Source organism: Sturnira hondurensis, unplaced genomic scaffold (assembly GCF_014824575.4).
Source record: "Sturnira hondurensis isolate 20B ecotype Veracruz unplaced genomic scaffold, ASM1482457v3 Scaffold0013994, whole genome shotgun sequence".
In the NCBI taxonomy this organism is placed as follows: domain Eukaryota; kingdom Metazoa; phylum Chordata; class Mammalia; order Chiroptera; family Phyllostomidae; genus Sturnira; species Sturnira hondurensis.
This window is the reverse complement of record NW_028086625.1, coordinates 397,698-529,869: the sequence shown is the minus strand read 5'-3', so window position 1 is coordinate 529,869 and position 132,172 is coordinate 397,698. Positions and strand designations below refer to the sequence as shown.

The following is a 132,172-nucleotide window of genomic DNA, read 5'->3' as shown; positions in this document are numbered from 1 at the left end:
ACATCAATGTGAGAGAGAAACCAATCTATTACTTCATTTATGTGCCCTAACCAGGGAACCAAACAAACCCACAACCCAGGCATGTACCCTGATGGGGAATCAAATCCATCTCATTTCGATTCCTGGGATGGTGCCCAACCAACTAGCCACAATGGCCAAGGCAGTATTCCTTATAGTTTTATACATCAAGTTTAAGCTTACTGGGTTAAAAAAATGTTATTACTGTTTCTTTATATAATTCTTATAACTCCACTGCATGTGCAAAGATTTATTTTTAAAATGTTTTGGAAGAATATATTAATAGCCTCTTATAGCCATAAGAAAAATGTCTATAATGAATGCACACCAAACATGATATCTCTCTAGTAAGGTCTCTGCCATTTGACAAGAATTTTTACAGGAAACTTTATTAGCTGGGAATGAAAAGTTCAATAAGAAATATAATTTTTCCTTCTTGAATCTTGTAATCATTTTCAATGGTGAGTTCAGTGATCAGAAATTACAAAGGTTTAGATTCTTAGAGATTAGTTCTCCTGACATTTTTTAGAAATAGTACAGTCTAAGTCCTGGCTGGTGTAGCTCAGTGGATTGAGTGCAGGCCTGCGAACCAAAGGATCAGGGTTAGATTCCCAGTCAGGGCACATGCCTGGGTTGCAGGCCAGTTCCCAGCAGGGGATACACAAGAGGCAACCATACACTGATATTTCTCTTCCTCTCTCCTTCCCCTCTAAAGATAAAAAAAAAAAGAAATACTAAAGTGTAAACAAATGATATATTACTCCTCGAAGTACAAGGAAAGGAAACTTCTTTCTTCCTTTTTCCTCTCTTCCTCTCTTTCTCTCATTCTTCCCGTTTACTACCATACCTTATACCTTCCCTCTGTTTTCTAGTGTGCTTTTGTAAGAAAATTTCACTTCATGAAAATATTACCAATAATATCATTTTTAATAAAATATTTTATTTATTTCTTTTTAGAGAGAGGGGAAGGGAAGGAGAAAGAGAAGGAGAGAAACATCGATGTGAGAGAGAAACAGTGATTGGGTGCCTCTCTTATGTCCCTGACCAGGACTGAACCCTCAACCCAGGCATGTGCCCTGACCACAAATTGAACCAGTGACATTTTGGTTTGCAGGACAATGCCCAGCCTACTGAACCACACTAATTGTGGCAATAATACAGTTTTTTTAATCCAGTTTAATTTAAAACCTGAGAAGAGTGGGGATGTACCCTGTGTAGAAGAATATAGAAGAAATAAACAGAAAACCATGTGTTAAAAGAAATGCAGATGCTTGGAGAGTAATATTAATTTAAATATAAGTATCTGGCAACAGAAAGCTGTTTTACTTATGCCACTTGAGGTGTCACAAAAAGTGACTATGAATATGCAGCAACCATATAAAAGATAAATGTAATAATGCAAAAGACCTTTACATTTAAGTGTATATAATTATTCTATCAAAAAGCATAAAAAATTTATATTACACTTGTCCATTTATTGTAATACTGGAGCTAAATTTGAAGCCTTTATTTAGCTTTCATTCCAATTTTACCTATTTGCCTGTACATTTTTATTAGGAGAATTCCACATGAATAAGAAATTATTTATTTTCATGTTCTAATACTTTAAACAAAACGTTTTCTATTTGAACTATATTAACCAAGATTTAATAACACAGACTTATAGCTAATGATACCACTTAGAGTTCTGTATTCACCAGTCATTGATGACTGGATTATCATTTTTCTATAAAATGCTAGTAAGTATCTAAACTCTAAAGCCTGCATGTTTATGTATAAATTGTAAACAAATGACTTGGACGTGGAGCCCTGGTCACACTGCTTTTCTCCACAGAGGTCATGTAGTCAAGGCTTGACCACAGTCATCCAAGTGCTGGCAGAGTCCCTATGGAATACAGCAGCCTCGTGAGAAGTTGTCACAAGGTCATTTCTCATCTGCCTCCCTATCTTGTTGGAGACTGCCACAAAGCTGTTTGTCATCTGTCCCCACTGGTTCAAGTGAGGCATGTAACTTTCTGCATTAACGCCTCCCACCAGGGTCCAGTTGCAGGCTTCTGTGTAAGTCCATAAAACTGCTTGACTGTAGTTTAGAGGCAGGTGCTCAAAGACAGAGTGGCACCACACTTACTTTCTGTTGTCTGGCCACTCTGATTTAGTGTCATCCTCTGGAACTAGGCATATGGGGAGTGACACAATACTGATCTTGCTTTTACTGTCTGTGTAAATAATAAATCCTTATGAGTCACTTTCTTCTTACCAGCCGAATCTACAGAAATATGATAAAATAACTTAACTACATCACTACTTAGAGACTATTTGACCACTGACAAACTGGCACCCAGTGTGGACCCAGTAAAGTCACAATGCCTTCTGGGGGAAAAGACGTAGGAGTCATACAGGCCAGGTTAGGGGATGCACTATGACTGCAATGCATGCTTTTTTTCTTTTATTTTTAAAGATTTTCTTTCTGTTTACAGAATGGGGAAGGGAAGGAGAAAGACAGGGAGAGACACATCAATGTGAGGGAGAAACTGGATTCAAACCAGCTAGTGACCTTTCACTTTGCAGAAAGATGCCCAACCAACTGAGCCGCACCAGCCAGAGCACATGCTCTTTTTCTTCTGAGGGCACTGCCACCCGCAAAAAATAGTCATAGGGAAAACTTACCCCTTCCACACACACACACAATTTGTCACCAGTGGGTGAGTCAAGGTTTAATGCAAGTACTTCTCTGATGTCCAAAGCTTTCACTATATAGATGATGTCCTGTTGGTTGACAAGTTAAAAGCCTCAGTCTCAGAAGCCCTGACTATGGTGTGGTTGGGGAGGAAAATAATTTTTCATCCTAGCTTTTTAAAGTTCTTCTGCCTGGGCTAATAATCAAATTAACACAAGACAGGAGAAAATCATCAAATTTAATATGTATGTACCTATAGCAGTGTCAGAAGAATATGGGATCCTGGGACAGATCATGCAATTAAGGTTTGTATACCACCTTGAACTAAGGAGAAAGGGGGGTTGTGGTTTGGGACTTCAAAGGGCAGGAAGGCAATTCACATGGACATGGAAAAGCAAATGTTTGATAAATAAATGTTTGCCTGGCCATCTTTAACAATGGGGCACAGAGAGGACTTTGATCAAAGGGGCCTTGCTAGGTTCTCCCTCTCCGTTAATCTTAGTTCATATTAAACTATGTTATCTATGATGTTATCTCCCTTCCTGGAGCAGGTCCTCTATCTAAATTCCATTTAGGCAGCTAGGGAAAAGGGGAAAGTCTTTTTTTTCTGTGTCTTTCCTTTCTTAAATATAACCAGAGTCAATAACCCAAAAACATATTTTGGAGTTGCAAACTGGTATCCTCAGTGTCATCTCACTTTCACCAGCAGGAATAGCTGATCAACCCCCCAAACTAAGACATGATTGCAGATAGTTTCTTGGATCCACGTGGGTGAAATTACCTCACTTAGTCTGTCTGGAAGTCAAGGAACAAAACCTACTGTCTCTTACAAAGTACAGGACTCTATGTTTACCATACAAAACCCACAACTGCTGCCAGACTGTAACTTCTGGAAAAGTCTTCTCATTGAAGAGTCTTCATTAGTAAAAAAAGGTGAAGGGATTGAGAAGTACAGATTGGCAGTTACAAACTAGTCATTGGGATGTAAAATACAACATAGGCCATATAGTGAATAGCATTGTAATAACTATATATGGTGCCAAGTGTGTACTGGAAATATTGGTGGGGGGACTGCTTTGTAAAGTATATGACTGTCTAACCACTCTACTGTACACCCGAAACTAATACAAAAATAATATTAAATATAAACTGTAATTGAAAAATAAAAATTTAAAAAGTATAGGACATCCAGTGCAATTTGAATGTCAGATAAATAGTAAATAATTTTCTTGGTATAAGTATCTCCCAAATACTGCATGGACCATATGACTAAAATTGTTTGTTATATATCATAAATTGAAATTTGGTTGATCATCTCATATTTTTTCTGACAATGCTAAATGTAGTCCATCTGCATCTCAGTGCCTTGAGCCCCAGTGTCATTTTGCTGTGACAAACTAAAAATGCTATCAAGGAAAACTTAACTCTTCTCTCCCATTCATCATTGCTAGTCTTCACTTCCTGGGGTAACTGGGATTCCAACTAGGTCAAGAGTGAATCCTCTGTAACAATCATTTAAATGTGATGTTACCTCATGTGCCCAACTGAACTTTTAAAACCAACTTTATAAACCAACTTTATCAAGGTAACATATATATGTGGGGAGGGTGCAGGGGTGTTTATGTATACATACATGCAATAAAAATATCCACTTAAAATAAAATAAAGAGTCCCCATTACAATGGGCATTGGCCCCTTCTGCTCCTAAAAGATTGACATCTCACCTGTGACACTCTTGCACATTATCAATGGTGCCTCACCACACTTGATATTTGTTCAGACTCTCTCATGTTTTACTTGATGGATATACGCCCAAATTTTTGTAAGGGATGTTGCTAAAAGTACTGGAATAATGGATGTTTTAACTATGTGTAATACCTCCTCTGATTGTCCGGAATGTTTCCAGTGGAGAAATCCTACAACCAAAACAGTACCAGTGGGATAAAACACAACTAGGAACCCTCATGGCTCTCCCAGCTCAGCTATATGATGTCACTAAAATAACACAAGATGAAAGAGGGTGGCTGATTGTATTAAACAAACACCTAATAGAGATGCAAGAACTTTTTTAAAAAAAAATCCAACAGTTTTCCCTCCCACTCAGGCCTAACGAACCTTTTGACTGATAATTATGTGGACTGAAGCCTTTGGCAAAAAGAAGTTGCCACTAGGCCACAGCCCCCCTGTGGTTTTGTACATGGCATTTGTCTTGATATATTAAGATTCTTGAGGATAACTGGACCTAAGTCAGGGACAGCTCAGCTAAGTTAAAATCTGACAGGCACCCTGGGCCACTTAAAGCAGTAAAACCACCCCAAAAAACTGTTTACAATTTTTCATGAAGCTGCAAACCTGGGGAAGGGCACTGCACACCTGAGGGCAATGTCAGTACAGATGGAAACCAAAAAAACACTCCCACTTCCCAATCCACATCTTTCATCCCACAACCACAGATGCCAGACAGGATCAGGGAAGAAGTGCGCACCTCTTACAACAGTGAAGACTGAGATGGTACTCCAGGGGCATCAAGCAAACAAAGAAGACCAGAATGACATTGCAGGTTCTCTGAAAACTGAATTGACACTGGAGCCACAGTCCCCCAAAATCAGGGCCTCCATGCTAGACCTCAATAGAATGACTGACTGCTAAAACAGAAGACTTAAATAGGATCCTGAGTCTCCTAGCATAATACAAAAGATGTCCAGAATACAGCAAAAATCAGGTGTGATACCACTACCCCTCCGTAATCACAGTGTGAATGAAAACACAATCAAAAGAAGCCAATACAAAGATTAATCAGATTTTGGAATTATCTGACAAGGATTTTAAAATAGGTGTTATAAAAATGACTCAGGCCCTGGCTGGTGTAGCTCAGTGGATTGAGTGCGGGCCTACAAACCAAACAACCATGGTTCCATTCCCAGTCAGGGCACATGCCTAGGTTGTGGGCCAGTTCCCAGGAGGGGACGCATGAGAGGCAACCATACATTTATATTCTCTCCCTCTCTCCTTTCCTTCCCCTCTAAAGATAAATAAATAAAATCTTTAAAAAAAATACAAATCAACTTGAAACAAATGGAGAAATAGAAATTGTCACTAAATATAAGATATATAAAAAAGAATCAAATGGAAATGATAGAACTGAAAAATACAAGTGAAATGTAAAACTCATTCAAAATGATCAATGGCAGAATGAATTTGACAAAGAAGAAGTGATCTTTGTTTTCTTTGTTCTTCTCATTTTTAAATAAATGGAAAACTATATCATGTTATGAATTGGAAGAGTCAATATGGTAAAAAATTTTTACCAATTCTCCCCAAGTGATCAATAGGGCTAATGTAATTACTATGAAAATACCAACAAAATTTTTTCATAGAGCTCTGGCTGGTGTAGCTGAGTAGAATGAGCATGGGCTATGAACTGAAGTGTTGCTAGTTCAATTCCCAGTCAGGGCACATGCCTGGGTTTCTGGGCAGGTCCCCAGTGGAGGCCATGTGAGAGGTAACTACACATTGATGTTTCTCTCCCTCTCTTTCTCCACCCCTTCTCCTCTCTCTAAAAATATATATGAATAAAATATTTTTTAAATGTTTTCATATATATAAACAATCTTTTTTCTAAAAGTTACATGGGGGACTTCCAGCCAAGATGGAGGCATAGGTGGAAACACTGTACCTCCTTGCCCAACCAAGTTTATGAACAACAAAGATTTAGAAACCAGAACATAACCAAAACAGAGAGAAAATTGAACTGTACCGAAGTCCGACAACAATGAATCATTCATCCAGACCGGTAAGAGAGGCAGAGTAAGTGGCTGGCAGAGAGGGGTTGCAGCAGGAAAAAGCAGCTGGACCAACCCAGGTGCGCAGGCAGTGGTTTGCAGATCCCAGGCATGGGGTGGCAACAGGCAGACACAGTGAGGGCGCAAGGTGGCTGGTTGACCATGGTCACACATTCATGCACAGATAAACCAGGCAAAGGAGCGAGCGGTGAGCGGATTGCAGACCACGCAATCCAGGGCCCCAGCGTGGGGAAATAAAGCCTAAAAGCACCAATTGGAAAAACTTTTGGGGGTTGGGGTGCTGAGAGAGGCTTCCAGTCTCTCAGGAGAGTTCGTTGGAGAGACCCACAGGGTCCAGGAGGGTGCACAAGCCTACACATCCGGAAACCAGCACCAGAAGGGCCCAATTTGCTTGCAGAAAGTGGCACAGGGGACCAAAATCTGAGAGAGAGCAGAAAAAATGCCATTGCCCCTCTCTGACCCCGCCCCTACATACAGCATCACAACCCAGCAACCTGGGTTGCCTTGCCCTAGTGAACACCTAAGGCTCCTCACCTTATACATAACAGGCGCAAACAGACCAAAATATTATAGACCAAGAAGAAGTATCGGTCAAAGAACCAGAGCTAATACTTCTAAGTGACCAAGAGATAGCCAACCTACCAGATGCACAGTTCAAAATACTGATGATCAGGATGCTCACAGAACTGGTTAATTTTGGTCGCACATTACATGAAAAAATGAAGGCTACACTAAGTGAAATGAAGCAAAATGCACAGGGAACCAACAGTGATGGAAACAAAACTGAGACTCAAATCAATGGAGTGGACCAGAAGGAAGAAACAAAAAGCCAAACAGAAAAGAATGAAGAAACAAGAATTCAAAAAAAATGAGGAGAGGCTTAGGAACATCCAGGACATCCAATATTCGAATTATAGGGGTACCAGAAGGGGAAGCGAAAGAGCAAGTGGAACACTTATTTGAACAAATAATAAAGGAGAACTTTCCCAATCTGGCAAAGGAAATAGACTTCCAGGAAATCCAGGAAGCTCAGAGTCCCAAAGAAGGTGGACCCAGGGAGGAACACACCAAGGCACATCATAATTACATTAGCCAAGATTAAAATGAAGGAGAGAATTCTAGAAGCAGCAAGAGATAAGGGGACGGTCCCCTACAAAGGGCTTCCCATCAGATTATCAGCTGATTTCTCAAAAGAGACCTTCCAGGCAAGAAAGGGCTGGAAAGAAGTATTCCAAGTCATGAAATGCAAGGACCTACATCCAAGATTGCTCTATCCATCAAAGCTTTCATTTAGAATGGAAGGGCAGATAAAGTGCTTCTCAGATAAGGTAAAGTTCAAGGAGTTCATCATCACCAAGCCTTTATTATATGAAATGTTAAAGGGACTTGTCTAAGAAAAAGAAGATAAAAAATATGAACAGGGAAAGGACAGCAAACTCAGTTATTAACAACCACACCTAAAACAAAAAAAAACTAAGAGGACAGCTAGATCAGGAGCAGAACCATAGAAATGGAGATCACATGGAGGGTTAGCAACAGGGGAGTGGGAAGAGGAGAAGGTACAGAGAATAAGTAGCATAGATGGTAGGTAGAAAATAGACAGGGGGAGGGCAAGAATAGTATGGGAAATGTAGAAGCTAAAGAACTTGTGACACATGAACATGAATTAAAGGTGGGGAATGGGTGGGAAGGGGTGTGCATGGTAGAGGAGAATGAAGGGGGGGGAATGGGACAACTTTAATGGCATAATCAATAAAACATTTTTAAAAAACAAAATAAAATAAAAGTTATGTGGAAAAGCAAAGACTATAATAACTAAAACCATTTTGAAAAAAGAAGAAATAAGCAGGAATAACCACTCTACCTGACATAAAATCTTATTATATAACTTCAAGAATCAAGAGAGTGTAGTATTGGGCCCTGGAGTGTGTAGCTTAGTGGATTGAGCGCGGGCCTGCGAACCACACGATCATGGTTCGACTCCCAGTCAGGGCACATGTCTGGGTTGCAGGCCAGTTCCCAAGCAGGGGACACATGAGAGGCAACCATACATTGATATTTCTCTCCATCTCTCCTTCCCTTGCCCGCTAAAGATAAATAAATTTAAAAATTAAAAAAAAGAGTGTGGTATTGGTAGAAGGATGGACACATAGATCAATGGAACAGAATAGAGAACCCAGACACATACCCACACAAATATGCCCAACTGAATTTTGTCAAGAGAGAAGAAGTAATTCAACAGAAGGTCAGCCTGCCCAACAAATGGTACCAGAGCAAGAGGACATCAGTGGGGGGGGAAATGTGAACCTGGACCAAACTGTACACCTTTTACAAAATTAACTCAAAATGGATAACAGACTTAAATGTAAAATGTACAAGTTTTTTAAAAAGATTTTATTTATTTATTTTTAGACAGAGAGGAAGGGAGAGAGAAAGAGAGGGAGAATCCTTCTATGAATGCATAACTAAGTGCAAAAGACATACTGGGAATCAAACCAGCAACCCTTTGGTTTGCACGCCAGCACTCAATCCAGTGACCCACACCAGCTAGGGCACAACTTTTAAAATTTTAAAAGACAACCAAAAGAAAATCTTGAGGACATTAGGCTAGACATCATTACACCAAAAGTACAGTCTGTAAAAGGGAAATGTAACCAATCAGGTTTCATCAAAACTAAAAATGTTTGCTCTGGGAGAGAGAGACTCTTTTAAGAGAATGAAAAAACAAGCTACAGACTGGTGGAAAATATTTGCAAACCATGTATCCAACCAAGGACTTATTTGTATATTTAAAATATATAAAGAACTCTCAAAATTCAACAGTGAAAACCAAGCAACCCAGTTAGAAAATGGGGAAAAGACATGAAGAGACATGTCACCAAAGAGGATGCATATTTATTAAATAGTTATTTCAACATCATTGGCCAGTAGGGAAGTGCAAATGAAAACCACAATGAGCTATCTCTACACACCTATCAAAATGGCTGAAACAATAATGACAACACAAAATGCTGGAAAGGATGCAGAGAAATTGGATGACCTATACTATATACATTTTGTGTGAGAATGTAAAATGGTGCACTTACTCTGGAAAACAATTTGGCAGTTTCTTTTAAAACTAAACATGTAGCTACTGTATGACCCAGCATTGCATTCCTGGGCATTTATCTCAGAAAAATAAAAAATTATATTCACATAAAAACATGTATGTGAATAGTCCTAGCAGCTTTGTTCATAATAATCCAAAACTGAAAATAGCCCAGATATCTCTCAGTGAGTGAATGGTTAAACAAGTGGTGGTATACCCATATGATGAAATATACTTAGTGATAAAAAGGAACAAACTGTTGATAAATACAACTTAGCTGGATCTCAAAGAAATCAAGCTGTGTGAAAAAAGCCAGTCTCCAAAGGTTTCAGATTGTACAATTCCTTTTATGTAACATTCTTGAAATAGCAAATTACAGAGATGGAAAACGGATTAGTGGTTGCCAAGGGGACAGGGATGGGGGAAGGGGACTTTAAAGGCATAAAGGCACAGCACAGGGCCCTTTGTATTCACTGAACAGTTCTGTGTCTTGACTGCAGTAGTTGTTACATGAATCTACATATGTGATAGAACTGCATGGCACTACATACACAAGTGCATGTAAAATGATGAAATCTGAATAGAGTAGATTATACCAATGTCCATTTACTCGTTTTAATTTTGTACTATAGTTATGCCATAACTGTGTAAAGGATACATGGAATCTCTTTGTATTGTCTTTTAGCAACTTTATGTGAATTTATTATTATATCAAAATTAGAAGTTAAAAAAAACTGCATGGCCCTGGCCAGGTAGCTCAGTTCTAAGTTGGTTAAAGAATTGTTCCAATACATCAAGATTGTGGGTTTGACCCCTGGTCAGGGCACAGACAAGAGGCAACCAATGAATGCCTAAGCAAGTGGAACAATAAATTCTCTCTCTCTCTCTCTCTCTCTCTCAAATCAATGAATTTGAAGAACTGCATGAAGAGGGGAACTATGCTCAATGGGCAGAGTTGCCAGCTGTGGACTTTGCCCTAAACTCATGAACAGTATAGCCTGGCAGTGAGGCTGATCAAGTGTTAGCCTCCATGAGGACAAGCATGATGGCAGCAGGATGCACAAGCTGCACACCACTGTTTGCCATCCATAAGGATATATGCCTATGGAACAGGGTCCTTTTACTATGTGCATTAAGGATCAACAAGCTAGTTAACCCCACACTGCCCAGAGAAAGACCATAAATGCCTGGACACAGTGCTGCACAGAATGCAGTAACACAGGTATGATTCAGGACTGGGCCCCAGAACAAGACCTAGTAATTCCAGCCCACAAGCCCAACAAACCTGGCCAATGTGCTGAGATTGCCAGTTACACAGTTGGGTGATGGAGAGCTTCAGAGTATATACTGGACCTGACCAGTCCTGACAGTAGACCCTCTAGGCCTGTTCCCTCCTCTGTGGGCACTCACTTTAGTAGGTGTCTTTTCAGGGCATGGCACTATCCCATCTGCAGAAAAGGTGGGAACATGCTGTGCAAGTACTCATAGATGAACTGGGTTTCATTTTAGATCCCCCAAGGACATTCAATCATCACCAAATGGTGCCAACTTTTAACAAAAATTACCAGGCAAGAGGCCAATCACTGGACATTTCATGCCTGTATCAACTCCAGGTGTGAATGGCATTAAAAAATAAAATGGAGACTTTTGGCCAAGATGGATGCATAGGTGGAAACACTGTACCCCCTTGCACAACAAAATTTAAGGACAACAAAGATTTAGAAGCAAAAACACGACCAGAACAGACAGGAAGTTGAAGTGTACCAAGGTCCGACAACAACGAACCATTGACCCAAACCAGTAAGAAGGGTGGAGTCGGTGGCCAGTGGAGAGGGGTCCCAGAAGGAAAAGGTGGTAGTTGGCAGACACTGGCGGGGGGAGGAAACCAGCAAACCAGTAAGGTGTGCAAGGCAGTTAGCTGACCGTGCTTACACATTCGCGTGCAGATAAACCAGCCAAAAAATGGGCAGTGGAACAGACCTCACAATGTAGGGCCCCAGTGACGGGAATTAAAGCCTAAAAGCACTGATTGAAAAAACTTTCGAGGATTGAGGTGCTGGGACAGGCTCTCAGCTTCACAGGAGAGCTCGTTGGAGAGAGCCACAGGATCCTAGAACATACACAAGTGCACCCACCTGGGAACCAGCACTAGAAGGGCCCAATTTGCTTGTGGGAAGTGGTAGAGGGGACCGAAATCTGAGAGAGAGCAGAAGAAACGCCATTTCCCCCTTTCTGACCCCACCCCCACATACAGCATCACAACCCAGCCACTAGGTTGACCCGCTCTGGTGAACCCCTAAGGCTCTGCCCCTCATACATAACAGGCATGACCTGAACAAAAATGGTTCAATCAGAACAAATGAAAGTCCCAGAGCCAATACTTTTAAGCGACCAAGAGATAGCCAACCTACCAGATGCACAGTCCAAAACACTGGTGATCAGGATGCTCACAGAACTGGTTAATTTTGGTCGCACATTACATGAAAAAATGAAGGCTACACTAAGTGAAATGAAGCAAAATGCACAGGGAACCAACAGTGATGGAAACAAAACTGAGACTCAAATCAATGGAGTGGACCAGAAGGAAGAAACAAAAAGCCAAACAGAAAAGAATGAAGAAACAAGAATTCAAAAAAAATGAGGAGAGGCTTAGGAACATCCAGGACATCCAATATTCGAATTATAGGGGTACCAGAAGGGGAAGCGAAAGAGCAAGTGGAACACTTATTTGAACAAATAATAAAGGAGAACTTTCCCAATCTGGCAAAGGAAATAGACTTCCAGGAAATCCAGGAAGCTCAGAGTCCCAAAGAAGGTGGACCCAGGGAGGAACACACCAAGGCACATCATAATTACATTAGCCAAGATTAAAATGAAGGAGAGAATTCTAGAAGCAGCAAGAGATAAGGGGACGGTCCCCTACAAAGGGCTTCCCATCAGATTATCAGCTGATTTCTCAAAAGAGACCTTCCAGGCAAGAAAGGGCTGGAAAGAAGTATTCCAAGTCATGAAATGCAAGGACCTACATCCAAGATTGCTCTATCCATCAAAGCTTTCATTTAGAATGGAAGGGCAGATAAAGTGCTTCTCAGATAAGGTCAAGTTCCAGGAGTTCATCATCACCAAGCCTTTATTATATGAAGTGTTAAAGGAACTTATCTAAGAAAAGGAAGATAAAAAATGTGAACAATAAAAGGACAACAAACTCACAGTTATTAACAACCACACCTAAAACAAAAAAAACCTAAGAGGACAGCTAGATCAGGAGCGGAACCATAGAAATGAAGATCACATGGAGGGTTAGCAACAGGGGAGTGGGAGGAGGAGAAGGGGGGAGAAGGTACAGAGACTAAGTACCATAGACAATAGGTAGAAAATAGACAGTGGGGAGGGCAAGAATAGTATGGGAAATATAGAATCTAAAGAACTTGTGACACGTGGACATGAACTAAAGATGGGGAATGGGTAGGAGGGGGTGTGCAGGGTGGAGGGGAATGAAGGGGCAGAAATGGGACAACTGTAATTACATAATCAATAAAGCATATTAAAAATAAAAGTAAAAATAAATATGAAATAAAATGGACTCTTAAAAGAAAATATTGAGAAAAAGATAAGTCGGCCATCAGGGCTCACTCAGCTTCTAATGGGGCACACATTTAAAACAGGCAGTAGGGCCTCTAGATGTGGTAATTCTCCACATCTACAGACAATGTTTAATTATGAAGTTGGGGGGAAGAAGAAGAAACCCAGACTGGCCACAAGAGCCACCTCTCATGCCCACTTGTAGGAAGTCCAGTGACTCGACTTCGCAAGTGGCTGAAAAGAGGTGGGAGGTAGGAGATGCTAATCTGTTGGTCCTTTTCCCACCAGGTTAGGCAGCTGGCCAGGGCAGTTATTGAGACTGATGATAATGATTACAGGTAGGAGGTGACAATTTCTAAATTGGTCATGGAGTAGTGGTGCACACCTCCAGTCTGGAAGGGCACAAGGTATTAGGAAGAAACTACTGGACAACCTCAGGATTAGTATAGACATACAATGTGGGGCAGATTTGGGGGAGATTTGAAGACATGGTTCCTCAGAAACTGTAAATACCATCACATGGTCGCAAATGGAGAGTGACAACATGGGTTGGTAGGGAAAGAACACAGACCTGAGGGCTTGGCATAGTGGGGTAGGTGGGGGATCTTTAGGCTCTCTTCCCTCTTGCCTGCAGGACACCAAAATTGTCCTGTCATCTCAGAATGCTGTGGTAAACTTGTCCTGGACCCCAAGTCAGCAAAATGGTGCTGCTGAAGTTGCCACAAACCTATAAGCATAATCCAGTTTCCCCTGAACATCAGTGGCAAAAGCCTGTGTTAGATAGGGTAGCCTGATCATTCCATTCAAAAACACTTCAGCTTGCCTTGCAGGAAATGCTAAACTTTGCTCAAAGACTTTGTCTACTACAAGGGATGCAAAATTGATTTATTCATATTGTAATAAATGTAATAAATGATCCCACTCCTGCTGCAGTTTATGCCCTAAGGAGAACCACTTCTTACACGGACAACACACCTGTACTTACCTGTAATGCATAAACTAGTCTAAACTCTCTAGCATGACTGGTGATGGACGGTCCTATACCCTGGTCTGTTTGCTAGGGACCCAAAAGCAGAGTGTGTGCAAATGCCAACATCTCTTGCTGCATCTAGATTAATGACATATTTAGCTGGCTTGTCTCCAAATCAGAAGCCCAGCTGTACTCTGTTCTCCAGGTGGGTCTGATCATTCTCCTGGGGATCATAGCTAGTCATTCCCATATAATGTCAAGACAAAAACAGTTTAAGGCACTTCACTTTATTGTACTTTACAGATGCTGTGTGTGTGTGCTTTACAAATTGAAAGCTAGACCCTTCACCAGCAAAAAGATTATAACTCACTTTATTATGATACTCACTGTATTATAGTGATCTGGAGCCAAACTCACAATATCTTCAAGGTATGACTATAGCAAGAACTACATCCAAGCCCCTATCAATACAACTACTTGAGGCATCTGAGGAGGTGGCCATGCTTCTAAAAAGAATTCTTAGCTAGATACATAAAAGGTCAGTCAGAGAAGTGTTAGGGGAACAGCTCTGCCATGGCACAGTAGTAACCTTGGTACATCTGTACATAGGCCACACACAAAAAGACTTAACCAAAATCTGACATGAGTCTTGGCTAAAGGTCTTGTGATTTTTCCTAAGACAGGGCAAGATAAACAGCATGATGAGGATCCACCATGAGGCAGTTTCCCACCTGCCTCCCTGGCTCTGGTGTGGCTGGGACTAACCACCTCGACCACACTTAGAGTACAGCTGCAGGCTCCTGTGTAAGTACAGAACTGCTTGGCTGTGGTCGAGAGCTCTTCAATGACAGAGTGACTTATCACCTGTGCTATCTGTCTCTGGCCCCTCTGGTTGGGTGTCATCCTGTGGGACTAGGGATATAAGATCTGACACCATGCTGACACAATCAATTACTTTTGCTGTTTCTGTAAGTAATATGCTGTTTGAATGCTTTTGGGCTCAATGTCTCTTTTCTAACTAAATCCATGGGTATGTGATAAGCTAGCCTAGCAGCTGCCACCACAGTGCTGCTTAGAAACTGCTTGCCTTGAGTGATATATATGTGCAGAAATGTGAGGGAGGATATGCTTCTTGCACTTTAGGCATTTTGATGAAACAACTCCCCGGTGTCACCTCATCTTACAGTTACCCATATCAGCTCACAGGAGGAGTGTGGAACCCTGCAGCACATTAGCCACTGTGCACCTGTGGGAGCTTGGGTGTGGAGTGTTATTTAAAAGATTCTAAAAGGGAAGACAGGAAACCATAACTGTAATTTTCCCAGAAAAATATCCAAATAAAAAGAAATTAGCTCATCTGTGCAATCTATTTTTAAATGTATCTTTTAAGTTTGTATTTACTGATTTTTTATTTTTTTAAGATTTTTTAATTTACCTTTAGAGGGGAAGGGAAGGAGAGAAATATCAATGTATGGTTGCCTTTCATGCGTCCTCTGCTGGGAACTGGCCTGCAACCCAGGCATGTGCCCTGATTGGGAATCGAACCACATTTGTGTGGTTCGCAGGCCCGTGCTCAATCCACTGAGCTACACCAGCCAGGGCTGTACTTACTGATTTTTTTAGAGAGAGAGGAAAGGTGAGAGAGAGAGAAAGATCTATTTGTTCTTCCATTTATTTATGCATTCATTGGCTGCTTCTTGCATGTGCCCTGACCAAGATCAAATCCGCAACCTTGGTGTATCGGGATGATGTTCTAACCAACTGAGGTATCTGGCCAGGGCACCTGTGTAATTTTAAAATACAGATCACAGCGGATTGAGCACAGGCCTGTGAACCAGAGGATCGCGGTTCGATTCCCAGGCAGGGCACATGCCTGGGTTGCAGGCCGGTTCCCTGCAGGCCAACTCCCAGCAGGGGACGCACGAAAGGCAACCATACATTGATGTTTCTCTTCCTCTCTCCTTCCCCTCTAAAGATAAATAAATAAAATCTTAAAAAAAATAAAACACAGATCACAGACCTTTTACAGTGAAATGGGTACTTGGAAATTAGTTAGGTCAACAACAGCCTAAGTCAAAAGGGTGCATATTATTGTACCTGTATTACAAATCAAGAAGTGGAGACACTGAACTGGAACGTAGCTTGTCCAAAATTTCAGGTGTGGAGGCAGAACTGACAATGTCCCTTTCTTCTACCTAAAGTTGGGCTCCTAACACAAACTGTAGAAGCTGGAGCAAACACTGGACAACTGCAACACAGAACATGTTGTCCCTCTTTAGTTTGCAATTCCTTTCCCCTTCCAAAATTGAAGCACAATGTTACATTAAACAAAACCTTAAAGCAGGAAAACAGATGAAAAAGTTCACACTTACAGAAAATGCATGACCTACATATGAAACCAGATGAAGTTCTCTGGTCACCTCACTGACACTAATCCATAGCAGTGGTAGTTGTAGTGCAAGAAGTGGTGTGTAAGACACAGTCTTCTCACAATGTGCATGTATGAAGGGCACATTTTGCCTGCATGCTGGTGGTCCCAACTTTGTAATGACTTCTCCTTTGTGCCTGGTTGCCCTCTCCCTCCCAATGTTTGTGCTGAGGCTGTCACCCCACCCTCACTTGTTGCATATGCAGATGCATATTTGGGATTAGAAAAAGAACTAAAAACATATTTTATGCCCTGGCTGGTGTAGCTCACTGGATTGAGCATGGGCCTGCAAACCACACGATCACAGTTCGATTCCCAGTAAGGGCACACGTCTGGGTTGCAGGCCAGTTCCCAGCAGGGGACTCACGAGAGGCAACCACACATTGATATTTCTCTCTTTCTCTCCTTCCCTTCCCCTCTAAAGTTAAATAAATAAAATCTTAAAAAAACATATTTTATTTGCAGTTTTTGATCATACACATTAATTAAACTTTTAGTTGTACCATAGTTACGTAGCAACTCATAGTGATGTAACAGTCTCAATATTCCAGTAAGAAGCAAATTATTAGAAAGATCTGGCTTCTTTATCTGGCATTCTTTTTTTATTCTTTTTTATTGAGTTTATTGTGGTGACATTGGTTAATAAAATTATACAGGTTTCAGATGTACTATTCTATAGTGGAGAACCCTTGTATTGTATCGTATGTTCACCACCCCAAATCATGTCCCCTTCCATCACTATTTATCCTCCCTATACCCTCTTCTACCTCCCCTCACTCCTGTTCCCTCCTATTTCTGCTCTGAGTTTCAGGTGTGACTCTTTGAATAATCCCTACAATCACTGTGAATTAGTTTTTATGTGTATGTTATTGATTATGTAATTACAGTTGTCCCAGTATTTCCCGATTTGCTCCCCTGCACTCAGTATCCCTCTTCCTTCCAGCAATCCCTCCCTTAGTTCATGTCCATGGGTCGTGCATATAAGTTCGTTGGCTTCTTCATTTCCTACACTATTCTTAACCCCTGTCTATTTTGTGCCTAACAATTATGCTTCTTATTCCCTGTACCTTTTCCCCCATTCTCCCCCTCCCCACTGACAACCCTCCATGTGATCTCCATTTCTGTGATTCTGTTCCTGTTCTAGTTGTTTGCTTAGTTCTTGTTCTCATTTTTTTAGGTTCAGTTGTTGATAGTTGTGAATTTGTTGTCATTTTAATGTTCATAGTTTTTATATTCTTAAATTTTTCTCAGTTAAGTCTCTTTAACACTTCATATAATAAGGACTTGGCATTAATGAACTCCTTTTTACCCTGTCTGGGGAGCACTTTATATACTCTTCCATTCTAAATGATAGCTTTGGAGACATCTGTTCAAGATGGAGGTTCAGGCAGACATGGCTTGCCCCTTCAAACAATCACATCAAAATCACAACTAAAATGTAGAACAACCACCACTCAGAACCATCAGAAATCAAGTTAAATGGAGGGTTACCAGTGCAATTCCCAATCAGGGCACATGCCAGGGCTGCTGGCCAGGCCCCCAGTAAGGGGTGTGCAAGAGGCAACCACACATTGATGTTTCTCTCCCTCTCATTCTCCCTCCTTTCCCTACCCTAGAAATAAATAAATGAAATATTTAAAAAAGAAATTGAGTTGAATGGAAGTCTGGCGACTACAGAATTAGAGAAACCAGACTGGTAGGAGGGGTACACATGAGACGGGCTGGTCCCACACCCACATGTGGTGGACAAAAATTTGACAGGGATATGTCTGGAGTGAGGAGTCCAAGCCCCACACCAGGCTCCCCAGCCCAGGGCTCCAGTACCAGGAAGAAGTCCCCCACAACCTCTAGCTGCAAAAACCAGCAGGGATTGAGTCAGTGGAAGAAACTGCTGGAGCCAAAAGCAGTTCCTCTTAAACAACCCACACACAGACTCACCTACTCAAACTCACTCCCTCTGGGCCCTGGCACCACGGTAGCAGCTTAAGAGGCACCAGTGGCACACAGGGAAAAACTGAAGTGTCTGGCATCAAGGCGAGGAAAGGCCATTGTCCCTTTTCTAAACCCACTCCCCACAGAGCCAGAAAGCTGATATCATATCTGAGAATTCATCAACCTGGCTAACACTGTTTAACCCACCTTAGAGATTCCCAGAGACTGTGCCTCACCCAACTTACGGGCTACCCCAAGCTGCTTTTCCCTATGAATGGCTGGCCTTGGCTCATACTTCACAACTTCCTAAATCCTCTCAAACAAGCAACAGCTGGCATCAGTGAGCCCCAGGCCTGGCATTAGCAGCAGCCATCTTAGATTCACAACTTGACTTTGCCTGGAATCTCCAAGCCCAGCACAAGTAGCAGCCATCTCAACTTGCTTTATAGCTCAGGCAGAATGATCCTCGGCAAGACACAGGTGAGGGCTGACCTTGACCTCTTCAAATACTTCATTAATAAGACTGTCAAAACCATCTTCAGTTTTAAATGTTTCTGTTGATGTTAGCAGTTGTGCCTGGTATCTAGATGTAATGTGGTCATTTATTTTATTATTATTATTATTTTTTAAATATTTTATTTATTTATCTTTAGAGGGGAAGGGAAGGAGAGAGGAAGAGAAACATCAATGTATGGTTGCCTCTTGTGCATCCCCTGCTGGGAACTGGCCCCTGCCAGGAACTGGCCTGCAACCCAGGCATGTGCCCTGACTGGGAATCGAACTGCGATCGTCTGGTTCGCAGGCCCGCGCTCAATCCACTGAGCTACACCAGCCAGGGCCATTTATTTTATTATTTACAGAGCTGAGATTCCCTTTCGCCTCTACTTGGCTCCAGTTGTTGCTGAGAATGCCACCAATGAAGCCTTTGGGCCACTCAGCTGGGCCTAGTCTCAGTGGCTCTGGTCTGCAAAACATGGACTCAGCCTCATCCAAGAGCTTTTCCAAGTCCTTCACCATCTTGAATCTGGATCCTTTTTTTTAAAAAAAAAAATGCATTTTCACCTGGCTGATGTAGCTCAGTGCATTGAGTGTGGGCTGTGAACCAGGCATGTACCCTGACTGGGAATCGAACTGGTGACACACATGCCTGGGTTGTTGGCTAGGTGTCCAGTGGGGGGCTGAGAGGCAACCACACATTGATGTTTCTCTCCCTCTCATTCTCCCTCCTTTCCCCTCTCTAAAAATAAAATTTTAAAAATAAAATCTTTAAAAAATGCATTTTCACAGTTCATGGAGGTGACAGTGAAGCTGGTAAGTTCATCAGGAAATATTGTTACACTTTAATACCACTATAATAAATGTAATAAAGCCAGGAAGAGAAGTGATTTATCAACCTTGAAAATGTCATGACCTGAATATATGACTGTCTATCTTAGTAACGACTCTGAGAAGCCTTAGGTTCTCCATGTTACAATTTGTTCATCCATCTGGTTTAATAAAGCTATTGAAGATGGTCTGTAATAGTTCTTAAATTCTCCTGATGAGACTTTAGCAATTGAGGACTTCAAAGAGTTGTTCTCAACATGTATAAGACAACTGAGCATCTCTGCCAACAAGATCCCCCGAGACTGACTTAAATGTAAAATTCTCTCATCTACACAGCACTTGAAAAGAAACCTCAGCCTGAAGACAATGGTTGGAAGGACAAAGTCAATGCAGGAAGTCATTTTATATATCACTGGGAAAGGTGTTTGGGTGTGAGAGGGAGGGAGTAGATATTAGCATGATTTTTATTTTTATTTTAAAATATTTTACTTATTTACTTTTACAGAGAGGGGAAGGGAGGGCGAAAGAGGGTGAGAAGCATCAATGTGTGAGAAATACATCAATCAGTTACCTCTTGCATGTGCCCAACTGGGGAGGTGTTCTGCAACCCAGCCATGTACACTGACTGGGAATTGAACCAGCAACTTTTTGGTTCTCAGGCCAGCGCTCATCCACTGAGCCATGCTAGCCAGGGCAGCATGATCTTTTTCTGAAGAAATCACCTATTTGTTCCAGAAAAGGTTAAAATGAGTCATCTCTCTCCTCCACCCACCTCCTTTATGTACCTCCTCTGCAGTTCTTACGATTCTGGAGCAGAAACAATAGCCAATAATTATTGCTGTCACAGTAACTGATGGTCACAAATGCATGATCATGAATATAAAACCATTTATTTTTTACTTTATTTATTTATTTTTATCTTTACTTTACCCATTACCATTTATTCTCCCTATGTCCTCTTCCACCTCTGCAGCCTCCCCTCTCCCCATATTACCACCCTGTTACCTGTGTTCATGAGTTCTTCCTCTTTTTTTCCTCCTTTTGTTCATTCTCTCCACCCCCTACCCTCTCTAGACCTGTCAGCCTGCTTCCTATCTATGACTGTCAAAATAATTTATATTTTAAAATATGATTCTGCTATAGGAAAAAAATATGATTTACCAAAATGAGTAAAATGTGCATACACATAGTTAATGGAGGTTACCATAGAGACAGTCAGCCATATTGTTCACAGTCCTATTGTTTTTCATTATTCAGGAATTCATCCACCATAATTATATTCTTCCTAGAATACTAACGCACACACATACACACACATGCTAAACACAGCCAAGTAACACATTCCTACAAAATTTAGGCTATGCTGTTATTTCATCTGCATTGGAATCATGGAAACTAAGAGCAGCAAGAGCTCTGTGCTTAAAGCATCATCCAATAGACTACATTTGCAAATGCAAAGAACGAGGTCAATGCCTGAGATAGGAGTTAGGATCAGGCTTCTGAATAGAACCTACATGTGCTCATTTTCCCTAGAGTAAGATGACATGGCAGAGTTCCCTGGAAAATGCTAACTTCTGGCAATGGAGGCACCCCTTGACATTGGAGAATGATATCTACCACATGCAAAGCACTATTCTGAGGATGTTACCAAATTCTGGAATGTGAACTCCTTTATCTCAAATTTTATCATCTAATTACACTTTAAAAGTGCAAATCTCATTTTTGGATGCTATGTTTTCAGAGAAATTAATAAAGTGAATGCTGCCGTTTTTAAAATTGTACTTCCAAAATAGACACATAATTCCTGATTTCTCGAGAGTACTATTACACAAAGGAGTTGGCTCATAAAATCCCAACTTAAAAATTAAAAAAGCAGGTTTTCTGCAAATTCTATTTTAGGAAAGTGTCAGAGGAAACATGCAGGAGGGGTTATGGAAGGGGGTTAGTAGGATACCATGAGAAAAATAAGAAACATCCAAGCATTCCAATAAGAAATTAAAGCTGTTGTTTATTCTTCCTCCAAAAGATCTGGGTATGTAAGGTGATAGATGTTAACTAAACTTAACATGCTAATCATTTTGCAATATATAAATAAACCATCATGTGGTACACCTAAAACCAATATAATTTCAATTATATCATAACAAAACTGGAAAACATAAATAAAAATAATTTAAAAATCTAGATCTCAGAAGAACACAAACCAGCTGTGGGTTCAGTACTCACTTTCTCTGTGTGCTCAGACCTCTTCACTAAGAGATTTAGGGCTTCGGATGTAGTCAACAACAAGTATATACATGCACTTAATACATTTCCTTGCTCTCTATTCAATTCTCAAAATCCAACAAAAGTAGCCTACTTGATGTGTCTAACTGCTGGGCAGTTCCCTGGCCTATCTCTAATAAAAGAATTTCTGTTGGAGTTTTTTGCTGAGTTTTTTTTTTAAGGAATCACATTCTTTTTAAGAAAATATTTATTTTTAGAGAGAAGGGAAGGGAGGAAGAATAAAAGGGAGAGAATCACTGATGTGTGAGAGAAACATCGATTGGTTGCCTCTCCTATACGCCCTAACTAAGGACCTAATCCTCAACCCAGGCATGTGCCCTGACAGAGAATTGAATCAGTGACGGTGACTTTTTCCTTTGCAGGGTGATGCCCAGCCAACTGAGTCACACCGGTCAGGACTCTGCCGAGTTTCAACATCAGAAAATGTGTAAGCTTTGAACTGTTACAATTATGAATTATTCTCATTCTCAAAAACACACCAAAAAGCTTCTTTAATTTGTTTTCTTGTAAATAAAACTTTGCCTTCATTTTAAAATTACACAACAGCACAATTTGAAGTTTCCAGTATTTCTGTGTCTTGTGAAAATGAACAGTCAACACTGTGCCATTCCATTATGGGAATGCTCAGAACATGACAAAGATTGGGATAGAGAAATGAAACTACTTCGTAGCAGTCAAAGCATGTGATGTTCAGTCTCTGCTTGGGCAACAAAATAACCTTTTTTTGATCAAAAATAACCGTTTTTTTGATTCTGCATTAAAACAAAGACTTACCACAAATAGCTGAAATTGTGAGGGGGTGGTTCCTAGAGAAAAGCAGCTTTGTAAACTGCTTTCTTTCTTTCTTTTTTTCAACCACTTACTTTGCAGCGTCATGCCAGAAGGACTAAGAAAGTAGCAATCCCGATGAACCTGACATTCCTTCTGTGACCATCCTATGATGGAGAGCCCTTCACAAACCAGGACAGCAGCATTAATCCCAATGCAAAGAGGTAAGGCTAAGGAATGAGATGATCTAAAATAATTAACTCAGCCCTGACTGGTGTGGCTCAGTGAGTTGGGTGTTGTCCCACAAAGTGGAAGGTCTCAGGTTGATTCCCAGTCAGGGTGCGTTCCTGGGTTGTGGGCCAGGTCCCTGGTTGGGGCATGTGAGAAGCAGCCAATCAATGTTTCTCTCCCTCTATTCTTCTCTCTCTAAAAATAAATAAATAAAATATTCTATTTTTATTTTTTATTATTATATTATAGTTGTCCTATTTTTCCACTTTGCCCTCCTCTGCCCCCAACTCCCACAGTCAATCCCCACACCATTGTCCATGTCCGTGGGTCATTCATTCATGTTCTTTGACTAGTCCCTTCCCCTTTTTTCCACCATTATCCCTCTCTTTCTTCTCCTCCGGTCTCTGTCAGTCTGTTCTATGTTTCCATGCCTGTGGTTCTATTTTGCTCATTACAGTATTTTTTTTCATTACAGTATTTTGATCATTATATTTCTCTTACAGATGAGATCATATGGTTAAATAAAATCTTTTAAAAATAATAAAAGATTATTTTATTTTCTAAAGTTGGTCCTAACACACTCACTTCTTCAAATTATAGGAACACATTTCCAAGCTTACAGATGATCAAATTCATTAAGAAGACTGAAAAGTACTTTTTATTTTACAAATAAACTTGATTTTTGGCACATGTTAGAAGAAATAGAGTAGTAGAAAGAGTGGGGCTTTAGAGAGAAGACTTGGCTATAAAATACCACTTATTTGCTACATGACCTTGGGCAAGGGCAAAATGCCTAACCTCATGAGCAGCAGTTCCATCCTCTGTGACATGGCAATGATAACACCACAGTCCACGGTGTTATCACAGAGGGCAAATTAGAATGCATCTGGAAGCCTTTTGTGATTTCTGAAGTCCCATACATATTATTGTTTCTTATGACATTAGAGCACTACACTCTTTTTAATAATTATTGTTCCACTTCTCCATGCATCCATTGATTAACTCTTGTATGTGCCCTGACCAGAGATCAAACCTGTAACCTTAGTGTATCAGGATGATGCTCCAACCAGCTAAGCTACCTGGCCAGGGCACACTTTTTAGTAATTATTAAAGTATTTTTGTTTCCAGGGTAAATTTAAAAACACATTTTATGATTTTTTTCAATTTTTTAAATATTTTAATTTATCTTTAGAGGGGAAGGGAAGGAGAAAGGGAGAGAAATATCAATGTATGGTTGCTTCTGCCGAGGACACACAATGTATCGTGTGTCCCCTGCCGGGAACTGGCCCGCAATCCAGGCATGTGCCCTGACTGGGAATTGAACCTCGATCCTCTGGTTCGCAGGCCCGTGCTCAATCCACTGAGCTACACCAGCCAGGGCCACAAATTTTATTTTAAAACACATGTTTCACCTTCACCAAAACTCATAGGCCTATTAATACATCACAAAAAGGATGGGTTGGCAGAAACCTGGAGACAGACAACAGGAGCTTGGGAAAAAGCAGTAGTGTTACCAAATGGACAAAATCTGCTGCTTTTAGCATTGTCTCCTTTTGAATAGAGGAAATGTCCTCTCTACCCTGCCCTATTTTCAACTGGTCACAAAAAAACCTACTGAGGAAGGGAGGGAGAAAAGGAGAAAGGGAAGGAGATAGAGAGAGAGGAGCCCCTTATCAAGTTTAACTGCTAGAGCAAACCCAAACCAAGATTTTGTTAGTTTCTAGAATAGAAAGAAGCCAGACCCTAGGGTTGCTCAGAGATTAGGACGTGGATCTTCCCTGGTAATGTGAAAAAAAAAAAGAGGATGGTCCCCTAGAACTCGGGTTTCAAACACTGTTCATTTTTTTTTTGAGGGGGAGGGACTTAAAGAAAAGAAATTTATTTTCTCACATTTCTGGAGGTTGGAATTCCAAGGTCAAGGTGTGGGCAGGTTGTTTCTTCTAAGGTTCTCTCCTTGGTTTGCAGATAGCCGACTCCTTTGTGTCCTCACATAGTCCTTCATCTTTGAATGCATGCCTTTTGTGCCTCTTACTCTTTCTACAATAACCCATTCATATTGAATTCATGCCTAATGACCTAATTTTAACCTAGTAACTTCTTTAAAGATCAAAATACAGTTGTTCTGAGGTACTTGGAGTTAGGACTTCAACTTATGAATTTTGAGGGGGATGCAGTTCAGCCCATAAACAGTAGGCTAGGACCATGAGAGATTCAAAAAGATCACTTCCATTCATTCACTTTTGATGTAGCAGGTGAGCTAGACAATTAGGGTGAATGTGGAGAGAGGAAGCCAAGTTGTTGACTTTAAAAGTGTTCAGTTTAGCCCGGAACTGCCTAGGTTAAGGATAAGGGAAGGCAGAGAAGGTCAAAGAAGCATCCAAAGGCATGGTCTTAGTTTGTGCAAGCAAGTAGCTGCATTTTAGCTGATTCCCTGAAGGTTTTTTGCTCAATACATAATTCATAGGTAGTCACAGAAATTCCGCCAAGATAGTGCACATCCTTTGATAATTGCCATCTGCCACAGGCAGGTTACCACCTCTCTGAACTTGACTTCTAGCTCCATATCTACTTCACAGCTGTGCTCAGGGCTGCCTCTGCCTCACACAAAGCAATGAAAAATGTTTTCTTGGCTTCCCATTACCCTTTTTCCCCCTTTCCTATTGCCCGGGCTTGCTCACATTGTTCATTCTTAACACCAAAAAGTTATATTAGCAATTAAGTTTTTTCTATAGTGTTTTTACCATTTCATAGAGTAACACAGGCAGTGTTACTGGCCCATACGCTCAATGGGGTGGTGTGTGGCCCATAACCAGCCATGCATTGCATGTATGGAAACTATAACTGTAAACCTTGTACATGTACTACTCATTTTTTTCTGCTTTTCTGTTCTCCCTTCTCCTTATTTTATTCTAACTTCCATATTTCTTTTTAACTTTCAGATTATTCTCTCTCTCTCTCTCTTCCCCCCCTTCCTCCCTCCCTCCCATCTCCTCACTACACTGAAAGAATGTATAATTTTTAAAGGTACTATAACAACAAGTTTTAAAAATATATAGATACCCATGTTTATATCCATTTTTGTCCAGTTGTTTAGGAAACTTTTTCCAAGGACTATGATAGCACAAAAATTGTAAGTATATCACAAATAAAATACTGTTTTTGGAATAAAAGAATTTAAAGAATCCAACAGGGTTAAAAGTAATAACTCTGTATAACAGGTCTTTACAATCCACATATATCTCTTAGTGCCTAGGATTACAAACATATCAAGATAAAAATGTTGGAATAACTAATGACCTAAGCCTCCATCTCAAGAAGTGAGAAAAAGAACAGCTAAGTAAATTTTACAAAGGTGAGGGAAAGCACTTCTGAATCCAGACAAGATTGAGCAACAGGGCCAAGACTTATCTTCCTGCCTGAAATAATAAAACCAGACAAAATATATGAAACAACAGTTTTCCAAACAATAGACATGAGGAAATGAAGGACAGTGATCCCCAAGAGACAGGAAACAAATGAATTGAGTCCTATGAATCCCCCAGATTACTGCTTTGAAGGGATTATCCAGGTCAGGTTACAGTTCAGGCAGGGGAACCCAGGCTGAGTCTGTCAGACCCCTGGACTTGAGGACAGAGTTGAGAGTCCATGGAGACCAGGAAGGCTAGTGTCCTTAGAGCAGAGTACCAGAGAGCAGAGAGCTGCTGAGAGCCCTGCAGATCTACAGACAGTCCTCCTTGAACAGCCAGCAGAGTATCAGTCAGTGTATGTGTATGAGGAAACGTCCCAACAATGGGGAAAGAGCCATTCAAAAGGGTTATAGGGAACAATGCCTTGTGCCCACACAGTGTAGGCACAAATGGCTAATCCAACCAGCAAGATCCGAAACACTTATAATTCACAGGTCATTGGCTAGATAACTCAGTAGTGGAAATAATCAGCCTTAGAATGAATGCATCTTTGGAAATACCTAAAAAATCATAAAAGCAAGATCTGAAAGGCTCAAATTGTTTCTAAGAAAATTACACGCATTCGAAAACAAAGCTCAAGGAGACCTATAAGAATATAAAAACATTCAGCAACCAGTAAGGTAAAATTCACCGTGTCTGGGATCCAATGAAACATGGCCTTTGCAGGGAAATGCAACCTATAATAAGGACAATAATCAATCAACCAATCAATCAATCAAATGACTTAGAACTCACACTGATGTTAGAATCAGCAGGGAGGACATTAACACAGCATGACTGCATGTTGTATGTTCAAAAAGGTAAGTAGAGACATTGAGAATATTTGTAAAAGACCCAAACTGAACAGCTACAATGTCTTGCTTGTAAAATACTCTAGATGAGCCCTGGCTGGTGTGGCTCAGTGGATTGAGTACTGGCCTGCTGGATTGAGCACTGAGAGGTCACCATTTGGATTCCCAGTTAAAGAACATGCCTGGGTTTTGGACCAGGTCCCTAGTTGAGGGTATGGGAGAGGCAACTGATCTATGTTTCTCTTGCACATGTTATTCTCCCTCTTCTTCTCCTTCCTTTACTCTCTCTCTAAAACAAACAAACAAACAAGCAAATAAATAAAAATCTTTAAAAAATAAAATACACTAGACGGGATAAACAGCATGTTAGACATTGCCAAAGAAAATGCTAGTCAATTTTCCTGGCCAGGCAGCTCAGTTGGTTGGAGCATCATCCCATACACCAAAAGGTTATGAGTTTGATCCCTGGTCAAGGACACTTACCTATGTTGTGGGTTCAATCCCCGGTTGGGGCATGTATGGGAAGCAGTTGATTGATGTTTCTCTCTCACATCGATGCTTCCCTTTCTCTCTCTCTTCTCCCTCTCTTCCTCCTTCCCTTCCTCCCTTTCTCTCTCTCTCTCTCAAATCAGTAAAAATATCCTTGAGTGAGGATAAAAAAATCAGGTGACTTAAAGGCACATCAATAGAAACTACTGAAGATGAAGCAGAGTAAAAAGGATCAAAAAAGAAGGAGAAGAGAGTATCAGTGAGCTATGAGACAACTCCATGCAGCTTAATATATGAGAAGTTGGAGTCCATGAAGGAGAAGAGAGAGGGAAGCTTTAGAAAAGTTTAAAGAAATAATGACCAGATTTCTTCCAAATCTGATGAACACTAGAAATCCACAGACCATAGAAAGCTCAACGAAACCCAAGCACAAGAAACATGAAGAAAACTACACCAAGTTATGTCATAATTAAATTGCTCAAAATGGTACTAAAGAGAAAATCTTCAAAGCAGCCAAAGGAAAAAAGGCATTTTACACAGGCACAAAGATAACAATGACAGTAGATTTCTCACTGGAAACAATGCAAACAAGAAGATAATAGAGTAAGGTCTTCAAAGTATGTAAAGAAATAGAAACTGTCGACCTGGAATTCTATCCCCCTGAAAATATCTTTTTTTAAAAAATATGTTTTATTGATTATGCCATTACATTTATTCCATTTCCCCCCCTTCATTCCCCTCCACCCTGCACACCCCCTCCCACCCATTCCCCCCCTTTACTTCACGTCCATGTGTCACAAGTTCTTTAGCTTCTATATTTCCCATACTATTCTTGCCCTCTCCCTGTCTATTTTCTACCTACCATCTATGCTGCTTATTCTCTCTACCTTCTCCCCCTTCTCCTCCCACTCTTCTGTTGCTAACCCTCCATGTGATCTCCATTTCTGTGGCTCTGCTCCTGTTTTAGCTGTCCACTTAGTTTTTTTGTTTTAGGTGTGGTGTTAATAATTGAGTTTGCTGTCCTTTTATTGTTCACATTTTTAATCTTCCTTTTCTTAGATAAGTCCCTTTAACACTTCATATAATAAAGGCTTGGTGATGATGAACTCCTTGAACTTGACCTTATCTGAGAAGCACTTTATCTGCCCTTCCATTGTAAATGAGAGCTTTGCTAAATAGAGCAATCTTGGTTGTAGGTCCTTGGATTTCATGACTTGGAATACTTCTTTCCAGCCCATTCTTGCCTACAAGGTCTCTTTTGAGGAATCAGCTGATAGTCTGATGGGAACTCCTTTGTAGGGGACTTTCCCCTTACCTCTTGCTGCTTCTAGAATTCTCTTTCATTTTAATCTTGGCTAATGTAATTATGATGTGCCTTGGTGTGTTCCTCCCTGGGTCCACCTTCTTTGGGACTCTCTGAGCTTCCTGGACTTCCTGGAAATCTATTTCCTTTGCCAGATTGGGGTGGTTCTCCTTTATTATTTGTTCAAATAAGTTTTCCACTTGTTGCTCTTCTTCTTCCCCTTCTGGTACCTCTATATTTCAGATGTTGGAGTGTTTAAAGATGTCCTGGAGGTTCCTAAGCCTCTCCTCGTTTTTTTGAATTCTTCTTTATTCTTTTCTGTTTGGTTGTTTGTTTCTTCCTTCTGGTTCACTCCATTGATTTGAGTCCCAGTTTTGTTTCCATCACTATTGGTTCCCTTTGCATTTTGCTTCATTTCAATTAGGTAGCCTTCATTTTTTCATCTAATTTGTGACTCAGTTCTGTGAGCATCCTGATCACCAGTGTTTTGGACTGTGCATCTGATAGGTTGACTATCTCTTGGTCGCTTAGAAGTATTGGCTCTGGGGCTTTGAGGGGTTCTTCTGCTTGAGCCATAATGTTTTGGTCTTTTTGTGCCTGTTAGGTATGAGGGGCAGGTCAACCCAGTTGCTGGGTTGTGACTGGGGGTGGGGTCAGAGAGGGAGCAATGGTGTTTGTTCCACCCTCTCAGATTTTGGTCCCCTCTGCCGCTTCCCACAAGCAAATTGTGCCCTTCTGGTGCTGGTTCCCGGATGTGTGGGCTTGTGTATGTTCTCGGACCCTGTGGGCCTTTCCAACGAACTCTCCTGTGAAACTGAGAGCCTCTCCGGGTACCTCAGCCCCCAAAAGTTTTTCCAATTGGTGCTTTTAGCCTTTAAGTCCTGTCTCTGGGGCCCTGGGTTGCAAGGTCTGTCCCACTGCCCATTTTTTTTCCTGGTTTATCTGCATGCAAATGTGTGTCCACGGTCAGCCAGCCGCCTTGTGAACCTTATTGGGTTTGCTCGTTTCATCCTGTGTCCGCCCAGGTCTTCTAACCAGCACCTTTTCCTCCCGGGACCCCTCTCTGCCAGCCACTGTCTCCACCCCTTTTACCAGTATGGATGAATGGTTTGTTGTTGTGGGACTTCGGTACAGTTCAATTTTCTGTCTGTTTTGGTTGTGCTTTTGTTTCCAAATCTTTGTTGTCCTCAAATTTTGTTGTGCAAGGACGTATAGTATTTCCACCCACACCTCCATCTTGGCCAGAATTCCTCCCCGCTCTTGAAAATATCTTTAAAAAATATAAGGTGGCCCTGGATGATGTGGCTCAGTGGATTGAGCACCTGCCTATGAAACAGGGGGTCAGGGCACATGCCTGGGTGTCAGCTGAGGTCCCTGGGGGCGGGGGGTGGCATATGAGAGGCAACCACACATTGATGTTTCTTTTCCTCTCTTTCTTCCTCCCTTCCCTTTTCTCTAAAAATAAATAAATAAAATCTTTAAAAAATATATGAGGTGGCTCTGGCTGGTGTGGTTCAGTGGATTGAAGGGTGACTTGTGAACCAGGGGTTTGCTGGTTCAATAACTGGTCAGGGCACATGTCTCGGTTGTGGGCCTGGTCCTCATTTGGGGCCATGTGAGAGGCAACTGATCAATGTATCTCTTGCACATCAATATTTCTTTCCCTCTCTTTCTCCCTCCCTTCCCCTCTCTGTAAAAATAAAAATAAATAAAATCTTTTTTTTAAATAAGATGGAATAAAGACTTTTTCAGACACACAGAAGCTGAGAGAATTCATCACCAGCAGATCTAAGAAATGTTAAACAATGTCCTTCAGGCAGAAGGCAAATGATACCAGATGGAAATCAGAACCTACACAAAAGTATTAAGAGCACTGCACCAACTGGTATGGCTCAGTTAGTTAGGCCTTGTCCCACAAACTGAAAGGTCATGGGTTTGATTCTGGATCAGGGCACATACCCAGGCTGCAGGTTCAATCGCCAGCAGAGGTGCATAGAGAAGGCAGCCAATCAATGCTTCTCTCTCACATCGATGTATCTCTCCCTCTCCTTCTCCTTCCCTTTACGCATCTCTAAAATAAAAAATAAATTTAAAAGAAAACTGAAAAACACTAGAAATGGTAATTATATGGGTAAACACATGAGTCCTTTTCTTATTATTTAAATGTATTTAAAGTAATTCAGTGTGTAAAGAAAAATAACAACATATTGGGGGTTATACCATGTAAAAGTAAGTGCACAATTACAATAGCATAAAGGCTAAGCAGGGAGAAATTGAAGCACATTATAGCAAAGTTCTTGCATTATATGCAAAGTGGTATATATCACGTGAAGGTAGACTTTGATAAATTAAAGATGTATATTATAAACCCTAAAGCAATCAGAAAGAAAACTGATATATAGCTAATAATCCAATAAAAGAAATAAAGTGGAATCATTCATATAATAGTTAGTCCAAAGTACAGCAGGAAATAGGGCATAAAGACAAATAGAAAACAAAGAGATGAAATACTTGTGTTTAAATATATCAATAATCACACTAACTAAATGATCTAAACACCTCAATTAAAACACATATCATCAAATTAGATTATATAAAAAGACACAACTACATGCTACCTAAGTGTGTTAAGAAACAGACCAAAGCCCTGGCTGGTATGGCTCAGTTGGCTGAAGTGTCATTCTGTAGGCCAGAGGGTTGGCGGTTAATTTCCCATCAGGGCAAGTGCCTATGTTGCGAGTTTGATCCCCAGTTGGGCATGGATGGGAGGCAACCAATTGACGTTTCTATCCACATCAATGTTTCTCTCCCTCCTTCTCTCTCTAAAAATCAACAAACATATTTTTTAAAAAAGAAACATATATAAAACAATACTCAAGGGGAATAACGTCAGCAAAAATGTCAGACTGGGAAGCTCCAAGATCTCATTCTTCAACAGAGACTGAAAAATACTAGTGAAAGTTTTATAGCAACCAAGCAAGCATTCAATCAAGAAAAAGCCATGTTCAAAGTAATAGGAACATTTTGTGGCATTCTTACTTGCCCTCATCCCATCCTCTCCCTGGTGCCATGGTAGTTATTGTCTTGATGGCAGTCAAGATCTCAAAATCAGCAGCCAGATTTCCAGTTCCCTCCCTTTAGACCAGTGAGGCCAAAGCAGATCTTACTTGCAAATGATTGTGTATGTGTACCTTGTTCCATATTGCTTTCTTCTTTCCTTGTTCTGGATGTGTTATTCATTTATTTCCTTCCCTCTGTTTGTTAGAAATGTATACTTTTTCTAGTCTCTAGTTTGATAGCCTTAATTTATCAAACTATATAAGTCCAACTAAAAATCTTTTATTGATTGATTTTACAGAGAGGAGAAAGGGGAGGGGGGAGATAGAGAATATTTGTTGTTCCATTTATTTATGCATTCATTGCTTGATTCTTGTATGTACCTTGACTGGGGATCAAACCTACAACCTTGGTGCATTGGGACCACACTCTAACCAACTGAGCTACCCAGCCAGGTCTAACTGAAAATCTTTTAAAAGATGCATTGTATTCCTTAGTACACTTTTACCCAGAGCCAATTCATCAATTCCCTTTTCACCTATGTCTAACGTGTCCTTTAAACTCATCCATTGACTTCTTAGATTTTGTTATTATCTATCTCAGGTCTATCATTTCTACTTGGTTCTTTTTTAAATTCATTTTCATTTTTCAAATTTTTCAATTTCTTGCTTACTTGTAATTATCTGTATTTACATGGCCAGAGTAAACATAGCTCATTTACACTGATGTCTGAGAACTTTCTGTATTGATTTTTAGAGAGGAAGGGGCAGAGGAACATTGATTTGTTGTTCCACTTAGTTACACATTCATTGGTTGATTCTTTTTTTTAAGATTTTATTTCTTTTTAGAGAGAGGGGAAAGGAGGGAGAAAGAGAGGGAGAAAAACATCATTGTGTGAGAGATATATCAATTAATTGCCTCTTGCACACTCCCAACTGGGGGCCTGGCCTACAACCTAGGCATGTGCCCTGACGGGGAATTGAATGGGCGATGTTTTGGTTCCCAAGCCAGCACTCAAACCACTGAGCCACACCAGCCAGGGCCATTGGTTGATTCTTGTTATGTGCCCTAACCAGGGATCAAAATTGCAACCTTGGCGTGTTGGGATGACTCTTTAACCACTATCCAGCAGAAGCTGATGTCTGAGAAGTCTCATCTTAATCATCTTTATGTAATTGACTGTTGTCTTTTCAAGATGTCTTTGGTTAAATCAGGGAAGCAACTTTAAATACTTCATTTTAGGAGGGCTTTGTCCAGGACTAATTATCCATAGGCAATGTCTTTCTGTCCTTATAGCCCATTTTGAACCAGCTCTTTATTCCTGCTTCCTCATCTGTAAAATGGGTTAACAGTACTTAAATCATACACTCTACCTGAGGTTTATTTTTTAATATATTTTATTGATTATGCTATTACAGTTGTCCCATTTCCCCCTCTTCACTCCCCTCCACCCTGCACACCCCTTCCCACCCACATTTTCCCCCTTTTTAGTTCATGTCCATGGGTCATACTTATAAATTCTTTGGCTTCTACATTTCCCTTACTATTCTTACCCTCCCCTTCTCTATTTTCTACCTAACATCTATGCTACTTATTCTCTGTAACTTTTTCCCCTCTCTCCCCCTTCCACTCCCGTATTACTAACCCTCCATGTGATCTCCATTTCTGTGGTTCTGTCCCTGTTCTAGTTGTTTGCTTTTGTTTTAGTTTTAGGTGTTGTTGTTAATAATTGTGACTTTGCTGTCATTTTACTGTACATGTTTTTTTTTTGTCTTCTTTTTCTTAGGTAAGTCCCTTTAACATTTCATATAATAAGGGCTTGGTGATGATGAATTCCTTGAACTTGACCTTCTCTGAGAAGCACTTTATCTGCCTTTCCATTGTAAATGAGAGCTTTGCTGGATAGAGCAATCTTGGATGTAGGTCTTTGCATTTCATGACTTGGAATACTTCTTTCCAGCCCCTTCTTGCCTGTAAGGTCTCTTTTGAGGAATCAGCTGATAGTCTGATGGGAACTCCTTTGTAGGGGACTTTCCCCTTACCTCTTGCTGCTTCTAGAATTCTCTCTTTCATTTGAATCTTGGCTAATGTAATTATGATGTGCCTTGGTGTGTTCCTTCTTGGGTCTACCTTCTTTGGGACTCTCTGAGCTTCCTGGACTTCCTGGAAATCTATTTCCTTTGCCAGATTGAGGTGGTTCTCCTTTACTATTTGTTCAAATAAATTTTCCACTTGTTGCTCTTCCTCTTCCCCTTCTGGTACCCCTATAATTTGGATGTTGGAATGTTTAAAGATGTCCTGGAGGTTCCTAAGCCTCTCCTCATTTTTTTTTGAATTCTTATTTCTTTATTCTTTGCTGTTTGGTTGTTTGTTTCTTCCTTCTGGTTCACTCCATTGATTTGAGTCCCAGTTTTTTTCCATCACTATTGGTTCCCTGTACATTTTCTTTTATTTCACTTAGCATGGCCTTCATTTTTTCATCTAATTTGCAACCAAATTCAACTAGTTCTGTGAGCATCCTGATTACCAGTGTTTTGAACTGTGCATCTGATAGGTTGGCTATCTCTGTCACTTAGTTGTATTTTTTTCTGGAACTTTGATCTGTTCTTTCATTCGGGCCATTTTTTTTTTTGTCTTGACACACCTGTTATATAGTCAGGGGTGGAGCCTTAGGTGTTCACCAGGGCAGGGCAACCCACGTTGATGGGTTGTGATGCTGTATGTGGGGCAGGGGTCAGAGAAGGAACAATGGTGCTTGCTCTGCTCTCTGCTGGGTTTGTCACTTCCCCCACTTCTCACAAGCAAACTGGGCCCTTCTGGTGCTGATTCCCATGTGGGTGGATTTGTGTACGTTCTAGGACCTTGTGGGTCTCTCCAATAAACTCTCCTGTGAGGCTGGGAGTTTCTCCCAGCACCTCAACTCCCACAGGTGTTTTCAATCAGTGTTTTGAGGTTATGTTTCCCTGCGCTGGGACCCTGGGTTGTGAAGTCTGTCTTGCTCCCCAGTTTTGCCTGGTTTATCTGCACCAGGTGAATGTGGGATCAGCTGCTGCCTTGCACACTGCACCACGCTCCACAGTCCACTGTCTTGCGAGGTCTGCCAGCCACCACCCTGGATACATGGGGTCCACCAGCCACTGCTTTGCCATGAGTCCTCTCTGCCCTGGTTGCCTGACTCTGCTCCTCCTACCGGTCTGGATGAATGTGTCTACTTTAACTCCTTGGTTGTCAGACTTCCGTACAGTTTAATTTTTCATTGGTACTGTTCTGTTTTTAAATTGTTGTCCTTTTGGTTGTGCAAGGAGGCACAGTGTGTCTACCTACGCCTCCATCTTGGCCTGAAGTTCCACCTGAGGTTTAAATGACAGCTTCTAAAAAAAATAAATGACAGCTTTTTGAGTTCCTAGATCCAATCAGACCTGAAGCCAGTATCTTATTTTTCCTTAAGTCAGTTTGGGCTGGATCCCTCACATAACTAGCTTGATTTTTGCCTGTCAACTGCATGACTGGGAGGTTTGTGGGTGGTAATGCTGGGTCCAGTGACCCTCAGAGTAGTTCTTGTCAGGTCTGGTGCAAAGGCAGAAGGTTTGGGGGAACATTGAGGCTCCCAACTGTGGGAATGGTCCCTTAAGTACAGCTGAGCAGGATTCCCTTCCTCAGTGTTAAGGGTTAGGAGGGGCTTATGTCCAGATACCATGCATTTGCCCACTCCACTCCACAGCTGTACTCACAGAAGCTATTTTTGAGGCGATAGTTGGCACTTACAGGTGGGGTCAGATGAGAGATGTCCAGTGCTTAAATGGCATCTTACGCTCACACTAGGCTATAGCCATTCTGTGGTAGATGCTCCAGCGCACTCTTCTCTGGAATGAGGCTGGAGGGATCCTGCCTGGTGGGAGAACTGGGGTCATGGTGGGATAAGGCCTAAGTACAGGGGGAAGAGACACAGAACTTTTATCCTGTGAGTTTGGGCCAGGTGTTACCTTTTCTGCAGTTCTTAGAGGACACTGCTGGGGGCCCGTGGAAGTGATCTGTATAGTATCCTTGTGCCCAGAAACCACACATATGCCCACGTGAATGCCCATCTATTCCAGGTACATCTTTCCCCATCAGTTGTAGTGCAGATCATGCCCACAAAAAGATTTCCATCTTGGACCCAGAGGCCAAATGGACCCTCCAGAGACCAACACCAGTGTAACTGGTGAGGTGTGCTGACCTCCTGACAGAACTTCAGCAACTGCTTGACCTCTGTACCTCAATTTCCCCATCAGAAACTGAAGATGACAATTCTTGTGTGGGATTGTTATGAGGATTATGAGTCAGTATGCATGAAATGCCCTGGAAAACACTGGGCATGCACTTTGTGCTACATGTGTGGCATGCAGATGGTACTTCAAAAGCACTTAGAATAGCACCTGGCACACAGGTGGCACACAATAAGCACTCAAAGACAGCATCCATCACACATGCAGCATCCAATAAGCATAAGCACACATAACCACACAGGCATACAACTGGTGCTTAGTAGGTATGTGAACAAAAAACCTCCTCTCACTGCCAAGGAACACACTGGTACTTTATATATACACAGCGAAAGGTACAGGGTCTCAATAAGAAAATACACTCTGTTCAGGTGTACCCAACCACCACCCCCTCAGAACAACACAGGCTGAGGACAGAGGAAAGGGCACAACCATAAATAGAGGATAGAAGGGAAGGTTAATGTTCTACGGGGCAAACACAGGCAGGGACACACTGCCAAGAGGAGACACAACTTCTTCCCCAGGAAAGAGCAATATGGCAGCACAAGAGAACAGTAGCCACAACTAAGCCTGTGATACCTGGTGCGGGGGGAATCTAACACAGGTTAAAAGGACGGGAGTAGAGAACGGAAGGAAGAGAACAGAAATAGCTTCCTTTCTTGTGGCAGGGCCAGAGCTGTTCAGTTTACATCCATGGACTCAGATTTGGGCAGGGAATCACAGGTAGGAGGTGCTGGGGGATCAGGTGAGTCAGGCTGGGGCTTGGATTGCAGACGACGTGCCACATCCTGGCGTTGGTAAAAGAGGACATAGGCTGCCTTGGACTGCAAGGAGAGAATAGGAGTCAGTATGCATTGGGATGGGGGGTGGGGTTGGGAAGAGGGGAGAAGGGAGCTCAGAAGTCACACCTCAATCTGATTCTCAGACACAGGCGAGACACTGCTGTCATCAAAGTAGTGCCACTGTCCACTGTCCTTGTTGCAGGCAAATGTTGTGTCTGGAAGAGAAGGGGAGATGTCCTCACTTATCCTGAAGTCCTTAAGAGGCATCATGTTCACTCTTTCACTCCTCCCACTCTCATAACGCCACGACTGGCTCACACATCTAATCACTCACTGGGGATGTCCTGACCCTCCCCCTCCCCAGGGCATGCCCCTGCCACATACAGTGTCCATCACGCAGGCCCCCATAATGGTTGGACACCGCGATGAGATCATATTTGTACAGCTCCGGGGCTGACTCATTCTGTGGTTTGATTACAAACTCGGAGAAATCCAGGTCCCTGTGGGTGGAGGGAGGGTTAGTAAGAGCACAACCCCTCCCAACTCCCTGCCTTCCCCCCCAGCCAACCTTCCTGGACCCCAGACCGAATAGGAAACTCCACAAGGGTGTCCAGCTTCTCTCGGGAGAACTTGGTGTAGGAAAAGCGCTTCAGGTGGATGATCAGAGTCTCAGGCAGTGTCCACAGGTCCAGCTTCTTGGTGGCCAGCTGGTGCTGCTTGCAGGAGGGGCAGTACCTACAGACAGAGCCCAAATCAGAACCCAGACACTTTCTGGGCATGCTCTATACCAGAGGCCTTCATGGGCCCTGTCCAGTCCACAGACGCTGCTTATCTCCAGCCTGCTTGTTACTCTAGTTTACTCTTCACATGTCACTCATCAAGGGCTCACCAACTGCTTTCTCTTCATTCTCTTCATGTGTCTATTTTCGTTTGGTTTCTGGTCTGTGAGATGGCGTTAGTCTTATATCGGAGCCTGCCTCTAACCCTCTCGTTTTTCTCTTCCTATTTCACTCACTTACCAGGTAGTCACTGACTGTGCTGCTCAATCCTTTGGCACTACTTTGTATTTCTGTTCCCTTTCTGCCTGTAGAGATTCACTCTTACTGACTGGCTTGAGCTTTTTGGCTTTCTCTTTATGTTCTGGTTATTCTGCAAGTATCTACTGAGCACCTACTGCATACTCCACACTATTATAATCAGTAAAAAGAGACACACAGTAAGTATACTTAAAGCCTTCGCCCTCAAGGGATTTACTCTGACAGAGAAGACAAACAATGATGCAAAAAGGGATCTGGGATATGACATCGAGTGGTGTTACTGAACTAAAAAGAAAGTAATGCTCAGCTAGGAAGAGCACTGGGAGGTAATGGGGTCATGAGAGAACATCTCTCTGATAAGGTGACATTTGATTGGAAACCTCAACAAACTGAAGGAATCTTGTCCAGAACTGGAGTAAGAGCATTTCTGGGAGACAAAACCACCCAGGCCAAGGCTCTGAGGTGGGACTATGGTTGGGATGTTGGTGGCCAGAGTGACAGATGAGTTTGAGGGGAAGAGAGAGGTTGTATCTAGAGGTAACAGGGACTTGGGTAGATGGTCCCACCCAATGATAGCCCCAAAGGCCCTGGTCCCTCACCAGGGGTTTTCCTTCTCCAGGGTCTCCACAGTGGTGAAGAGCTCAATGCACTCCTGCAGCCTCACTGGAGCTTTCTTCAGCACGTACCCAACGCAGTCATGCTTGACATAGCCCTAGGGTGGGCAAGTGGCAGCCCACCAGGTGTGGGTGGATAAAAGGGAGTGGGGGGGGGTGGAAGACATAAGGCAGAGTGGTAAGAGCTTGGACTCTGAAGACAGGAATCTGAAGCCCTGGGAAATCTGTGTGAGGAGTTGAAGGGACGCAGCTGCAAGTATCCCCCCATCCCCGGGGCCTTGTTTACCTCAGCCTCTACCTCGTCATAGTAACGCTTCTTCATCTCTGGCTCCCAGTCGATGGCAATATATGGCTGGGCTGGGGGTAAGGGAAGTGGTCATGGGTCCTGTTGCCAAGGAAACCACCTCCCGCCTCCCCAACCCTGGCTCACAGCTGAAGGAAACACCATGAGTATCCTCGTTAAAGTTCGAGCGGTCACTGGTCCCGTTGGAGTTCACTGTCTGCAGGGTGAACAGGTGCTTGCGCCGTGCTCTCTGGGGCCAGTGAGATGGTCCAGGAGAGTTGTTCACAGGGGCTCGGCTCCCGCCAGCAACTCCAGAGCTTGGCCCAGCCTGCTCTGGCCCAGGGTTGTGGGAGCTGCCCCCAGCCATGTTTCCGGGCTTGGGGATGCTGTTCTTTCCCTCCATATCTGCTAGGATAGGGGAAGATGTCAGAGATGGGTCTGTGTGAGCCCCAGAGGGTGAAGGGCAATAATCATCCAGGTGGATCCTGTGGGGGTCAGACTTACCCTAGACTCCCCACCCCACAACCCCTCCCTCTAGTTGCAGACTGTTGTACAAACCCTCATCCTTCCTCATCCATTTTGCCTTCTTCTTCTTCCTCACCTTTCTCATCGCCATCATCCTCATCATCCGAGGTGGGCCTGGTCACATAGCGTCTACAAGAAGAACAGAGGAGACTCTCAAGGAGGGGCGCGGGGCAGGGAGGACAGAGGCCAAGATTCTACACTGTTTGCAATGGGAAGCCACTTGTAAGTGCCTACACAAACGGTTGTTCATGAGGAGCCTGGAAAGTCTCAGGAGGTGATATGGAAAATAGGGCCCAACAGTGGATGATCTGGTGTATGATAAGTGGGATAAGCCACTGGTACATAGACACACAATCTGATGTAAATTTTGGTCAGGGAAGACTTCTGAGAAGTGGATTTATAAGTGGGATATAAGACAGGGGTTAAACTAGGCAGCAAGCACAGTACTCTGCTGGACTCAGGAAGGAATCTGGATTTTAAACCCAATGAAAATCTACTGGTAAAAACACAAATGGGCAAGCCTCTCCAAGGAGACAAATTGTACAAGGTGAAGTTGTCTGTATTTTGTCCACTTCATTCATTTCTATATCTGTAGCACCTAGGAGACGTGGTGGCAAAGCCAGAAGTTTAGAGACAGAAAAAAACCTACGTGTTTCAACCTGGCCATATGAAGTTTGAACTGTCTAGTGGCCTTAGAAGGAGGTGAGGTGGTAGCCAGGCAGCTAGACACCCAAGTTTGAGTTCAGACCCCACCCGTCCCTTGAAGGGCAGACTCACGAGAGGCGGTACAGCAGGATGTGGTACAGGGCATCCCAGGAGAGCCGGTCCCGGGGCACTGACACCAGGAGTGGGTGTCCAAAGAGCATCAGGCCATAGTAGGAGTTGTTGTAGTCCCGGGCTGGGGTGCGTTCTCGCAGGTAGATAGGGAGCACCACATCCTCCCTGGTGTTCTCGCTGATAGAAGACCTGCCTGACACCTCATATCTGCAGGGGTGGACATCAGATCATGCCCAGTCAGGACACCTGAGAGGGACTTTCAGACTAACCCAAATGCCCTCACCCACTCACCCCTCACAGACTGAAAATATTTTTTAAAGGGTCTAAAGAGTCAGTCACCCAGTGTTTTGTGCTTTGCAAACTACTAGATGGCTTAGATGGCATGTTGTTTATGTGATTTTTACAAAGTACTTTGGTGCTACCAAAGTACTGAGGAGGGGAACAAGAACTTTTAGTAATGAAGGGATTTAAAATAATTTATTTTGGGGGAAACACTGCTTGGTTTACAAAGAACTTTTATACTCATGAAGCACTTTCTATTTTAGTTGCCCAAAGATTTTAACGTTTTGAATGCTCTCATGTTCAGAAAGCATCTTAGTGTCCCCTATTGCAAAAATTGTTTTGGTTTTTGAGGACTGCAATACAAGAAAGGAGCGCAGGGCAGCATCTGGTGCACAGGAGGTGTTCAGTAAGTGCTGAATAAAATAAAGAAGAAACAGGAGCCCCGCTCACATAATAAGGGAGAGGATGCCTTGTACTAGGATCTGTCACCCCCCCACCCACTAAGGCACATGGCTGAAGCCCTGTGAAGAGCAGGTGCCCTGTCAATCGGGTGAGAGGAGAGGGAAAGAGGTTAAGCGAAGGATGTTCCTGAGGAACCCCAATCTCCCTGGATCCTTCACTCACATGAAAATATCATCTCGGTCCAAGATGCTGCTCAGAGACTCTTCCAACTGATAGATCTTATAGAAGCGGTGACTGAAGACATCAGCCACCATCATCTGGAAACAGGATACCAAGATGGGGCTGGTCAGCCTGTAAGGCCTCCATAGGCCCTTCGGCCTCCGGGCCCTTGAATCCCACCCTCCCTCTATCCACAAAGACCTACCCTTTCTGGTGAGATACCAGTGTGTTTGGCCAGAGCCACACACAAATCTGAGATCTTGCCTTTCTTGGGGACCACGAGTCGGTGCTGAGCAAGTGCCCACAAAAGAGAAGGACATGCAATGAGTTAGTGCAGGAACCTTGAGGCATGGCACAGTAATCAAACCAGCTCTGGCTACATGTTGTCCCTCGTTGTGTTCCTATACCCACCTACCTGCTCTGGCTTGCGGCGAGGGTCCATAGAGACAAAGAAGACCTCCATGACCCTCTTGTGGCTAACAGGCAGTGGGACACTGAGGTAGCAGAAGGGGTCGAAGGTCACAGATACATTGCCACAATCAGGGCACACCAGTGTGGACTTGAAAAGGCCATGGAAAGTGTCCACGATCACAGAATCATTCCGCCGTTTGTGGTTCTGCCAGGCCTCCTGAGCAACCTCCTGTTGACAGAATCATAGGAGTAGCAGGTCTTGCCCAAGACAGGGGGAACCATGGTTTAGGGTAGATGAGCATGGGGTTAAAGCTAAGGTTAGGGCCACTGGTAAAGTTCAGAGGTAGATTTACAGCTAGGGCTGTCTGGAGACTTCACTGTCAGGATTGGGGTTTATTTTAGGCAGCAGACTGGGTGGGGGTTCTCTGGGTTGGGTGTGGGGGTACATGTGGTATTGGAGACAAGGTTGGGAGTGAGGTCGGGGGGTAGGGTGGGGTATGAGATACCCTAGGGAAGCCAGAGGATCCCCAAGGGAGAGGCCCCAGTGGCTTTAATGGGGCTCTCAGGATGGGAGTCTTTTAGGAGCACCTACATGATCAGGCCGCCCAGCAGCATCACACAGCTCCACATATTCCTTCTTCTTGACACGATTGAGGTCCTCATGCAGCCCATCCAGGAGGAATGACAGCAGCTCCTGCGAGTCATGCTGCTGGTAGCCCAGAAACTGGGATGCAAAGTGGCCAACCTTGGTCTGGGAAGATGGGAAGGGCCGACAGCATAACAGGGAGTTAGTTAAGAGAGTCAAGAGAAGTAGGGGTACAGTGGGGGATAAGGGGCAACTCAGGGATGAGTCGCACCTTGAACACATTAGGCACAATGGAGCGATGGTGGCCAGACCAAGCCTGCTTCACCAGGTCCGCATAGGCCTCTGCGATTTCACCCTTCATGCCCAAAGGGTTGCAGAAGTTGAGCTCCTCCAGGTAGCGGTTTTTGATGAAGTACTCAGTGAGCTGTGGCACATTGCTGAGGCACTGCAGGGGGCAAGGCCAGGGGAATGAGGTGGAGAAAAGAGACATGACCAAGGAAGTGAGGAGGAAGGGGGAAGAAAGAGAGAAGGGGCAGAAGGAGGGGGGAAAGGCTCAGGAGTAGGGGAGAGAAGACAGGCAGCATTTTAGGAGAAGAAAATAGTGACAAGAGGGAGAAGAAAAGGGAAAGCAGGGGGCCAGTGGACAAAAAGCTATTGATGTTTCAGGAAGGAACACGAACACGTGAAGTCAGACTTGCGACTCCTTGCCCTGAAGACCCTCTATCTCCATCCTTGATCCGCACTGCTTGAAGCCCACCCTGTGGCTATGGCAGACATAGCCCTAATGGCCCCACCTGCAGGGCCGAGTTCATGAAGCACGTGTTGCCCAGGTTGGTGAGACCACAGATGCCTGGCTGGCCCTGGAAGTTCTCATCCTCCTTCGATGTGCTGCTCCTGGGGTGGATGAGAAACTATCAGCTGAGGGCCTACTACATGCGGGTGAACTGTGCTCATGAGCTCCGTCTTCTGCCTACTATGGGACCCCACTCTGGACCAGACACCCCAAGGGCTTACACAGCACGTGGCTGTTTGCTGGGCCAAGTGCCATCCTTGCTTCGGGTTTCCATGACGACCAACTGGTAGGAGGAAGAGAAAGAAAAAATGGGAAAGGCATTTGTGGAGGTTCAGTGGGCACCTAGCTCTCACCTCTCCCAGTCTGAGCACTGCCGGGGAACAGAAAAGCACTCCCCACCCTTACCTGCCCAGAATTGAGAGCAGCGTCAAGCACTGTAACTCGTGTGTTGCACAATCTCTCAAAAGAACCCTCTGCGTTCTTGACCCAAAGCCGTGTCTCTTCCTGAGGGCTCACTAGAAACTGCTCTCGATCTGTGCGTGAAACTAGGTCTGTGGACAGTAAAGGAACACATTCAAGGTCCTCCTGGGACACTGAATAGACCCATCTTGGCGCCAGACCCCACCTGATCTCTACAGACCTTGCATACTTGTTCAGTACGTTGTGTCCTCAATGGTTGAAACACACTCAGGACTTGAGACCCCCAGCAAATATCCTCTGCCACACCAGCTAAGCTGCTAGCCCCTCAAGACCTCTCAGGGTCTCTGTCCAACTTGACCAAGGCCTTCTCAGTCCTTTACAGTCTGTCCAGTGCCTTCTCAGTCTGCCACAGCCGAACCCCGTGCATTAAGCTATTGAGCTATGACACGTGGCTGGGAACGCCAACTCATACGTGAGCCTTAGACTCACCAATAGAATCTGTGCGGCTGAATTGAGCAGTGTGAGGTGTGTCCATATCACTGTGCTGGACAAGCATCAGTTCTATTGGGTACACCTCGACCTTATAAATGCCACGCAGTTCCAAGACCTGGCAGGGTGGAAGAGCACACACACAAGTATACCCACAGCATGCATGCACGCGCACACACACACACACACACACACACACAAAGCACAACCACCTCTGAGATATGAAAAGTATAGGCACAAGCAAATACATATAGGGGATACACCAAGGTACCTGTATAATAATGACCTATGAGGGGAGAGGAGTGCAGGCACAGACATAGCTACACAGCACATGTGGAGACACATGTACACACATGAGTCTGGACCCATGCCGGGCCTATAAGGCCTTCCTCCTACCACATCCCCCACAGAATCTACCTCCCAGCACCCTCTCCACCCACTGTACCTTGCATTCAATGGCAGTTTGGCCATGCTCTAGGCCATACCAGCTGACCAGGTAATACCAAGCAGCCGCTGGGAGCAGCACAAAGTCCTCACATTCCACCAGTCCCTCTTTCAGGTGCCTGTTTACCTCATCTGTGAGGATCAGGGGGAGGAGGAAGAGGAAGAATCAGGGAAGTAAAGCGATGAGTCATCTGGCCATTTTACTAATGACCTAACACAGAGAAGGGTCATTTGTGGGGACAGAAGAAAAAAGAACTCCAGGGCTAGGCTGATGTGGGCAGGCAAAGGTCTGTACCTTCAAAGAGCTTAGCATTATTGATACATCCAGAGAAGGTGCTGGAGTCCTGGTCTCCTCCCTGCACGTGCACTACCCACAGTTTGTACCAGTGCCGCTCCACAAGGAACCTGGACCAGAGAGGTAACGGGGTTGTCACATGGTTATCCAGAGGTTAGTTTTGCCACTTCCCAAGGTTGTTACACTGAAACTATCAACATATTATAAGTCAAGATGACAAGTTTCAGGCATCCCTAAAACTGATAATGCTGTATGTCAATTACATCTCAATTTTCAAAAATTCCTCCCAGAATTCAAAACAAAAGTTTCAGCATCATAAGTTAGAAGAAAAACTTATTCAGCAAAACTTAGATTTGCACAGATTACCTAACTTCTTAGAATACTAGAAGAGATCTGATTAAGAGCAGAAAATGTGCTCATAAAGGGGAAAAACCCATACCTACAGCGCTGGGGAACATAAGGTTTTATTATAGAATAACCAATAATTCACTTGTATTCTTCTATGGTGTAACACAGTTAAATTAAGCTCAAAATCTGTAATCAGCCATTAAGGTTTCAGCCATTAAGTGTGCGGTATTTGTAACAAGACATAAATGGAAGCAAAAGTCTTCAGCTAAGAAATGGATTAGTAAATTCTGAAAATCAGAAACTGAAAAAAAAACCTTTAAATGCTAAAAGAATCATAAGGTTTTCCTTCAAAGACTGCATATCACCATTTTTCATCACTTTCGTATTCAGGTTTTATTTTGGCCTTATAATAAATTTCTGAGCTTATGATGACTAGCTCACTTTTTAAAAACTGTGGTAAAAACATACAATATAAAGTTTACCACGTGACCCATTTTTAAGTATACAGTTCCACCAGCTCTCTTTTAAAGGATAAATGTTTATACGCACTACAAGGGTAAACAGTTAAAACTGGTGTAACTTGCTTTTGTAAAATGTCCTGAGAAATTCTCACATCTGGAAAACACCTGACACGTATTTAGGGTGAAACAAATGCTAACTGTTACTGTTCAATCCCAGGGCTTCAACATAAAAGCTCATGTATGCACAGACATACAATCCCTGTCTCCCCAAACCTGCTCAGCTAATCTGACACATAAAAGCTATCCCAAATATTTAACAACCTCAAATAAGCTCTTTCAAAAATTATAAAACTGATGAAAAATATGTAATATTGTATTGATTAGTTTTCCAGCACTTTAACCCTATAAAAGGGATTCTTTAAAATGGCCACTTCTCTTTGTTTATAAAAGGATTAGAGAGGTAGGGGATGGAGGAATAGAAAAACCTTGGTATAGTCAAGGAGTCTTGCCTGAACAGGCAAACATTTCTGTGCCCCCCCCCCATTGATCCCTACAGACCTGCACTTTATTGGTGCCAAAGACACATGCCCTCTCCACACAAGTGGCTCCTGCCACAAACCTCCCATCATCTAGGTCTCATCACTGAACCATCATCCCTCCCCTTCATGCTTTTCATTGCCTCCACTGACAATGAGGTTAATTTATTTAGTAAAGTGAATTTATTATTAATGGGACTCTCAATGCAAAAGGAGACACTGCTCAACTTTTAAAAAGCATATTTTTAAGGAAAACTAACATTAAATACGCTTTATAGGGGTGTATTTATATTAGAAGAAAAACCACTAGACTTGGCTACAACCTGAATTTCTAAAGGCTTCATTAAAGACTGAAGTTTTACAAAACTTAGTACCATGTTTCTCTAATTCAAAGACACTTAAAATTTTTTTAACATCTCTGAAATTGGGATGTCTTATAATTTTCAGCCCAGGTGGCAGTCATAGAGTTGTCATTGTTTGGCTGAAAAGCACCCACATTATTTTATTTACTTCTAAGTATCAGATTTTTTTTAGATGCTATTGTAAATGGTATCTTTTAATTTCAATTTTTCTAATTTTTTATTGTTAGTATATAGAAATACAACTGATCTTGTTGAAGTCACCTATGTTTACTTGTGCTTCCTCAAATTTGTTAAATGCTATGAAATATATGCCTATGGAAATAAGTTACTAAACACTATTCTCTGTGCTACAGTTTTCTTTTGTGTCTGGAGAAAAGAAAATTGGTTATTTTGGTTAAGATAATTTACATAATTGATTAACTACTAAGTACAATTTCAGAGAAGTAGAAATATGGAGATAAATTAAGAGCTATGATTAACTTGTTCAGATGGCAAATGTAATATTACATAGTTATGAATTTATTATTTATATATCTGCATAAGCCTAAATACATGTATATAGGCATATAACTGCATCCTTTCCTGTAAACTGCTACATCAGTGCACCAAAAGAAGAAAATTAGAATTTAGGCCTTTGTCTATAAGATGACCACATTAATTTATGCCCAGATTAGAAGTTCCTTTTTTACCAAATTGTTAACTCTTGATGCTTTCTGACATCCTCTCAACTCATTTTTAAAGAGATTCCTTGCTTTAAGAATAAAAGTTAGGGGGGGAGGGGGATGGGATAAAAAAAAAAGAATAAAAGTTAAGCTCCTAATAATCTTTGCTGTTTATCACTGTTTTTAAGAATTTGACTATAATATTTTTGTCTTTACTTTAACTTATATCTTTTCTAACTATTCTTGATTTGTCCTCCCCAAAATCAGGCTCCAAATTCAGAATACTAACACTGTTAAAATGGTCTTTTATGCCGAACTATCTCTGGGAGATAACAAAGATTTGATCCTTCACTTTATAAAAGAAATGGCAATAAGCATAACTAGATTTATCTAAAATTCTCCATATTTTAATTAATTTAAATTTTTATAAAAGCTTATTTTTCAAACTTAGTATTTTTAAAAATGACAAAATGAAGTTTATCTTCCTAAGTTAATTATACTTAGACAATAATTAAATATGCTAATATAAATACCTTTCAGTAACTGCATACTTTTCAAGCTAAAAAGCATACTCACGCTCAATTTCAACAAAGACTGATACAGTGGACTGTCTAGCAAAAGATTTCTCCCTTCAGGATTTTAGATTCACAAACCCCTTTTTCCCTTTTGGTTCATGAAAATTCTGAACAAGCACAAGGGGGTACCAATTTAATTACAAAAGAATTAGATCCAGTAGCCAAGGCATATCCTACCTTGTGTAAGAGCTATAGCAGCAATCACCAAACAAATGTGAACATTTCAGTTGATTTAGTTTAGGATCTTCATTAAATTAATGGTCCCCCTATGCTGTGCAGCGTTCTCCATTGACAGAATAATAGCAACTTTTCTATGCTAGTCCTTAATCTTCAATGAATACCACGTTGTTGCTTTCCCTTCATACATCACTATCCATTCTGCAATACTGAATCCAACCACCCTCCTTCCTTTACCTGAACAAAGAACCCCAAGCTTGCTTACCTGTAAGGAAACTACCCACACCCTGCAGACCTTCTAGAGACTCCCTCTGATTTTCCTGATTTGATTATGTTTGCAGATGGTTCACCATCCTCAAAAAGAAAAACTAAAATTTGCCAAGGAGGCTATGCTATCATAGACTTAAATTTACTCTTAAAATATGAACTTCTCTTAGAAATTAAATCAGTTTAGATGGCCAAATTAATTAATTGATTGCCCTTGCCCAGATCTGCCAACTGACAAAAGATAGAAGGTGCAAATATTAATAGTAATATGAGGTTTATGATTTAGGGGTTAGCCCATCACTTCAAAATGCTTTATAAACACAAATTCCCTGACCACTGCAGCAAACCCCTAGAAAATGGATGCAAACTAAACAACCTTGAGATGCTTTGCTATTACCTAAAGAGGTAAGCATTTAAAAAATGGAGTTAAGGAAAAACACCTCAAGGTATTATCCACCGTAACAGAGATAAACTGTCTTCAATACGGAACCAGCATTGGTAGGGAATGTTTTTTTTATTGACATAACAAATTTTAAAAATTCACATAACATATAATTAACCATTTTAAAAGTAAATACAGTGGCATTCCATACATTCTCAATGTTGTGCAACCACAACCGCTGTCTAGTTCCAAAACATCTGCAACACTCCCAAAAGGGAACCCTGAACACCTCCAAAGGGCTGTAAGAAACAATCCAGTTATAATTGTTTTTTTTTTTCCTCAGGATGGATTGAGGCTTTTCCTTGCTGGAAAGCAATAGCGTAATGGTTAAAAATAAATGCTCCGTTTCTATTCCCGATTTAAGGAATCTCGACTTTGTCTCTCCAGTAACATATATTCACCAATACCACGATTAAAGCACTCTTTAAGACCGACAGACCTCCCTGTAAACGCGGTCAGGTGAGAGCCCGCTCGAGGCGTTAGAGGAGCAGCAAGGGTCCAATATGGCCGGATGGAGAAAGTGAGCGGGAGAGGGTAATCAAGAGGAGAGAGCTGAGAAGAAATCAGAGCCTGGGACCACTCTCTAACCATAAAACCTTGCAAATCATTTAAAGAATTTTAGCATTTACACTGCATGAGATGGAAAGCTGTTAAAACGTTTTGAGAAATGGATGGACATAAATTATGGAAAGAGGAAAATAGTACCTGCACGTTGGAGAAACCAGGCAGATGCCGCCTTCTCCAAGTGATCAAGGCCAACGTCATCAATGACATCATGTGGATACCATGTACCACCTGATACGTTAGACATCCAATATTTCACATATACCCTCCATAAAATAAAAGCTTAGGCCACAAATACTATTTATGAATGCATACATACAGTGGTGGAAAAACATTAACTGAATTGAAAACTCAGGACAGTTTCCTATAGAGCAGGGAGGGCGATTTTCATCTGGGAGGAACACAGAAGGATTTAAGGTAACAGTCCGATCCTTAAGCAGCATGTTGAATTCATAAATTCTTATTTTAGTTTTCTTCAAGTTCTTTACTTTGAAATAGACTCAAAATAATTGCAAAAATAATACAAAAACTTCCCGTATAACCTTCATCCAGACACTCCCAATTTAACATTTTATCCATTTGCTCGATCATTGTTCTTGTAAGTACATTTTTATATGTCTCATTTTTCAATTATGTGAGAATAAGCTGCTTACATGATGGTTCTTTATCCCTAAATATTCCGGCATGTACGTTCTAGTAAAATATCCTCGTTCATAACCACAGTAATTAAAAGCAAGAAATTACCAGTATTAATATTTAATCTACAGACTTAGTGAAATTTCACCCATTTTCCCATTAATATATTTTACAGTACAAGAGAAAAAATTAATTTAATGAAGAAAAAAGCCTGGTTTTGAAATTATTTATTTATTTTCTCCTCCGGGATCCAATCCAGGATCACACGTTGCATTTAGTTATCATGACTCCTTAAGCCCCCCATTAATTCCTTCAATCTGGAATAGAACTTCATCTTTTGTCTTTCGAGACCTTGAAATTTTTTAATTAGCAAAAGCCATTTATTTTTAAAGAATAAACGTTTTGTATAATCCGTTTAGGGCTTACGTATTTCACAACTTAAAAAACAAGATGCAAGTCGGCGAAAAAGAAAACAAATCCAGAAACAGTAAGTACATGGCAAGTACTGATTAGCAGTGAAATCCGTAAAACAAGCCGATTTATGAAGATACTAATTGGCATTTTTTAAATAGCTTTTTCTCCCTGATGATAAAAACAAAACAGCACTAAAACAGAAAACAAATTTAACATTCAAGGCCCCTCCCGTGCCAATCACCTGCACTTTCTTCCCCGGGCCTCGGAAGACGGCCTCCACCACAGGCAGAAACCACGCCGCGTCACAAACTTTGCTCCCTCGCGGGCGCCATTTTCTGCTTCACAGGCACCACCTCCCCTCTGCAGCAGTCTTTCCTCCGCTTCAGGGCACTCCCCTCGGCCTACGTCACCAGCCTCGTTCCCAGGCGCGGGCTACTTTCTCCCGCCCACAGCCGTTGGGATCCGATTTTGCCACGGTGACTTACGTCACCGCCCTTCCGCCTTCTCAGGCTCCACAGAGCATCCACAATCGCCCCAGAGCAACTTGATGCCAAGAAGAACACGCCCCCCAGCCTCCGTTGCGGAGACCGCCTCCTTCCCAGGCTCCAAGGGGCCACCACGCAGGCTCGGGCCCACCCCCTGGGGCCGTTTCTTCTCAGGCTCTGCCCCTTGCCTCCCCGCCACAACCCTCACGTAGTTCTCGGGCGTGAAGCTACGACACACAGGCCCCGCCCCTTTCCCCAGGACTGTCGATCCCCTCACAGGCACCTTCCCGCCGCGCTCATTCCCATGGCCACTCCCCCGCCCCCAGGCAGAGCTCCTGTGGGCGTCGGCGCCACGTCCCCCTAGGTTGTCAGCACCACCATCCCCTCAGTTGAGGCTCCACTCGCAGCCCTGCCTCGCCAGCTTTCGCTGGCCCGCAGTGGACCGCTGTCGCCCACTCTCGACATTCTCGATCTGGCGCCGTTGGCCCTCCAGGCCTGGCATCACTTCGCACTGTGGTTCTCCGTCCTCTGCCGGTGGATACTCTCCGGCCATTGCCATCGCCGTTAGCCCTCCTCCCACAGCCCCCACAGTGGGAGATAGGAAGAGGCCCCTCAACTGCCACTTCCGGATTCTGGTCCCGGAAACGGAAAAGGAGCCCCCCAAACAATCCTGGGTCTCTTACCATCTTGGAAGCGGACCCCAAGGTGGGACGCGTCCAAGGGCTAGGCGCTATTTGGGACCTGGAGTGGTTATCTCTGCCATCAACAGGCAGAGTAAAACCTCCAGTTGGGAGCTAAGAAAGATAAAGGTGTCTAGTGGGATTCTAATGCCATGTTGTTATAGCAAGCTGTTTGGAAGGTGGAGGCAGAGATGTCTGAGGTAGAGGAGAACATACAGAGTGCTCAGGGTCACTAAGGTTCAGGGTCTTATCAGTCTGTGCTCTGCTGGGAACCACAGGTCCCTACCCTGGGAGTGGTGTTTTTGTTAGCATAAGCAGAATGCCCATCCTTCAATGCACTACCCTTTTATTCTTCAAAACCCAATGCAAAAGAGGTGACCACTTTCAGGGCCACCCAGGCTACAGGCCACTTCCCTGACTGAACTAGATTTTATTCTCTTTATAAATTTGTTGAAGGCAAGTCAGTCCCAGGCCCTGTGTATTTGTTGGGAGTTACAGCAATGATAGTAATAGCCCTGCTTTATTGCAGGTAAATAGTAACCTTAGGCAGCAGATAGTATCATTGTCGCCCACAGAGGGACTAGCTGAGGACAAGAAATGTTAATTTACTTTGCCCAAGCTAGTTAAGTGGCTGAGCTGTGGTTCCAACTCAGGAATCCGGGATTCCAGACCTGTGACCTTAATCATCATGACAGATTCTCAAACTGTGGTCCTAGGCTTTATACTGTTCAGGAGACCCTCTCAGGGGATTCACTAGTGAAAACTATTTTCACTGTCATTCTCTCTTGCATGAGTGGTGGAAGAGAAAAAAATGTAGCCTCATTTTCCAGAGGCTACATGATATAAGAGAAAAAAACTTTTGGGTGTCCTCAACTTTAATTATATAAAAGGATCCTGAGACCAAAAGCTTAAGAACTTGGCCTTGTACAAGGCCAGGGTTTCTCAGCCTAGGCACTGTTGGCATTTCTCTCTATTGTGGGAAATGTAGGATGTTTTGCTGTGTTCCTGGCTTCTACCTACCATAGATACTTGCCAGTTGGGACAACTAAAATGTCTCCAAACATTGCCAAATGTCCTGTAGGGGTGGGGCAGGGTTATTTCCAGTTTGGAATCACTGCACTAGGCTACGCCATTCATTCTTTTTTTTTTTTTTTCTGCTAGGGCTCTTGCCTCTACCTGTTGGTGATAACTTTTATTTTTAAATTACATTTGACATTCATATTATATTAGTTTCAGGTGTATGTTGGTCTCTCTTGCTCCCTGCATCTACCTGTAGATCGGCTATCCCCACCTGACCAACCCACAAATTCCCCAAGACAGGCTTATGATTCTGGGTCTGTTTCAGTGGCTTCTTTCACTCTATCACTCATTCCCACAGGCGGTAACACACCTTGTCCTTCCCCACCTCTAGACTCATGTACACAGGTCCCTGGACCTGTAGTGTCCAGAATACCCACTTCCTGAACAATTTTAACCCCACCCCCATACACACAATCTCATTTACCTCTGTGTTTGGTTAACCTCTGCTGGGCAGAGGTTCTTTGTTACTGTAATTCTAACCCCCAGCGCAGACCTGGTACAGATGAGGGGTTCACAACTCAGTTGTGTAAACAAAGAAAAAGCAGCACCCTTTCACCTGGGGGACCCCAGTGTCACTTGTCTGTCATTGTTCTTCAAGCCTAGGTGCATCTTGACACTCTGAATTGACTCTTCTCATTGCCTCTCTGCAGACTCCCCCTCCCCATTTACCTGGGTAGCCTGTCCTTCCTAGCATCCAAAAGGCCTTCCTCCCCAGACCCGGACTCTGTCTCTTTACCTTCCGGAGGCCAACTTCTGCCCACACCAATGGCCCTACCACTTCCCAGGACAGTCACATGATTTCTAGCCCTTCTAAGTCTGGCCTGGCCATCCCATCCCCCTTTGCAAGGTCCTCATTTTCCCAGTCTCCTTTGCTGCCACAGGTGGCCACATCATCTTATTCTAGCCAAGGGATGGCGCAAGAAGTCTGTGGAGGAACTTTGTGGAAGCTGCAGACCTGCTACAAGGAAACAGGCTGGAAGGAGGGTGCCCTGTTTTCCCTGCTTGCTTTCCCATTTTTGAACACATGGTTGTCATCATGGAACCATAATGTTGCAAACTGATTTGTCCCAAGTGCTTACAGGGACACAGCAGTGATCGGAAGTCTTTGGGCTCCTGCTGCTGGACTTCGGTAACCAGCTACTTAGTGAGGCTCACTATCACCTACAGCATCTCTCTGGCCCTGCCCACCCCACTTATTCTGCCTGGAAGCTTATTCTTGGCTTTCCCCAAAATGGTGGCACAGGAGCTGCCTCTCACGAACTATTGCATCCTTCCCAAGGTCATTTCACCCACATCTCACCATGGCTTTGATTTCTTCCTAGGCACCAATAATCTAAACTTGAAGCTCATTGATGGCCCCACTCCCAATTTTTAATCCAAGTATTACAGGATTCTCTACCTACTCAGGGGTCCAAAATCTACCTTCTTATACAAATCTCTCTCCAACTGGCCTAACTCATGTCTAGGTCAGACATGTGGTGGTCACACTGGGCCTCTCTCTGTCTCATCTCCCCACCTCCTGGTTTTATTGGGCCTTCCACGTATCTTTCAAACAGCCTCTCTATGCCTTCTTGTCTCCACCCTCTATCTGGCTTCCTCATTCTTGGGTAAATCTAACTCCTCTTAGCCCATCCTCTGTTCAGCCTGTCTTACCTGCTTCAATTCAGTGTTCCACTGTTGTATGTGTAACCCCTCAGATGCCTTTTTCAGTTGTGACATGTCCTGGCCCACTCCCAGTACTCTCCTAGATGATGAGGACCAGTCATGAATTTGCCAAAGCCCTAGTACTCACCCTGGGTCAAGTCCACCCTCACCCCTATAGGGATTTGCAGTCACATTTTTCACTTTAGACTTTTTAATATTTAATACAGCGATTATGGTGCATTCAGGAACCCAACCTCCCAAACCCCACTGAGAGGGCCCCCACCCATGCCCTCCCACCCCATTTGAGGGCCCCAGGGTTTAGAGTGGAGGAAGGGGAGGTAACCACCCATCTGGGACTGACCCCAGAGACTGTCCCTGCCCTGCCTCACCCTCCCCAGGGGTTAGGGGCTAACATCTGGGCACAACCCCCTACGCGTCCCTCTGTCCCTGCCTGTGCACATATACACGTTATGGCTCCTAGCTGAGTTGTTCAGCTCCTGGCAGGGCCCCTACTCAACAGCACCGAGTGGGATGGGGGGCAAGAGGGCTAGGCCAAGGAGACCCTGAGAAGGAAGGAGGCCCCAGCTATAGAACTGCAGGAGGGAAAGAGTGGGGTCCCCCCACCTCATCCATTTCCCAGAGTCTCCAGGAGTCCTCAGGTACTTCTACGGCTGGGGATGGCAGGCGGGTGGGGTAGGAAGGCGAATGGTTGAGGCATGCTTTCCCTTAGTTAACCCCAGGGTCTGGTGATGGTCAGGGTTCTGAATAGGGGCTGTGTTCCTGCCTTGGAAAGGCTGGGAGTGGGGCTTCATTGCACAAAATACTGTGGGAGGGCCACACGCAGGGGGTGGGGCCCAGCCAGTCCGTATACAGAGATATTGCATTTAAAAAATGAAAACCTTATTTGAAATAATTAAAAAACGACAATGAATGAAACAAAAAAAAAGGCCCACACAACATGAGGCAGGTGGGGCAGGCAGGAGAGCAGGCAGAGGAAACCTCAGACCCAAGGCATTGCCACATCTTGTGAGTTGAGATCTCCAGCCTGGGCTAGCTCTCGACCCCTGGCTGGCCATGGGGTAGTGGTCCTGGGGGAGGGTATGATGGGTAGGAGTATAGGCCTGGCCTCAGTGTGGGAGGCTGGCACAGCCATGCTGTCCGCTGGCAACTACTAAGACAGAGAGAGAGAGAGAGAGACAGACCAGGTGAAAGAGCGATGAGAGCTTTGTTAGCACCCAGCAGACAGGCCAACGGTTGGATGTTTGGACAGGCAGCAGAAAACATGTGGGCAGGTGAGCATGAATCAGGCAGGTAGGCAGGCAGCAAGCAGGGATAACGCAGTTGGGGGCTGCCCTGTGAGGGGTGTGGCATCCCACCAGCTGCTGCCTGCGGGGGCCTGGGTCTCTGGCTTAGAACTCGGTGTCCACCACATGGAAAGCTGGCCTGCCTGCGGGTGAAAGCAGAGCTGATGGCTGTTGGTGAATAAGCGGGTAGGTGGAAGGGGCAGGGAAGAGGATGAAGGTAATACCTACCTGAGTCAGGCATCGACAAAGAGCGAAGGCTGGCCTCCTTTTGTAGCTGGATCTCCTTTAGTGCAAATATGGAAGTAGCTGTGGGTGGAGGAGAGAGAGAAGTAGGGAATGACCTATGGGGTCATCCAGGACCCCACGTCCCATATGGCCCCATTGGGGAAATTAGAAAATGTTGCCCTTTCTTTGAAAGGTTTGACTTTCATCTATCAAATAATCCCACACGCAAACCACCTACAACTAGGATAAAAGGAATATGGACTATTAAATGGCACCAAGAAATCATTACTACTTTTGTCAAGTGTGATAACTGTATTGCAATTACCACCTAAGTCTAGGTGATGGATAGTGTTTGGGATTTGACCTGACCTATATGCTTGTTTCACATGGGTGTTATGAAAATTCATTGTGCTGTATACTTATGATCTGGGCTTTTCTCTGTATGTGCTTTGCAAAGAAATGTTTACTTTAAATAAAGGTAAGGTCCAGCAGAGAGATATGCAAAGTGGGCTAATTTTTCTTTAGGTGTGGTAATGATATTATATGTTCACTTTTTAAAAGATTTTATTTACTTTTAGAGAGAGGAAGAGAAACATCGATGTGTGGGAGATATATCTATCAGTTGCCTCTTGTACGCTCCCGATTGGGGACCTGGCCCACAACCCAGTCATGTGCCCAGACTGGGAATCGAACTGGCGATCTTTCACTTCGCCGGTTGGCACTCAATCCACTGAGTCACACCAGCCAGGGCAATGTTATTGTATGTTTAAAAATTACTTTATATATACACACTGAAATTATTTATAGATGTATATAATACATCTGGGATTTCATTAAAAATATTCAGAGGGAGTAGGGATAAGACCAGATTGACCATGAGCTGCTGACCCAATACTTTGGGACTCATATTATTATTTGGTCTAATATATAAACAAATCTAATTTTAATATCCACATTAAAATGTTTAAAAAGTCAGATGTAAAAAGAGAACACCCCATGTGATTCCATTTCTGCAGAGTACAAGGACAGGGAAAATTTATTTAAGCTGTTAGAAGCCCATCTAGTGGTAACTCTTGGGGAGGGGCTGGGAATATCTGAAGGAACCAAGAGTATACTCTGGGGTGGGGAAGCTTCTGACGTCCTGTTTCTTGACCTGTATGCTGGTTTCACATGTGTGTTAAGTTTATGAAAATTCATTGTGCTGTATACTTATGATCTGGGCATTTCTCAGTATGTACTTTACAAGGAAACGCTTACTTTAAAAGAAAAAGGTAAAGTGAGACCTGGCTGGTGTGGCTCAGTGGACTGAGTGCCTCCCTGTGAAGCAAAAGGTCGCTGGTTCAATTCCCAGTCTAGGGCACATGCCTAGGTTGTGGGCCAGGTCCCCAGTAGGGGACGCGTGAGAGGCAACCACACATTGATGTTTCTCCCCTTCTCCTCTCTAAAATAAATAAAATCTTTTTAAAAATCAAAAAAAGTAAAGTGATATTGTATCTACTGTAATATATATTTGAGAATTTCCATGAAATGTAAAGGAACTGAAAACTGAGCAATTTGTTTGTAATAAACATATCACACATGTGAACAAAGTCATACTCCCTTAGAGGTGTTGTACCAGAGTCCTAACACAACCTGCTCAGCTGTCTGTAGGCAATCCTGTTCCCCACAGCCACCCCCCAGACCACTCCATTCCCCAGCTCCACTCACTGTCAGGAAGTTTGTGGATTCGCTCCCCCAGACTGAGGAAGAATGGGTGTTTCATGGCGTCCTCTGCGGAGATCCGATTGCGACCTTCAAACTGAGTGTGTTGGGGGGGGGGGGCGGGGCAGAATGGAGTATTGACATTTTCATAGAATAGGCCTCTCTTCGTCCCCACTCCCAGAGTTCCCCATTTGCCCACACCCCCCCATGCCCAAGGCTGGCTCAGGAAGGTAGTCTCACCTGCAGCAGCTTGTTGAGGAGATCAGCCCCATCGCTATCAAGTCTACCACAAGGACAAGGGGACCTGCTTTAAATTGAGTTTGGATACTCTGGCCCCTAACACCCACCCACCCACCAGCCTCACCGGGGTGCATGGCTCAAAAGGGCCTCAGCACGGTACTTGGGGTAGTTGTGTGTTTTGAACTCTTCATTGGACAGGATGCCTGGCCATGTCTCCTCAGTTGGGGTTCCTGGTGGGAAGAGGCGTTACCCTAGACATCTCACAGAGCCGTCCTGCATGTCCCCACAGCTCCTAGGGCTCGTGCCTCCTCACCCAAGATGCGGAAGATGAAGTGCAGCTGCTCCTCCACTGTGGAGCCTGGGAAGAGGGGCCGGCCCGTGGCCATCTCGTAGAAAATGCAGCCCACACCCCTGGGCAGGGAGGGCACAGTGAATAAATAGGGAGGCAGTTGACTGGTTGGCTGTTGTGACCAAGCCACCCCATTTGCTACATGGCCCATGCTACATTTCCACCTGCCCTCACCACATGTCAATCTGGGTGGAGTAGTCTGTGGACCCAAGCAGGATGTCGGGGGGCCGGTACCACAGTGTCACCACCTCATTGGAGTAGGTCTTGGTTGGAATTGACTTGGCCCGGGCCAAACCTGGTAGGTAGAGAGAGGGAGCAGCTGGAATTGAGGTGGTCCTGGGCAGTCTAGGGGACTAAAACTAGGTGGTCAAGGAGAAGGGAGAGCCTGAGAGGCAGGCTGGGGGATCACTGGGAAGAAGGGGAGTCCAAGGGTACCAAAATCGGCCAGCTTGAGCTCTCCTCTCTCATTAATGAGCAGGTTCTGGGGCTTGAGGTCCCGGTGTAGCACCTTCTGCCTGTGGCAATAGGCCAGGCCACGGAGCAGCTGGAACAGGAACAGCTGGGGACCCAGAAATGGCAAGCAGAAGTCAAAGAGTATCCAGCAGCCTGACTCCCAGCAGGCACTGCTTTCCCTCCCACAGACATTGAGCCCAAAGCCTTGTCTCACAAAAGAGGACAGGGTCCCAGTGCCCTCCAATGGCTCCTAGCAAAAAAGCCAAATGGCAAGTCGTTTCTGGGAGATTTGTGGGGTGGAGTGGGTGAGTAGGAGCCCCCTTGTGCCCCTGCTTCCTGCCCCACACCCACTTTCACGTTGTGCATGTTGATGACATTCCCACAGTCATCCAGATACTGCTTCAGGTCTTTGTCCTAAGGAAAGAAAAGCAGGCAGAGGAAAGAGGATCATATCATGTGGTTCCTGACCATCTCCCAATTCCCTCTCCCAAGACCCACTGCCACCCAACCTTACCAGGTACTCAAAGACAAGGGTGAGGGACTTCTCCGTATGGATAATGTCATGTAGCGTGACGATGTTGGCATGTTTGAGGTCCTTAAGCAGGGACACTGCAGGAAGTGGGGACGTAACACAGGGGAAGAGTCAGGGCCCCACTCTCAGGATAGAGACAAGGACTAGATAAGGACAAGCCCAGGGTTTCATTCTTCCTCTGTGCTGTCTGGAGTGGTGGCTCATAGCCACCAGCTCTAACCCATCTGATGCCAGGAAGGTACATCCTCATGTTCCAGATGAGGAAACTAAGGCTCAGAGAAAAGTATGGAACAAGAACATGGGATTGCAGCCTCATGCTTATGTGGCACTAGTTTTCAAAACCCACTGTGAGTTTCTAGAGAGAGGCCTTGCTTTTAACCCTCCATACATAGGCCTGCAGCTTCACGTGAAACTGAATTTGCACACTCCATTTCTATGCAATTCAAATTCCTTGCATGTGACGTTCTGATCATAATTATTGTATCAGGTAAATTGGTGAGCACTTTCAGGGATGTTCTTAAAACCAAAGCAAGAATCTTGCTGTCCAATTCATTTGTCTCTCATCAAAACAGGACCAGATTCCTGGTTACCTTGGTTATTACCTAAATATGTGAGTGATGTACACTTTCTTATGAAGCCCAGAGTATCAGGAGGGAAGTACCAGAACCCCCCAGTCTCTGTTCTCATCGTGGGACGTGTGTGGGTGCACCATGGGGAGTGCCTGGGAAGCCATGGGCAGATCTTCCCAGATGTCAGTACCTTCTCGGATGGCGGTGCAAGGTGCCCCCTCTTCGTGTTCTAGTCTGATCTCCTTGAGTGCCACAAGGTTGTCTGTGAGCTTGCTTTTGCCTTTGTAAACAGTGGCATAGGTACCCTAGGGAATGAGGAACAGTTACAGGAGAGGAAACTTGAGGTTGCAGGGAGTTCCCACTGACCCCCATCCCTATCATAGACCTCCTGGCTGTCCCTCACCTCGCCCAACTTGTCCAGCTTGATGTAGGTCTCCAGTTTCCCAAAGCCAATCTCAGACTGTTGGGTAGAGGAGGCAGGTTGAGGCAAGCTCAGGGGAAGGGGTGGGGGGAAGAGAGGGAAATGGGAGGAGGAAGAGGAGGAAAGGACAGATGCTCACCAGGCTGACACGGCGGAGGCGGCGGCTGAGGGGCTTGTCAAAGATGGGGCTATTGAGGGTCAGCTTCTCAAGGTAGCCCTCGGGCAGCCGGATGTCAGCTGGTAGTGATAGGCGTTTGTTGATGTCCTAGCAGGCAAGACAGGAGAAACAGGACCATAAGCTCCATAGCCTCAGGTCCAACCCTCTTTTTCAGGCCCGCCACCGCCCTGACAGGGGATTAAGCACCTCGGTGGAGATCTTGCGTGGGGGATGATTTCGCATGCGCACCCTCACTGGCGACTGCACCTCATCTGAGGATGTGGCTGAAGCCTGGTCACTTTCTCCATCAGACCCCATCTTCAAGTCCGACCCCATCTTCAAGTCCTCGTGTACAATCTCTGGTGGTGGGGACGGGGAGGGAAGGCCAGGTGGAATCTGGAGCCCCAGGGCACCCTCTTCCTCACAAATATATTCCCTCTTCATATACATGTGCATCCAGCCCCAGAGCAGTCTAGGGTCCCTCAGGGAGAGAGTGGCAAGGCCTAGGGAGGTTCAGACAGGTCAGGAAGTTTGAAGGGAGCAGGGGAAATAGTGACCTAGTGGAGCACCTGGTTCCGGGGGTGAGCTGAGACTTCAGCTAGCCTGCAGCCAGGGGCAGGCAGAGGCAGCTAAAGGTCCAAGGCAGGCATGTGCCTCAGGGCCTAAGGGGGCTAGCAGAGTGTAGAAAGATAAAAGGAGGCTTGGGGCCAGCTGCAGCAGGGAGGCACCCTCCACCCCTAGGCCTCAGCAGAAAGCCAACAAAAGGGGCAAGATGGACAGATAGAGAAAGGGCAAGAGATGACAGCAGGGAATGGGAAGAAAATGGAGAAAGTAAAGTGAAAACACCACCAAGTCTAATAGGAACTCAGCTGGGAGGCAGCACCTGGGGATCAGTCTAGAGGGTCAGTAGGCTCACCTGGTGCAGAGCTGAGTAGTGCCCGCCCAGAGCAAGGTTCCCCGGGGGCAGCACGGGTGGGGGCCTCTCCAAGGTCACTGCCTCCGCCACCGCCACCCTCATCCAGACCTATCTGTTCAGGGGCACTATTGGTCTTGTCTACACCTCGGCCCCCTCGGAGTGTCATTGACAGCTGCCGTTTGATCTTCTTCATCCGATCCATGGCTACCTGTGAGGGTGGAGGTGGGGTATAGATGGGAATGGGCCCCATGTTAGCATCTGCCTGACCACCACAGGCTCCCTAAAACCCATCACAAACTAGTGAGGCACATTGACATGAACTTGTGCCAGTGTCCACCCGACCACTGTGGAACTCTGGAACCACTAAGGATTCCTGGAAACCTGGCCTGGAGAGGGACCCTTGTCAAGCAGTGCCTCCCTACCTACAGCTACCCCCTGGGGGCCCTGTTCCTAAGTAGCCTACTTGAGTCCTGAGTCTTAGGTGGCTGGCTGAGAGCAAGGGTTCAACTGATGGAACGTCGGTATCTATGGGGGCAGCTTCTCTGTGGGAGCAGACGGCTCCAATGCAGGCATTCTTGGATACAGCATCAGTGATGAACCCAACCATGGGTGGGGCGGGGGCATTGCCCAGGACCTCAGAACGACTGACATGGCCCTGGGTATACCCACAGGATGGCAATTTCTGCCGGCACCAGCTCAACATCACCCCCAACTGCCAAGGGATCTTTATGGCTATAAGGATCTCCCACCTCTCCTAGCAACCATTGTCATGGTGACTAGTGGACTATCCCACTGATCTACCCAGGTAAGGGGGGTGGGGTAGGGAGGGTCCTATGCAGACCTAACCACTAACTGGGGTTGCGGGGGGAACCTCAATGCATACCAACTGTCCTGAGGGCTGCTTGATTCAATCAGCTTGGGACTTACAGGGTCCCACCCAGATTTTTACAAACCAGATCACATAACTCCCCTACTTGAGAATGAGCCACATCTCCCTTATAACTTCCAATAAATGTCCCAGTTCTCAATGTGGCCCACAAGGTCTTACCCCATTCATTCTTATTACCTCTCTGGCCTCACTTTCCCCCTCAATCATTACTAATTGCTGTCTTGCAACCAACCCAGCAGTTATCTCTCAGAGCCTTTGCATTGTCCCCCAGTTTTTGAAAACAGCTCACTCTGTCACCCACTATGGACCATTGCTCAAATATTACCTTTTTCTTTAAAATAAAAAAAGATTTTATTTATATATTTTAGAGAGGGGAAGGAGAAAGAGAGGGAAAGAAACATTGATGTGAGAGAGAAACAGCGATCTCGAGGGGCTGACTCTTGCACACACCCTGACTGGGACCAAAACTGCAACCCAGGCATGTTCCCCTGACTGGAAATCAAACCTGGGGCCTTTTGCTTTGCAGGATGATGCCCAACCAACTAAGCCACATCAGTCAGGTATTACCTTTTTCATAGATAGCCCCTTACAGGGGTGCCCAACTTTTTGGTGTCTCTGGGCCACATTGGAAGAAGAGTTGTCTTGGGCCACACATTAAATACATTGCGAGGTGTAATCACACAAAAAAATCTCATGTTTTAAGTAAATTTAGGATTTTGTGTTGGGCCGCATTCATAGCCATCTTGGGCCACATGCAGCCTGTGGGCTGCAGGCTGGACACCCCTGCTCTACAAATAACCCTATGAAAAATCTCAACCATCCTGAGCTCCCTCACCTTGACAATTATCCCTGAGAACTCATCACCTTCTCAGAAATGACACCATCTACTTCTTGGTTTCTTTATTTATTTACTGTCTCCCTCCTCACCACCATAATTAGAAGATCAATTCCTTCAGGGTAGATTTCTGTCCATGCCCTGAGAACATGGGACAGTGACTGACACAGAGTAGATGCTCAAAAAGTGCTTATAGCAGAAATTAGTGAAATCGGGGGGCTGAGGGCCTGCAACCAACCTCTTATAGGGTGAGCAGGGTGAATCCCTGCTAGTCATGAACAATCCCAGACAAGGTGTCTCAGGGACGCTGGCAGCGGCAGGAAGATGACCTACCTAGATGTGGTTGCTGGAGGGAACAGGGCCACCAAAAGGCTTAGGCTGGCCTTCTTCTGCTTCCTCCTGGGCTCTGGGCCAGTAAGGAGGGGGAAAGACCTGGCCCAGGAACCATCTGGACTCACAGCAGGGCCTAAGATGGCCCTGGGCCCAAGGGAAGTGAAGCTAGATAGGAGGTCGAGGATGAGGCTGGGGCTGGATCCGAGGAGAGAAGTGGGTCATCTGTTACCTTGAAATCAGGTGTTACTCCAGTGGTCCCCATACCCAGCTTCTGCCTGCCTGACCTGACCACCCTTGGGAGGGACAGAGGGGCCAGCCTAGTAGAAAGACCTCAGTAAAGAGGATGAGGTCCATCCAGATAACCCAGGATAACAACAAAATCCTGACCCAGGAGGCTGAACACTGGACCCAAGGCTGAGAAATGTAAGGCATGGCCAGCCCCCAAAGACTGTCTTGTGTCCATATGGCACAGATGCCCAAGTCAATTTGACTGTTGTGACAGGGAGTGGAGGACCTGGTGTAGGGCTGGCTGGACAGTGAGTAGGGAGCCAGAAGGAGCCATGGGTCCATGACCTCTAACTGGAAATTCCAGCAGTTGGACATGTTCCAGAATTCAATTCTGGGGGGATTTTAGGAAGGTGGGGTATAAAATTTTTGTTTCATGCAACACCCCCAGCAGGCGGACCCTGTGCAGGCCCACCCTGTGCAGGCCCCTGTGAATAGAGACATTTGCACATTAATATACAGTAAAACTCGAATACTCCCATACCCAAGGACACTCACCAAACTCACGCCACCCCGATGACTGAGGAAGCAGTCTTCACACTCTAACTCCCACAGGAACATACCATCCTCATCCTGTCCGGACTCCCATGAGCACACACTGGACCTTCAAGAAACTCTTTTGCTATTTTAACTGCTATCAGCACCCGCAATGTCCTTTTATCTCCAACTGCCGCCAGCACACAAAGCCCCAACAGAGCAAGAATCTTCTAAGTTAACTCCTACCGCCACATTCCTGGGCTCCTCCCAGGCCCAGCTGCCTGTCAGCTCCTCCATAGCACTCACCCCCTATTAACACACTGTTCCCCCTACATGATTCTGACCCCTATTAACATGCACTTGGGACCCTCTACAGCTGACCCACATTAGCACTCAATGGATTTTCACACTGCCCTAAATCCTATTAACAGAAAGTGAACTGTGCAGATCCCTGACCCAACTGTTTTCGCCCACACTCAGACCCCCCCTCCACAGCTATGACTATCACTAATACATATTCTGGTCCTCCCACTACCCTGTCCTTGCCACCTCCTATCAGCACAAGCTAGACCTTCACTTCACCCTGACCCCTATTAACACACACTGGGCCTCACACAGTGCCTCCCCATTAGCACACCCTGATCCCTTACAGCCCTATCTCCAGGGAAAAACACACTATTCTATAATGGCCTGACCTTCATTAGTTCACACAGGTCTTCATTCAGCCCAAACCCCCATTAGCACACACTTCAGCCATCCCTGGCTCTAATCCACACCAGCACACCTAGACCTTCACTTATTCCTGTTCCTCATTTCTCTTTGCTTCAACTCCTCCACAGCTATAACCCCTGCTGGTTCACATTTGGATCCCTTCACAGCCCTTATCCTCCTCATTGCACACGAGAAACCCTCCACAGTTCTACCCACTATAAGCACTCCCTGGAACCTCAACACATACCAGTCTTCCACAGACCCAAGCACACAGTGTCTTCACAATATTCTGACTCTCATTAGCATATTCCAGACCTCATACAGCTCTGCTTCCCCCCCCCCCCCCCCCCGCCACTTGCACACATTTAAGCTCCTCCATGGCTCTAAACCCACATTAGCAGTCACTCAAACTTCATATATCAACCTGCCCCAGAGTCTCACATTCCCAGTCCTCATGGACACACACTAGTGTGTCTTACTATCTTCACCCTGAATACACTGAAGCTCTTACACTTACGTTCACACACTTCTCTCACCGGCNGCCCCCCCCCCCCCCCCATATATCCACAACTGATAGCCATTAGCACAGGCTCAGGCTTTCCACCATTCTGCCCCCTAAAGAATAGACTGGGCCTCATACTATCCAGACTTTTACTACAGACACATACCCTGTATAGCTATGACCCCCATTAGCAAACTGTCAACACTCGAGTTCTTCCACTACCCTGCCTTCCACTCTGGACCCTCACACACTGCAGTCCCTCATGGACGAATACACAGTCTTAACACCATCCGGACCCTCATCACCACACACAGGGCTTCAAACCCTGATCCTGTTAGCACACTTTCTGGTACCTCTACCACCCCATCCCTGTTAACTCAGAGGGCCCTTCTACAGCTAGAACCCCATTTGCCTATCTCAGCACTTCCATAACACCCGCTTGCCTATTATACACGACTGGATCCCTCCATCCATTGCACTGTCCTCCCATTAACACATACTGGGCCCCAAACCTTACACAGCTCTGACCTCTTCATTAACTCAGGCCCCCATTAGCAAACCTCGACTTTCGCCACTCTGGCACCCATTTCCACACCCTCTAGTCCTTGGTCACGCCGTTCCCCATTAGCACCCACAGTGCTTCCCAACCCCAGCTCCCAGACCTGGCCCAGGGCGGGGCCAAGGTCAGGGAGGCCCTGAATGACCCCCTGCCCTGCTGCATTCTGGGCAATACGCTGCGGGGAGGGGGACCTTGCCGGTAGTGCAGCCCAGACCCTTGGGCACCGCCCGGGGTCTGGGTTGGTCCTGAAAGAGAAAAGGGCAGCCCCCACCCCACGTTTCGGTGACGCGCTCACCGGCGGGGGCGCGCGTGCAACCTCAGCGCCGCGGGGCCGGCGCGGAGGCGCCTGGGGCGGCGGCCTGGGCTGAGGCCGCGCGACCTCCTTCTCCTCCTCCTGTACGCCGCAGGCGCCCGTCCCAGTAGTCTTCGGCCATGGCTGCTGGGCCCGGGCCGCCGCCGGCTGAGGAGGAGGAGGCGGCGGCGGCGGCGGCGGCTGAGGCGGAGGCGGCGTCCCGCTCAGCCGTCCATGAGCTTGGCCGCTGCGGGCGATGCCCCCGGGCTCGTTGGCGTCGGTTCGAACCCGAGAGCTCACGGCGGCTCGCGGCTCAGAGCCCACTGCTCGTGGAGACCCCGCGGATCCCAGGGCCGAACAGCTTACGACCCAACCACCGCGCGCGCCGCGCTCCGCGCATGCGCACGTACGCGCTGGACACGGAGAAGTGGGCAGGAGGGGACTCACCTCGGACTGCGCGTACCAAGAGACCCGTCTGCCGCGGGAGGGGACGCGGCCATTGCGTGCCCACCAGGAAATGTGCCAGCCCTGGAACGGCGCCAGGGAGAACTGTAGAGGTTATTTAGTACTCAGTTCCTATCTGGCTAGAAGTTTGCTAGCAAGTGGGCAGCATTTAGTAACCAGCGTACCAGTCACCATTCGCTTCCCCTACTCGTTCTCATTTGGTACATCCGCATGGTGGCATACGGGACTTTTGCAGGGAGGAAAGAGGTGAAGCAGTCAGTCCTAGTCCCTTGAGGTACCTTGGGAAGCAGGAATTTTAAAGGTTCTGGAGAAGATGACTTTTCTGGGACAAGCGGCCTGGAGACTCATTGGCCTTTACCCGCCCAGCTGCTCTGCCTCCCAAGGCCTCCACTCCCACACCGCTAGCTTATTTCCACTGTGACCGTGTGCAGCCCCGCCCTTTGAGGTTGTCGCCCAGCCAATCGCTCTTGCTCCCTGGGGTGAGGCAGTGCAAGAATGAAGGGCGTGGCTGGGTTGAAGAGGCGTGATTTCGCCGGTGCCCGGTTTTCATCGCCGGCGGGGCGGGGAGGAGGGGGCGGGCCTTCCTTTTTGTTCTCAGCTCCTCTCATCATAGGCCGAATATCCCGCAAGCTGATTGGTCAAGAGCGCTTAATTGACTTTCGTCCCGCCTTTAACCCCTCCCATCATCCGCAGCAGGGCTCACGGGGTGGAGCCTAGACTGAGAAGGCAGGCAGGCCTTTAGACCAGCGAGTGCATTACTGCGCATGCCTGAGACTTTGGGCAGACACCTGGGTCTTTTCCGTTTCTTGCGAGCCTTTTACGTTCACGCCCTGAACTGGGTTTTCCTGCCACCTCTCAACTCTTCTTTAACCGGCCAGAGCCTAGCACGTGGCTCTCCCGGCTCTGCGGTTCTCTTTTATCGGGTGCTTGCTGTGTCAAGCACTGCCAGGCAAACCTAACCCCTCACCCCTTCTCCTCTGCCTGGAAAACTGTACCAAGCTCCATTCAAATGGCAGCAACGTTCAGCAGGCCCTCAGGGAAACTGCACCCCAGTCCAAAGCCAACTTCCCCGTCCGCTCTGCACTCCTTTGACAGCTTTGCTCACACTATAGTTTGCCAGTAAGGTTTTACACTATCGGCGATATACCAATGATGGGAATAGAAATAGTTTTTGACAAAAGTCCACTGTGGACTAGACAATCAGGTCCATCACTTCTGACTCATCCCTTCTTCTCACCTCTGCTCTAGCCACAGTCTCCTAGCTGTTCCTGAATAAAGCAGGCACAATCCAGCCTGTGGGACTTTGCACTTATTCACTTTGTTTAGAATGCTCTTCCCTCATATATTCTCATGCCTCAATCCCCTCATTTCTTCCAAGTTCTTGCTTCAGTGTCACCTTCATGAAGCCTTCCCCGACTGTCCTATTTTAAAATACCTACCCGCAGCCTCATCATTCCAAATCCCCAGACCTACTGAATAGCACCAACTCCTAATACAATTTACTTACTGTAGTGTGAGTCTCGCCCCTGCCCAGAACAGGTATCTTTTTGATCCACTGCTCTCTGCAATGCCATAAGCAGCACTCAACATGTTTATTGACTGCCTGAGTGACAAATAGTTCTAGGAAAAGAAGAGATAACCTTGTCCCACCATCCTTTGTGCCTGCTGGGTTTAGAGGACTAAGTGCAGTCACCCAACCCCTTCCCACTGAACCCTATCTTGGTGTTGTAGATAAATAGGAGAAAAGTAAAATGGCGTGTGTTGGGGAAATAAGATGCAAGTAAGCTTCATGGGTTCTGATGAAAGGTATCAGATACAAATAAAGTAACAATAGGATCTAGGAGCCTAAGGGACAAGGGGTGGCAAAGGGACAAGTGTCCGGACAATCAGCTGTATGTAATGGGGGAGGACCCAGTGAACAAATGCTGCAATGGTGGAGACAGCAGACAGAGTTGTGGAATATTTGGGGTACTCTAGAGCAATAGTGGGAAAAGGACCTACACAGGTAGCATGACCACTAGATGGCAGATAAAGCACCTCAGTCCCCAGTGTCCTAGTGTGGAATAAAAAGTGTAGGAGGATGAGATCACTAAAAGAAAAAAAGTCATGAGAAGGTGGCCAAGGACATACACAATAATGGGTTTGACACTGGCCCAGGAGGCAGTGGATATAGGATCAAGCTGTGAAAGTTGTTAGGACAGGTTCAGGGATAGGATGCACTATTCCCAATAACCAGGTTTGAATGCCAGGATGAGAGTCTAAGTTGTTGGGAGAGAGACAGAGGTATGAGTGACTTCCTCAGGCACCACCAGGTAGTCAGACTGGTGGGACCTAAGGTGAGCCTCCTATTGCTTACTCTAACCAATCAGCAACCCACAGCTAACTCTTCTCAGAGTTCAGAGGCCTCAGGACAAACCCGGGGGGGGGGGGTGCGGAGAGAGAAGGGAAGATTGGAGCAGGAAAGGGTTTTCTGTACAGATATCCTCAGCTAAATTATTTTCATAAAAAAAAAAAAACACTACAAAGCCCTCCTGCAGCAGGAAGGTTGAACTAAATGGCACCACAGGCATTCCTGGCACTGAGAACCACGATGGCAAAGGCTTGTCCAGGGTCTGAGTGCTTTGAGCCAGGAGGGAAGGGATCTGCCCGAAGGATGTAAGCCATGTTGACCCAATATCAATATGGGAGTGTTAGGAGATAGAGAAGGCAGAACTGGAATCCAGTTCAAATAAATTGGACCCAGGTATCTGTTCTTTATGGCCCCACTTCTATAGTGCCTCTACTTCTTTCCTGAACAGGGTAGGCTGGAGAAATAACAATTCCTATATTTTCTCTGCTCAGGAAACTGGCAGCTGGGGTAGGGCTGAGCCCTTTGAATTACCATCTCAACCAAACAGCCCCAGGAAATCCCTTTCTGCCCTGGAGCCAGCAGCGCATGCCATGTCTGCATTAATAACTCTTTATTGGGATTCAAGGTTCTGAACAAGGTAGGAAGCAGTGACAAGAAGGGTTCAGGTAGGGGGATAAAGATGGAAACCCAGACTTGGCTAGTTGGGCCACTGCCAGAGGTCAAATGGGAGCCCTGGGGTAGAAGGTCTCTGGAGAGAGGGGGCTGGGGGTCAGCGGATGGTGTATCGTACGTAGGGGACCTCAACATCCTCGCCGGTCTCGTCGTTGCAACACAGCTCAAGCACCAGTGCCCGCACGTGGCGGCCCAGCTTTCGCTTCGACACACGGCTTACAATCTCCGTCATCCTGGGGGCAGGGAAGCAAAACGTCAGTGAGGCAGAAAGCGAGAGAGGAAGGACAGGTGGGTGGGGGCCCAGGTGGTGAAGGGTGGTAAACAGGAGTGGGATAGCTGCCAGCTGAGGTTCCCTGCTACCCAACTCACGGCTGATCCAACCGTTCCTTGAGTTTGGCGGCTGGCATGAAGAAGGAGTAGAGCATGGACACACCCTGGGACAGCATGGTGATCTCCAACTTATGTTCTTTCTGGAGAAGGGAAGAGGGATGGCAATGTCATTGGAGTGGACAGGCCAGTCACAAGCACACTCCGCCTTCATGTGGGGTGAGAATGAAGAAGGGGCCTCACCTTAAAGTAGTCAAGGAATTGTTTGAGGGTCATCTCCTCACCATTGGGCTGCAGACCCTGTACCTCAAAGCGATCCCACAACGTCCAGTCTTGGTTATAGTACTGCAGGACAAGGAAAAGACCAGTGTGATGAGGGCCACCAGATCGTCTGGCCCTGTCACTCTCCTCCCTTGATTCATACAGAGACATGTTAAGCAAGATCACAAGCCTCTTTTGTCCAAAACTCTCTTGTGGCTTCCACCTCACACCCTGAGTAAGCACTGAAACCTCATTGCAATCCTACTCTTTACTCCTCACCTCACTCACTCTGCTCTAGCAAAATCTTTCTGAAACATACCATGCAGGCACATTCCTATCCTTCCTGGGCCTTCCATCTGAAATGCCTCCCATTCCCCTCCGCCCCCCCTCCAGAAGACTGCATGGTCTTTCTCTTCACCTCCTCCAAGTTTGGACTCACATATAATCTTTTCAGCAAGGTCATTTGTGATCATCCTACATTTTAAAATCTCAAACCCATCCCCTTGCCACCTGGTACTCTCAAGTCTGCCTTATCCTGCTTTTTTTTGGGGGGGGGGCTGCCCAATAAAAATGTGAGTGAATTAATAAAGCAAGCACAAGAACTTAGTAGTAGTAAGCACCTAATAAATGTTGGTTGCTATCATTGCACAGTTCTTAACAATCCCCCAGGGCACAATTTAAATATCCCATCTTTTCTGAGGGCTTCCACAGGGAGAACAAAACCTGTCCTTAGCACACAGAAGGTACTCAAAAAATATGAGGAGTAAATGAACAAGTGGTACACAAAATGAGTAAGTACACAATGACACAAACCTTCACCTGGTGAAAACCTATGAAGCAAACCAGAGCCAGCTCTACAGAGAAATACCCTCCCACAGACAAGCCTACCTCCCCTGATGCAGGACCTCACCTGGTGACGGGGTGCGGCAATAGGTTCAGAGAAGCCAAAGAAAGGCAGAGCCAAGTTGAGGAAACCATTCTTGTAGGAGTCAAGCCTTCGGTGCCCCTGAACCACTTTGTATAGCTCCAGACACACAAGGCCAACCACAGCTGCTGTGGTTGTGGCAATGGCTGGGATGATCTTCCCAGCAATCAGCTTGCTCTATAGGGCAGGTGAAATCAAGGAAGACAGTAGTTGAGGAGGAAAAGGTTCCCAGCATACAGAATGGATGGAATATGGGGAACTCAAGCCTGGGAGGGGGTGAAATGTCAGGTCTAGATGCCCTCACCTTGTGCCGGTCTGCAGGGGGAATGTCATAATTCTCTGCCCGGAGGTTGGATGCAGCCACAATGAAATCCATATGGAAGTTGGTGTCATCATCCTTTTATGGTTGGAGGAGGATGGGAAGATAATGAGAGGATCAGAGGAATAGGATTACTGGCCTTTGGGGACACAGCAATTACCTACTGGGCTCTATCGGATCAACAACATGGTTGGGAACATCTATTTGTTCAGGGTTACGTGGCAAGCCCACGATCCAATCCCTACAAGGACCTGGGGCTGCCTCCAGATCCTCAGAGACCTGTTTTGCCCACCCCCCGCCTGCCCAGAGTCCCCACCCAGCACCTTCTCAAAGTCAATGGGGTACATCTTGAACCCAGGGAGCTTTTCTGGACTGGGCAGTGTGGCCTTGAGCTCCTCTAGACGGCTGTCATCTGCAGGAAGAAAGACACCAACAGCCCTTGAGACCCCAGGCCAGGGTCTGAGGTGAAATCAGAAGCCCAGGTTGGGGCAAAAGGTATTCAGACAGAACATAGATTTGAAAAGGAAAGCCATCCTCGGAGAAGGGGCAAGACAGAGAAGGCAAGGCAAGGCAACAGGCACAAACCTGAAGAGTTAATATCAAGAGTTATCTCTGGAGACACTATGGAACTGAAATGATGACACTAGGAGAAAGTGGAGACAGAGAAATCCAGGTGGGAGAATTGGAGGTCTTGGGGAGAATGAAGTACAGAGATGGGAGACATGGAGGAGGATATGGGGGGAGGAGGATATGGGGGGAGGAGGATATGGGGGGAGGAGGATATGGGGGAAGGAGGGATGAAAAAGATACATGGAGGAGAAATTGGGGGGAAATATACAGACATGGATATAGAAGAAAAATATGGAAGGAGAGAGAAAACATGAAAAGGGGAGAACAGGAGCAAAAAGAGATTGAGACAGGTGGGACATTTTAGATGCATTTTACATTTATATATACACATGAAAAGAGAAAGGAAATACATGCATAAAAAATGAAGGAAAGATGGGAAAGATATACAGAAGGGAACATGTGGGTAGATACTTGGGAAGGAAAATGAGGAGGTAAGAGACAGGTGAAGACATACGGAGAAGAAGTGGGGGAGACAGGAAGGAAACAGGGAGAGTAACACAGCTACAGATGCACTATCAATGGAGGAAGAGAGATGAAAAGGAAAGGTAGGTAGATAAATACACCAACCAAATGTGAGAAAATTAAGGTCCCATGAGCCATATTCAGACTGCCAACCGTTTTATAAACAAAATTTTGCGGGAACAAAGCTACATTCACTCATTTACATGTGTATTGCTGCTTTCATGTTTCAACTGCAGAGATGATAGGTGTGAACATTACGTGGCCTGCAAAACCTAAGAGAGTTACTATCTGGCCCTTTATCCCTGATACTATGTAACAGCATAACAAACTGAAGGAAAGACATGGAGAGAGGTGGGGGTATGGGGAGAGATGAGGAAGGAGTGTTTAGAGAGGAGGAACATTACATGGAGGGCAACATTAGGGTGAATACACACAAAGAGGAACATGGGGGTAGGAAGATGGAGGCAGATGATAAGGGACAAAGACCACTGGTGGAGATCATATGCTCCCAAATAAACAGACCAAGAAGAAAGAGAAAAAAATGTTTTCAAGGCAGATATGTATGGAGCAAGAGAAACAAACAGCTAGTTCTCCTGAGAACTACAGAGTGGGAAGGGAAAGGGAGTGAGTTTCGGGAGAGAATTTGCCCTAACCAAACCTCTTCATTTCAGAGGAAGGGAGGGCCTAAGGAAGGTATGGGGGAAGCTCAGGACTGGAGTCACGGCACAGCCAGGGACAGAGGACTGGTGGGGAGGCTGAGCTGGGCAGGGGACAAGTGAGGTGGTAACTCCTGGCTAAATAGCCATAAACGCTCACCAACAGAAGCACTGGCACTCTGCAGCTCCTGGTCCGAGACATGGATCTTTACACCAGACTTGGGGGTGAACTCGGGGATCTGGATAGCCTGTAAGAGTGCGGCCACCGCAGCTCGGTCCTGAGAGCCTATCAGCCCATAGGTCTGGGCAAACAGGTTAGCGGCAGCCATCACGTAGTCCAGATGCAAAGGCTGGAAGAAAGCAGAGCCAGAGGGGGAGCACATCAGCCCTCACCTGAGAAGTCTCTAACTCCTTCCCACTGACCCTAGGAGACCTCAGGGAGACTTACGTTGTTGACATCGAAGGTGAGTGGGTGAGGACAGCGTTTGGGCCCAGACCAGAATGGAGCTCCTGAGCTTGTTAGCTAAGGGATTAGAGAGATTTCTGAGGTACAGAACCTGAGAGTGAAGGCCTAACAATCCTAACTCCTCACCCTGGCCCTGGATGGGCCCTGACTCACTACAGCTTGCACTGACAGAAGACTGGAGTTAATAATGAAAGATCCAGACTGCAGGGTACTAGAGATGGAAATTCTGATGCCAGGCTGAAGCAGAGACCTCATTGAGAATAGACTACCACCAATTCCTAGGCACATGGTTTGTGCAAGACACACAGCCATTCAACTAATCTTTATGGACTGCCAAGCACTGTATAAACTTAGTATTAGTAAATACCACTAAATCCTCACAAAAATCCCTATGAAGTAAATACTATTTATCTCTATCTCCCTGAGGAAACTGAGGTGCAAAGAAAAGTTATGTGAGTTTCCCAAGTGCAAATGGAGCTGGGATTTGAATCCACACTGACTACTGTTTTCTTAACTCCAAATTTCTTCCCCATAATCCCTATAGCCCTGGAAATCCACATGACTCAGCACACAACACAAGTAAGGGAAGCAAAGTCTCCTGATCCAAGGAGAGGGGATGGGAAAAGCAAGTTAGACTTCATCATTCTTCTGAGATCCTTATGTCTTGGGGCATCTGCCACAGCTGGACCAATGACCAGGAGGAGCCGGGTTGTGTGTGTGTGAGCCCACAGCAAGTTCCTGTTTCAGATTCTGCCAAAAAGACCTGGCAAGTGGGCATTACCTGGTCAGGAGGGAAGTTGTGTAGTAGTTGCCGGATATTGTTAGAGTACTGGGTGTGCCAGTGGTGGCAGGCCCAGGTCACACAGTCAGCCCAGGTCTGTGGCCGCTGCAGCACCAGGCTGCGCTGCACGGCCTCCAGCACCTCCAAGGGTTGGGTGCCCGCCAGCCGCAGGGTCCGCTCCACAAACTTGGGGTCTCTATCAGGAATTGGAGTGGTCAGAGGCAGGATTACACAGTGGCTCCAAGAGTGGGCTCCAGGACAACCCCCATTTCCCCATGGAAAGCTAGTCCTGACGCCAAGTGTTATGAAGATAGGATGCCTTGCCTGGCAGGGAGGGGATGGGGCGAGGGGGCATTTAGTTACTTACGTGAGGTATTGGTTGACGTTTTCTGCTGGCTGTTTAAAGAGACCTTCAAACTCATCCCGAGCCCACTGCAGAGAGAGCAAACAAATTACGTGGGGATGAATAAGTCAAATAAAAAACACAACTGCTCTGAAGGATGTCTGTCAAATACTGCTCCTAACCTTCCCCACTCCCCAACCCCAGCTTCAATTAAAAAACCAATGAACTGGATCTGAGCAATGGTAACATTAGTGAGTATGTGAAAAAAAAAATTATTCTTAACTTCTGTGTACTTCACTTGGTGTTAATGTCCCAATACAAAGGTTGAGAGACCTTTTATGTAGAAACACATACTCCCTTCACAGAAGCACACTGAAGTATTAGGGAGTGAAGTGGTATGATATCCGTGACATACTTCAGAGCACACACACACACACACAAACAAATCAAAGAACATGTGGCAAAACAGGAACAACTGTTAAATCTAGGTGATGAGTGGTATTTGAGTGTTCACCATACTACTCTTTATACCTGTTTACATGTTGAAAACTTTCCAAAATAAAAGTTAAAACATGAATGAACCACACTAAACACCTAGGCTGCTGGATGGGAAGTGAGAGAGGAAGGTTTGGAGAAAAAGTACATTTTGTACTTAGGCTTGCAACACCTGAAGGTCAGGAGCCCGGATGCTGAAAGGTAGGGTGCCTATTCCCTTCCCTCACCCCTGAAAGCTGATCACCTGCAGGGTGTGCTCAATGGCATTAGGGAAGTTCTTCAGCGTGCAGATGGGGATGGACTTCTCAGGTGGGTCCTGGCTAGAGCTGTATGACTCTGTCAGGAAGGGGATCACCACCTGCACGTTGCCCTTGGTGCCCAGTGTGCCTGATTCCAGCAGTGGTTTACGGTAGTATACGCAGCGGCGGTCCATGTACATGCCTGGGAGTATGAAGGGGGAGGGACATCAGGATAGGACAGAAAGACAGGCACCCCCAACACACATACATACATACACCCCTGCCCTTGACCTCCTCACCCAACTCCAAACTCACGGGCATCCACGTTGTCCAGAGCATTGGCTACACCATCCAGGTTTTGGAAGAAATCATCATCATAGATGCGTTCTGTGTCAGGGCCGACACGGTTCTGGTGGCTTGTCACCATGATATGAGGATTCATCTGGCGCACAGCTGCAGCAGCGGTGTCAGACTTTAATTTCTGGGGGACGGAGGAAGGGTAAACAGCTCAGTTATTTGTGCATTCACCTGACGGACCTCAGGAGGCTCCCTGATTTAACAAAGCCAGTCTGTTGACAGTGCCTCATGGGAGGGACTGTAATAAATGTGGCAGGAGTTCAGTGGAAAGGGAAGCAGTGGCCAGACACCAGCTGAAGACAAGCTAGCTATCTGGTCTCAGCACTCAGGGTTGGAGAACATTCCCCCGCCAAAATAAAAACGGGATCTAAAAGCACACAGACAACCAAGATTCTCTCAAAAGCCTCAAGTCAGGTCCTATCCCTCCTGTCCTCAGAACCCTACCCCAGCTCTCACTTCCACTGAGGGTAAAAGGAGCGTGGCCCTATTTTCTCTAGCTCACCTACTGCCCCCTCTCACCTCTCAATTGTGGCCTGGGCACTCATCGTGGCCTGGAGCACTCTTCTACTCCCGCATACCCTCCACATCTACAGACCCTTCTTCAATCTCTGTGATCAAAACCACAAATGCACGTCTTGGACCCCTCTGATTTCCCTCATTTTTGCTGTTCCTTTGCACCATACTTGCCATGAACTATAAATAATGTTATCCCCCATGGAAGGCTTACCAGATAGATCCCTGTATAACCTAACTTCTGTCTGTGCAGAGAAGAGTGAACCTAGCAGGTATAAAGCACTTCCCAACGAAAGGCCTGCCTGCAAGGCTGGCCCTTGGTTGGCATCTGGGGCTTTGGACTTTGGGAGGATTCTCACCATTCCTTTCGTGATAAGGATGGCTCTCTGTGCCTTGACTGCAAACAACATGGTTTGTGCACAACACCTGCTTTCCTTCCAGAAATGTGGTGCTTGGGTACATACCCAGCACAGGGTGCTTATTTGAGGAGCCCACAGTAAAAACCCTGGGTGCTGAGTCTCTAACAAGCTTCCCTGGTTGACAACACTTCAAATGTGTTGTTGCACCCGGCTACTGGGGGAATTATAAATGTGTCCTGTGTGACTCCACTAGGAAAAGAGTTTTGGAAACTTGTGCCTGGTCTAATCCAGACTTCACCTCATGTACTTTTCCCTTTCCTGACGTTGCCCTGCAACCTTTGCTAAAAGAAATCATAGCTGTGAATATAACTGAGTACATCCTTTGAGTTCTAGTGTTATCACAAACTGGGGGTATTTTGGAGGAACCCCACCACACTGTCCCAATTGCATGGATAAGAAGTCAAGGGAAAAGGAAAAAAAAAGAGATGAAAAGTGGTAGATTCAATGAAAGGGTACTCAATAAATGTTTGTTGAATGAAAAGAAACTGAAAGAAGGAGCTGAGGAAAGAAGAAGGCAAAAAGGACTCCTTCCCCCCCCACCAAAAATGGGAACAAAAAGACAGCAGGAAAGTGAGATGACAATGCCCTGCCCCTCACCGTAACATCCCAGGGCCGGAACAGAAACTGTCGGTTCAGATTTGACTTCTCAATGGTGTCCATGTCTGTGACGACAACTTCTCCACCCTTCCCACAACCCAGCCCAATCATGGCGAAGTTCTTGAGCAGCTCACAGCCAATGGCTCCTGCACCCACCTAGGAAGCAGCCAAGAAGAGAGAGAGCCTGGTTAATACAGGTTAGCTTAAAGCCACCAATCACTCTTCACTCCTCCTGAGGGCAACAGGAGCCTAGATGAGGGTCTGGTGCCACATACTCAAGTCCCAGGGCTAAAAGAAGTAACCAATCATTTGAGGGAGGCAGCACCAAAGGGGGTTAACAGAAGGTTGCATTAGGATAAAGAAAATAGCATAGGCATGTGGACAGAAGTGTATAAGAACCAAGAGTTGGTCTTCTGCCTCAGGAGGCAGGAGACCCCGGAAAAGATAGCCAGAGGCCAGGAGAGATGAAGGGAGTAGGTGTCTAAGGGGATCACTCACCAGGAAGTACTTCTGCTTGTTCAGCTTCTCTTGCATTTCTGAGCCAAATACAGCTACCTGCCCATCATAACGGTTATGGCGCTGAGGAATGAGAAGGGAAGAGGCTCAGAGAGGACCCTTGCCAGAAATACACCCCCCAGTGGCACCTTTCCCATGTACCTCACTCACATACCGGGAGACACTTATCCTCTGTGATGGTCCCTCTGTCCTCAGGGAGACACTCCAGGGCATCAAAGTATAGCCACTGCATGATGGGCATGAACTTCCCAGAGCAGGCCTGGAGATTGGGGAGAAAAGGGAAAGTGGCCAGTAGTTAACTGGGGGGCAAAACACAGAAGGACAGCAAGTGGTGGAGTCAGGGAGGTACTTGGCCTAGCCCCAACCCTGCTATTCTCTATCTATGCTGACCTTCAAGACCTCCTGGGCAGCCAGGCCCCCAATGAAGGCATTTATGGGTGCCAGATCTCCAGCAGCCACATATGCCAGCTTCCGGATGAGGTCCTCATCCAGGCTTTCCTGTTGCACTCCTGGCAAAGCTCGAGCATTCACAGCCCGGGCTAAGGTCACCAGCTCTGCTGCATCCTCCTGGTGGGGCAGGAGCAACCAAAAGCACAGCTATCAGGCTACAGTGGGGAAGAGTAGACAGGGAGAGAGGTATGCTAGGCCTTCAGTGCCAAGGTCATCTGCCCTGGCTAGCTCACCCATATACCCACCTCATTGTGGGACCGAGGGGGCTGGCCATGCTGAGCACAGAACTGGTGCAGAGCCTGGAATCCAACATGCAGCTGAGCAGGGCGGGAATACTTGGCGAAGTCCGTCATCACAAATTCAGGCTCTACCAGTGAGGCCAGCAAAGATTTCTGTGGCGGGAAGGGCATCAGAACCAGAAGAGAAGAATGCAGAACCTGGAAATCCCCAGATCCACCCCTACAGCCCACCACCCTCCACACTCACAAAGCTGATCTTCTTAGGTACTTTGACCTGACTGACGATACCACCACGGATGTAGTCAGAGAAGTTGGAGGTGTCACAGATGCTAAAGGTGTAAGGACCTAGGGGAAACATGGAGGCCATCAGGCTACCCATCCTCCCTAAACACACAACATCCCCAAGATAAGGAAAAATCCATTCCCGACCCAGTTCAGATATCAGGAGCCATTTCTTCTCCACCCCAGGTTCCACTTGGACATCAGAAAAAATTTCCCTTCTGCCACAGACCCAGCTCCAAGGCCATGAGAACCTATGTCCCTGGCCCCAAGTCTATACTAGAAGATACTCCTTGCCATTTGTCCCTATCAGCTCAGACATGAGTGGATCCTCTGATCTGCTCTGTTCAAACACCAGAGACCTTTCCCCTTCAGCAGATACTAGGGACCTGTTCTCCCAGGAACAGCTAAGACATGACATAGCACCTCCCCCCACCCCATGCCCACCAGCTGGGGTTGGACCCCCAGGAACTGTTTCTGGTTCAATTCAGACACCCAGGATGTGTCTCCCCTCGCTTAGAGCCCAGGGACACACTTCTTATCTCCCCTGACTTCCCCATGACCCTAGCTTACCCAGAACTTTGATCTCTATGGGCTGACTTCCGTTGAGTTCAACCATGCCCTGTACTTCTGAAAAGGAGACAAAGTCGCCACTCTCAAACCCATGTCGGGCCTCATCCAGGCAGGTAACCACACCAGGGTTGTCCTGGTTAAAATAAGAGTGGTCTGAGAGACAAGCTCAGAGTAACAGGAGCAGACAAGGCAGCCTACCATTGCCCATCCACCTCCTAGCGTCCCTGAGGCTGCTCTCCTCACCTTAGTGATCATAGAAATCATAGCACTGAGTGGCTGTTCTCCATTGGAGTCAGTGATTATCATTTCCTCTCCAAAGTCACAGAAGAGTTGCCTGTGAAGGGGGCAACAGGGCTGATGCCCAACTTCCCATGCCTGGGGGGACTTCACATGTCTTTCAAGATGTAGCAAATACTTGCTGAACAAATTCAGCTCATCCCTGCTAATCAGATGGCGTTCATGCCACACGGGGAGGTGAACACACAATCTAAAACCCAGGTGGCTAAAGGGGGCTGTGGGCAGTGAGAGCTTGAAGGTCTTGACCTAGGCTTTACAAGGATTAGGGAAATGGGTAGGGGCACTCACCCAAACAGGCCCCGTGTGTCTGCCACCACCAGCTTGATGCCATGACTGTGACAAAACTCACCCACCAGCAGCTGGTCCTCCAGAGGGGTGTTGGTGAGGACCACCACCTGAGGACAGGCAGAGAGGTGGAGTCTCAGGGCATAATAACGGAGGGAGCTTGGTGTGAAGAGTTCAGGGAGCCCCAAGGGCTTTGCTGTTTCAGCCCTCTTAGAAACACAGAAACACTGTATCTACCATGTATCAGATCCAGGGTCAGTGAAAGTCAGTGAATAGAAACTAAGTAGCTAGGAATCCCTAGACCAGTACCAGGCTAGGTAAAGAGGCAGCTGGGAAGAGTCTGATCTGACTCATTCATTTGCCAACACCCACTGATGCCTGCCTGCAACCCTACCATGCCCAGTGAGACACAGAAGAGGTAAAACTGTCCCAGCCAAAGTCTGAGCTCAATCCTACCACACCCACTTGCTCCCAATCCTCAAGACAACGCCTGCTTGGCCACATCCTTGGGACTCTGCTCTCTGCCTGAACTCCCACCCTTCCCCAGGCTGAGCTCCTACCCCCTACACCTCAGGGGTCAGCTGCAGTGTGCTCTGGCTGCTGGGACATCCCAGGACAGAATCTCAGTTCCCACAGCTCCTCTTTCTGGCCCAGAGCTTTTATTTAACAAACAACCAGATGGCTCTAATCATGTGCCAGCTGCTATTCTAAATGTTTAGCTCTCGTAAAAACTCTATGAGATCTGTATTACTATCACTCCAACAAACAGGGCAAAGTAAGGCACATGAAATTAAGTGACCACCCAAGATCATACTAACAGGAGCAGAGACTCATACCAAAGCAGTATGGCTCCAGTTTGTGCTCATAACCCTATGCTGTACTATCTCTCTGTCCATATCTTCCCTCCCTTTAAAAAGACACATCCAGGATCTAAATCTTGCCTGCACCCCCTGAATTCACCCCCAGCATGAAACCTAGCACACAGGGCAGTCCCTTAAATATTAGACAAATAAACACAATAGTAATGGGCTCTGAGAGAACAGGACAGGAGGCTGGGCTTTGCTTGAGGTACCTGGAAGCCACTAAGGAAGTCTTCAACAAGAGGGCCAGTATAGGCACTAACAGGCACATAGCTGTTGAGCTCAGCGAGGCGGGGCTGGGAGACTTCAGCACGGTTTTTACCAATGTCCTCCTCCCGCAGGTAGAACTGCAAAGTAGATTAAGGGATGAAGTGAAGTGGCTATAAAGCCTGGGGGGCTGGTACCTGGGCAGGAAGGGAGGTTAAGAAGAGGTACCTGTGAGGAGAGATCAGACCACTGGGCAATGCCCTGATCATGTAGGGTGACAGCCTTGACCCCACCAAGGATGATGTTTTTGGCAATCTCCACACCCAGGCCCCGCAGGCCTGATACCAGTATGCTGGATGTCTGGAGCCGTTTCATTGCTTCATGGCCCAACACATACCTGCCAGGTTAAGGAGCATGCTGGGTCAGGGCCAGGCCCTCCCAACCACATCCTCTCAGAGCCTCCCCTCCCACTTCTTTGGCCAACCTCAGCCCCACTTACAGCTGCCGGGAGTAAAGGCCCTCATCTATGTCTGCCTCATTACCGTTCTTCGCCATTCCCTAGGGATGGAGGAGAAGAATAGCAGATTCAGGGAGACACACGAGAATAGAGTGTGGACACATGGGACAGTGATACAAAAGATATTTTCACCCACCATCCCCACTACCTCTCAGTTTTCAGGAAACTGCCCCACTACCCCACCTGCCAGTTTCCAGGAAAAAGACACTTACGTTGGTTGGCAATGAGGGCACTTCAGATAACACAGAGTGGGCAGGAGAACAGTGAGAACCCGGCTTTGGATCAGGCCCAGACACGCGACGTCTCTTGGACAGCGGCGAGCCGGACATCTAGAGGGAAAAAGGTGGGTTAGGTGAGCCTGGGGAACATGGATGTCTCTGTTGGTTACTGGAGACTGTGGGGGAAGGGAAGACTTAAGAGCTAGCATCTCCATTTTACAGAAAAGGAGACAAGTATAGAGATGACGTGACTTGCCCAGGGACACACAGCTGCCAGAGCTAAGATCTGAACCCAGGTGGTCTGCCTTACAATCCATGCTACTGACCACCAGGCCATTCAGCTTTCTCCCCAGCCCAGCGTAAAGAGGAAGAGGCGCCAATCCTGCAGGGCAAAGGAGTGACAAGGAGAATGTGCTCGTGGGGAAGTCAGATGAGGGATGGTGATTCAGGTCAGCCTGCCACTCCTTAACAAATCTTATTTAACCCCTGTGAGCTCAGTTCCCTCACCTGTAAAACTGGGATAATAATAGCATTTACCTACCCCCATGGAGTTGTTGAGATAGAACACAGACCATAAAGCCTGGCACAGAGCAGGTAGGCAAGAATGAGCAGCCATTTTCCTCTCCCTTAACCCCGGGGACAGGGGTTGAGGGAGGGAAACACGGCATGGACATCCAACAGGGTGGTATGATGCCAGAGAACCCAGTTGCCAGAGGGGCTCAGGACGGAGCCCAATACCCGCTCCCACCCCAGCCCCGAGAGACACCTAGGCCAATAAAAGGTGACAGGAAGAGAGAAGACGCTCACCTCCCAAGCTTCATCTGCATGTGGAGTCCCTTAAGCATATTAACAGTAACGGTAAGTGTTAAGAGTACCCCCCTTGGACAAACATCATACTTTATGAGCCTCGCCTCACTTTGTAGTCAGGGCACCCCCATGGGGTTGGAACTACTATTGATAACATTCCCCAGCTCACACTGAAGGAAAAAATTAACTTAGGGACGTGTGGTGACTTGGCTAAGGTTCCCACAGCGTGTGACCAAGCTGGGCCCAGAGCAGGGATCTGCTGTGCCTGAAGCCCAGGCTGCCTTGTAGTGTGATCAGGTGTCATCCCCTCAGTGGTCCTGACCCTGCAAGGCAGGGTTGAGCATCCTTGCCAGACAAATGAGAAAACTGAGTTTAAAGGCCAAGTGAATTTGCCAAGGGTCACAAACCAGTCCCAGAGTCAGAACAATACAGACTGCCATGGAACTGAAATCTGGGGGTGAGGGTGGTGACTGGATCCAGATGCTGGGGAATCATTTAACCTCGCCTCTAATGCCCCTCTAGGCCTCTGTTCTACCCTGAGCCCATTCTAATACCCAATCACATAGAGTACTCCCACTGTACCTAAAATTCCAACTTGGCACCTGTTATACTCTAGTGCTAAGCAAGATGACAGGAGCTTCCTGCTATCTATGAGGGACTTATTGCCTGTTAGTCACGTAGTCAAAGGCTTTGTCTAATACGAATGCCCACGGACCCAATAACCTTATGGCCACATCACAAAGAAAACAAAGGCCCAGGGAACTACAGTCACTTGCCCAGAGCTTGCGGAACTGTTTGCCAAATGCTTCCTGGGGGAATAGAGTCAGGACCCAGCTCAGGGCCAAGGGCCCAGTGTTAAGGGATGAGAGAGCAGGAAGGAGAACCCAGGAGGCACAAGGCTGGCTAGGGCCAGTCAGCCAGCTGTATTACTAGAAATGCTAAGAACCAACCAAGGTAGGAAGACTTGGTGAATTAGGTAAACAAGGACAAATTATACTTTCCCATTTTCTGACTCTCTGACCTGGGTAGGGATCTCATTTCCTCTGAGCCTCATTTTCTCCAAAAGGGACAAATGGAACTATCCTCAAGGGGCTATTGAGAATGTTAACAAAAATCAAGGTCTGTAGTCATAACTCAGAGATCTGAGGACGTAAGTAAGTTCCTCACTGGGCACACAGTGGCCTCCATTACTCATCTCCTTGCCTTGTCACTGGTTTGCTTGTTTGGGATACATCATCATCTTCCCATTCCCTAAATCAGAGATGATCCCGGGCCAGAATTCTTCATCTTTTACCTCTGGACCCCTACCTAGTGCTGGCAGCAAAGGTCTGAACAGGTTTTGGTTAATTGTTCAAGAGCGAATTTCAGTTGCAGAGGTTTGGAACAGGCCAATATAAAGAAAAGCAGAAGGGTCTAGGGCAGAAACCCCAGAGAGCAGTTAAGATCACCCACCCCCAGCACAAAATCAATACCCTTTCCCCCTAAACATATGCTCAAGCTCCAATCAGAACATAAATACTATCAACTCTTCAGCAAAGCTAAACTGGGGGCTCAGAGTTTCAGAACTTGCCTGAGGTCTCCAAATTGGTGATTTTGATGCCTGAACATTCTGTACCACCCAAACCAAAGAAGTTTTGAGGTAGGAGTCCTGGAGCAGGTTTGAGAGAGGGCAGGCACAGGGTCAGGTTATTAGGATGGAGAACCCAACCTATTAGGCTGCGACCTGTCAAGCCTCCTAGAAGGGATTAACTGAGAAGTCCCTAGGAACAGAAAAGAGGAGTCAGGAGGCAGTTGTCGGAGTCCAGGAGCTTTAGGAGGTGGGAAAGGAGATGGTAGAAGCCATGTGGGACAGGTGGGGTGGACCAAGGAAGGGTGATTAAAACTCAAAATTTTGTAAAGAAATCTTTTGGGAAGGGCCAGGAAATGCCACTGGAGGCCCCCAGAGACTGAAAAGAGGTAGAGGGCAGTTGCTGGGTCCCAGAGAACCAGCACAGGGAATGGGTAGGGGATTGTAGGGCACAAGGAAGCTGCAATAAGATCTCGGGTCTGGGGGGAGGGGTATTCTCCATCAGAATGCTGAGGCCCTGAGGGTCTCTTGGGCCAGGTAGATGCTGATGGCAGAGAGGAATCTTTGATCAAAAAAAGGGACTTGCAAAGGGAGAGGTATTTCTGACACCTCTGTCAGAGTCCCAGGAGGCTACAAGGGTAGTTGCCGAAGCCCAGGGCTTTCTACCAGAGCACAAAGGCCTTGTTTTGATCTCACTGGTATAGGCTAGGGACTGTAGCTTCTCTGAAATGATGGAAAGGGGAGGCTAAGCCCAGACAATTCTGGGTCTCAAAAGTTCAGTAAGGAGATACGGGCTAGTTCACCAAGTGGGGTTGGGTTTCTCTGACCAACTATGCAGGATCCTATGGAAGTTTGGAGGGTAGAAGCTGAGAAGGGGCTTTTGTACTCTGATGGAGGACAACTGCAACTGCTGGGGGAAGAGACATCTGACAATGATGTTGGGGACCTCTGGCTGAAGACGGTGTAGACCTTGAAAGGCTCTGAAGGCAGATTCTGAAGCCTGACGTGAAGGGATCTGTGAGAAAAGCTGGAACCCTGGTTGGCTTCTGAAAGCAGAGGTTGAGTGAAGGGTGGGGTTTGAGAAGCAAATAAATCTCTGGATGACGAGGCCTAGGATCCAACAGGGTCCACGGGGAAAGATGCTGGCAGGGGGATTTCTGATGGAGGATTATGTGCCCACACAGTTCTTCTCTGGTGCCTGGTCCCCTGGGCGGTTCTGAGGGAAGATACTGAAGGTTAGGTATATTTTATGGGGGAAATGCTGTGGCCTATAAGGGATAGTCTTTGAAGAAAATACTGGGACCATAAAAAAGGAGACATCCCTTTATAGTAGAGACAGTCTCTAAGGGTGGATTCTAGAAATTGAAAGGAGTCTCTAAAGGTAAGTGCCTTAAAGGTATTTGAATAGAAGTGCTGGGCCCAGGATGGGTTTGGGAAACCTGAGATATAGGGGGTCAGTCTTTAGGCCCAAAGGGCCTTTTACAAGATTTAGTCTCCTCGGAAGCTCTAAAGGCAGGCTGTGTGTGTGTGTGTGTGTGTGTGTGTGTTGGGGTGCCTGAAGGAAGATGCTAGAGTCGCAGAAATGAACAAAAGCCTGCAAACCCTCTTTCTCCAGGGTCTGGACCCTCTTGGAAACTGTGAGGGCAAATACCTAGGGGCTAGGGGTGTATGAAGGGAGATCCAAGAGAAGGTCTTTAACACTTGGTTGATCCCTGAAGGGAAATGTCTGCCCCACCCCAAGATGTGCCCCCCACACCGATCCCTATAGTCCCAGGCACCACAGCCCACCCTGTCATCAGCCAGGCCCCGTGCTGATCCTGCCTCCTCCAATGCACCCTGAAACCTCTGCCAAGGTTCTAAGAACAGTCATTCCTTACCAATGCCGGTTCCCCGGGTCGCGCCGCCGCCAACTCCTCTAGGAGCCGAAGCCAAGCTCGGCCACAGCCCTCCTCCTTTTCCTCCTCCCTGCTGTCTGGGCTGCTGAGTTGCTGGTGCCTAAGCTGCCTTCTCCTCCCCTGGCCGTAGTGTTTGTTCTTGTCCCTGCCACCTCCTTTACTGAACAGCCGACACAAGATGGCGGCCGCTCAACGCGAGGCCGGAACAAAACCTTGGGCCCCACCCCCAGAACCCGGATGCAAGCAGACCTCGCCCATTGTGGTCCCGGACAGTAGGTGATTCATCCAGAAAGGAATAGCTCCACCTGGTGGCTACTAAGGCACTAACTAGGAAAACAGGTAAAAACAGGCCACACCTCATGCAACCTGAATAATGAATACATCTTTGCAGCCAGGCTACCATGGAAACTAAGAAAGGGCATCAAGCCCACACATCCTGGTCATGAATTAGGCATGAGGCCGGGTGGTTGGCTGACTAGCACCCAGCAACCAAAAAGCCAATGTTAAAACATGGAAGCCACACTCCACTGTCATGAATAATGAATAATCTTACAGCCAGAACCCAAGGAAACCAAGGCCACATCTTTCATAAATAATGCAGAAATCTTGGTGGGCTGGAATAAAAGAGACAGATGCACCTACCACTGCATATAATATCCTGCAAGCAGGGAAATGGGGGTACTATAGGGAAAACATATTCCCCCACCCCCACTCATGAATAATGAGTAATGATGCTGAAGCAACTCAACCTGGAAACTCAGGGAGGTCAAGAGAGGTCCTACTCACTTATCATGAGTTATACATGAGACTGGATGGAGAGCCTTGCCTAGCAGGGGTGTCCAACCTGCAGCCCACAGGCCACATGTGGCTCAGCATGGCTATGAATGTGGCCCAACACAAAATCATAAAATTTAAAACATTGAGATTTTTTTTATTTTGTGCCACAATGCATTTAATTTGTGGCCCAAGACAATTCTTTTTCCACTTTGGCCCAGAGATGGCCCATCCCTGACTGACTGCATGTGAACTAGGGCTGTGTTGGTCCAACCAAATCCAGACTCACTACATGCTTTTGACAGGTGCCTCAGTCTCCACAGTTGTAAAATAGGAATAGTAATCTACCTCATAAAGGCAGTATGTGTTATCAAAATCAGAGAATATGAATTATGAGCAGCACTGGCACAGGACACTTAAATTTTTAAATATCACATATTAACCAAAGGTAACATGTAAACACATCTATGCTAATATAAAGTCAGTTGTGGGTGGGTAAGGGTATAACCAGTCACCGAAGAACCCCCCAACTTGGGACATAATTTTAAAAATAATGTCTTGCCCTGGCCAGTGTGGCTCAATTGGTTGGAGCATCGCCCTGTAAACAGAAAGGTTTCAGGCTTGATCCCTAATTGGGGTCTATTCCCTGTTCAATCTGGAACATGCCCTGTTCAAACAACCAATTGATGTTTCTCTCTATCTCAAAGCAATGAAAAAAATGTCCTCAAGTAAGGACTTAAAAAATTACAAATATAATAGTGCCTAAAACACCCTCATAGAAGGATACAGGAAAGCTAAGGCCACCAATATCCATTAAATAGGTAGGACAGACTACCAGATCACCAGAGATAAACCTCAGCCACACAATAAGCACTCCAAACTCTGTCAAATAACAGTAGATCCCATTAATAGATATGGTGGCTCCTGTGGTGTTTACTTTCCGTGCCTTGTGCCACTGATCTCTAGAATGCAGAGCAGGAAATCAGTTCCTTCTGGTGCTTAATGTCTCCACTCAAAGGTGACCTAAGAGAGTTCTTAAACCCTCACAAAAAGCATTCCCACCCACTGACAACTGGGATGAGTAGCCGTGTAACCTGGCGTCAGACACTTCTCTAGCCACTGTTTCCCCACCCATAAAATGAGGATGGTAACCTACCTTGTGACAGAGTCTAGAACAGTGCCTGGCATGTAGTGCTGTATGACTAACATTAGTAGTAGTACCATTAAATTTGGGGAGGGGATTATAGCATTTGATTAAGACTATAGACTCAGGAACTAGACTGGCTAGATTTGAATGCTTGCTCAGCCACTCACTGACAGTAACCATAGGCAAATTAAAATTACTCTCCTGGTGTCCCAGTTTCCTCAGCTACAAAAGGGGATAATAAGAAGCTACTTCCTAGTAGTGCTGTTGTGGGGATTAGATGAGCTAATAAAGTGTTAAATGACTGTAAACTAATCTGATGATCATTTTGCTCATACTCATTTTTTCAGGCTAAAAGAAAGATTTGCAGAAGATCACACAGCTGGCAAGTATCAATGGAATTTGAATCTAGAGCCTTTTTTGATAATCTGGGATCAATGGGCCTTGTCCTTTCCCTAGATGAAAGGTTTTAAGCCTGGAGCCTATAAGGAAGAGCTAACAGTGGATCATACAGATGAAGCCCTGAAAGCTACGCCCCTCATGAATTCTGCACACCGTCCACAGAAAAGCTACAGAAAACTTGTGGAGCTACTCACCTTTGCGATTAATCAGTGAGTTCTAGTTTGCCAGTCAAATTGTAGAATACTCCTTCAGCATGCTGATCCGCTCCTGGTGAGTAATTCACAAGCCATACTTCCAGCGAACTAGGTGGAAAAGAGGTAAAAGTGGATTTCCTCACAGCCCCACCTCCTCATGAGCGGCTGAGGAAGGCCGGGTGGCACCCTGTCTCCTTGGGAAGCGCCTAGGGCTCCAGCGTCCCTTCTACAGTCTTGGGGGGGGTGCTCCTCTCGCTACCAACTTGTGGGCCCCGACATGTCCAGTGTCTCCGCCCTCGGTACCCAAGCCCGCGGGGTGGGGGGCGGGGGGACCGCATCATAAAACCAGAGGTCACAAAAGCCACAGGTACCGTAACAATGCCACGGCGGTCCCGAAGGTTCCCACTGTCGCCGGTACCTTTCCTGAAACAAGTCTCCCAAAATTCTGCCTTGACTTCAGGAACCTCAAACTTCGCCTCTCCCCTTCGGGAGCACCCCAAATTCTGCCCCACGGACAGAGTACTCATACGTGGACTCTAAGGGTCTCCCCTCTCATCCCCCTAAATTTTGCGAAAAGGCATATAAACCCTTCCTCCAAAGGATACTTACTAAAAGTGACTCCCACATCCCACCCCCGAGTCTCCAAAGACTATTTCCTAAGGGTCCCTCATAACAGCCACCCTGGACCCAGAGCCTCCAAATACGCCCACTGAGGAACCCCCTCAAACTGAGACTACTCCCTCAAATGCGGACACTGTGCTTAAGCTCACCCTCAGCGTTGGACCGAAACCTCGTCTTCCTCCTGGAGAGAGACCGACGACGCCACGGGGTAACGGAAAAGTAAACTAGCTCCTCAGTCGCAGAACACCCAGAGTTTGCGCGGAGCTCGAAAGCGCGGGGCCTGGGAGTGCTGCGGTTGGAATGTACCACAGGCGCTCAGCTAGAGGGGCGTCCGCTTCTGCTCCCGCGCTGTCGGCGGCCCATGTGAGACCCAGACACCCCTACAGGTTGTGGTCCTGCCCGAAAGCGCGAAGCTTGCTGGGGGTAGTAGTCCGGTTTAAGCAGCCCCTGGTGCACGTGGTGGGCGGACGCAGCCAGAGTATTAGAAAAAGTAAATTAGGCTTGGAATTCTGAGAGTGGCGCTCTGGGGGGTGGGGAATGGGGAAGGAACACTTTTCCATCGTATTTTTCCCTTGTCATTTATCCTTTGCCTCATCTCAAGAGTCTTCCCCTCATACCCTAGTAATGTAAAGTAGTCAGGGAATGCCTCTCAGAGGAGGTTGCATGTGAAAAGTGAAGAAGCGAGCCACTTCTAACCCCGGGAAAAACCATTTTGCTGCACAACCATGAGGTTGGAAGTTCTTGGGCATGTTTGAGGAAGAGCACGGAAGTCTGCGTAGCTGGAGAGGAGTGAGGAAATGGGAGCACTGAGAGATGAGGTGGAGGCCATGTCAAGTAGGGCATTGTAAGCCGGAGATATTTGGTTTTTATTCTAAGATGGTGGAGAGCTGTAAAAAAATCTTTATTTCAGAGACAGTGGGAGGGAAGAAGAGTAACATCGATGTGAGCGCGACATCAATTGGTTGCTTCCTGCACATGCCCAGACCAGGAACCAACCGGACTGAACTCGAAACTGAGGCACTTGTCGGACCCGGGCACTGAACCTGAGAACTTCTGGTTAACCGGACACCAGGAAAGTCATTATACCTGGCTGCTTTGTGTGGTGAGAGAACAAATTAAAGAGAAAGGTGGGAGCAGAAAAAACAGTGGAAAAGCTAGTGCGAGTCCAAGAAGTGATGAGAGAGGATCAGACTAAGGTGGTGAAAGTGGCAGTAGTGAGGAGGGGGCACTCTGGTTAAGATACAGGAACCTTTTCATTATTCCAGAAAGCTACTTTGCAGTCCTTTCCAGCGAACAACATCCTCTTCATCTCCACCCAACTCTGACTGCTGTCACCATAAATATGTTCTGTGTGATTGAGAACACGAGAGGACACATGCAGTCTACACTTTTTGTGTCCTACTTTTCCATGTTTGTGAGATTCAACGTTGTTTGTATCAGTATTTTGTTCCCTTTTATTTGCTGAATTGAATTCCATTATATGAATAGACCATAATTTACCCAGTTATTACCAGTCTTTGGCTATTATGAATACAACTGCTATGAATACACATATAAGTCATTTTGCTGACGTTTGCATTTATTTGGGGTAAATATCTAAGAATGGAGTTGTTAATCAGTAGGATAAGCTTATGCTTATCTTTATATGAAAGTTTTCCAGAATGGCTGTGCAATTTACTACTGCCAGCCATATCTGAGGATTCCTTGTTGGGGCCCTGTGTTAAAAGCCCTGGAGAGGACAGGGACAAGGGTGGACTCAAATAGTCCTGGTGGGCAACCCTGGGACCTGGGATTGATAGGCCAAGCCTGTCTCCACTCCTTGGGGTAATCAGCCTGTTGAGGGTACCAGGCCTATAGGTGCCAGATTGTCTACTGTCATCCATTTGGAGATGCCCTCAGGCATTGTCCCCAGACCCAGGGAGGGCCAGGTGAAGTTTAGCTGTGCCATTATAGAACAAATGCTAGGGGATGGGGTATCTGAAATCCTGGTTCTGACTGAGAGTGACTTTAAACCCAACAGTGCCTTGGTAGTGCTAGATTTCCTAGTACAGCATGACCTGCCAGCCCTGACGATGGTGAAGGGCTATCAGGATCTTATGACTTGGGGCACAGGCCAGAACCCCATGTTCTGCCTACCCCACACCCCCACTGCGCTGGTACCTACCATTTACCAGGCACTGTGAATGCCACCACTGCCACCCACCTCAGCCTGACAAGGCCCCTTGTCTATCTGTGTTTATGCCCCTATGTCTGTGTTGGCCACAGACAATGCTGGGACATGAGAAAGAGACATGCAAGCTGTGGGCTTTTCAGCTTTTATTATAAAAACATGATTCCAGCCCAGTTTTCCAAGTCACCAACTCAAAGTCTGACTTGGTCGGGGTCTCTCTGGCTGGGGGTGGGCTGGTAGACAGGTGCAGAGACCTGCTCAGACCACTCAACATTTCATCTTCCCCTGCCCCAGGCTGAACACCACAGATGTCCAAGTAGCTCTTGCATGTCCTCACTGGGCCTCGTTGAAGCGAGTCACCATTGTCTTGTGCAATGTTTCCTTGTAGGACTCGGTTGAGGTGACCCCATAGGAGCTGCCTCGGGCGCCTAAGCCAGAGCCCCTCACCCGCGTCTGGGCCTGTGTGAGGAAGGCAGGCTCGGTCAGGTGGGCTAGGGGCAAGGTGGGGCTGCAGCAGAGAGAAATGGAGGATGGGGAAGGGATCACAGGACACTTGCCTCAATGGGTGTCACAATGCCCTGCTTCTTTCGGCCCAGGCCACTGCCCTCTTTCCAGCCCATGGCCTGGAGCATACGACTGCCAATGTTGTCACTTCCCAGACCGTCCCGGGTTGGCTGCTCAAAGTCCCTGCAGATTACAGTAGTATAGCATCAGTGACTGGCCTGCTGGCCCCAGGCCCCCCACCTGGCCCTGAGCACTCACACAGAAGCTGCAGACATGCCACCATACTTCCTCCTCTTGGGCTCTGGTGGCTCAGGGATTCCATACTTCTCTCTGCGTTCAGCTGCACGGTCCCGGTACTTCATTTGCTGAAAGTTTGTGTGTGTGTAAAAGAATGGGGGAGCTGGTCACTAATGGCAGGATATATGGGTACAGATGGGTGGGGGGGGGTCCCACTGGGAGCTGGATGTGACTTAACAAGTATGAGATCCTGCAGGCAGAACATTATGGGCATGAGCAACCAGTGTGGAGGAAGTGGGAAAAAACCTTGAAGGGGCATGATGTACTCAGCCAAGCAACTTGAGTACCAGCTGCCTGAGGGGATGGACACTTGGCAAGGGACAAAGGGATGGAGCCTAGTAGTGGGTCACACCTCACCTCCATGTCATTCTTCTCAAGTGCTTCTAATTCATTTTCTGACAGGTGAGCTCGCCGGTGAATCTCAAGGTTTTGCTGCAAGAAGACAGGAGGAGTGAAGGGCAGGGCAGGGCTGGGCCAGGCAGGACCAAATTCCCTGCCAAACCTCCCTTAGTTACCTTGTGGAGCCCAGAGAGCTGCTGGTGCCGGATGAGTGCCTCCTTGCTGGGGAACTGGCGACGGCAAAGCAGACAGGCCAGCTTCTGCCAGTCAGTGAGCTTCTCCTCCCGCTCTGGGCCCCCTCGCTCCTGCTCCTCCTCACTGTCACTCTCCCCACTGTAGGCTGCCACCAACCCTCGAGGTGGGCTCTGTAGAAGGTGGGAGGGCATGGAAGGTCAGACCTGTTCAGATGAGACACACCTTGCCCCTCTTTCTGCCCTGGGAACTTACTGGGCGGTCATCGCTGGCCAGTTTTGGGAGATCCATGCTGGTGTGCTGTCTCTCAGCAAGTGCTCCCTGGGATGGAGGGACACAAATTCAGGGATTCCACAGAGGGACCAGAAAGATGACAAGAGAGGGGTGAGGAGTGTAGATGGGTAGCCACAACACACCTTCTTTTCCAGGATGGCGTAGCCAGCATCTGCGGTGGCTGACTCCCGCCTTTCATCATCTCGCAGGGAGCTGATGGGCTGGAAGCTGTTTTTGAAATTTTCTTTTTGCTTGTTGAGACTGCGGGCCCAGCGTTCCATGTCCTTCGCAATCTAGGGGTGAGGGTCAGGTAAGGCTCTTAGAAACCCACCAACTCCATCCATTGCTCACTGTCCCTGCAGCAGTCTACCTGGTCCTTCCCTGCACCTCAAGCAGGTGAGCTAGGCAATGGTAAAAGTTCCCATTTCTCTGTCATACTGTCATCAGTGTTCATCAAGCCCCTCTCCAGCTGTGCCCCCACTCTCCTGATAGGCATCTACACTATTATGTTCCCTGTGTGTTTTCATTTTATCATTCTAAAATACATAGGGCAGTTTTCTCTGTCTCCAATATTAATTTACATCTGTGATACTTTGCCACATTCCATATTATATAGTTTCTTCCCTAGGAACAACACCATTTTTAGAATTTACCAGATCATCAAGTTCTTGCTTCTAAGGGCTACAGTCAGGCTGTCATACTCTTTCTCTACAAATACTGTGGCTCCCTCCAACTGCCCACTACATAAAACACTGCAATGCCTATTTCCTGCCTGCTCCTTACTGGCCCTGAGAGACGTTCTCTGAGACATATCTACATGTAGACATGGACACACTCCTATGAGGTAACTAAGGGAGGTGTGGCAGGGAATTTGGTCCTGCCTGGCCTGGCCCAACCCAGCCTGGCCCAACCCAGCCTGGCCCAGCCTATGTATGTCCACACCAGCACTCACTCCCACAAGCAGTGAGGAGTTCCCACTGGGGGACAGACAAGCTGACAAAACTCATGTGGATAGCACTGGTCACCTCAGGGAACTGTCTGGCCCTGCCCCATACTAAGGAGACTGCCCTGGCTCAAGGTCATGCAGCAAAGAACAAAACTAGACCAGGAACCTGGTTTCCCTGGAGCAAAATTACTGCCCACATACACATGCAGCCTACACCCTGCTCCCTTAGCAGTGGAGGTAATGGGTGGCAGAAATGTACTCCTCAGAAGACACAGAATAGCCAGCCAGTGACTGCTGGACCTTGGTATTCACCTGTTGGGCTGTCTTGGTCTTGTGTTTCTCCTTTTTCTCTTTGCCTTCTTTGGAGGGTGCCCCTGTCTCCTTATGCCCATCGGCCGACTGCTCCAGGGCAGGAACGTAGGTCCGCCTTTCCCCATCCCAGTACAGGTACTGCTGGCTCTGAGCATTGTAGTAATACTGGGGTGGGGGAGAGAAGGGGCATGAGGGAGGCACCTCAAGAAGAAAAACTGCAAGACCCCACCTGCTCCCTGGGCTGCCCCCATCACCTGGGAGTTGGGATCATAGTAGAGGCCAGTCTGAGGATCATAGTAGTAGCCAGATGTCTCATCATACTGGTAGGTGGAGACGTCAGGAACAGCTGGGAGATGGTAAGGGGGCAGGGGGTCAAACCCCTCTCTGTTTTGTTAAGGAACTTCCCACCACCCACTCGCAGGCCAGCACTACTCACGGTACTGGCTGTAGGACTCCTGGGCAGTGGGGCTTGTGGCTGGTGGCAGGGCAGAGCTGGGATGGGTGGGGCTCTGGAGCTCAGATTTGAGCACAGCGGGTGACATGATGGTGTATGACTAGTCATGGGGCCAGACAAGGGAACAGTGCTCAGTGTCTGCCTGATGCCCACCACGCCCACCCCCTAGGATCTCCCTCAAGCTCCCTCACCTGGCTGTTGGCAGCAGTGCCCTGGCTGCCGCTCACCTCAGCTGTTGACTGCTGGTAGATGCCGGGGGTGGTACCAGGTTGGGCACGGGAGAAAGCCTGAAGTGACACAGTATCTGCTCCAGGCTCTAGGGAGGCCTCGGCACCTGGAAAGAAGGACAGGGAGAATGCCTGTGAATGGTGGGGCCCAGTACTCTATGCCTCCTGGCCCCCACAGGGGATTGAGGGGAGACGCTGGGGCTCACCTGCTCCAGCTGGGTCCCCTTTGGTTCCAGTGATGCCAGGGCCCTTGGCGCCCTTGAGGTAGCCATGGGCATAGAGGGAGGACTCTGTGCCCTGGCTGCTGCCATAGCCCTCATCCTGTTGGTAGTAGCTGTAGTCGACTGATGGCTCCTCAGCGGTGGCCCAGGCACTCTCCCCACCCTGGGAAGCCTGAGGGGCAGGTGGGAGGGGTTCATTAGCAGAGGAGGGGTTCATTAGAGGGAGGGTAATCTGCTAAGAGGCAGCTGCCCACAGGTGAGGCTAGTGTCTGCCAACAGAAAGCAAGCAGCCCTCAGACAAGCAAGACGAGAGGGCTGCCTGGCCACAGCAAAACAGGGCAGCAGCAAAAACAAGACAGAACAAAGATGCACATGCCAAAACGCTCCCAGGGCTGACACTGGTACATTCCTTGTGTGAAACATGTGCTGGGCATCAGACCAAGAGGTATAGCATCCTCCCCTTCTTTAGTCTAATTTTCCAATTTTCTTTCAGCCACTTATACATTCCTCTTTATTAAAGAAGTTGTAGTTAATTCAAGACAATAAAATAACCACCAAACAGGAGAGAAAGCCAGCCACAATGGCCTTGAAAATGAAAGCCTGGAAGGCGACCAGGAAGGGAGCAAGGCTCTCAGAGCCCACAGCAGCCACTGTGAGAGGGTTTTGGGTCCACGCAAAGCCCAAATGGCAAGCCAGTCCTCCTGTTCACAGAGAGGGTGCAAGAGGGTTGAGCTGGCTCAGGTATCAAGATGCTGAGGTGGAGAAGAGTCTTTGAGTACCTGTGAGATCGCCCACTGGGCCGCAGCAATGGCAGTGCTGGCCACAGAGGCAGCATTGATGCGGCTGCCTTCGTTGGAGGCCATGTCCCTGGGGAGGATGTCAGAGACTGGGAGTGAGATGGGGACCCCCAGCTGGGGGACAAGCTGGGAAGGGACTCAGGTGGGGGGCCCTGACCTCTTAGAACCCTTGGCAAACTCAACGTTGATGGTCTTGCCATCGATGGTGAGCGGCGGGTGCAAGGCCTGCAGGATCTGTAGCAGCTGGGCTGCTTCCTGGGGGAGGAGGGGAGGCAGGGGCAGAAGGGTCAGGCCCGGGGAGGTCCCCGGCTCCATTGCCCCATTGCCAGGCATGGGGCCGCGGTGGGAGCTAGGGTCAGGGTCCCTCCTCCCCACCCTGGGGGCCGGGACCCTGGCTCCCCGGCCCCCCCTGTGCCGCCCTCACCACGATGGTGGAGAGCTGGATGAAGGCGAAGCCACGGTTCAGTTGGGTCTGCTTGTCCTTAATGACGCGAACATTGGAGGAGGACAACACTGCATAGGGTGCCAGGGCCCCCAGGATGGAGTCCATGGTGCTGTGTGGGTTCAGGTTGCGCAAAATAATGGCTGCAGGAAGGGGTCCAGCATTAGGGGGCACCAGTGATACTCTGCTCCAGCCCTAACTTCTGGTGGCTCCCCAATGCTCCCTCTCCTCTGGCCTCCACATCTTTGTACCTGCTTCTTCCTTCTGCACAAACTCTGCTTGTCAATTCCAAGTCCCAGCTCAGTTGCTCACCTGCTGAGAACTTCCCAACACACCCCCCCAAAGTCCAGTCTGGTCATGCTCTTCCCCTGTTGTCCCTGATTCACCTGCCTGTCCCCCCACTAGTTGGAGACCCCTGGAAGGACTAAATCCTGGTCATCATAATCTGTCTGGCCTTGGAAAGACCAGTCCAGACATTCTAGGGCAGGGAACAAGAAGGAATGAACAACTGACTCACTGTCGTTGGCGTTCTCTGAGCTTGGCTCTGAGCCCTGTGACAGGGATTGGGAGGCCAGCACTCCCTGGGCCTGGTAGGGCTGTGGCAAGGGCAGCAGGCCCTGGCTCAGCTCCCGTCCACCCAGTGGCAGCGTCTGCTGATCCAGCCTTGCGCCCAGGGGCAGCTTCTGCTCTGCCTCTGTCAGGGAAGGCAGAAGACGGGATAGTGACAAAGGGGAGGCTCCAGGGTTGGTCACCCTCCTCCCAGAGCACTGGCCCCTTACCCTTCTCCCCCCTCCCACCAATGTCCTGGGCAGAGGGGAGGCATGAGGGCCTCACCTGACTTGGGCACACCACATTTGAAGCACTTCTCGCGGCGTTTGAAGTTCTGGACGCCACACTGTGAGGCATAGGCCAGGCCGTCAGAGGGGGCGGGGCTTTCCATTATGCCCTCCAAACATGGATCCAGAGATCCCCCAAGGAACCCCACCACATCCCAGGGAAGGGAGGTCCCAGAATCAGGGGAGGCAGGGGGCTCTGGCTGTCATTCTTGGGCTTGTGAAATTCCCCTTTACATGGTCTCAAATTTGTCCTCAGTGCCACCCCCTCATCTCAGGAATCAACAGCTTCCCCACCCATTAAACTGCTGGCTCCTCTGAGGTACTCCCTTTAGTAGGGTCCTCTTCCCAAAACTTGCTTCCCTCTTCAGAAATTAAACCTACAACGCTCCTATCCCTAAAAGCTAGGAGTCCCTCTCTTGCCAGATTTCCACCTCTCCTTTATCTCAAGGGCTGGATTGGATCCTGCTGCTCTCAAGAAATCTGCCTCTGGAGATCCCCCCAGCAGCTTCCACATCCCCCTCTGTTCCAATGTCAGGCACTGAACACTGCTCCTATGCCAGGCTCTGCCCTGCATGGCCTACCAGCAGTGCAGAGGAGCAGGTTAGTCTGTGGGTATGGTCACCGATGGGCTTGGGGAAAGCAGTGGGCAAAGAGGGCTACTGCTCACTTGGCTTGGGAAAGTCAGCAGGGATGTTTGATCTGGGAGACCCAGAAGTTTGGTTTGGTGTGGTTTTGCTGGGAAATGACTGCTAACCCAGGAAACAAGAAGTTTTCTAGAGCTGGTGTTGGAGGGTAAGCAGAGAGGCAAAAGGTGAGACTAGAAAGGAAAGGTGATGCTAGATTATGAAGGATGGTCCCACTTAAGCTCAGAGTTGTGGGAGAAGGAACATGGTCAGAGGTGGTTCTGAGGAATGTTATGGGTGAGAGGGTGGGAGAAAGAGGAAAGTGACCAGCATATGAGAGGATCTGTGGTGACTACCTGGGGAAGGGGATGAGGAATGGCCTGTGCAGTGGGAATGGCAAGGGAGGGTATTTCTATAATGGAATTGACAGGACCTGGTGACCAACAGGATATGGGGGGTAAAGAAGGGTAAAGTAGAGAATTCCCTGGTCTCAAGGAGGATCTGAAAATACAGTAAATAGAGAAAAGATGGAGTTCCACTGTCACTTTGTCCCTACCTTTCCAGAGACAGTGAATACCTGTCTTCTCATATTCCTTTTTTTTTTTAACAAGCAGGCCCCAACTCCATTACTAGGCAGAATTCTTCTTGGGGAGGGTCAGGGCCTCTGCAAACTCTCAATCCTCCTCTAGGTCTAAGGACTGCCACCCAGCTGTGGAAGGTGAGGCTGGCCCAGGGAAGACCTGAACCCATGGCCCTGCAATCAGGAGCAAGTCATGGCTCAAGGCTCAACCATGGGTCCACCTCTCTCGAACCTCAGCTTTCTCTTTGGGAATATGACTGCAGAAGTCTACAGCCTGTATCCTCCCTCAGTCTCGGGTGGACATGGATTTGTCAGAATGGCCTTCAAGTTTGGGTCACCTGACACAGGCTCTCAGAACACCCAGAGCTTTCCTTCAGAGTAAAGCTGACATTAAATGGTACTAACTGTCGACCAGATGTCATTCCAAGTGTCAGCTTCTCACCATATTTTAATTCTCTGAAAGTGAGGCACAGAGGTGTTAAGGGCCCTGATCAAAATCAAGGTGGATCTGGGAGAGTCTAATTTCAGTCAGTGTGGTTCTGAGGTCCATATTTTACACACCACATTATGCCTCCACTGTCACTAGTTAATAATTTATATGAATAGTTGTTGACAATCTACTGGGACTTCAGGCAAGATCATGCTTCATGAGGGCAGAGCCTGGTACTAAGTAAAAGCTCAGTACACACTGGTGGGTAGGTGGGTGGCAAGGAACTGTGGCTATGGGAGCTGAGCTAGTCCTCCATGCCACCTCAGAGGTCCCAGGGAGACAGAGAGGTTGCTACCACTGGTGCTGGTGCTGTTTCAGTCCATGGCAACTGCTGCCCACCACCCCTGTACCTTATTACACAGCCAGTCCTCATTGATCTTAGGCTTGGGGTCGCTGTAGTGCATGGACACCTTCTGGCCCAGGATATTGAGGGAGTGCTGTGGGAAAAACCAGAGCTGAGTGAGGCCCAGGCAGCAGTGCCCCACACACCGTTTCAGCACAGGAGAAGAGAGTGAGCGAGCCCTTCAGCTGGATGGATGAGGGACAGGGAACGGAGGGAGGTCGGAGAACGGACGAGGGAAGAAGGAAGGGAAGGAGGGAGGGAAAGCGCCGCAGCCCTCTGGCACAGCTGTTTGCTGCCTTTTCAGGGCGCGCGCGCACGCACACGTGAATACGCCACCAGGCACACAGTGCTCGGCTGACCGACGATTGCCGGACAGTGGGGAAAGCCCCCCACTTAGCCCTGACACTGCCAGGCCACACCCAGGGCCAGCACTACACAGGCTACACTTGGGATAAGGGGGGGGGACGGGAGGGGAAGGAGAGAAGGGGTGAGAAAGAGAGAGAGAGTGCACACGCGCTAGTGCTGGAGAAGGGGAAAGAGAAAGAGCCATATTGAAAAGATGGAAGTTCCTGCTGGGAAGTTGTGTTCCCGTGGCTGGGTGGGTCCTGGGCCCACAGCACTAGCCTATGGAGCAGCAGAGTTGGTCCCAGGGCTGGCCCTGCTGAGCCCCCTTCCAGCATACCTGCCCCGCCTCCCCTGATGCTTCCCTTCAGTGCTGCACACCAGTGAGCCAGGCTGTGGGTGGGCAAGCAGAGCAGATCGTTGGGTCTCTAAAGGTCCCAAAGCTGCTGGGTTGGGAGCCCATGTCACACTGAGGGAGCAAGCTCCCTTCCTTTCTTGGCAGCATGGCTCCTTGCTGAGAGGGCAGGCCTGCCCCCAGCACAGTGGGGCAAGTGGTGACTCCTGTGGTGGGTAGGTGCAATGGGAGGAATGGGGCAACCAGGTACTGGTGAATGAAACTATCACATTTGACTAGTACTTTAGGTCAAGCTGGCCTCTTGCATGGGAATCAAAGGACTGAACTCACGTGAGGAGAGCTGGCAAATTGAGACCTGCTAGTTAGTGTGCCAGTAGCTAAGTTCCCCCACTGTGGCTGGATACAGGGGTGCCTGAGACTGGAATGCAGTGTTGGCTCTGCCTAACCCCAGAGCAGGGCAGTCCCCCTGGGAGTGGGAACCTAGGTGGAAGACCCTCCCTGGTAGCTCTTTCACTGAAAGCTCAGCCAGGAGAGGTGGAGGGACAGAGCCAGTACCTGGTGGGGGAAGGGCAATGGTGAGTATGGGCTCTTGATGGGCAGCCCAGTGGGTAGCGAGAGATGGGAAGAGGAGATATTGAGGGTCAGGAAGGGGGAGAGAGAGGGGGCGGGGGGGATAGGACACAGGGCCACAGGGCAGGGAACTGTGTCCATAAGAATCAGGCGATGGGGAGCGCTCGATTACAAAGTAGTATTTGTTTGGGGGGGGGTTCAAGTGCGGCAAAGCAACCTGATTGGCTTCCATCCATCGTGTAGCGTCCTGCAAGTGACTAAACTCGACGAAGGCGAAGCCCCGGCTCTGACCTGGAGACAGCATTCAGATACAGACGCAGTGGGTTAGTCAACAGCTTTGGACACACGGTGTTCCCGGGGGCGGGACCCGAGGGGAGAGGATGGGGCAGAGAGGGAAGTGGGGAGAGGAGAAAGGAAGAGAAAGTAGCAATCAGAGAGAAAGACCATGGGGTGGGAGGCAAGGTAGATGGCTGGGAGGGGCAGGAAAGAGGGAAGGAGGTAGGAGGAAAACAGAGCTAGAGAGAGGTAGATGGGTGGGGAAAGATATACACACACGCCAGCTAGGGAAGAGAGAGATGGGGCTCAGGCCAGCCTGGGGAGACAGAGACGGAGAAAGAGCTGGGAGGGAAAGGGTACAAGTAGAGGTCTGTCTCCAGAGAAGGAAGGAGGGCAGATGGGCAGGCTGCTGGCTCCACATGAGCCAGAATAAATAACTGGAGGGTGGGGCCCAGCACAAGGCCAGGGGAGCCCATGAGGGGCCCTGTAACAGTTGTTGAATTCAAGGAACAAAAGAAAAGCTGGGCAGGGCTACTCAGTGAGGCTAGGAAGGCTCCAGGCCCATCAAGGACCTGGGGAGTTAGGGACATTATGTCATCTTAGCCTTACCAAAGTGCACAGAAGGTGGGCCTCATAAGAGAGCCACCTCAAGGCCAAGCTGGGAAGAGTAGAGCCACCCATGGTCCAGGTCCTCCTAGACAGCAGGAGAATGGGGGCCAGGATCGGCCAGATGGACCTTAACAAATCAGTGGGTGTCTGAGAGAAGTGCCCAGGGCCACAGAGGAGGCTGCATATGGGCCACCACTGTGGGGAGAGAGGCCAGAATCTTGGCAGCATGTGATTTGGCTGGGGTGAAGCACAGTAAGACCTGTATGCTACCAAGAGAGACTCTGGGCCTGGGCAGGGTGAGGAAAGGGACCTAGGGCTTGAGGGTGCAGGAAGCAGCTCTACCTTTGAACGTGTACACACAGAGAGGGCTTAGACATGGTGGGGCTTGGGGGTGCATGCTTGATCTCCAAAAGAACTATCAGGATGCACAGAAGGATGGTATGGTGTGTGTGTGAGGGAGAGAGATAGAGAGAGACAGAGAGAGATATGGAGGCGTGGGGAGGAGAGAGACTGAGATGGAGAGAGACGCCCAGGCAGAATAAGGCCCCACTGTATCTGCCTTGGGGAGCCTGGGCCAGAAATCCTGTAGAGATAGCTCCCCCAAACCCCCTACTACCCTCAGGCCAGCTCCAAGCAGCCTACAAGAGGAAGGGAGGGGACAAGTGAGGCCAGAAGTCCTGGCTGCTCCTTGGGATGAGACCCACCCCCTGCCTCCCTTCATGGGACATATGGGTGGAGCTGCGCCAGACCTACTTTCTGGGCAAAGGCTGTTATCAGAAAAATGTGGGGAAAGAGTGAGGGCAAGGGAAGGAGAAGTAAGGAGAGGGAAGGGTGTACATTGGGAGGGGGTTACCATCTTAGGCACTTAGAGTCCCAGAGAGGAGGTTCCCTGGAGCCTGGCCCCGGCCCTGCCCCCGGGGAGCACACAGCTCACGCAGCTCAGCTCAGAGCTGCACTTCCTCCCCAAGAGCCCCTCAAAAGAGGTTGCTGGCCAGAACTGTGAGGAGAGTGGGATGAGGGGCAGAAGAACAGGGGTACCCCAAGCTGCCCATTCCCAGCTCTGGCAGGAAGGCAGGGTAGGGAGGGTACGGAGGAGGCAGAGGCAGGAGGAAGACTTGGTGGTGGAGGCTGGCCAGTGGAAGGGGAGGCACTGGGAACAAAAGCTCACCTGAGGATTTGTTCCGCATCAGCCGGACTTCCCGTGCTTGGACACCATGGGACTGCAGCTGGCCACGGATCTGTATGGGGAGATACAGTTTGGGGCAGGCTCAGTACAAGGGGGCTGCTAGGTAGTTGAGGCCAGCTGGAGGCCTTTAGGGCCCTGAGGAGCCATCAGTGATGGGCACACACCGTCTCCTGTCTCCTCTTTCTCCTTCTCGGGGCTTTCCCCCAACTAACCAGAGTCCCAGACCCACACCAGTACCCAGTCTCAGCTTTCGGCCCCAGACTTGCAGAGTGAGACAAATGAAGAAAGGGGCATGGTGCAAGGTGAAGCATGGCAGCATGATGACCCCTGGGGGCAGAGAATAATAAGAGAGCAAGTGAGCCTACAGAACAAGAATGGTAGGCGGGGGCAGTGTGACAACAGGCTTGGTGCAACCACAAAGCGAGGAAAGTTGGGATGCAATTCTCACCCTTTGCAAAGGGGCTGCCCTCTGCCTGCATCAAAAGAAACCTATGACACACAGATAAAAAACTGGGAAGGACTGGTGTCTGAGTAAACCCAAACCATGTGTCCTAGAACCTGAGTAGAGCAGTAACTTGGAGTAAAGACAATATGGCATGGTTGTAAGATTTGTAAACCTTGGATGAAGTAGGCCAGAGGGAAGCTGCAGATGCAATTTGGGATTTGAACCAGGTGAGGCAGGGTCTCTAGGCCAATGGTGCCTATTGCAGAAGACTGGGAGTGTGTGCTGGGCATTCTCTGGCAGCCCCTGTGGGCCTCAGTTTCTTATCAGGTTAACTAACAGACAGGAGATTAAACATATACACAAATGTACACATGTCCACACAGGAGGATGAAAAAGAAAGGCACATGAGATTAGGACCACAAACACTCAGGAAGGACTCAGGAAACAGCAAGAATTTGGGCTCTGGGCCCAGCTGTCCGGTTTCAGACCCCAACTCTGCTCTGCCACTCACTGGCTATGAGACCTGAGGCAAGTCACTTCACTGCTGGGAACCTGGCTCCCGCATCCATAGGATGGAAATTAAAAGAGTACCTTCCCCGAGGGGTGGCTGTAAGGATTGAATAAGACCTGGTGTATGGGCCACCCTGTGATAAATCCTCAAGAAATGTCAGCATTCAGCTACTGTCTGACCCAGCACAGGGCAGGTGACTCAGACTTGAGGGCAGCCTGCAGATTTCACAGGAGAGCTGAGCAGAGAATTCACAGGGAAGGGGGTGGCAGGAAGGAGGAGGAGAATCAAGAAGGTCTAGTCTAGTGGCCCTCTTGGGGTTTTACTGGGGCTCCTCAGGGGAAGTCTGTAGAAGAAAACATGAGAAAAGGGAGAAAGATGGAAGGGAACACCATGAAAGAAAACAGCATGAAGAGACTGTTAGGGGCAGTAAAGGAAGTCAAAGAAAAACCCAAGGCTTTGTGGTCAGGCCAGTGAGGAGAGCTGATGCAGGTGACAAAAGAGGGTGGGGTGGGGGGTGAGAATAAAACCTCAGAAAAATCTCATGGGAACCCTCTCCAGCCACATCATCTCTGCCACCAGCAACACCCAGTATTGGGCCTGGCCACGGTCTGGCCCTAGATCAACATATGCAGAATGGATGAAGGACCAGTGGACCATGCAGAAGGAATGCTATTCCCTCCCACACCCACCATCAGCAGCCCCTTGGGCAAGCCAACCTATCAGACACTCCTCCCTTCGGACCAGAAGACACGGCCTGCCCAGAGGAGAGATCAGTGCTAGGAGACAGGAGCTGGTGGGGAGAAGGGATGAAAGATGCTGAGGTCGGGGGGTGAGGGAGAAGTTGAGGGCCCTGGAGGAGACCCAGCCTGGCCTCTGCTCTGCCACCTGCCCAGGGCCATGGGGGGCACGTACGTCATCCTCAGTGGCTGCCTGTGGCAGCATCCTCAGCATGACGATGTTACTGGCCTTCTCCTCCTCCTCCTCCTCATCCTCCTCCTCCTCCTCCTCCTCCTCCCCTTGCTCCGTGCGATAGTCCTGGTCCCGATAGTCGCCGTCTCGGGGGAAGCCTGGTGGGCCGGTGGGGCTGTGCCTGTGCCTCCGCCGCCGCCTACGCTGAGTCTCAGAGCCTGGGGAGGCCTCGTAGGAATCCTGGCCAACAGAATGAGACGAGAGACACCAGACAGACAGTCAGTCTGGGGTGGGCCTAGGGGTTGGCCACTGGCTCTCTGAGGCAGGCAGGCTCTGAAAACCAGGGGTGGGCTGGCTCTGGCTAAAGGCTCAGGGCAGGCAGGGTTGGTAAGGCCTATACTGCAACCCTTCTGGGGCAGGAAATTCTCCCTGGGATGATTTTGGGGGCTGCCTTTGTGGGTAGTGGGGAGAAGCCGGTGGCAGTGTTGGTGTGGGGGAGGAACTCACAGACAGGTGGCCAGACATTGCTTAAATCTCCTTGAGAAGAGATAGTCTGAGGTGGGCACACTAACCCTTGCCCTCTGTGTCTCCCCGATCCTCCCTAGCTAGCTCAGTTAGTACACGCACAATTGTTCCTTGTGCCACAAAAGGCCACACATCACTTGTGATTCCCAGCCTGGGCCCAGGCCCTGCAACCAAGTTGTGGGTACAGGAATTGCTGAAGATCTCAGCCAGAGCTAGCCAGCAGAGACTGGCAAATGTGCAAGGCCACAGCACCGCCTCCTAGTCCCTGATCCTCTCTGCCTGGCCAGTCCATCATCACCAGGCTCTCTCTTAACAGGGCGTGGTCACTGGCTTCCTGGTTGTTGCCCAACCCATCTTTTCAGGACTAAGCAGGCCAGGCCTGGGTCCACACCCTTCCCACCCTCAGTGGGGGACAGATAATTCAGTGCTCCATTCCCGTTCTTCCCAACCCAGCTGCCACTGGGGAAGCTTGGCTGCTTACCACAGGGGTCTCTACAGAGAGGCTAGCGGCCCATACCCTGCCCCTCCAGGGCTGAGATTCCAAGAGTACCTTTCCCATCCTGCTAAATAAGAGTTGTCTGCTTGCTTTGACCAGGGCCCCAACTGCCCCTTCAAACTGGGGTATTTTTAAGGCAAGGCCGTTTGTTCTCCTCAGCTGGGGGCTCCCTGATGGTGAGTATCATGCCTCCCTCCTGAGGCTAGGGCTAACTACCCAACATGGGATACAGAGGAGAGGTCTCAGGGGGTCTTTTCCTTCTGCCTAAGGGCTCTGCCACCACTGGGAATGCCCACAGTTGGTCTCCCAGAGCTGCTTTGCTTGGTGATAACCAGTTTCCTAGTTGCCTTCCCAACCCTAGACACTGAGTGCCACTTAAGGGGCTGTTTAAGAACCACTTACTGGCTGGTAGCAGGCAGTACAGGGCTTGTAGCAAACTACAGACCCAAACTGAAAACTTGGGAGGGGGAGGGAGAGAGGTGGTAGTTAGGGGCCCTCAGAAATACAGAGCCAAGCCTATGAAGCAGGGAGCCCCAACCTGGGAGAGGAGCCCTCAGAGGGGGAGTGGGGACAGACTCTCCAGGTGAGGCAAAGCCACTGAGCACAGTCTAAAGGCACGGGAGCTGAGAGCTACCTGCAGCCAGACAGAGGCCCTGCAGGAGCTGCCCTTCCCCCCGCGCCCCCCCCCCCAAACCCAAGGCCTGGTTGGTTCTCTTGCCCTCACCTCTGCACTCTGCTCCTCAGATGAGTCATCATAGTCGTGCTTGCCCTCCTGGCTGCCATACTCTCGGGGGTATGACCGGTAGTCCATGTCCCGGTAGTCGTGGTCCCGGCTGCGGTTTTCCCCACTGTCATCTTGGGAACGGTCAGTGGCTCCGTAGCGGCCAGTCCTGTCCCCACGACCACCTCTGGGGAAGAAGGATAGGAGGAATTAAGAGGGCAGTCCTTTCTGAAATGTACAATAGGTGAGGCTGGCTGACCCCTACCTACTCACTCTTTCTAAATCCTCGGCCCCAACCACTGACAAGGGTCCCTAAATCATGACCCTGTGGGGTAAGCAAGCTCCCAATTCTCTTGCAGATCCAATTCACTGGGTGCACTGGGTGCACTCCAACCAACTGAGTAACCCAGCCAGGGCTTATTTTCATCACTTTAAAAAAATATTTTATTTATTTATTTTTTTTAGAGAGAGGAAAAGGGAAGGAGAAAGAGAGGGAGAAAAATATCAATGTGCGGCTGCCTCTCACGTGTCCCCCAACTGTGAACCTGGCCTGCAACCCAGGCATGTGCCCCGACTGGAAGTCAAACCAGTGATCCCTTGACTCACAGCCCGCATACACTCAATCCACTGAACCACACCAGCCAGGTTCATTTTCATAATTTTTAAGTCTTCAATTCATTGGTACAAAATACACTCACAACATTGTGCACCCATCACCACTATTTCCAGAACCTTTTCATCATCCTGAATAGACTCCATACTCATTGAACAATAAGCCCCTATTCCACAACCGCTATTCTGCTTTCTGTCTTACTCATTTGTTTATTCTAGGTACCTCTTTTAAGTGCAATTTTATACATCCCTTTGGGTCTGACTTATTTCACTTGGCATAATGATTTCAAGGTTCTTTGATGTTGTAAAATATATCAAAATTTCATTCCTTTCTGTGGTTGAATATGTATGTATGGTATGGTATACACCACATTTTGTTTATCCATTCATCTGTTAATGGACACCTGGGTTGTTTCCACATACTGGTTGTTTTGGTTATCATGACTAATGCTGCTATGAACACTGGTGCCCCAAGTATCTGTTTGAGTCCCTGCTTTCAATTCTTTTGGCATACACCCAGGAGTGGAATTGCTGGATCATATGGTAATTCTATATTTAATTTTTTGAGGAACTGCCAAACTGTTCCACAGTGACTGTACCACTTTACACTCCCGCCATCAATGCACAAAAGTTCCAGTTTCTTTACATCCTCACCAACAGTTGTCATTTTGCACCTTTTCATGTGATTATTGGTCATTTGTACATATTCTTTGGAGAAATGTCTATGCAAGTTTTTTGTCTATTTTTGAATTGTGGTTTTCTGTTGCTATTGTAGAAGTTCTTTATATATTCTAGGTGTTAATCCCTTACCAGATATATGATTTACAAATACGTTCTCACTTTATGTGGATTGTCTTCACCCTTTTGTATAGTATCCTTTGATATTTCTGAAACATTCTAATCTTGATGAAGTCAGATTTCTTCTTTTGAAATAATTTTAGATGTACGGAAAAGTTCAAAGTTAATAGAATTCTAGTATGCCTTTCACCCAGCTTCCTCTAATGTTAGTAGAAGAACGGTACATGGCATAAAACTAAGTTAACTAAACCAGGAATTTTCATCTCATGGCACACATACACTAATTACTAAAGTTCTGTAGCACACTAACAAGTATATTTTTGCCAACCTGACAAAAAATATGGGTACAATTTTGATTCATTCAGTTCAGATGGCTATTATAGTGTTGGCTGTTGTCATGTTTTATTAGACAATCTAAGGGAAAAGAGGTCAATGCCCCTGACTGAATAGTCAGGTACTGCATGTTTTAAAATTTCTTATGGCAGTGGTTGAAAAATCATTGAACTAAGCTATACACTATATTAGAATTTCACCAGTATTTCCACTACTGTCCTCTTTCTGTTCCAAGATCAAATCGAAGTTATTGTACTGCATTTAGTCATCATGCCCCCTTAGGTTCCTCTAGCCTATGAAAGTTTTTGGTCTTGCCTTGCGTATGTATGTGTTTTTATTTTTTTAAAGATTTTTCTTTTATTTTCTAAAGAGGGGAAGGGAGAAAGAGAGGGAGAGAAACATCAGTGTGTGGTTGCCTCTCACGTGCCCCTCCCCCCACCAGTGACCTGGCTGGCAACCCAGGCATGTACCCTGACTGGGAATCGAACCAGCAACCCCTTGATTCACAGGCCGGTACTCACCCACTGAGCCACACCAGCCAGGGCTGTGTGTGTGTTTTTAATGACCATGACAGTTTTCAAAAGTACTGGTTAGGTATTTTATAGAATGTACCTCCAACTTGGGCTTGTCTGATGTGTTCTTGTGATCAGACTCGAGGTGATGGAGGTTACGGTGTTCTGGAGAGAACACAGCAGATATGAGCTGCCCTTCTGATTGCATTGTATCAGGGGTACAAGATATCAACATGACTTACCACTGAGGATGTTGCTCTTGATTGTCTAGTTATGGGGGGAGGGCCTGTCAGGTTTCTTTGCTGTTAATTTTCTCTTTTTCCCTTTCTACCCTAAATTCTTTAGAAGTGAGTCACTAAGACCAGAGCAGCCCACACTCAAAGAGGAGAGGAATTAAGCTCTACCTCCTAGAGCGATGAGTATCTACATATATTATTTGGAATTCTTCTGTAAGGAAGATTTGGGATGGAATATTTTTAACTTAACAGATCTGCAAAAGTCCAAATGTTTGACAACAAACTATTGGCAAAGTTGTATGGGGAATATGCACTCTAATGTTGCTGGTAGGAGTGAAAATAGAACAATCCCTATGGAGGGGAATTTGGCAATAGCTGGCAAACTAAAAATCTATATAATCTCTGACTACCAGTTCTCCTTCTGGGATTTTAATGGATTGATATGCTTGTACATGTACAGAAACATTATTCACTGCAGCACTGTTTATAATAGCAAAGGCCAAGAAACAGCTTAGAAGGGTCAGAAAAATTCTCTTTAAAACAAAGATTAATGAGGGAGAGAGAAGCCCCACCAAACACTAGCACTAACACATATTATAGAGGTGGGACAATTAAAAACACAAATGGACAGGTCAGTAAAACCAAACAGTCCACAGTACAAAAACACATGGAAATTTAAAATAAACCAAAAGTTGCATTTCAAATAAATGGGGAGGGGGCAGGGAGGGGAATGGATTAGTCAGTAAATACTAGTTGTGATAACTGGCCCAGGGATAAGCACACTATAGCCAGTGGGCCAAATCCAGTCACCTAAACAAAATTTTCTTTAACACGTCCATACAGTATTTACATATTGTGGCTGATAGCAGGTGGGTAGCTGTGATAAAAACCATATGGTCTACAATGCCAAAAATATTTACTATCTGGTCCTTCATAGCAAAAGTTTTTTTTGACCTTTGAGAAAATGAAGTTATCTACTTCACTTCTTACACTAACTAAATTCTAAATGGATCAAAAATTTAAATTCTTGAATAGAAAACACAAAAATATTAGAAAGAAAACACAAGAAAAAAATTGATCACCTCAAGAATGGGGAAAGGCTTTCTAAGCAAGACAAAACCCAGAAGTCATAAAATAAAAAAGGAAACTGATAAATCTGACTTTGTAAAAATTTTAAAATATCTAGAGTATAAAAGATACCATAAGCACGTGATAAAGCAAGTAGAATAAAATGTTAATGGTAGAATCCAGTGGAGGGATATAGAGGTGTTCACTGCAAAACTCTTTCTACTTTGCTGTATGCTTGAAATTTCATAAGTCTGAAATAACCATAAAGCTAAAAGATAATTAATAAATGGGTAAATAAAATGTTTCATTCATTTACTCACTCAACATGTATTAATATAACAACTGCTATGTGTCAGGCACTGTTCTAGGTTATGAGAATGAAATGAAGTCCCTGTCCTTGTGAACTCAGCTTGGAACCCAAATCATTTCCTTATGGTAAATGCCTCAACATGAAGTGGCTGCTGTGAATTTTGTTAAGGTTTTTGATATGAACAATGTTCTTTCCTTAAATGCTTACTATAGGAATCCCTCAATATTTGAACTCTAGTCATTAGAATTTAAGAACTAAACAGATTTGAATAAATGTTCAGATGAAACCCTGAACTCTTTGATTCTCAGCATCTAAAACCAAATAAATCTGATTATTAAACTCTTGCTATCTAAATTCAGGAAAGGAACACATTTAGATAGTATGGGATACTTTACATTGGCTACAGAGCACTTTGACTAATCACTGTTCAAAAGCAGACACTATTCATAATATAATTCTAAGAAGCTGGACTGAATTATAATACATGAAGATCTTCACAAAATGAGTAGAAAATGCCAAAACTGGTAGAAGTAGACAAAATGATAATCAAAACCCAGGCCCCTTTAAAGGTAGATTTTACCAAGCTTTCAAGGGGCAGACAACTCTTATATAAAAGTTTCTCCAAAAAAGAGAAATAATAAAAGGTGCCAAATTCATGTCATGAGGCTACTTTGATTCAATGCCAGATAAATAGAAAAGAATATTATATAGCCACTTCACTGATGGATACAGATGCAAACATCCTAAATACAGTATCTAATAAAATGTGAATGTTTTAAAAATATAAGTAACATTGCCCTGGCTGGTGGTGTAGCTCAGTGGATGGAGCAGCTCAATTCCCTGTCAGGGCACATGCTTGGGTTGCAGGTCAGGTCCCCAGTAGGGGGCGTGCAAGAGGCAACCACACATTGGTGTTTCTTTCCCTCTTTCTCCTACCCTTCCCCTCTCTCTCTAAAAAAAAAAAAACCTCTTTTAAAAAAACTCACATTTAAACAATATATATGTAACATTGCTTAAATAATTCTTCTGCCAAAAATTCATGAGTAAACATTACAAAAACCCAAATTGAGAAACATCTACAAAGTAAATGAGCTGTACTCTTTTTAAAATTTATTATTATTAATCATTTTTAATTTACTTATTTTTAAACTTTTTTAGTTACAGTTTACATTCAATATCATTTTGTACTGGTTTCAGGTGTTCCATATACTAGTTAGACAATCATATACTTTACATAGTGTTCCCCCTGATAGCCCCAGTACCTGCCTGGCCCCATACATACTCACCACAATATTATTCACAATATTCCCTATGCTGTACTTTATTGACCCATACTCTTGAATCATATCAAGGTCATAAAAGACAAAGACTGAGTTCCAGGTTAAAGGAGACTAAAAATTCAAAGCAGCTCAATGCAATGGACTGGATCCTGGATTAGGGACAGCTATATAGGACATTATTGGGACAAATGTCAATGACTGAATATGGACTTTATGTAAGACGAAGTATGGCATTAAAGTTAAATTTCCAGATATTGAAAAGTGTACTGTGGTTATAGAGGGAAAAAGTTCTTGTTCTTAGGACATACATGCTTCAGTACTTAAGGGTTATGTCTGCCAGTAACTCAAATGATTGTCAGGGAGCAAATGTGGGAGCAGGGAGAGGGTAGGGGGAGGAGGGGAAGAAGAGAAGGGAAAGGTGACAAAGATGACAACACTCCCCAAATTAATATGTAAATTCAATGCAATCTCAATAAAAATTTCTGAATATTTTTGAGGGACATGGCAAAGTTGTTATATAAAGCTCCACAGATGGTTCAATCAACTCTGAAAATTAAGAGCAAAGTTGGAGGTATTAAGACATTCTATGAAGCCATAATAATAAAACAGTAAGGTTCTGGTGTGGGAAGGAACAAGTAGACCAATGAAACAAATTAGATCACTCAAGACAGACCCACGTACATAAGGAAACTTGAAGTGAGGTACCACAAATCAATAAGGAAGAATGGACTATTTAGGAGATGGTACTGGGAAAAATGCCAACTATGTGGAAGAAAATAAAAACAGAACCTACCTTATACCATATTCAAAAGTGGACTCTAGATAGATTTAAATTCCTGAATGAGAAAGGTAAAACTACACAGTGAAAACAATCATTGTGAGCAGAAGTAGGAACAGAGAAGATTCGGAAAGCACAGATTATAAGACAAAAAAGAGATAAATTTTAGCACACTAAAAGTAAGAACAAGTATTCATCCTTGGGGAAATTGTTAAGCAAAAGGCAGCCTGCACACGCTAGCAGGGGTGTTCAACCTGTGGCCCATGGGCCGCATGCAGTCCAGCACGGCTATGAATGCAGCCCAACACAAAACAGTAAATTTACTTAAAAGATTATGAGATATTTTGTGATTACGTGTCATAATGTATTTAATGTGTCGCCCAAGACAACTCTTATTCTAGTGCAGCGCAGAGGTGCCAAAAGGTTGGACACCCCTGCATGGTGTCTTTGGGACCAATTAGAAGCAAAATACTAATATCTGCATGGCAATACAGACAGATCTCTAAAAATGCAGGGCCACTGGCTGGTGTGGCTCAGTGGATTGAGCACGGGCCTGTGACTCAAAGGGTTACTGATTGGATTCCCAGTCAGGGCACATGCCTGGGTTGCTAGCCATGTGCCCAGTAGATGGCGCTGCAATGCAACCACACATTGATATTTCTCTCCCTTTCACCCTCCCTTCCCCTCTCTAAAAATAAATAAATAAATAAATCCTTAATTTTTTTTTTTTTTTAATGTGGGGCTGCCCTGACAGGTGAGTGTCATGCTGCAAGCCAAAAGGTTGCTGGTCCCAGTCAGGGCACAGGTTGCAGCTACAGTTGCAGGCCAGGTTCCCGGTTGGGGGTGTATGAGAGGTAGCCAATCAATGTTTCTCTCAAACACTGATGTTTTTTCTCTCCCTCTCTTTCTCCCCCCCCTCCGCCCTCTCCCTAAAAATAAATAAAAATAAAATCTTATAGAGACTAAAAATAACACTAAATATTCAAGAAGAATAGATTTCAAACATGACAGAAAAGCTGCCTACAGCTATGGGAATTGGAAATAAAAAGGGAAAAATAAATATGGCCTTTGTACTGACCTATGATAGAAACCTACTGTGAACTGGAAAAGTATGATTAATTCAAATCTCTGCATTTGAGGTCCTTTAAAAGCACCCCCCCAAAAAGAAAAGAAAAAACAGAAAGCCAGTGCCTTTATTTGATAATAAAGTCACCTACCCTAACTCAGAAACTGCCACAGAGCACTTCCAGTGAATCCCATCCAAAACCAAATGCCTTTCAAAAGACATTTTTTTCTTTTTTTTAAATTTAATTCTTATTCAAGTACAGTTTTCTGTTTTATATTCCCTGCCCTGTCAAAAGACATTTTTAAAGAAGGTCAAGACTGACTAACACTGGATGATGGATGACCACATCTCAAATTTGGGCTCACTTTTCAGAAAACAAAATATTATAATTCTACATTTTAAAAAGGGCCTGGTGGTAGGAGAAACCCTTTGTAGAACATTTAAAATTTATTTTACAAGTATACTGACTCTTTTTAAAAAGGTAGAGAGAGGGGAAGCGAGGGACAGAGGAAGAGAAATACCAATGTGTGGTTGTCGCTCACGTGGGCCCCACTGGGGGCCCAGCCAGCAACCCAGGCATGTGCCCTGACTGGGAATTGAACCAGCGACTCTTTGGTTCCCAGTCTAAGCTCAGTCCACTGAGCTATACCAGCCAGAGCTATACTGACTCTTAATAATGGCTTTCTGGGGGAGTTAGGTCTGCCTGCTTATATAATCCTGAAATGTAAGGAATAGATCACCTGTACTAGACTCAACTGAGTTGATATACCAGGATGGTGAGGGAATGGCCTGAGATCTCTTTATAAGGTGTCCCAATTGCTTCTTGATCTACCAGAGTTTAAAGATAATTGTAGGAGTTTCCCATTCCAAGACAAGTATCACACCAACCTCAGACTACCCTGACCCTGAAATCTCCCACTATCTGACCTGGCTCGCCCCATACTTGTCCCAGCAAATTCCTGACTCCGAAGGCACCACTCTCATCTGCCCCTTAAACCCAAAGCCACAGCTCACACCTCTCTCCTGAGAATCCACAGGCATTTACAACCCACTACGCATCTCTGCCTCTCCTCCCACAATGGCTGTCCAGACTGGGAATGGTACCATATACCTATCTTGGTCACCCAAACTGGAAACCTGAGCGTCAGCCTCTACCCCTGCCTTTCGTTTGGTCCCTTCCTACCCTTACAACCAACCATGGCACCCATCCAACTGTTCTGGAATCACCTGTAAACTGTGTGGTCTTCCTTGTGAGACCCTGAGTAAAGAAAAAGCTGCATTCATATATGTCTCATTCACCATGGCACTCCCAGAGCCTAGCACATAGGTCCTGGCTCACAACAGGTACCAAGTAAATGCTGAAAAGAAACCAATCATCTGCTACACTGTTTCATCTGCCCAGAAGCCCCCTCTTAGCACCTTCCTGGATCAATTCTCACAGGGGGGACAAGCCTAGGCTTTTTGGTCAAGGTAGAAGCAGGTAACTCACCGTCTTTCATACTCCATGTCCTGATAGGGCCTTCGGGGGCTATTGGGGCCCCTCCTCAGCCGCTGGCTCCGTTTTACTTCCCAGCCACCCCCACTGCTGCCACCATGATCTGCCAGCCTGGGTGATGCCTCCTGCAGGGACTCTGGGAAGAGAGGGAGGAAGAAAGAGGTCAAGGAAGTTGGGGCAGAGAGGGCCTCCCTGAGAAACCCTTACTGTCAAGGTTTTCCGCTATCTCTAAGCCCAGAGACATTGTTTCTTTATTCCCAGTGTTCGCGTAGACCAGAGCAGGAAGGCAGCCTCTACTTGGCCTGTTCCTTTCCTTTCCCCACAAATGTGAAGTTAGAGCTCGCTGCTCTAGAATGAGCAAGGCTTTCAGCAGACAGGGAGCATCCTGCAGAGAGACCTGGTGGTGCCACTCATTCTGTGATCAGGGCTTTGCCACCTGAAACTGGTAGGCAGGTTCAAGCCTCGAGCTATCCACCTAGGAGAGCTCTTGGTGCTGAATGACTTGTTAGAAATCAGGCAAGACTTCACAAGAGGACTCCCAGGCACCTACCTGGCTCTTACCGTGGACACCCAGGTGCCATTTCATCCTCCCAACAAGATGCTGGCTGTCCTGTACAAGACAGCAGGAGACCATGAAAAGCTCAGGGCGTGAAGGGGCTAACTTGGCAATGAGACAGCTGCCGCCTCCCTGGGCTCCTGGCCAACACAGCTTTGGCCCTCACAGGGCAACTGGCTCAGTCCTGAGTCCTGTCTCTTATGCGCAGCCAGGTCCCAAGGCAGCTCTCTCCCCAGGGCTCTAGGCCCAAGTTATTCAGAGGCAAAAGGAGTCCTTTCAGAGGCTGTTCCAAACCACTGTGCAATTCTACTGGCCTAGAAGGGCAGTCATTGTACCCAAACTTCAGGGCTACTGTGAGATCTAAGCAAGTCATAAGAGCCATGTGACCTGGCCAGGAGTCACCAGGTAGTATCCCAGAATCTTCAGGCCCCACCCTTTGAACAGAATTTAGGCAAAGCCAGAGGGTAACAGCACCTGTCTAACACCGGGTTGTCCTTTCCTCCATGTGGTGGAAAACACACCAATTTTTTCTTTCTCCTCAGGCCACAGGGAACCAAAGTTACCTGCTCCCAGATGGGTAAGAGTTAGAAACACAACCCATGGTCCCCAGTGGGTAAGAGTCAGTAGACTCTGGCATACACAACAGATTGGGGCTAGTCACAGACATGAGCCCTGAACAACTATGGGCCAAAATCACAGACAGGAACCCACAACAAATATGGGCCATAACCACACATTTAGGCCCCCTTTCAATGGATAAACGTCAGTCACAGATAGATCACCTCTCAAGAAAGGTCAATAAGTCATACACACATTCCTTGCATTCCTTCCTTACCCAGTAAGCAGGTTAGGGCCAGTCGCAAGAAGACTCCCCATGGATAGGGACCTCTCCCAGAATAGTGACCAGAGTTAGAAACACACACTCCAAGGATAAATAAAGACTAGAGTCATAGAGAGATTCTCTCTCCCTCCACTCCCAAGGACCGGGGCCACAGAACACTTTCCCATGGATAGATAAGTCAAAGAGCAGACAGCACACCCCTCCCCTGTAGATAAAAAAATCAAAGTCGCAGACATCCACCTCCCCACAGATAAGTTCGGTGTCACAGACACCAAAGTAGCCCACTCCCATCTCTGTCTCTCCCTTCCCCCAGCCCTCGTGCACCCATCCCTGCGTCCCGATCGCGCACGCGCCTCTGCTCTCAAAGGGGTAAAAATATTTTAAGACAACCCCTCCCAGGCTCAGACTGTCCACGCATCCCTCGGTTGTGGTTCGCAGTCCTCCCTCTTGCCTATTCCACGCACCCCCGCCTCCGGCCCCTTACCTCCGCCCCCACGACCAGCGTCGACGCTCACCTTCTCGGCTTGGGCTGTCAAGGGAGGGCTCCCTGACATCACATCAGCCCTCCGCCACCTCTGCCAACTCTCCCAGCTCAGCCGGAGCCGGTCCACGCAACAATCAAGTTCAAGGGTGGAGGCAGAAAAGCAGAGGGAGGGGGAGGGAAGAAGCGCCAAGCGCGCTGCCCTCCCCGGGAAACCCACTGCCGCCTACTTCCCACGGGCCGCAATCACCAGCACAAAATGGCGACCAGGAGCAGGGAGCCGGCGCTTCCACTACCGTCCACCTACTGAGGGAGCGCGCTCTGGCTGGCCGCGTCTATTGGCCGCCATCCGCCAAGGGCCAGCCCTGGGCCGCTCTGATTGGCAAGCGACTGCCACCTCCCCACGCCCCGTGCCCCGTGTGAGCTCCCCACCTCCACCCCCGTGGAGCAGAGGAGTAGCTATTAGCCAATCCAGGGAGGCACGCTTTTTAAGCTTGGCTTCCTTCAAAGATGAAAGACAAACGGAAGCTCTGCCCCTTTCCCCAGAGGGCAAGGGAAATTTGGTGTGATTGGCTGGAAACTGACCCCTCTCCCCGACAAATGTCACTGCTTTCTTCTCCGCAAGGAGCAGACCGCTCAGGCGGAACTTCCATAGCTTGACTAAGAGGATCGAGAAATTGTTGCTCCAATGCAGCTGTGACAGAGGGAGGAAAGAGGGCTGCTCAGCGCCTTAACTCACTTGAAAACAAAATATAGACAGATCCGAGACCTATTTAGTGCGGTGGGAGTGGGGCGACAATTATCCCGTTCGGGCCAACTGCAGCTGCGCAGATTCGCATTTCCGTCCCCGCCCCTGAGAGCCTGCCGAACGACCTGTCATGGCGGCTCGCCTGTTGGGTTTGTGCTCTCGCCACCTTTTGGCAGCAGCGGCGACGCGAGGGAGCTTAGCTCTCCGCGTTCGCTGGGAATCCAGCTCCGCCAGGGCTGTGATAGCCCCGTCCACTGTGGTGGGAAAGCGGGCACCGGAACCGACTATGCACTGGCAGGAGGACCCAGATCCGGAGGACGAAAACTTGTATGAGAAGGTGAGACAGAGGGGAAACGGGACGCCAGTAGGGTCAATCGGGGGCTGGCGGCGGGACCGTTAAGGACTTTCTTAGGCAGTTGATGATTGCGCAGCTGGTGAAGTCGTTAAAGACTTGGGTATTTTGCCTAGCTTATTTTCTTCCTTTCTCCCGTGTTATCTTCGGTTCAGAGCCAGAGGCGACACTGGCTTTATTTTGCAGATGGGTACCAGTGGGTAGTGCTCAAAACACTAGTAGCAAAATAGTGTAACAATAGTACTAAACACTGATAGGACGCTTGCTTGGTGCCAGTGTTCTAAACAATTTTTATGTATGTTAACTTATCGGATCCTCAAAACAACTCTACACCGTATGTACTATTAGTATACTCATTTTACAAAAGAGGAAACTGAAGCACAAAGATGCGCAGAGGCTTGCCCAAGTTCGCATAACTGAATGTGCGATAGAACAGTATTTGAACTTAGCAGAGGCTCTGAAATCAGAATGCCTGGGTTGGAATACAGGCACTGGCAGTTACTTGCCTGTGTGACCTTGGGCAATTGACTTAACCCCTTGGTGCCTCAGTTTCTTTGTAAAATAGGGGAAAGTATTAGGACATCTTTTAAAAAATAAAACACTGCACTGCCTCGTGTAATTAAATAAGTCAGAATGCTCAGAACAACATCTGACACTTAATAAGTACTCAGCATTAGAAGGTGTTAATTATTATTGCCACTTTCCACTCACTGGGATATTGTGAAGTTTGTGTATGTGAAAAGCCCAGCACACAAGAGATACTTCATCAATATTAGCCTCATTCATTCATTCATTCATTCATTTTTTAAAATATGTATTGAGAGCCTACTGTATGCCAGGTACAGTTCAGGGCCCTGGGGGTTCAGCAGTGTGGGAATCAGACAAAGCTCTTGCTCTTGTAGAGCTTATATGATAGTGAAAAACACAGAAAATAAATATGTAAAATATTTGAAAATGATAATTTAGAGAAGCAACTGATAATATAACAATGTGATATAGAGGGTCTGGGGGATGCTACTTTGGTAAACAAATGCTAGAAAGAATGTTAAGCAGGATAAGTGGATTGAGAGTGTCTTGGAGATAGGGAGTAATTTTATTGGGTTGAGCCTTAGGAAATGGCTGATATTCATCCATTTATATGTATTAAAATGGCAATTTCCTATAGTTCAATTTCATAGCCAAGGTGACTAGGGAATGCCTCTTAAGAGAAGTGATGATGAGGCCAAAACTTTGAATGAGGAAGCAGATACAGTCATGATGAGATTTGGGGAAAAGGCTTTCCAGGCAGATCGAACAGCAAGTGCAAAGGCCCATGGTGGGAAGGAGCTTGACAAGTCCTAAGAACAGAAAGAGAGAAGCTTAGGGAGGAAGGGAAGATTGGTCCCAGGTGGAATTGAAGACCAGCTCATGCAGGGTCAGCATAAGGCTTTGTGGAATAGTAGGAAGCCCTTATTGACCTCTTCTTCTTATTCCATAGAACCCAGACTCCCACGGCTATGACAAGGACCCTGTTATGGATGTCTGGAACATGCGGGTTGTCTTCTTCTTTGGCTTCTCTATCGTCTTGGTCTTTGGCAGCACCTTTGTGGCTTATCTGCCTGACTACAGGTGCATAGGGTATCCAAGAGAATGGGATGGGTGGGGGGCAGAGGTAAGGATGGAGATCAAAACCAGGAATCCTGTCCCACACCATTAAGGAGTGGGGAGCTAAGGTAGGGACTGATATCCGGTTGAGGCTTCCTCATGTCTTCCCCCCATGCTGCTGTCTCCAGGATGCATGAATGGGCCCGCCGGGAAGCTGAAAGGCTTGTGAAATACCGAGAGGCCAATGGCCTTCCTATCATGGAATCCAACCGTTTTGACCCCAGCAAGATTCAGCTGCCAGATGAGGACTGATTGGATGCCCAGTGGGGTTCAAGAAGCACCACCTTCTTTACTCCCTGCCTGCCATTCTGCCCTCCTCTCAGAACACCTTATTAAAGGGACTGAAATTCTGACTGGCTGGTGTTAATTTTGTTGTGGGGGGAATCTGGAAGTGGGGGTGTCAGGCCTTAGAAGGGCCACTGCTACCTTTTCTGGGTGTTCTGGTTATCGCTGTATAATATACATCCTAAAACTTAGTAGCTTAAAACAACAATTTAGTATTATCTTTCATGGTCCTGTCATTGATTGGGCTCAGTTAGGTGGTTCTTCTTAGGGCCAAATGGTGGCTGGTGCTGGATTCATTTGAAAGGTCAGCTAGGCTGGACATTCAAGGTAGCTTCTTCACTCGCATGTCTGGCACTCCTGTTCTTCCAGGTGGCCTCTGTCTCCAGAAAGTTTGTAACAATGTAGATTAGTTTGGTCTAGTTTGATACACCATTTAAGCACATTGATACATTTCTGCATCTGACTTTTATGCAACAGGATGTTTGTGACATGGGTCTCCATTATTACATTATCAGTAGTTTGCCCATCTTCACTGCTGTGTTCTCTTCCCATTGTGTGAATAGAACACACTCCATCCATTCTTGTGTCAGTGGGTATTTGGGTATTTTTCTCTCTGAGGCTATTAAGAATAATTCTTGGAGTGACTGAAGCTGTGAGTGAGAAGCCGGTGGCCATAGGTCCCTATTGGAAAGTCCCAGCCAAGCTGCTTCAACTGCACAAAGATGGACTTTATAATGGGTTGCACCATGGGCATGGTGGCCTGCATCTTTTCCTGTCTCAGGATCGGAATGCATGGTCAAGAGCTGATGGGCAGCATCAGGAAAATCATGATGCAGAGTGGCAGCACCTTTGGCACATTCATGGCCATCAAGATGGGCACCTGATTCTAATCAAGGTAATGGTTGCCCTCATCTACTCGATTTTGTAAGCCCCAGCCCATGTACTATAATAAAAAGACTGAGTAAAAAAAATTCTGTGAACATTCTCATACACATCTTTTGATGACTATATGCACTCATTCCTCTTGGGGAAAAATCTAGGAATGGAATTGCTAAGTCATGGGGTAGACAGGTGATCAGCCTTAGTAAAGCATGCCAGTTTTTCCAGCTACACTTTCTTTCCTTTGTGGTAAATGCTACATCTTTGCCATCATTCCCCATCGTTTTCATGGTGGCCATTTTGGTGAACAGCGGACCTTCTAAGGACCACATTGGGATGAAGCAGTGGGAGTTGAGTTTGTCCTGTGTGTCAAGCCCCAACAGTGTATCAGCACTGACAGATGCCAGGATCTCTGTCCTCAGAAATTTCCAAGGGTGAATATGGTGGCTGGTGTGTGTGGTCAGAGAGCATAAACAATGCTTTCACCCTACTGTTTGACCACAAGGATATTCGAACCTTGATATTTTAAACCCAGCTTTGCTCTAGCAGCATAACAGATAACCTTCATCCTTCCATCTAATAGAGCATTTATTATGTGCAAGGCCCAGTGAACAAGACAGCCCCTGTAACAGACACTGTCAGTTCCCTGTCCATGTCCTGGCTGCCTTACTGCTCCAGTGTGCCACTGGCCAACTGCCAACTTCCAGGGTCTGCATCTCTTCACTGGAAATCTTCCTCTCATGCTGCCTGCAGGCCTGACAGGCTGGGAAGGCTAGGAAATGAACATCCCCTGGCAGCCACCCTCAATCAATGACTGATGAGAGTTAGTAGGTATGTACCCTTGTCCCTGTGTCCCGTATATGGGATGTCTCCATGGTGGGTGTTCTCCACTGGCCCCCAGTGGGAACATGCTCCAATTGCCCACAATGCTAAGTCGCTTAATGATCTTCATCGTCTCACTTCCCCACTGTCAACAGGTGCTTCCTGGGTCACGTCTCACATAAGCTACTTGACTTTAATAACTGTCTGAGGGTCAGCTTCTGGAGGGATCTGAACTAAAATATTTTCTGTTCTTGGAATTTACCTTAAGGTGGTGGATAAGACAGAGTTCACAAGCACAGAAAACACATGACGTAAGTTCCACCAGAATGCCAGTGTGGCTGGAATATTGTGCTTACTGGAATTACTGGAATCTTCCAGGATAAGAGTGGTCAGGGATGAGTTTACAGAGGTGGTTGTAGGTCATAACCCTAAGGCCCCATGGGCCATGCTTAGGAGTTTAGATTTTACGCACTACACCAAGTTGACCAGAAGCTCACTAAAAGCCTAGCTTAGCAAAGCCTGTCTCAGACAACTCTGGACTGTCTAAGGGGGATTGCTGACAGTTTTTCTCATAGATTACCAAGGAAATAAAAACAAACTATCTTACCAGCTTCACAACAACTACTGCTGGTAGTCATACGCACCACAGAATAAACTGACAGTAGCTAAAACTAAACTTTAAAATATGTTGAGGGAGAACTGATGGAAGGATCCCATGTTCTCAAGAAAACATGAACCTGCGGTTTTGATCCTGAAAAATTAGACTTGGTGAAAACTAGCCGCAAATGAAGCTCAGAATGACAGGAAAACTACTCATTCAGCAAATATTTACGGAGTACCTACTGGGGTCAGGCACTTTTACAGGCAGTAAGGATACAGCAGGGAAAAACATTTAAAATTTCCATCCTGGTAGAACTTATATTCTAGCAGATGAGAAATATGTGATAAATAAGGCAACAAATCACATTATTTGCATTAAATTAAAAATAAAGCCAGAGCCCTGGCTGGTGTAGCTCAGTGGATTGAGCACAGGCCTGCGAACCAGAGGATCGTGGTTCGATCCCCAGTCAGGGCACATGCCTGGGTTGCAGGCCGGTTCCCTGCAGGCCAGTTCCCAGCAGGGGATGCGCAAAAAGGCAACCGTACATTGATGTTTCTCTCCCTCTCTCCTTCCCCTCTAAATTTAAATAAATAAATAAAATCTTAAAAAAAAATAAAGCCAGTATGGGGGATCAGAAGTGCAGGGTGGAAGAAGCTTGTATTTAAACAGGGAGTCAGTTTAGGCCTTGTCGAAAAGTGATTTTTTAAAGAAAAAAATGAAAAAAGTGAGAGATTAGCTGTAAAGATGTAAGAGCATTTCTAGGATAGGGAACAACCTATATCGTCCCTTGCGCAAAAATGTGCCTGAGCCCGGCCAGTGTGGCTCAGCTGGTTGGGACATCATGCCATTCACCAAAACATCGCAGGTTTGATTCCCCTCTTGGAGCTGACTTCTCTTGTAGGAGACAGGTAATAAATGTGAAGAATAGCAATTTGGGGTAATGATAATTTATAGATTAGTAAAATGTGGAATACGGTGATAAGTGTTAAGGAGAAAAATAAAACAGGAAAGGGTATAGCACACGTGCGTGTGTGTAAATTTTAGCAAGAGTGCCTAGCAAAAAGGCCTCAGTGAGATGACATTTGAGAAAGAGCTAGAAGAAATTTCTAAATGAAGAGAGAACTTTGAAACAAGGGCCATGATTGCTAGAGGGCACAGATTCTAGAGCCAAAATACCTGCGTTCAAATCACCGTCCCCTCCGTACCGAATGGGTTGCCATTTTCCTCCTCTATCAGTTGGGGCTAACAACATCAACTACCTCCTAAGGATACTGAGAAGATTAATCTGAACTTGTAACATTACCTGATACAGATTAGGTGTTTATAAGTGTTGGTAGAATGAATCCTCATTAATATTAAAGTAGGGACTATTGAAGTTTTTAAATAAGTGGCCTAACAATGAAATTATGGTAAACCATGGTTTGGAGGATGTTCAGATTTCGGATTTGGAGTAGAAGGTAGTTTTGGAACCCTGCCAGTCACTACTGAGAGGTTTGGGATCTGGTATTGAAAGAGGTGGTTTCTGAAGACAAGGTTTGAAAACCACTTAGGCCAGTTAAGGCCTTAAGTAGTAGTTGTCAGAAAAGCTGCAGGACTCTGGAAGTCAGTTGTATCAGAGGCAGAGAGGCTCTGGGGAACTTTGCCAGGATCAGAATGAGGATCCGGGGTCTCAGCTGAAGTTTAGGAAAAGAGCAGCCATTAGCACGAGGTATCAGAGATGCACCTCTAGAGACCCTGAAACGCTATAGCCTTGTCTTCCTATTCTCTTTCCAACTCCCTCACCTCCTTCAAGTTTTTGCTAAATATCAGCTTCTCCAAGAGGACTGCCTTATTTGAAATCCCGACCCTGCCTTATTTTTCATTCTCTACACTTATTATTGTTGAGGTTTTTTTCCCCTCTATAGCACACACAGACTGCTTCAGTCCATTGTCCTTTTAGTTATGGTCATGCTACTGGAATTAAACAAAAATAAACCGGGCTGCTATTTTAATGAGGGGGGAAGAGAGAGAGAGAGAGAGAGTGGAGGAGAGAAGGAGAGAGGAAGGGGAGGAGGAAAGAAATCTTCAGAAACCCTAAACCCATTAAGATAAGGCATGCGCGTGTGTGCCTGGGTGTGTCCGTGTAGATTCAAACAGATTCCATCTAAACCAAAAATACTCTGCGCACACCATCCAGCCCCTGCTGCAACGAAGATTCTAAGTCATATCAACTCTGGACCACCATTTTTCTCACCTAGAATCCACTTTCTCCCTTTCCAGAAAATTCCACTCACCTTGCAAAGTGACCTCTTTGGGGAAAGCTTTCATTTTGAAAAAACAAGCTCAGATAGGTCAGTTTCAGATCTGATGCTGAAAAAGATTTTTGATTAATAAGGTTTATCATTTCTAGTTTAAATTCTATTTTGCCTGACATAAACATAGCTGCACCTGCTTTTCCGCCCACCATTTGCTTGAAATACTTTTTCCATCCCTTCACCCTCAGTACATACAGGGTGGGACAAATGTGGGTTTACAGCTGTGAGTATGTGAATCACAGAGTTTATTCTTGCATTGTTATTTATTAATTATTGTATTATTTTCCATATGTAAACCTACTTTTACCCCACCCTGTATGTGTCTTTAAGGCTAAAGCGAGTCTCTTGTAGGCAGCATATTGTTGGGTCTTGTTTTGTTTTTTTAAATCTATTCAACCATTCTATGCCTTTTGCTTGGATAATTTAACCTGTTATGTTTAAGGAAATTATTGATAGATAAGCACTTACTCTTGTTATCTTGTTAATTGTTTCCTGGCTGGTTTGTAGATCCGTTGTTCCTTGTTTCTTCTGCTGTCTTTGTGTGTGCATGTGTGTGTTGTGACGTCTTTTAGTATCAGCATGCTTTGACTTCTTTATCATGCTCTTTCATGTAATTACTACAGGATTTTCCGTTGTGGTTACCATGAAGCTTAAAGTATCTTAAAATTATAACGTCTTAATATAAGTTGGTAACAATTTAATTTCAATAGCATTCCTAAACTCTACACTTTTACTTCTCCTCCCCCTCATAATTTAGGTTATTTTAAAAATATTTTATTTATCTATTTGTAGAGAGAAGTGAAGGAGGGGAGAAAGAGAGGGAGAGGAATATCAGTGTGTGATTGCTTCTCCTGCACCCCCTACTGGGGACCGCCCGTAATGTGTCCTGACAGGGAATTAAACCATCGACCCTTTGCTTCACAGTCCGGTGCTCAATCCACTGAGCCATACCAGCCAGGGCTAATCTAGTTTTTGAAAATATATAATATATTTTATTGATTATGCCATTACAGTTGTCCCATTTCCCCCTCTTCGTTCCTCTGCACCCTGCACACCACCTCCCATCCACATTCCCCCCTTTAGTTCTTGTCCATGTGTCATAAGTTCTTTATCTTCTACATTTCCCACACTACTCTCCCCCCCCGTCTATTTTCTCCCCACCATCTATGCTACTTATTCTCTGTACCTTCTCCCCCTCTCCTCCTCCCACTCCCCTGTTGCAAACCCTCCATGTGATCTCCATTTCTGTGGCTCCACTCCTATTTTAGCTGTTCACTTAGTTTGCTTTTGTTTTAAGTGTGGTTGTTAATAACTGTGAGTTTGCTGTCCATTCATTGTTCATATTTTTTATCTTCTTTTTCTTAGATAAGTCCCTTTAGCATTTCATATAATAAGGGCTTGATGATGATGAAATCCTTGTACTTGACCTTATCTGAGAAGCACTTTATGTGCCCTTGCATTCTAAATGAAAGCTTTGATGGATAGAGCAATCTTGGATGTAGGCCCTTTCCTTTCATGAATACTTGGAATACTTCTTTCCAGCCCCTTCTTGCCTGTAAGGTCTCTTTTGAGAAATCAGCTGATAATCTGATGGGAAGTCCTTTGTAGGGGACTGTCCCCTTATCTCTTGCTGCTTCTAGAATCCTCTCCTTCATTTTAGTCTTGGCTAATGTAATTATGATGTGCCTTGGTGTGATCCTCCTTGGGTTCACTTTCTTTGGGATTCTCTGAGCTCCCTGGACTTCCTGGAAGTCTATTTCCTTTGCCAGATTGGGGAAGTTCTTCTTCATTATTTGTTCAAATAAGTTTTACACTTGTTGCTGTTCCTCTTCCCCTTCTGGTACCCCTATAATTCAGATGTTGGAACATTTAAAGATGTCCTGGAGGTTCCTAAGCCTCTCCCCATTTTTTTTGAATTCTTGTTTCTTCATTCTTTTCTGTTTGTTTTTTTTTTGTTTCTTCCTTCTGGTCCACACCATTGGTTTGAGTCCCAGTTTTCTTCCCATCACTATTGGTTCCCTGTGCATTTTTCTTCATTTCACTTAGTGTAGCCTTCATTTTTTCATCTGATTTGTGACCAAAATCAACCAATTCTGTGAGCATCCTGATCGCCAGTGCTTTGAACTGTGCATCTGATAGGTTGGCTATCTCTTGGTCACTTAGATGTATTGGCTCTGGGGCTTTGATCTGTTCTTCCATGTGAGCCATTTATTTATTCATTTATTTTTTGTCTGGTCGCACATGTTACATATGAGGGGCAGAGCCTTAGGTATTCACCAGTGTGGGGCAACCCACTGGCTGGGTTGTGATGCTGTATGTGGGGGTGGGGTCAGAGAGGGAACAGTGGTGCTTCTTCTGCTCTTTTTCAGATTTCAGTCACTTTCCCTACTACCCACAAGCAAATTGGGCCCTTCTAGTGCTAGTTCCTGGGTGGGTGGGCTTGTGTACATTCTAGGACCCTGTGAGTCTCTCCAACAAACTCTCCTGTGAGGCGGGGAGTCTCTCCTGGCACCTCACCCCCACAAGTGGTTTCAGTTGGTGCTTTTAGGCTTTATGTCCCATTGCTGGGGCCCTGGGTTGTGTGATCTGTCTCGCTGCCCATTTTTGCCTGATTTATCTGCACTCCAATGTGTGACCACGGTCAGCCAATCACCTTGCGTGCTTCACTGGGTCTGCCTATTGCCACCCAGCACCCAGGTCTGCTAGCCCCATGCCACCCACGCTCCCATGTCTGCCAGCCACCACCTTTTCCTGTCTTGACCCCTCTCCACAGGCCGCAGACTGCACCCCTCTTACCAGTCTGGACAGATGGTTGTCAGATTTCCATACAGTTCAATTTTCTGTCTGGTCTGGTTGTGTGTTTGTTTCTAAATAATTGTTGTCCTTAATTTTGGTTGTGAGAGGAGGCACAGTATTTGCACCTACGCCTCCATCTTGGGCGCCCTAGGTTGTTTTTTAAAGTAGCATTTCTTTTTCTATCAAATCCTTTTTTAAAAAGATTTTATTTATTTATTTTCAGAGAGAAGGGAAGGGAAGTGGAAAAAGAGAAACATTGATCAGTTCCTTTTGCTGGCCCCCAATGGGAGACCTGGCCTGCAGCCCAGGCGTGTGACTTGGAATGCAACTGGGGGCCTTTCACTTTGTTGCAGGATGCTCAACCCACTCAGCCATGTGGGTCAGGGTGAATTTAGGTTAGTGATGTACAGTATATATATATATATATATATGATTATTAGTAATGGTTATTTATATTATACTTAATTTTTAACTTTTAAACTAGAGCTGTAAGTGAATTATGCACTACCATTACCGTATTACAGAATCTTACAGAAAACACAAAGATAGAAAATTTAAATACATGTATTTTTCTCTTAAAGTTTTTATTTCATTTTTTCCTGAAAACCTTAAATATATTTTTTAAAAGCCACGCACATGCATACACGCGGGTAAAATTTCCCACACTGAGATTCAACTTAGGCTGTTTGAGCGAAAGGCAATACTGAGGGTGAGATGAGAAAGTAGGGGCGCTTTGACTTGATGTTGAAAGTGTTTTGCACCTGCCCCCGGGTTTTTGTTTTCCCTAACGCGCAGACCACTTTCCTGCTGCTCACTTGCAGTCAGGGAAATCAACATTGCTCCCCGCCTCCCTTCCCTTCTTCCTGTGTGAGACTGGACCTGCAACCGACACCTTAAAAGGATCAGTAGAGAGCAGAGGGGATGGGCTCAGAGCCTCTTTACAGGCCCACATGTCTGTGTGTCCTTAGATGTCCGCGAAGAAGCATAGCCAGTTGTGGCAGATCTTTTGGCCTAGGGTAAATCAGCTGGTCATCAGAGCAGCTCTGACACCTTTAGAGGATGAGCTCTCCTGCTGAAAGACAGAATCCTTGCTCCTGAGGCCCTGGCTGTGCGGAGATAGAGGACTGATTGACAAGGGCTGACGGACACAGTCAGCCTGTCAGTGAGTACTGGGCCTGAACCCACCCACTTCCCAGGACAAGGGGTGGGAGTGGGGACTTGACTGATAGCCTTTTGAACCAGTGTGAAAACGTCTGAGCTACTGGGGCTACTAAGAAGCTCTCGTCTTTTGGCAATCGGGGGGTAGGGTCTTGCTTTGACTGACAAGTTTGTCACCCAGTAAGCATGGTCGTTTGAGCTTGGGGGCGGGGCGACCGGTTACAGAAAAGGAGGGGGTCTTGTCTTTGACCCTTGTTTCACTTAACAGGGAAACCCAAGTTTCATGAGTAGTTGCCCCTTATCTGTTTTTTAAAAGGCTTATTGATACTTAAAAATTTGAAAATCACAGCTTTGGAGAAATTTAGCTTTCCCATGCTGAACAGAAACGGTGGCCTTACTGTACACCTGAATAAAGAGCAGCCCTTAGAAAAGGTGATCTGGAGGGGGCGGGCACCAGAAATAGAAGCAGTTCTCAGAGGCAGCTTAACAGCAGTTTGCAAAAAATTTGAACTTTATTTGAGGTTTGGGGGCTGAGAGACTTTGATAGAGGGTTTCTGGTGAGAGGGGTTTTGGGAAACAATGATGGGGACCTGTGGGGATCAGTAAGGATGATTAGTAGTTGAGGTCAGTTTGGGTGACTCATGTAAATACCCATAGTAAAGGCCTGCTCTCTGATGAGACCACCTGGAATTAAGGAGCTGATGGAGCTGACTGCCTTTGCCTCCTTGACATAGCAATGCACCATCAGAGACTGGACAATGTAAAAAACTATGTTTCTGATGCAGACTATTTGCATTCTGACAGTGATGCACCCAACAATAGATCAGTAGTCAAAGTATTTGATAGACATTCCGTGCTCCCTACTGTCACCAGATATCTAATATTGTTGAACATTGAATAGCTCCCTCAAAAGTGAACTCGAAAGGATTTCAGACTCTACTTCTCTCACTTCCTCCTGATCCACCCACATTAGTGAGGCAGTTTGATCACTGAATGTGACTGTCCCCAGGAAGGGGCTATCTCTTGGATAATGATCAGGACGAAAGACATGGAATATAGAGAGGTATTTTGAAAATTCAGGATTCTACCCTGCTGAGCCTGGACATGATGTGTCTTTCCTTTCCTCACAGCAATCACAGGCCATTCTAGTTGCTAACTCTCCAGGTGGCAGGTCAGCCCAAATGAGGCCCAGGAGATTTGAACTTAATTGTGGTTTAGTCACCTAGATTCTCTTGTTGGATGGACATGGTCCTAGATTGTAAACACAATGACCACTTGGTTGAGTATATTGCTCATTGAGTTTCCCTCCAGTGTCCCACACTGACTAAGATAGAAGGCATACAAAATCTGTAAGTTTTATAAAAATGCCTGACCCTTCTGGATGAAAGGTCTGGGTGCAAGTAGGGGATTATTGGATAAAAGTGAAGTTATAGGCACTGGGACAGAGCATACCAATTTCACGGCAGTGAAAGGAGTGTGCTTGGGGAAAGAACACTTTAGACCCTGAGAGGTGCAAGGTAGGAAGATGGTTAATGCTCCTTGTCCCCTAGATTGAGCACTACAACCTGATAAAACAATCATGTGGTCTCCCTGAATCAAGCAGTAAGTGCAGCTGGTAATCTGACCTGCTTCCAGTTGGTCATCACTTGCTTGGAATGACAAACAGAAAAACTCATGTGAACGTGGTCAGTACTAAACTATTCTGTTGAACCTAATGCCATCAATGTCAACTCCTAAACACTCACCTGCCTCATGCCTGTTCAAACATGTGGGCCAGCATGACCTTATTTAAATCTGACTGGTAGAAATTTATCTGCTTCTCCCAACACCTGAGTGGCCTCAAATTATTCCATGTTTGGCTATTTGGCTACAGGCCCTTGAAGAGACCACCCATGGGACGTAACCAAACCAATGCAATGGTGATCCCAGTCAAGTTTAACAACAAATTCTGGACTGAAATGAATTGTGCCCTTTGGGTTATATATTTATTTTTTTTGTTTTTTAAATGTTTTAGTGATGTATTTTTTTAGAGGAAGGGGAAGGGAGGGAGAAACAGAGGAAGGGAACATTGATGTGAGAGAGAAACACAGATCAGTTGCCTCTCATACATGCCTCAACCAGGGACGAGGCCTGCAACCCAAGTATGTGCCCTGACTGGGAATCAAACTGATGACCTTTCACTTTGTGGGAAAATGCCCAACCAAGTGAGCAACACCAATCAGGGCGGGTTATACATATTTGTGTATGAGGGAAAGACTAGAGAACACAATATCTCTCCATTTGGGAATACAGTTTGCTTTTGGATTTAGGTATTGCCCCCCTGTTATTATTGACAGTAACACCAAATATCTGCAAGTCAGTCTAAACTCTTTTGTGTGGGTTGCAGTATAGTAGCCCGGCCTTAGACTGCCTTCTGGCTAAGAATACAGAGCCTTGACCACTTATTACTTTGGTCATTTCTCTGGGTTGTGTGTACAGCGAGCCACCTTGAAGGATGAGGTAATGTTTCCCTCTAGGATAAAGAGCAGGCTGAATTCCTCAAGCTTAGCATTTCTTGGCTGTGATGTAAACCCACTGTATTTGTAGCATCCACCATGGCCCCTCTGGGTCACCCCTGTGGGACTATGAGGACATGGGATGCCAACATAATAATACCCTTGCTGCTTGCTGCGTCATAAATAGTAAAATCCTTTGTCTCTGCTCCAGGAGACTTGTGTCTTCTGTCAGCACCTCTAAAACTTGTCAGCTTGCAAGAGGGTAATATCTCAGACCCTTCACAGACCCAATAATCAAGAATTGTGGCATTGTTCTGCATGCCCTGATAATCTCTATGATTTGGCCGTTGGCAGTTTTGGAAGGTCAGTAACTGACTGCCAGTGCTGTGGCTCCAAAAATTTGAGTGTTAAGGTAACTAGTGATTGGACACTGATTGAAGATGTATGGCTGTCAGCACTGGGAGAGGGGCTGTGGTGCTCCTGTTTATGTGAGCCAGTGATGAGCAACACTCTAATTGGGGTTTCTTTGGGTCCTTGGTTGGATTCTTTGAGGGTCAGATTTCAAAGGACACTGGGGAAAATAGAGCTGCCCCATGCCCCAGGTGAGAATGGGTCTTCAGGAAGATAAGGAATTGGATTTGTCTTACATTATAGTCACCCTTTAGATTCAGACCTACCTGCCTTTGGCACTTGGCTCTAGCACTTACCAACTGTGTTAGAAAAAGCATCCAGTTCTTAATCTTTTATATAGAAAAAATCAGCCCTCTCCTTCCTATGTACCTTCTTTATGTTTTTTTTTCTGTTTTAAGTATATTTTATTCATTATGCTATTACAGTGGTCCCAATTTTCCCCCTTTGCCCCCTTCTTCCCAGTGTCCCCCTTCCCTCCAGCAGTACCCCCCCTCTTAGTCCATGTCCATGGGTTGTATATATATAAGTTTTTTGACTTCTCCATTTCCTGTACTATTCTTAACCTCCCCCTGTGTATTTTGATATTTTATTTATTTATTTTTAGGCAGAGGATAAGGGAGGGAGAAAGAGAGGGAGAGAACAATCAAAGTGTGGTTGACTCTTGGGCATCCACTACTGGGGACCTGGCCTGCAACCCAGGAGATGTGCCCTGACTGGGGGTTAAACTGGCGACCCTTTGGTTCTCTGGCCAGCACTCAATCCATTGAGCCACACCAGCCAGGGCTTCCCCTGTCTATTTTGTATCTACCAATTATGCTTCTTAATCTCTATACCTTTTTTCTCATTCTCCCCCTTCCCCCACCCACTAGATAACCCTCCAAATGATCTCCATATATGTTCTTGTTTTAGTTTGCTTAGTTTGTTTTTGTTTTTTAGATTCAGTTGTTGATAGTTGTGAGTTTGTTGTCATTTTAATCTTCATAGTTTTGATCTTCTATTTCTTACATAAGTACCTTTAACATTTCGTATAATAAGGGCTTGGTTATGATGAACTCCCTGAACTTGACCTTATCTGGGAAGCATTTTATCTACCCTTCCATTCTAAATGATAGCTTTGCTGGATAGCATAATCTTGGTTGTAGGTCCTTGCTTTTCATAACTTTGAATACTTCTTGCCATTCCTTTTTTGCCTGCAGTTTCTTTTGAGAAATCAGCTGACAGTCTTATGGAAACTCCTTTGTAGGCAACTCTCTGCTTTTCTCTTGTTGCTGTTAGGGTTCTTTATCTT

The 132,172-nt window shown here is 46.4% G+C and overlaps 5 protein-coding genes across 21 annotated transcripts; 1 reads left to right on the top strand and 4 right to left on the bottom strand.

Moving 5' to 3' along the window:
- Window positions 1-36,771: 36,771 nt before the first annotated feature.
- USP11 (ubiquitin specific peptidase 11) lies at window positions 36,772-50,704 on the bottom strand. Of its 6 annotated transcripts, none has more exons than XM_037062363.1 (21): window positions 50,523-50,704; window positions 44,838-44,947; window positions 44,544-44,674; window positions 44,099-44,216; window positions 43,595-43,740; window positions 43,411-43,472; window positions 43,191-43,290; window positions 42,668-42,841; window positions 42,403-42,561; window positions 41,815-42,039; window positions 41,605-41,688; window positions 41,403-41,497; window positions 40,497-40,703; window positions 39,796-39,848; window positions 39,342-39,602; window positions 39,198-39,268; window positions 38,897-39,009; window positions 37,846-37,995; window positions 37,645-37,760; window positions 37,387-37,475; window positions 36,772-37,302 (listed from the first exon to the last, which is right to left on the bottom strand). In XM_037062363.1, exons 4-21 carry the CDS (start codon window positions 44,163-44,165, stop codon window positions 37,159-37,161), a joined length of 2,316 nt encoding a protein of 771 aa, XP_036918258.1. In that variant the 5' UTR covers window positions 44,166-44,216; window positions 44,544-44,674; window positions 44,838-44,947; window positions 50,523-50,704; the 3' UTR covers window positions 36,772-37,158. The 6 variants fall into 6 exon arrangements, with proteins under 6 accessions (XP_036918258.1, XP_036918260.1, XP_036918259.1 ...); XM_037062365.1 differs by having other exon boundaries at window positions 39,357-39,602; window positions 50,523-50,703; XM_037062364.1 differs by having other exon boundaries at window positions 39,342-39,599; window positions 50,523-50,703.
- A 4,243-nt stretch (window positions 50,705-54,947) lies between these two features.
- CDK16 (cyclin dependent kinase 16) lies at window positions 54,948-61,245 on the bottom strand. 5 transcript variants are annotated; one of them, XM_037062369.1, is made up of 15 exons: window positions 61,038-61,245; window positions 60,329-60,480; window positions 60,104-60,229; window positions 59,947-60,003; window positions 59,734-59,848; window positions 58,957-59,051; window positions 58,794-58,856; window positions 58,425-58,548; window positions 58,164-58,284; window positions 57,954-58,051; window positions 57,765-57,870; window positions 57,641-57,704; window positions 57,407-57,497; window positions 55,703-55,780; window positions 54,948-55,341 (listed from the first exon to the last, which is right to left on the bottom strand). In XM_037062369.1, exons 1-15 carry the CDS (start codon window positions 61,237-61,239, stop codon window positions 55,298-55,300), a joined length of 1,536 nt encoding a protein of 511 aa, XP_036918264.1. In that variant the 5' UTR covers window positions 61,240-61,245; the 3' UTR covers window positions 54,948-55,297. The 5 variants fall into 5 exon arrangements, with proteins under 5 accessions (XP_036918264.1, XP_036918265.1, XP_036918267.1 ...); XM_037062370.1 differs by having other exon boundaries at window positions 54,948-55,338; XM_037062372.1 differs by having other exon boundaries at window positions 57,641-57,683.
- Window positions 61,246-69,328: 8,083 nt separating this feature from the next.
- UBA1 (ubiquitin like modifier activating enzyme 1) lies at window positions 69,329-89,300 on the bottom strand. 2 transcript variants are annotated; one of them, XM_037062361.1, is made up of 27 exons: window positions 89,192-89,300; window positions 88,422-88,529; window positions 81,633-81,749; window positions 81,403-81,461; window positions 81,132-81,300; window positions 80,909-81,043; window positions 79,840-79,946; window positions 79,498-79,588; window positions 79,255-79,387; window positions 78,650-78,747; window positions 78,409-78,555; window positions 78,104-78,280; window positions 77,868-77,972; window positions 77,696-77,776; window positions 77,198-77,353; window positions 75,627-75,792; window positions 75,317-75,513; window positions 74,602-74,666; window positions 74,235-74,430; window positions 73,436-73,510; window positions 73,148-73,337; window positions 71,563-71,651; window positions 71,225-71,317; window positions 70,906-71,097; window positions 69,978-70,079; window positions 69,777-69,877; window positions 69,329-69,640 (listed from the first exon to the last, which is right to left on the bottom strand). In XM_037062361.1, the coding sequence occupies exons 3-27, from the start codon at window positions 81,747-81,749 to the stop codon at window positions 69,505-69,507; spliced, it is 3,177 nt and encodes a 1,058-aa protein (XP_036918256.1). In that variant the 5' UTR covers window positions 88,422-88,529; window positions 89,192-89,300; the 3' UTR covers window positions 69,329-69,504. The 2 variants fall into 2 exon arrangements, with proteins under 2 accessions (XP_036918256.1, XP_036918255.1); XM_037062360.1 differs by lacking the exons at window positions 88,422-88,529; window positions 89,192-89,300 and adding an exon at window positions 85,890-86,107.
- Window positions 89,301-91,341: 2,041 nt separating this feature from the next.
- Window positions 91,342-116,704, bottom strand: RBM10 (RNA binding motif protein 10). 7 transcript variants are annotated; one of them, XM_037062356.1, is made up of 25 exons: window positions 116,434-116,702; window positions 115,072-115,131; window positions 114,516-114,657; window positions 106,037-106,220; window positions 104,295-104,531; window positions 102,409-102,478; window positions 100,573-100,646; window positions 99,096-99,182; window positions 97,051-97,111; window positions 96,734-96,910; window positions 96,199-96,359; window positions 95,932-96,029; window positions 95,757-95,844; window positions 94,963-95,149; window positions 94,721-94,863; window positions 94,512-94,629; window positions 94,330-94,421; window positions 94,076-94,240; window positions 92,961-93,110; window positions 92,800-92,865; window positions 92,529-92,717; window positions 92,371-92,445; window positions 91,975-92,081; window positions 91,770-91,899; window positions 91,342-91,671 (listed from the first exon to the last, which is right to left on the bottom strand). In XM_037062356.1, exons 3-25 carry the CDS (start codon window positions 114,530-114,532, stop codon window positions 91,546-91,548), a joined length of 2,802 nt encoding a protein of 933 aa, XP_036918251.1. In that variant the 5' UTR covers window positions 114,533-114,657; window positions 115,072-115,131; window positions 116,434-116,702; the 3' UTR covers window positions 91,342-91,545. The 7 variants fall into 7 exon arrangements, with proteins under 7 accessions (XP_036918251.1, XP_036918249.1, XP_036918247.1 ...); XM_037062354.1 differs by lacking the exon at window positions 115,072-115,131 and having other exon boundaries at window positions 94,757-94,863; window positions 116,403-116,704; XM_037062352.1 differs by lacking the exon at window positions 115,072-115,131 and having other exon boundaries at window positions 116,403-116,703.
- Window positions 116,705-117,015: 311 nt separating this feature from the next.
- On the top strand, window positions 117,016-119,496 carry NDUFB11 (NADH:ubiquinone oxidoreductase subunit B11). The gene is made up of 3 exons (XM_037062359.1): window positions 117,016-117,484; window positions 118,977-119,107; window positions 119,272-119,496. The coding sequence occupies exons 1-3, from the start codon at window positions 117,278-117,280 to the stop codon at window positions 119,393-119,395; spliced, it is 462 nt and encodes a 153-aa protein (XP_036918254.1). The 5' UTR covers window positions 117,016-117,277; the 3' UTR covers window positions 119,396-119,496.
- Window positions 119,497-132,172: the final 12,676 nt, after the last annotated feature.

Bases quoted from the DNA above. Each gene is read 5' to 3' on its own strand.
- RBM10 (XM_037062352.1), bottom strand. From the start codon at position 116,472: ATGTCAGGGAGCCCTCCCTTGACAGCCCAAGCCGAGAAGGTGAGCGTC. The intron at 106,221-114,515 runs GTGAGTTACCTG...CTTCTTCCCCAG, and splicing joins GACATGGAGTATGAAAGACG to AGGTGGTCGTGGGGACAGGA. The intron at 92,866-92,960 runs GTGTGTTGTGGC...CCTCCATCCCAG, and splicing joins ACGCCATCCTGGAAAAGAAG to GGAGCACTTGCTGAGAGACA.
- NDUFB11 (XM_037062359.1), top strand. From the start codon at position 117,278: ATGGCGGCTCGCCTGTTGGGTTTGTGCTCTCGCCACCTTTTGGCAGCA. The intron at 117,485-118,976 runs GTGAGACAGAGG...CTTATTCCATAG, and splicing joins ACGAAAACTTGTATGAGAAG to AACCCAGACTCCCACGGCTA. The intron at 119,108-119,271 runs GTGCATAGGGTA...TGCTGTCTCCAG, and splicing joins GCTTATCTGCCTGACTACAG to GATGCATGAATGGGCCCGCC.
- CDK16 (XM_037062369.1), bottom strand. From the start codon at position 61,239: ATGGATCGGATGAAGAAGATCAAACGGCAGCTGTCAATGACACTCCGA. The intron at 58,549-58,793 runs GTGGGTGTGGGG...CTGGGTCCCCAG, and splicing joins TCAACATGCACAACGTGAAA to CTGTTCCTGTTCCAGCTGCT. The intron at 55,342-55,702 runs GTAGGTATTACC...TCTCTGTCTTAG, and splicing joins TTTGTCGATGCCTGACTCAG to TAGTTGCCAGCGGACAGCAT.
- UBA1 (XM_037062361.1), bottom strand. From the start codon at position 81,749: ATGTCCGGCTCGCCGCTGTCCAAGAGACGTCGCGTGTCTGGGCCTGAT. The intron at 77,354-77,695 runs GTGAGTGATCCC...GCTGCTTCCTAG, and splicing joins ACAAGCAGAAGTACTTCCTG to GTGGGTGCAGGAGCCATTGG. The intron at 74,431-74,601 runs GTAAGTAACTAA...AATTCCTGATAG, and splicing joins AACGTCAACCAATACCTCAC to AGACCCCAAGTTTGTGGAGC.
- USP11 (XM_037062363.1), bottom strand. From the start codon at position 44,165: ATGCTTGTCCAGCACAGTGATATGGACACACCTCACACTGCTCAATTC. The intron at 39,849-40,496 runs GTGAGTCTGCCC...TTCTTCTTGTAG, and splicing joins ATCCTGCTGTACCGCCTCTC to ACGCTATGTGACCAGGCCCA. The intron at 37,303-37,386 runs GTGTGACTTCTG...CTCTCCTTGCAG, and splicing joins TGTCTGAGAATCAGATTGAG to TCCAAGGCAGCCTATGTCCT.